The following is a 126,993-nucleotide window of genomic DNA, read 5'->3' as shown; positions in this document are numbered from 1 at the left end:
GGAATCCCAGCTGGCTGCGGTTAGATCCGCAGCTCCGTCAGCAGGACCCCAGAGAGGGATGCTGAAAGTTGGGGTGAAATGATGATGGGCTGAACGTGCCTGTTTACGCCGTCAGGGGTGCGCTGTAGGGCAGCCGCGTCGAAATGAGAGCAGCCGAGCTGGTGCTGAGCCGCACGCCAAAAATTTCCGTGGGGATTGCCGGGGTGTTCACTCAGACTCCGGCTCGTACAAGCATGCGGCTCGGAGGAAAAGTAACCCGGAGATCAGCTTGATTATCGTATAAGCATTCGTAATGGGGATCTCTCTTGCCTGTTGACCTCAGCATTTCATAAGAGATGCTTCATGTGCCTGAAGGAGGAATGAGCCCTGAGGAGATGCAGTGGCTAAAGCCCTGCGTTGTGTAAGAGCTGTGGAAAAGCCCCGGTTTTGCACGCATTCTAACCATAAAGAATGTCCGAGGCTCGAATAACAGCATTCTTATTGTCACTGTGTCTCTGCCACTGTCATTGAGATATCTAATGTCTCAGTGATGACATTACTTGACTGACGTTTCCTGTTTATTTCTTTTTAAATAACAATACCAAGCACTCACAAAACATTTTGCACTTTACAGCAATATCGAGTATTAGCTAATGAGCCTGCTCACACCCAAATGAGCTGTATGACACCATTATTACATGCAGATGGTCAGAATGACTTCCTCAGGGGTATCGTGAGTCAGTGCCAGAGCTAGCATTATGCTCCTGGTCCTATTTCACATTCATTCCAGCAGACTGTAGAGCTTTGCACACCTGGAAGGTTTGCAAAACCATTATGAATTATTAATTGATTCATTTTGATAGTTTAATTGATTAATGCATCATTTTATTTCAGGCTTCAGCTGTGAAATTCAGTCTCTTATTCCATCATGAGGTCCTAAAATTGTCAGTTTTTAAAATTTGTATTTGCAATCCTGTGATGTGCTGAGTGCCCACCCTTTTCAGTTGGTACAGGAAAGCGTTCTCATAATCTGTTTTGGTGGAAGGAAAAGGCTATTTGGTGTGGCTCTGTCAGCTTTCATTCTGCATCTTGGCCTTGTGTTGAACCATTTTTTTCTTTACACTGACAGGAATGAGAAGAAGGTGTCTCCAAACTATGGGCGAAAAATGGAGAGGTGAAAGAAGCAGTGGGAGGAACAATGAATTCCATAGGAATTCCACTAATTGACATAGACTCTTACTCAAGACTGTCCTTCATGTCTGGATTTAGAGGAAAAAGAACAGAGACACGAGGAAAAAGAAAAATGAGGAGGGTATACATTAGAAGGGGGTATTACACATTTTGGGAAGTTCGTACCTCTCAAGTGCCTCAGCCAACGAGGAAAGAGAGAGCAAAATGTCGCCAGGAAATTAGGATAAAAAGGAGGCTGCATCCCCTAACAATTTGGAGAGACCCCATGGGGAATGCCCCATAATCTCTCCCTTTATTGAAATAAAGTTACAGGACTCCTCTGTCTTCTTTTTGGATATAAACCTCTGATGTTTGTGGATTAATTTTCCTGACAACACCTTTGTTCATGGACCCTTTGTAAACTCAAATTTAAACAATAAACTTATTGAGGACTTACTCATTGCTTCTTTTCTAGATGAGATCATTTCCCACTGTTAAAGCTTTTCTGTTTTAGGGTTGGGGTATTATGCTAATAATACCTGTTGGTTTTGGATGACTGATCCAAGATACTGTGTATGCCTAGATCTCACAATAACCCTGGAAAAAAATTGTGCTGCTTACATCAGAAATTAAAGTTTTGCATACGGACGCAATTAAGAATTTATTTTAACATACAGCTTTACTTCCAGAATACATAAAAGGCATCATCTCCTCTCTTGCTTCCTTTTATCTTTCAATTCTGCTGCTATCACAGCAAAGAACTGTAGAAATGTTCCAGTTTTGTTTCTCTATTTCTAATAATTATAAGAACTGTTTTTTTCTTTAGCAAAGTGTAGGAATGCTCAACAAAACACCAGAACCAGCATACTGGACACTTAGTAGGTACCATGTTAGAAAAAAGCACATGGAAAGTGATGAAACAGGTCTTCATCTAATGACTTTTCTCTTAGTGAAAATGAAGGTGTGACTGAAATTTATTTTAGAAATTTATCTAAGCAAGTGCTCTTCCATTCACCAAACAGGCAGGGGCTATTGTAACAGTTTGAGAATGGCCACAGGTATTGGATAGTTTAGGCTTCATGTAACAATCAGATCAGTAAAAAACTGGATGAAAAGGTCACACTGACTGAAAAAAAGGAACCAAATCTCTGCATACAGTGGTTAAATATTATGGAGCTGCCTGGCATTCTCAAGGAAGTCAGTATGCCCCTATTTTAGAACTTTTCAATTTGTTCTCTTTCATTTCTCCTTAGCATCTGAATCATCAAACTGGATAGTTTTGGTGTTACTCAACAGATGGACATCTCAAGTGAAATTGTACTCATTTCTTAAAGAAGAATTGTATTGTTCCAAACAGAATTTAAGAAAAAATACAATAATTTATTCAGATCACAGAGGGGGGAAAGAGCCATGCTCATGTAACAACTTTCCACCAGTCTAATTGAATAGAATTATCTGTGAAAAGAATCACTACCCTGAAAACTGCAGCCAACATCAGTGTCAGTTTATATAAAAATACATAAATGTGTAACCTGTCACAGTGCATGAAATGCTATTATCCTTTGTTAACTAGAGCTATTCATGGACTTCTCATAAATTCTGAAAATACTTAATTCTTTTTCCACAAACTCCTAAAGTCATTGTAAAACTTTTTTCTCAGGTGGATTCTTATTTGACTCTGTGATCAGTTTGTAGAGAAAGGCAGGTGAGGTCCTTCAGCTGACAAAAAACATCCACATTTTGAACTTATACAAGTAAACACAAATCAAGCACAGCATTTTATTTTTTTATGAAGTCTCTAAAAGTATTCCTATATCTACTGAGGTTCTTCCATCCTTTGTTCATCTTTTTTTTCTCACGGGTTAACTTAGATTAACAAGGAATTGGGGACAGAAAAAAAAAAAAGGAAGCAAAACCAAGAGATGTGTGAACTGCTGCCTGTTTATCTAAGAGCAGCTTCCTGTCTCTGTATCTGATCAAGCAGAAGCAGACACTTTTCTTAGAAGCAGATGCAGGTTACACTGCCAATGGCATAACGGGAATCACTGCTCAGGGACACGAGGCGGCCAAGGTAAGTGCTCAGGAGCCTGGGACAGGTTTCAGCATTCTGGGACAGGTTTCAGCCAAGCTCTCCCTAATGGGATGCTGACATCATACATCTGAAAGAAGGGACACAAAAGGGGCTGGAAAAGGTTGCTTTGGGAGAAGGATTGTTTCAATCTCAGCGCAACCAAAACGTGAGACATTAAAGATTGTACTAGGAAAGACATGCCTAGGATTACGAAAGAAAACTTGATTCATTGCTATGATCAAAACACTGTTGATTACAAAAGGGGGGAAGAATGAAGAGGAACTGTATTTGGGAGTGAATTTTTAACATTTTGAGCTGTCCCATCACTGCAAAATGTGCCTCAGGCCTCACAGAGAGTTCCAGTAATTCTTCTATTAGTGTTCTCCAGTATTTTCAGGCCCTGTTAAGATACCCAGTGGTATTTTTATAAATGAATATGCAAAATGCTTAAAACTTAGCAGAAAAATAAGCTCTGGTAAAAGTAGCTTCTTTGAATACCATGTATCATGTATGTGAAAATATATTGTACATCTTTCTGTATGCATAGAGGAAAACACGATGCGCTTAATGATAGAGCAAAATAATACTTGTCTGCATGGCCTACATTCTAAAAAAAATGTGGGGTTTTTTCCTTTTTGCTCACATTAAGTGAATGTTTATGCTCAATGAAACAGTTTCTAAAGTATATCTTTAAAAGGCTGGGCCCTTTTAGACCTGTTTGAGCCTCTACAGAATCTGATGGAGACCTATGGGTGAAATTTAATGTTGCATGAGGAAAATTGCTGTTAATTTTAAGCAAAAAAGGCCATGTTTCTGAAAGGCGTATTTCAACTCTCCTAAACTGTGAAGTTTTTCAGAATTGAGATGTAAGATCTGCTCGTTAGGTAAAAAGAATTAGCTATGGAACATCCCCTGTACTTGAAGAACTCAATTTGGCAATAGAACTTATTTTGAGAACACAGAGCAATCTACTTTGTTGAAATAGCTTAAAGACAAAAAGGAAAACAATCTATCTTTCCATCTTATGATTGATATACAGCGTCACCAGTACAGCAGCTACTGCAGCAGCTCACACAGCATTGTTCCCTTCTTCCCTTACAAAGTTTTTTACAGATAGGAGTATGGAATATCCTTTTGTATTTAAACTTATGAAAGTTTAACTTTGTACTTTGCAACTTTCAAAATGTCATAAATGGAGAGACCACATAAAGTTCTCTGTGAACCTGAAGAAGATGCTGTAGAAATGTGTTGATACAAATACAGTGTATAATGACTACTTTTCATTACAAAATCTCACAGGGTTCCTTTACAGGCTTGTTTGCATACAGCACTTGAAGCATAATGTTTGCTAGTCCATTTCTCTAATTTTTTTGTCTTACTGACTCTTCAGAATTCCTGTACGCTAGGTTTTCTGTAGCAAAATGACAGAGGCAGGAATTATGGTAATAATTGAAAAACATGTCTAAAAAAAATTACTGTTAAGAATTTTTATGGTCTTTTATTTGAAACATCTGATACCAAAACAAGTCTAAAATAAGCCACAAGTATATAGAATTAGCCATAATAGGTTTGGACCGTGAAAGTCAAACCATTAGACCATATCATTAAACCAAAATTCTTTGATGGTTAAAAAAAAAATATCACTGGGGAAAATAATCAAATGTTGTTTTTAGGATAGCTGTAAGCCAATACCATCCTCCTAGGCAAAGCCAGCAGGTGTGCTCAGTAGCAGAGAGAAAACCGGGAATGCTTCACATCATGCATTCAGGTAAGAAAAAAATCATTACAAAGTCCTAATTATGAAAAAAACAACTCAGCAAGAAAGTGTGATGTGGCCTACTTCCTCTGAAATAAGGCCCCAAGCAATTTGAGTGAAATGTGTTGTAATCAGTGCAAAGTGGTGCATTCTGCTTTTATATCTCTGTGCAAGAAACTGCAGCATGCCTTGTCCTAGGCTTCATTTGCTGGTTTTTTGACACACTTAAGTATAGGTCATCAATACATGATGGCTTCTCTTGAAGTGTGTCACTCATGACACACTTCTCGTTATTGCCGTCATTGAAAGCATGTCCTCATGTAAGTACCATCAATGTGTCATCAAAGTTTGACATGGATTGCCTGGCAATGCCGCAGGCCTCCAGGGCTGTGTTCAAAGGAGCAGAGGAACATACTGGTTAAGAAGAAAAGAAAGCAATGGGGTACAGTGACTTGTGATTATGAAGGACAGAAAAAACTTTCTGAGGTGACAATTTTCATGTGGTCTCAACTCACTTCTTTGAATTTCATTTTTAGTGTCCCAGCCTGCCATTAGCCAATTATACTTTCAGATATTAATTCCTTAAGGCAGATGGCAGAAGAGCAAAGTAAAGTCTTGCCCCAAAGAACATGTGGTTTATTCAGATAAGAGCAACGTAAGGACAAGTGTTTTACCTTATCATAAGATCAACAGAGCAAAATTCTTCAAAAAATGAGCTAAAATGAAAAAGCTGAAAAAAATCCAAGTGGTACAAGGAAATTGGCGTGTTGGTCTAAGAGTAGATACAAAAGAATCTGTTGTAGGTAATAAGAGAGAAGTTGGGATCTTACAAGGATAGTGAGTCTGTAATACAACAAGTTAACAAAAGAGAAAGAGTTTATGGGGGAGGGAGAAGGAATTCCAATTTCTCAGTCACGAGACCAGGAAACACTGCCTCATACACTTGCTGCATTACACACATGCTTCTGAAAGGGCATGTTTCCGTCTTTGACATGAAGAGACCTGTCACAGGAAAAGAGATGCTAAAGTGTGATTAGGAGAAGAGGTAGGTATTTTATCTTTGATTCATCTGGTCTGGCTGCATACATTTGATTTCTCTTTGGTGAGAAGTGGGTCACAAAACCCTGGGATCCAATTTCTAGAGCTAGATTTTTATTTTGTGATACTTACCTGTACTGCTAAGCTTAGAATGCCTTATTTACTGTGTGGTTTTATGAAACCAAGTTGAAATGCAGACATCTTATGCTTGTCTTAAGTATAGACACTGCATTTTTTTTAAAGTAGTCATCATGTTGATAAGGTTCCTCAATGGACCAAATTAGCAAGTCCTTCTCAAGAATTTTCTTTGGCTTTCAAGCTTGTGAATGAGTTTAGGTCTAGCTGATAATTTAGGCAACTTGATCAAATAAAGCACTGGCAGGTGAAATTGAGTATGTGTTTTCTGGGTAGTTTTGTCATTGTTCCTTTTTTTTATGAGTAATAACGAAAGAGGCTTTTTTGCGGACAAGAGATCAGTATAATAACCTCTCAGCACAGATGACAAACCTGGTTTGGGTTTTTCTGATAAACCCACCAACACATAAACCTATAAAAAACTGATTTTTTCTTACCACATGGTAAAGTTTCTGCACACAAGATGTTTTCAACTTCAAACACACACTGGAGTTCTTTCCCACATGAGAACAGTTGTAGATGTGCTGTCTTGCAACCTACTCATTTTTCAGCCTCTTCTCCTCTGCTGCAGGCTCAAAGCACAGATCAGCTATCACAGCAGTCTCTCAAGCAGTTAGTGTATTTGGCAGTATAACTGGTCTGCAACCAATATTTTCCATTCTTGTATTTTCTTGAACATAACAATTAGTTCTCTAGAGAAGGGAACTGCCAAGTGTCAGAGCTGTGATACTATCAGTGAGTACCAACTGTCTCAGAACTACAATTGTACACCCTTTCTTACCCTCTCTTCACACTTTCTAAAGGTCAGTTCATCTCTGTGTTCTTAAGGCTCACATGTGCAACACCTCCAGTCCCACTGCTTTAATCAGGGCTGCCATTTTACTGATATTTTCATGTTGAAGCTTCCTGGAAATTACTAAGAAAAGTTTAATTGCTAATGGCTTTATAACTTCATGCATCACAGCTGCAAATTTTTAGAGGCAAGAAGTGTTAATGAAAAACTCTGCTCAGTCTCTACCTCACATGTTCAAAGGGACACCCAGCAGATTGTCATGTGCATGCAGGAATCCAATAGCCAGGCAGGTTTCACACAAGGGTTTCTGGTCCATGCAGTGAGTCTCACTGGAGCAGCACACTTGATGGCAAGTTCATGTGGGATCACATACAAAGGAGGAGAGAGGAAGCAGAGATGTGTGAGGATGCAAACAAGACAAGAGTGATTTGCAATACAGAAGGGTACCAGACACACATTTTCCCCTTCTGAGCAGATCCAAACATCCAGTGGTACCTGAATCCCTGTATTTCTATCCTTGTCTCTCCATTGCCTTAGGGGGGAGGAGGTCGTTTGAAATAAGAAATCTGCTGTATTCATGCCCAAAGCAGTGCTTACCACAATAATAGAAAGTGCACTTCTGTTTTTTTATTTGTGGTCCACTTTCTCACCTCCTTTAACTCTCCCACAAGAGAGACCCAGGATTTGCAGAACTGCACCCCACTCCTAGGAGAAGTGTCTTAACTACTCATCCTACTTCTGCTGTGGAAGCTTCCATCTAAGTGACTCTGACAACCTTAGATTTTGGGTTCTTTTTCCTATGCATTCCTAACTCCAGGAGCATTAACATCATCTGATCTCATAAAAACAGTTTCTTTCTTCTAGGAAAAAAAAAAAAAAAGAAAAAAAAAGAAAAAAACACACACATCAAGAATCCCATAAAACCAACAGAAATATAATGGCTGATATTTTTCCTTTTTGGTAGCAGATGGCTGGAATCTTGTCAATCAGGTCCTGAAGAACTAACAGATGACAACCCATCAGACTACAACAAGAGGTTTTATTGCACCCAGGCTGGAATTATCTCAAGGATGCTACCGGGGGGGACAATGAACAACAAGACTGAGTGCCATGATGATCACACCCTGGATAAGTATTTGTTTCCATTTGTGTACAGCGTTGTGATGATGATCAGTATTCCCATCAACTGCATATCCCTCTATGCATCTTGCATTCAGGTGAGGAAAAAGAATGAGTTAGCAGTCTACATCTTTAGCCTGTCCCTGGCTGACCTTTTGTACTCTTTGATTCTGCCTCTGTGGATTGATTATGCCTGGCATGGAGATGACTGGAGGCTCTCTGCCTTGCTTTGTCAGATTTTTGCCTTCCTTACGTATATGAATTTCTACACCAGCACTGCGTTCCTTGCTTGCATCTCTCTTGACAGGTACCTGGCATTAGTTCACCCCTTGAAGCTCCAGTACTTGCGCACAAGAAGATTTTCATTGATCGTCAGCATAATTATTTGGCTTCTGGAAAGCATCTTTAATTCAGTCATATTGGTGAACAAAGAAGTATTCAATGATCCTTGCAATTTCACCAATCATACATTATGCTATGATAACTACCCCCTGGAAAGGTGGCAGGCGAACATAAATTTATTCCGGATATGCTCAGGGTACTTGGTCCCTTTGATAATTATTCTGTTTTGCTACCATAAAATCTACCAAGTAGTGAGGTGTAACCAAGCTACAGTAGATGAAGAAAAGAAAAAAGTGAAGAAACTTATTGTGAACATCACAGTTAGTTTCATTGTTTGCTTCACTCCTTATCATGTTGTACTGCTTATCCGCAGCATCAAAGAACCCTCCACCTCTGACCCGCAGGTTTTGTTGCTGATGTATAAGGTTTACAGAATCACACAGGCCTTAACAAGTTTGAATTGCATTGCAGATCCCATTCTGTACTGCTTTGTGAGTGAAACTGCGCGGGCAGAGATAGTGAATTTGCTCAGGTGTTGCTTGTGCCTAGGAAAGCGTGGGGAAGACCAAGTGAAAGGTCATGCTCCGTGCAGTTCTGCTACAAAAAGCACTGCACTGATCACCTACAGAAGTTCCTGTGAAACCCAGACTGTCAAAATTTCCTGAATGAGCACATGCAAAGAAAAACCAGATAACCTAAAAGGAAAAGAAAGAAAAATTGTTCTCCTAGGAACTTGTGTACCTAGGAAATGCCCCAAAAGTCAGAGATACCAGCAAAGCCAGTAGCTGGAGCCAATAAAAACTTGCTATAGGGTCAATGAAATAAATGGAGTATCAACACATATCTTTAAATCATGTGTGGTATATAAATCAGTGACTACAAACAAATGCAGTCCAGAAGGATGGCTGTGACATGCTGACAGAATTACTGAGGATCCCCCACAGAACTGTCTCCTGTGGCAGCTTGCTAGCCAGCTTATCCCTTATGATAAGCTGGAGGAAGGCTGAAGTCCTCTTTGTCCTGAATAGCAAAGGACCAGACAAAGGGAGTGTGGTAAATTTCATGTTGTTATTTATGCTGCTATGAGTGTCCTTGTGTTTCATTAAAGACTCCAATTCTTCTTTAGCATACCCCTGGGATCAGATACTTCTTAAAATTGTTTACCTCCTGTGTACGGACACCTACCTGCGCTTAAGCTTTTGTTTTTCTTGAAAAATATATGTTCTGATGTATAGTTGTATGTCATGCAGTTTCATTACAATACCAGTACTGGGTTTCAGATAGTTGAAGATTCATTAATTCTAGTGCCTATAAAGAAGTGAATTCTAGCCAGTACTGTTTTAATTTGGATGAAACATTTCCTGATACATGCCGGGGAGGAAGAGAAGAATAGAAAGGTGAGGTTTCACATCTCAACAATGTAAAGGGCCAGCCTTCAGAGTTGCTTATTGTGACTGAAATCTGGAGTGTGGTTCCGTTTTCAGACTCAATAGAGTAAGGTTTGCATCCATTTACTTAACTGCACATGGAGGCCTCAGCTAGAGGTTTCAGGGCTCTCAGTCTGGCAGTTTTAAAAAAATGAAATGAGCCAGCCAATACTGGCAAACCAGCAAAGAGCATGAATGTACCAACAGTAAGAATGGAAACAAAAGAACCCACACTTTTAAAAAGTTGGTTTTAGCACAAATCAGAAGTGCAGCTGTTAATTCAGGGACCTGTTCATGTGCAGGCAGAAATAGCTGCCTGGCTCCCTGGTTCCTTGTCCCATCCAGACACCTGACCCTCTGACAAAAGTTAAAACATTACATTTTTTTCTCTTCACACAACCTTTTTCCTTTGCTCACTTCCCAGGAAAAATATTGGTTATGGTGGTTTTTTATTTCATAGGGAAAAAAAAATTTCTTTCCATAAAAAAAAAGAATTGCCCTCTAGCAAATTTGTGTGGTGGAAAGACATTATGTGTGGAAGATGTACATAAAGTGATCACAAGCAATAAGATATTTCTTATGAGAGTGTGCATCTGTGTTTAAATAAAAAAAATCTCCATTGCAAAGAACATTTCCATTGTTTTCATGAGTTGCTCTGTGTGTCTATACTTTCTGGTAATTTCATGTTCTGGACCTTGCCAGGTTGTGCAAGCTTGGCTTGTTCAGCCTGGAGAAAAGGAGACTATGGGGTATCTAATGACAGCTTTGCAATCCTGCAAAGAGGATAGTGGGAAGATGGAGCCAAGCTCTTCACAAGAGCTCATAGCAGGAGTGGTTGGAAATTAGCTCATAACCTGGCTGGAAATTAGGGACCACACAGCCACTTGCTCAACCCTCTTCTGTCCCCCCACAGACAGATGGAATGGAAAGGAGAATCAAAGTAAAACTTGTAGGTTTAGATAAGAATAGTTTTATAATAAAAAATAAATTTAACATATAGAATAATGGTCAATTATAATAATAATGATAATAATAAAGGAAAATGCAGGTGACACACAACACAATTGCTCACCAGCCACTGACCAACGCCAGACCCCACTTCCTGAACCCAGATCAGCCACCCTTGTGGGTAACTTCTTCCTCCAGGTTATCTACTGGGCAGGACATTCTATTGTGTGGAATATCCCTTTGGCCAGATGGGTCACCTGTCCCAGCTGTGCCCCCTCCCAGTTTCTTTTGCATACCTCCTGACTGGCAGAGCATGAGACAAGAAGAAAGTCCTTTACTTAGGATAAACACTTGACAAAACCAAAACACATCAGTGTGTCATCAGCACCATTTCATTCTGAATTCAAAACACAGCACTGTAACAGCCATTGAAAGGAACTTTACCTGGGCTGAAAACAGGACAAGGAGGGACAAGAAATCATGTGTAAAACTTGAAGCAAGAAGGGTCAGAGTTGATATAAGGAAGAGTTTCTGAGCTATGAAGAACTGATAAGCTGTGGAGCAGGTTGCACTAAGATGTTCTGTGTGCTCCATTCTCAGTGGTTTGAGCAACATCTGATCTTGTAGGTGACCTTTAGCAGAAGGCTGCACAAGATTCCCTGAGGTCCCTTCGAATCACAATTGTCCTGTGATCCTGTGGTAGTCACTATTCTGGCTGTTGCCTTCCTCTCTAGAAAATTACATTCCCTTCTTTTTTGTTTCAATTTACTGAATTTTGTTTTGATGGGTTTGTTTTTCTGATTTGGGTTTTTTTTTCCTGTAGTTTCTTCTTATATATTATGAAGGAAGAATTATGCAAGCAGCAGTGCAAGTTACTAAATAATGATTTTTTTCCATTGCTGACCTATGCCTTTTGCAACAGAATGTGAAATTTCACTGTAGCATTGAAATGAAAGCAGAACCAAACTTCACTGTAACTTCATGGAAAAAAGAACTCAGTGGTTCCTTTTTAAATCTTTCACATACAGGTTGGAAGGTTAATTCTATTTGGGTTTTAAGTTAAAGAATTTAAGAACTAATTTAAAGCTAGGCAACAAAACTGAGTCAAAATAAACCTCTGTGTCAGGGAGTAGTGAGAGCTGGCAGCTCCACCAGGGGCAGTGAGCCAGGAGCTGAGGGTGACAGCCAGGCAGACTGGGCAGCATCGTCACCAACAAGCCACAGTCCCATGGCACCCAGCGAGGCAGAAGAGCAGGTGTGGCCAGCTCTGATCACCAGACAGATCTCTGGTGATAAGGCAGCTCACAGGTCAAGCTGGGAAGCCAAGTCAGGAAGGCAAGGTTGGGATCAGCAAGGTACATGGCAGCACCATGTCAGCATTGGCCTGTGCACAGGCAGTTAATTCCTAATGTAGTAGGAGAAGAGACCACAGACTCTGTTGGTAAAGTAACACTGAGCCTCTGCAAAAAGCTTAATTTCCACAAAATTTCACCCTGAGTTTTTATATTCTTTAATATTTGACCAATGCTCATGAAAGCCATAGCATGGACTGGCTTTCATGGGTATCTGTGGATGTTTTTCGTAGCATCATTTCCTGTGGTACCTCCCTGCATTGCTGGAGATTCACTTCAAGATAAAGGAAAACCATGACTGTGGCTGGCCCATAGGCTGGGCTTCATGAAAAAGCTCAGAGAAGTTCAGGGTCGTATCCCTTTATGATAATAAAATGTAGATAGTTAATTTCTTAGATTGGTCAAAAATGCTTCTGCCTCAGACAGTAGTTCCTGGTGGTCCCAAGCCCTGTGAGATGGCAGCTTGCCCCTGCCCAAGGCCACTAACTCCTCTGCACCTGCAGGGTCCCCAGTGGGGCTGATCCAAAGCAGTATCTGATAAGTGATGCTCTGGCACTGATAAGGGGAAAACACATTGCTCTTTCCCCTTATCAGCACCAGAGCATCACTTATCAGATGCTGCCTTAGGTCAGCCCCACTGGGGACCCTGCAGGTGCAGAGTGCATGTGTTTTTCATGAAGTTTTGTCTTTCATTGCTGCAGCACAATGGCTGTGTCACTAACAAATTGCTAGCCTAAGCTGACACAGGGAAATTTTGGCAATTCAACTATGAATTAAAAGTAACCAAGCTATTTCACCTAAATCCTTTAATACCTTAGAAAGAGATAAAGGATGTTCTGGCCTGGGACTTCACAAAAGAGAAACACAAACCAAAGCAATTAAAACAAAACAAACAAACAAAAAAACAAACAATGACAAAAAACCCCACCAACAAAAACAAGAAGACTGCATCAGATGATATGTAAAAAGCCTGATCCATGTGAATTATGAAGATCTTGCACAAGAGTCAGATTCTCATCTCTGCCAATCTAGAGGTATTGTCATCAGTGTATCACTTACAGCCTGCATCCAGCCTCTGTACAGCAGAGTGTGTGTCCTATAACATCTCTCACTGAATATCAGAGCACACACATTGCACCACTAATGTGTCATGGAAGTGCTGATATAGTGGGAGGTGCAAAAAAAGTGGGAAAATAGGTCAATTCCTTTTTTGTTTTCTTCTCAAAATTAACTTTGAATATTTTGGTGGTGGTAGCACAGACTCACAGCTTCTTTAAATGGAGTGCAAGAGAAATTGAAAAAATAAAGATGATGTCTCAAGAGCAAAGGAAGCTGGTGCTTTGAATTTTGTATTTTGAGAAATGTTATTGTTATAGCAACTGCTAAAGGTTCAGTAGAGATAGAAGATTCTTTTCTTTTGTATAATTTTCCTGGTAGAGTCAAGATCTGTTGCTGGATGAAAAACAGAGCTGATGACAGAGTGGGTAAAAGCACTGTACTAGAGCCCAATCACATATAACCCTTGTGGTGTGCTGGTGGCTGAGAGGCTGGACATGACCCTGCAATGTGCACTCACAACCCAGAAAGCCAATCCTGTCCTGCATCCAAAGCAGCGTGGGCAGCAGGGCAAGGAGGGCATTCTGCCCCTCTGCTCTGCACTGCTCTGCTCAGAGCCCACCTGCAGTGCTGCATCAGCTCTGGAGTCCCCAGCACAGCAAGGACGGGGACCTGTTGGAGTGAGTCCAGAGGAGGGTCTTCAAAATTATTGGAAGAACAGAGCAGCTTTCCTGTGAAGAAAGGCTGAGAGATTTGGGTTTGTTCAGCCTGGTGCAGAGAAGGCTTCAGGATGACCTAATTGTGGCTTTCCAGTACCTGAAGGGGGGCCATGAGGAAAATGAAGAGGGACTTTCTACAAGGGCATGTAGAGATAGGACAAGGGGGGAAAGCTTCAAACAGAGAGAAAGTAGGTTTAGATTAGATACTGGGAAAAAACTCTACTGTGAGGGTGGTGAAGCACTGGAACACATTGCCCAAAGAAGTGGTGGATGCCCCATCCCTGGAGGTGTTCAAGGCCAGGTTGGATGGAGCTTGGAGCAGCCTGGTGTGGGGGAAACTTTCCCTGCCCGTGGCAGGGGGGTGGAATCAGATGATCTTTCAGGTGCTTTCCAGTCCTGGTCACTATAATTCTATGATGATTCTTCAGATCATTTAGATATGGCACCTTGGTTGCCTTTCAAATGACTTACTGAAGTTCACTTAACATAAACAATGTTATGTTAATTGCTTGCACAGGCAATTAACATAATGCTTGCACAAGCTTTTCACAAGAGATGGTCCTAATATCCCTAAATTTTGCTTTATTTCATACCTGCTACAGCTTTATTTTGTTTTCTTGTAGAATTTTGGCCTTACCTGCCATTCCTCCCTGTTTAAAAAAAAAATCTTCCTTCCTTTTAACAACAGGGGAACAAAGTAATGGCTGTTTTTCTGACCCCACATGAAGAACTACACTCTGGAACAATCTTATTTCAAATTTCTACCATTTTAGCACACCATTTTGCATCTCAATCCTAGCCACATCTCAGGCATATATTGAACAACTGGAGAAATTGTCACCACAGTTTCCTTCATCTGATATTTGATACCTTACCTGACGTCCCAACGAGTACTAAATCCAGAAAGCTACAGTCTAAAGGAGAGATCTGTACACTGTGTTCTGTTTCACATACTTGATTATATGTGTGAGGAAACACTGTGAGGAAAGTGCTGTTGATCCTGTAAATCAGGAATTCCTTACACTCACATCCTTAGGCTCACATCCTTAAATGAAATGAACTGGTGAGACTGAGGTGAGTACCCTAATTTGAGGTACCTGGTCTGAACAGGTGGTCTGGCTTATGGCAGTTATCTTCTTGGTTATCATTTCACCACAGGAGACCCAAGGACTCTTAAACAAAAAGGTAGTTCTTAGTGGGCAAAAGGAATTCTTAACTTTGCCAAATACCTACCAAACAATTCCTGAGGTTCATTGTGTACTCAGACAGAGAACATAAACACATGGCTTCACTGTCTTTGCTTATCCTCATGCAGTGCAACCCAACAAATAATCCTCAGTAAACCAAAGTTTCTGTTCCTTCTCAGAATGTACTGCAGCAGGGAAAAAAAAAAAAAAACTAAAACAAACAGAAAAGGTCAAACTATTGAGGACTGCTGTATTCATGGTAACCCCATGCAAACATGTGAGCTCTCCTTCCTGGCATGCAGAGAACAAGCACGTGTCACTGTCTGGCAGCTCAGGGTATGTGAACCTAATATAGGTTCTGTGGAGTACAACCAGCCTAGGAAAAAGCTTCATCCTGAGATATTATACAAGGAAACAATGCTGCAGTCACATTTGTTACAGAGTTTGTGCCAGAAATGTGTGAAATACAGGATATAATTTCTTGGACATCTGCTCTGATGCAATCAGTGCCAGTCTTCCTTTCCTGTCTGATGCCTGTTGGCTCCCAACACTGGGTCTAAACCCTGTTCATGTGTGACTCAGACCTCATAACATAACAGAAAGAGACAGTGTATTGTGAAGGGTGCTGTGTTTTGCCTGTGACTCCACATGTAACTTTGCATTGAATTTCGCAGCTGTGAAAATTCCCCATGATCTCAGAAGACCATTTCATGATGAAGTCTAGTGTTCAAACTTAGACGATGATTTACTTCTTTGGAAAGCAGGAAATAAATTTAGCAGTTTAAAATTAGACCTGTTTAGAGAGGAAAAAAAATCCTGAAGGGTTTTTTGATCCCTAGTACACTGCTAGTCAATTCCAATTTTGATTTTATATAAGCCTGACATATGCAGTTTCTAAAAGACCTAGAAATATTCATCAGCAGTAAGCACCATAAATGTACCCCTACCAAGGCAAGTAAAAGAAAATAACTTTATCAGACAGAAAAAACCCCTGATTCTTCCTGTCTCATTGTTTATACTCACAATTTCTTCAGAAATCTTTCATGTGGTTACCTGAAAGTCACAGCTCTTGTATTTGGAGGTTCATGTGTATTTTCCATTACTTTTTCTTGGTTTATGTTCATAAATGTACAGTCTTTACAGTATTAATTTTAAAAGACTAAATGTAGGCCAGGAAAAATTAATCTAAAATATATTATATTGAACTGTAATTGATTTTTAAATAAAATCTTAAGAGCAATTTGCTATGCATTTTTTTTAAACCTTAACAGTCATTCTATTTCTTCAGTGTAACAGAAAACAACCTATATATGGTGTGTCGTGGTGGAAATAATAGAAAAGTGTCTTGACCACTCAGATCAAGCAAAAGGAACCTGCAAAATGGATTTAGCTGGAAGCCTTTCAAAAACTTGCCAACATGGTACATAAGAGTTTACCTTTTCTTTGTTGCACATTCACTTCCATTCATTACAGACATACTAAAGTGAAACCACTTCTGGATACTCCTTTGGGTTTTGGCCAGTTATGCAGTCTGTTTATTTTTAGCAATTCATTCAGAGAAATGAGGAGGAAGAACTCGGAGACCTTTTGTAGAGCTACCTATGCAGGAGGCATAAGGCACCCAACACAGACATTAAACCTGGCTTAAGGCACCCAACACAGACATTAAACCTGGCTTAAGGCACCCAACACAGACATTAAACCTGGCTCTTCACTCAGGATTCCTGTAAATACATTCTGAAGACAGTAAAGTAAGCATCTAAATGATTGCAGGAACACCTATGCTTGGATAGATATTATTTTATGGAAAATGCCTGTGTTCCTGTCACTTCAGCAAATACAGTTTTCCTTTAATTCTTGGGGGTTTTTCTTTGCAAAATATTGTTTATCATAATCACTCAAATTTAAATGCAGTGGGATATTAGGATTGCCTCGGTTGTATTTACAAAAGCCTTGTGTGAAATGAGTGAGCTGAGAGCCTGTCCTCACTAGGTGGCGATTTTGGTCTGTTTAGGCAGGCTTTATGGAAAAGCACGAAAACGTCCCTAGTTTAAAGCTCTGTTTCTTAACCAGAAGAAAAGTTTGAGAGCGGAGCTGGCCACTGCTCCCCGAGTTCCCGAGAGGCTGCAGGGAGCCACCATGGTCCCTTCAACCTCTGCCCTGAGCTGCAGCGAGCTGTCAGGCTGTCAGTCATCAGACCCAGGAGCAAAACCACACTGCCCAACAGGGAGCCTTGAGAGCTGTCTGCAGTAGTACACCATGAGCTCTCATTGTTCTGGTTCGGTACCTAAACATTATATTTAACAAAGAAAAATGTTCAGGCTTATGCCGTGTTAGTCCGTCCAATATGAAGCCTTAGGTTTCTCTTCTTCCTTCTTCTACCTCCATTTCACTGGTCCTTATGTTCATTTGCTTCTTTTTTCTTTTTCCAGAGTTCATTCTTCTATATTGCTCCACCCTGGTCCATTATGCGTCCTGAAGAATATTTATTAAAAATCTCTGCTCAACTCCTCACATCTTTATTACCAATATAAGCAACGCTGAGCCAGGGCACAGCACATGGATCTGTCATGTTGTTGGGGAAGGAAAAACAAAGCTCACTAGGTATCAGCATTTTGGCTAGGTCAGGAAGGACATATTTATCACAATGGCAGCCACAAGCAGGATTCAGGAGAATTTTCTCAGAGCTTAAATTAACTCCAGGGCCAGCCACCATGAAGTTTCATATGAATGTGATGGCAAAACAGGCAGATGTCATGCAACCCATGTGCCTTGTTACTGCAGTCCTCTGTGCTTTTTCCCCCTTTTTTTTCCCCCTATATTTGGGCTATTTTTGTCCCTGCTAGTTACTTTTCTGAGAAGCTCTTTAATATGCAACTGAAGTAACTTAGAAATTGCAATTTTAAAATTTAAAGTTCTTTACTAGAATAAACATGTCTTTACCTTACCTGAGAATACTATGAGCATGATATAAATTCATACTGAATTTCAAAATAATTACTAGAGACAGATAAATCAGCTTGATCAGAAAAGAGAAGAAGAATCTTGCTGAAATCTTACATCATATAAACAATTATATGTGAATAAACACAGAATAAACTGTAGAGTGCTATATTGGGCAGGAATAACAACTACTTATTTAAATGAGATTATTTTTCCTCTTGCAATGAAAAGCAGGGGGAAAAGACGTTTTCTCCATATTCTCTGATATGAGTGGCAATGAGAAAAGTATTAAATGTCTTTATTTGCTTTGAAATGTTTTGTAGATATATAAGCATTGCAATGAGGTGCTCAAATAACTATATGAGCTACACACATTTAAATGGTGTCCTAGCTATTGACCATGCAGCTTCATACAAGACACACAAAAAGCCTTTCCATCCTTTCCTTTTGCAACCTTGGAATAGTTGTGGTGTGCAGGCCTAAATGCAGGGAGGATTCCTGCTCTCACCTCAATCACTGTTGACTCTGTTGTGGGCTGTAGTTGTCAATAATGCCAACAATGCTCATCAACAGCAGAAGCAGAACTAATCAATAATGTCAGGAGGACCAGTGGCATGTTCAGATGCTGGGAATATAAATCTTTGTCAAGAAAACATGATTTCAGCTTCAGGCTCTGTTGCTTCAAGAAGTGTTGAAGTGTTGGAAACAGACTTTGTTTTTTATTTCAGAATATGTTTTGGTAATGTTCTCAGTAGCTCCCACCAGCATTATTACTATTAATATTATTTTTTAAATAATTATAGTAGTAATAATGATAATTATTATAATTTCCCACTTACACAATCTTTTTTCAAGAATAAATGGTTGTGTAATTTACCATAACACATCCCAATAATTCTCACTCTATGCCAATCAAGACAGAACAAGAAAATATGTGCCCAAAATCTTTATCAATAAGGAAGGTATGTGAAACACTTGGTTCTGTGGGAACATGATCATATGAAACAGATACTAAAGGGACAGAGAGCCCTGGTACTGTGCTGAGGGCATGCTAGGCTAGAGTCACTGCCCACGCTCTTCCCCTCCCGCCACGCTGCCATCCTGGGATGTTGCTTTGCTCTCTTCTTGTGCTGGGCATCACTTCTCCTTGAGGATGCAGGGCATGGAGTCAGCAGGGGAACAGCATGTGTGCAGGTATGCACATGCACTCACAGACATCTGAGACTGCTGGAAAATGGCTTTGCAGAGAATCCCTGCAGCCAAGAAAATTCCCATAATAACTCCCACTGAGTTGTGGGAAGCCATGATCCTGTATTGCATGGCCACTACTACCAAACCAGTATTATGTCATCTTAAACATTCATCACTAGCACAGTCCCTATTTCCTAATGAATTTAAAAGCAGAGATATAAAAGCTGCTATTTTCCAAATAAACTTTTTTTTTTCTGTATTAACTACTAGCAAACTACTACTAACAATAGTATTTGCCTTACCAATGACTGTGCCAGCCAGTGAAAAAAGGCTATGGCTGAGCTGGTCAGCCACCACACCTGGATATAAATCTCCCACAGCAAAGATATAAATAAGAGCAGAGTCTGAATAGAGTGCAGCTCAGAGTCTGAATACAAGTGCAGCAAGGAGTCCAATTATATACATGTTATATATGTCATGCACAAATCAAGTGTTATAAAAAACCAATGCCAAGCAGACAATACAGAGCTCTAAAAATAACTTCTTTATCCTGAGATAACTGTATGTCTTTCTTGCTGTCAGCTATTTGTGGAAAAGTATAACATTTCATATGAGGTGCTAAACCACAAAGATTCCTATCAAGAGGATATTAAAGAAGTCATCATCTCAGCCCAGAAGGGAAGAACCCCCTTTTCTGCAACATGACTGTCATTTTTCTATCTATTGCACTTGAGAAGTCACATAAAACATGCAGCCATTAAAAATTGCAGGTACACGCTGACTTTCAACTATAGTGTGCACAAATTTGATAAATTAATTCAGCTAAGTGTAAAAATAAAATTGTTTCCTTGGGCATGGCAACAGAGAAGAGAAGCACTTGTGGCAAGGTATATTACTTATTTTTCTTTCTCATAATCTTGTCTCACTTCATTATTTTTTTTTCATGCAGTAACTTTCTTTGCAAAATCAATATGAGTGTACAAAAGGCATAAACTAGCTCCTGTCAGATTGTGAAAAGATTCCTGGGGAGTTTTGTGTGCTCTGGACTATTCTATATTTCATCAAATGAGTAGCACATGTGCTATTAGTAATGGCAAGTTCAAATTTTAAATAGAAAGCAGTATTTAAGCAGTGTGATTCATTTTTCCATAACAGTGTCATTGCTAAACATTTCATTTTGTTAGGCTGCTTTTATGGAGCATCATAAGTATTAATATATTGTTTGAAAACACTATATTGCAAGTGAAACTATGATCTCTAACATTACCAAGAACTGCCTTCTTCAATCAAATTGTGGCATTCCTGTACTTATCACCATTTCAGGAGATGATGTGGTACAGTACATTCTGCTGTCAATGTGCTTGTCACCTTGCTGTCACTAACTAGAAACTGTGGGCATCTGGGGAGCCCTGTCAGTCAATCCAGAGTGCACTCAGACACCCTCAGCAGTCACACCTGAACACATTATGTGGTTTCTCACCCTGGCATTCCATTCTGAAAGCGAAATACCGCCCTTGGCTGTTGCTGTGCAGCTGCTGAGCCGGTGCTGGCGCTGGGATGAGCAGCACCGTGAGCACGCCTGCCTCCTCAGCGGAGTTATTTTGGTATCTGCTGGTGAGTGCTACAAGTGCACACTGCAGGCTGTTCCTGCTGGCAAGAAATGAGCCCCTGTGCTCTGTCCCAGTGTAAACCAGCGCGTGAGACATGAACCGCACCCAGATCCATCTGCTCGGATCCTTCTCTTCCCATCTGCCACCGTGCTCTGTGCTTTCCATAGGACATCCCCTCAGAATTGTGGCTCATCCTCTCCAGGCTCTCAATATCCTACTGTAACAGATGGGCACGACATATATTCCATAATATCCATTCTGGATATAGCTCCCTTTGTTATATTAATGAGAAAGGAGCCGACTAGCTGGCATTTCTAAATTACTGACCTTTCAGGTAAAAAAGGCTGAAATCCAAGTCTGTGTTAGTAACCCCAGAGAAGGCACACCTGTGAAATAATGCATTTCTTCTTAGTTTGACTGGAAATCCATACATGAGGTAAAGTCCAAATCTTTGTTAGTACCACTAACTATGGCAGAGTAATTCCTAGAAAGAATTAGTGCTGTGGCATTAAGGCTAAATAATTGTAATGTTCAACACTTATGACATTTTGTCAATACATCAGTAAAGAGAAATAAATATTTATTAGGAGTGAAGCACAGATGAGTCCACAATAGGAGAGAAGCATCTCTTTACTGGTTGTTTTGTATGATAAAATGCTCTGTGCATGCCAATTTTTAAAAGATGTGAACTGCTCTCTGCTGCACAGTATAAATTTCACAAATAAAGATCCAGGCACTAGAAAAATATATTGCATGTCACAAGGATTCAAGGTATTTGATCACCCAAGAAGAAAGCTGAGGAGTAATTTGATCACTTTCTTACATGTTTAGGCATTGAAAATGTGTGTGTAAGAGAAGCTTATGTGCCTGGCAATCCAGTGAGGATCACAGGTCCAAGTGGCTTAGAAGGTGCAGTTTGACATATGGAAAAGGCCACTTCCAAACAACAGTGATATTTAAACATTGCTAAGCTCCAAGGCAGCAGCACTCTCACTTGGAGCCTCTAAAATGAGGCAATATGATTTCAAAAAACCTATAATCCATTTTTCCCCATAAATATTCTGCATTTAAAGATGCAGGCTAGACAAGTAGGATAGACTGTGATGACCCTTGAGTGACTGAATCCTTGCCACTTATCCTGAATGCAAGCAGAGATTTTCTAGAGTGGCTGAAGGAGCTGCAGCTGCCCCTCCTGCACAGCCAGCAGAGGAGTGTGCTTTAACTGCTCTGTGCAGCACGAAGGGGGGAACAGACTGTGCCTGGAAGTTCCATTCCTGCTGCTCCCTCAATATCACAGCTACAGCCTCTAGTGCTGAAATCAGTAACTCAGCACTGAGGACAGGGACATAGGAGATAGTTGGAGAAACATTATTTTAAGAGCTGTGGGGTCTTTTTAATTTTTTTTGTATTGGTAACACATTATAGGCTAGCATACAGAATTGCTGAGGCATTTCAGAATCAAAGAGCACAAAGGGATCTTCAGGCTCTAAGAATAAAAATCTCTGTTTCCGTTTCTCCAGCAGCAGTGGCAGGGACTGGTTTCCATTGGGCTATCGGGTTTTTTCTTAGACTTATTGTTTCCACTGGATGTGAGGGATGGGGGATGTGGGGTGTGGAGGTATTCAGGTAGGTCACCAGAATACAGCAAAGGTCTCCAGTGCTGTTGAGGATAAACATTTCTTCAGCTACTTTGCAGATCTCTTCATTGGTGAAGGGATTTTTTTCATCAGCACCACAAAACTTCCAAAGGAAACAGTTACTGTAAAAATGTAATTGGTGGTGCATGTGACACTTTAGTGGTGAAAGTGACAAAGCCAGGCTGCATTTTACATATGCACATGATATTTGAAGACAGTTTTCCATCTGACTTCAGAGGATGGAGGACATTGCTAAATGAGTGGCTTCCTTGACTTATGTATACTGATGGCATCTCCAAAAGAGTCTGCTGTGCCTTGCTTCCAGGCAACAAAGCCAACTTGCTCTTAATATTGAAAACCAGCAATAAAATGTGCTTTTGTGCTATGGCTGTGCTATGGCAAAACTTAATGTCAATTGATTTATTTTCCTTAATAAGTGACCAAATTCATTCTCATAATTTAACAGGTTTGAGCTAAACATTTTATTTTGTTTTCTGTAATCTTTAATTTGCACTCAGTTCCACAGTGGCTAATTAAGATTTATAAGCAAATCCCAAAATTAGACAAATTCAGCAGAATTAACTGATATAACAACCATAAATCATATTATTATAATGCAGCTTTCTACTTATGAATATCCCTTAGAATGTGTAATTCCAGGTTATAAAAAAAAAGTGCTTTCCCTGCATTTATTTAAGATTTGTACTAATGGCTCTAAGCATGGTATCATCATTAATAACAATAATAATTAGATTCACAAATCATTAAAGGAGTTATTTCTGCAGCACTTCATGCTGCAGAAAAAAATCTATTTTTCTCCTACATTTCTGAGGAAAGGGCTCAGAATCCCCCTGTGATTTGCTGTGGATGGCCCCTAGCACATAAAGCAAACCCAGTACACAACTGGAGGCTGAGGCATCAGGGGAAGTCTGCCCTGTGGTGGGAATAGCTGGCAAGGCACCTCCTCTGCTGTGGGATTGCTCTTGGTGCCACGCTGGCACACACCTTAAAGATATTTCAACACCATCTAGAAAAAGGGCATATGCTGGCAAGAAAACATCTCTCCTTACATTAGCAGCACTTTCTCCCCATAATCCATCTATTAGGACAAAGAAAGAAGCAGCTGATTACTCTTACTGATATACTAAAGGGAAAAATACCTGTCTTTGCCACTATTCCCATTGCTTGCCATTGCCATTCTGTAAGGCTGTTGCACTTTTACAGGAGATAATTATCTACAACTTGTTTCTAGGGAATAATTTTCAAAGTTTCTCTGGAAACAGCACTATCATGATGGATTCATTTATTGAATAACCATGAGACATCTAATATTTCAATTTTAAAAATTCCTCCCTCAGCCTGCATTTCTCCATTCTTCTTGAAAAATGCCATGAAATACCTTTTGATAGAAATTATGTATTTTTACACACATATGCACAGATCCATCCAACATTTGGTTCAAGATCACCACCAGTTAAACTGTGTCAGAGCCAGTTTTAGACTTGCTGTAATGAGATGCAAATCCAGATCCTGCTTATTCATGATCCGAATTTTTCTTGAATAGGGTAAGGTTTAGTGCTGGCTTTTTGCAGGATTAATTTGCAGATATCCCAAAGGAAAAGTGGGTAAAACTGGGAGGGAGTAAGTTTAAAGTTGTGATTTGGAGTCCAGAAGTGTATTAGCACAAAATTCTGTATTCTGAGAGCTGGTGGTAAAGGCACCCTGATAGCACATGTGAAATTCAGCTGTGGTTTGAAGACAAATCTCATAGCAATAAACATTACAAGACACTGGTATGAGTTTAAAAAAAACTTCAGTCTAAAAGAAATCATTACTACTTCTGTGCATCCACATTGACAAACATGAGCCAAGTTCAGCCTTTATTTGTCCTACAGACTTCAACATGAACAGATCAAAATCCTCTATGAAAAACAGTCAAGCTGTCCCCACACAAATGTTGTGAGCTATTGGCAGACCTGTGAGACTCCTGGGGATGGTGCTGAGCAGGGCCTGGAGCTGCACTTGATGGTCCTTGTGGGTCCCTTCCAGCTCAGCTTACCCCATGATTCTGTGATTCTGTGACCTACTGAGAGTTCAGAACTGCAAAGACTGAGTACCAGAGTCGTTTGGGGTCCCTGATTCATGATCCATATTCAGAAATTTGATCCACAGCTCAGACAGACAGACAGACAGACAGACAGAGGATGGAGCCCACCCCCCTCCTTCCCCAGGCTCAGTTCTGCTGTGACCTCTGCAGCTGCACAGCTCTCTCCCTAGAGCTTCATAAAGGCAATGAATTGGTGACATGGGTATGGGCCTGTTGCAAAGTTTGTGTAAAATCTGCAAACAAAATCAGAGCTGGCTATTCTGAAAAGGAAATAATTGCCAGATTGAATTGGGAAACAGATTGTTATAATTAATTCACTTGGATGACACTTCAATCTCTGTAAGCGTGTCACAAAGACTTTTCATTCAGGAACACAGATGTGATTGTGTCTTTCAATTCTTTATCTATTCCTCCATAATTGAGCATGAATAATGTGCTCTAAAAGCCAATGTCACACAAATTAATGCTATTAAGAAGGAACAAACATCTATTTGTTAGTTGAACTGTTGCTGAACCTGCAGGCTTATGTGATTCTTGTCACTAAACATACCATCAGCGTTGTATAATGACATGTAAATAATCTAGAATTGTTCTGAATGAAAATGAAATGGCTTGAGAAATAGGAGGCAAAAAAAATAAATTGTGCTACATATCAAAATATACACCTAGAAAGTTCTTCTGTTTCTGGTGGGGGTTGTCAGATCTTTTTCAATTTACTTCAGGTGAATCTGCTAATGGCCATCCATGTGCCTATCTCCTTACTCCCTTCCTTTTCTGTTTAGGCAAGTAATTCCCACTGTTTTTAATAAAATAGATAACTTATGTATTTTTACATAATAATGCCTTCTTAGATGAGCAAGACTAGCTTAAATACAATAGACTTGGCCAAAATAAATCTTAGATTTTTATGTAAAGAGAAGAAAATAACAGAAGCTAGAAAGACTCCCTGTTCTGCCTGTTCTCCTGGCCTGAAATATGCATTTAATGCTCCAAAATGCTCCACAGGATGAATTCTTCATTTCCACTTTGAAGAAGGAGAAACTTAGGATGCTTTGTTCACTTTGTGTAAAGTTCATATGGTCAATCATGCCTTTCAATCATTTTGTTCAAGCACCACGAGGTTTAATGTCCAACTCTGAGCCCTATTCACAGCCCCAGGGCTCACACTGCCTTTCAATCCACAGTGAATCTTGTACACATGCCCTTCTGTTCACACAAAAATCTATATTTATAATTCATTTTCTTTCTCTGCCTTGTGTACATACAGATAACACTTCGGATTGGCCAGAACACTGCAGTTTCAACATGAGAAACATTTTGGATTTTTGATTTCATATTGAAAAGTAAAGTCACAGTAGAGTGACTATATAACCTAGACAACAAAAATAGCTATGAAAAATACTTCCAAACCTCCTTATGCCTTTGCTACTTATCCTCCTCATCAATATGTGTTGATTATTAATTTTAAAGCAAACACAGTGCAGAGCCAAGACAGCCTCTTTACACTAATGGCTCAGAAGACACTGTTAGTATGCTTATAGCCCTTTTCTGAAAATCAAATTATTTCAGTTTCAAACAGCATGCAAGTAAATTACTGGCAGTGCCCTTTGCCACTTAGTGCACAGCCAATTACCAAATGCCATTAGTTTCAAATACAATGAAATGTTTTGGTACCACGAGGTTAAAGAGAAAACCTATTTAGAATGAATGAAAGGGCATAAAATGTCACACACAGAAACAGACAGACAGATTGAAGAGTTACAGCAGGAGCCAGAGGTCCAAAGCAGAGATGAGCTGCTTTCCCCAGCATGATTGCTGGCTGTGAATGAAATGGGATGCTCACCTGAGATTCAGGAGGCTCTGCACAGTGAGGGATATTGAAGGAGATGCTAAATGCTTTGTGCAGCCTCCTGTGAGGAAGATAAAAGGTTTTTGCTTTTATGTGACACTGTGTTAAAAATATGCAATAGAAAAACTTTTAGCTGAAAGAGCTGTGCTGTGTCAGGTTAATCTTTCTGTATTTCAATAATACCCTTTAAATACGTGAATATTGTTGGATTTGTTGCTTTGTCTTGGTTTTTTGTGATTTGTTTTGTTTTGTTTTTTGAGGGGTTTTTTTGGTGAAACTTCTATGACAGATTTACAAGTTTACAGATTTACATTCTGTAATGTCAGTACATCAATTTGTAGGTAAGAATTACCTTTAAGGAGAAGTTTGCCTTCTGCTGTTCCACGTTCCCCTTTCATGAAAGGCATTTTGCAATCTAAACTGAAGTAATTTCAGATCAAAAACAGTTAAAAAGTCCAGTTTCCATGAGAGAGAATGTCTGCTTGAAGAATAAATATATTTGGAGCATACAGTCACCTTCTTCAAAACAATGATATCATTATATGTATGAGAAATACTGGTGGTTATGTAGGCATACACATTGCCCACCAAATCAAAGAAACTGCTGACATCAGAAGAGGCTTTCCAAATATGTTCTCCATGATCTGTCCACAACTGTAAGTAATCACTATCAAAACAAAGGAGCAAGCATGTAGGCAGAAATTAACCGTCTAAATTAATAAAAATACATCATCCAGGATATTTAATTTCTCTCTACCCACAAAACTGGCTATGTAGAACAGCTGTAGATTTTGTCTTTTGTTATTGTTGTCCTTTTAGCTGTACTAGCCTATTCCCCAGCACTGTCTCCATTTGTCATTTCATTTTCCTCCCACCAGTGATTTATGCTTCCCCTTCTGGCTAATAGTGTCTCATTTCAATTACTTCACTTCCTGAGTTCAGTTCCTACAATTATTTGAGAAATGGCTGCTTTCTTTATTGCCCTGGGCAGTTTTTTTTACCACAGCATTCCCCATACCATGGCATCTCAGAAAGGTTTGTACCTGCTATCTAAAATTGTGTCTTAGCAGTACATTTCACCATTCACATTCTGTTTTCAGTTTGTATTCTGCCTTTCAAGTCCTTGAAACCTATTTAAAGACTCTGCTTTCAAAACAAGCTTTCTGTGATACATCAAGATGTGAAAACCTTTCCAGATCAATTAAAAAGGTACTGGAACAGTAGAAATGTAAGACTAAAAGTGAACATATGAGCTTCAAAACCGTGACTGCACAATGGTAGGCACAGCCAGATCCATGGAGCATCGATTCCCCTTTACTCCCACACTCCATAAAACATTTCCCCAAACCTCCCTAACAACCTTTAATAAAATACATACAGGCACAAATAAAAATTCTAAAATGGGGATAGCAGGAGAACTCAAAGACATTGTTAATGCTCCAGGTTCTTTCCCACAAGGGAATCTGTTTGACAAAAGAGGTCCAAGGCTGCAATCCCATCCTACACAAGCACAGAGAAAACCATGAGGACATGAAGCACAGACTGGCCAGTTACTGCCATGAGAGGGAGAAAACTTCCTGCCAAGCTCCACTCACGAGAAGAATTTTTTAAATCAGTTTCTTTTTCAGGTTCACATTATACTTCTAGTTGTGTATGTGAAATTTACTAATTAAAAAACTTCATCAGCTTATGTGACGCATCATATAACGTCTAACCCTGCAGGCAGTGTAAAATCTACTGTATCATATGAAGTCTAATTACCCTGCAGTATCCCTGTTACTGAAGGTTTATTTTATTAATATACAGTTTAAATTAGTCTCCTTTGGAAAAAACTTTAATCCCTTGGTATATATGTGGGAAACATGGGACCCAGGCTAATGTACTTGGCTGGAGGAGTTTGTGGAAGCTGTGCTGCAGTGCTGTTTTCCTGCAGGGCAAAGAGGGCTGCCTGCATTTAGGGCTAGTCCAGCTGGCTGAGGTGATGAAGGTAAGCTGTCTTTGAAATCCTTTCACTGTGCATCCCCCTTTTCTCCCTGAATGGCAGCTTCTCCACCTACTAATGCAACTGGCCATGGGAGAATATTTCAGCACAGAGAAGAGAGAAATACAGACATGGCAAGGAGGGATCTGCACAGGAGGTGTTCAAAGAATGATGTGAGGCCAGTGCAAGCTTCCTCTCCAGTTAAACATGTGCTGATCTTACCAAGGAAATCCAGCTTACCAATACTCCCTTTAACACAGCACCTAAGAGCTTGTTTTCCAAATCTTGCACCCATGACAGCGGCCCTCATAGTGGAAGAAGAAAGGCAAGGAAGGTATTCAATGGCATGAGTGGCTAAAGGAGTGGAAAAAGATTAATATAGGGAAGACCTGGGATGGGTCCCTGTCTCAAGCCCACTAACATGTCTGCCATGTGTGTCTCCTGAGAGCTGACTGACAGCTCTCTCAGTGGCCAGCCTGCCAAGCTATGAAGAAATTGAAATAAAAGTACTGCCTTGTTTAAAACGGTCAGATCTATAGGTAAAAAGGGTTAAAACAGGAGTCAAAAGCTTCAAAAGTCCAATAATTTCTGTTCCTGCTTCCTTTCTCTGCCTTTGATAAATTTCCCCACAAGGCATTTCTAGAAGTAGATATGTGTTTCTCTCTAGGTTTGATCAAGCTTTTAGAGGCATAGGGCAGCTAATAATCTGAAAGTGTAACTAAAAAGAAATAAAATTAAAATTATTGACATCAACCCTGTCTTACAAGAAGAAAGAAGAGAGAAAGCCAGTGCTCTCACCCAAACTGTGCATAAACTCTCCTGGTGTACTGTAGCCAAAGCTGCTTGTGCAGAAGGCTGAGCTTCGTCCCCCTGGAAACTCAGTCAGGGCTGCTTGTTGTAATTACCTGCACACAGGCAATTAACCCTAGACAGGCTCCAAGTGCTTAGGACTAATCCAGAATCAAGCATTCAGTGACAGCTGTCAGTGAGATGCAGAGCTGCTGCTAAGGGTTCCTGAGCTGCCAGTCATGCCATCTAACCCACAGGCTCTGATTCCAGCCACTCCTCCTTCCGGAGGGATGTGCGTCGGGAACGCTCTCCTGGAATCAGGGAAACAGCAGGAAAGTCAGTGCAGGAATAATGGCATGGACAATCACACCTGTCTTTCAAAGGGCTGCTCTGAAAAGAGACAGCAACCCTGAACTGCGGCATGAGAGGTGAAAAAGAACAAAACCTTCAGCAGCAGCAGTGGGAACAAAGTAAACCACAGACAAAGCACAGTTCTCTCTCTGTAAAATTACCAATTTTCTAAACTTGCTCTAATGTGAAAAAGATATTTTGAAACTTCAATTACAAAAAAAAAAAAAAAAAAAAAAAAAAAGATAGCAGCAAGCAGCAGGCTTTGCTTTTACCAAAGCCAGTTATTTGTTCCAATTGGATTTTAGTTTGTTTCAAAGTGCCTTCTACAAAACAATCCAAAAGGACAGGGACAGCACCTGTAAGTGAACAAAAGCTTTGAACCAAAAATCAAAAAATCAAAACCAGAAGATATAACAGTTTCCTTATACATGCAGTGATCATTAAAAGGAAAAGGGATTTTGATTACAGGAAGACAACTGATTTTGGTTTTACACAGAATCAATTTTTTCAAAGAATGAGAACCTTTCCTATTTGGTAAATCATAAAGATTTGTATATCCTCTAATGCATTTTCTCTGTAACTACTCTATACCTAAAATACATAGGAGACAGTGCAAATTCAGAAAAAAAAGAGTTCAGTATAAATCTCTGAATCTTTTTCTTCAATAATCCCTGTTGATTTTGCTAGTTTTTGCAGACAATAATTTTCTCTAACCTTTGTGTAATTTTTTTAACAATTTCAGAGTGGTATTGTTGCCTCTATTTTTAATGGGATAAGAGAGATCATTGTATATGGGGAAATGTCACTTTAAGTGACCAGGAAAACAAATAAACCTAGCTAGCCTTCAGTTAATCAATAGGAGTGCACAGAAATTCTAATAATGTCCCTTGTTTGTTTCTATCCTTTATGAAGAGGGCAGCCAAACAGTCTGACAATCCCTGAGCTTATTAATATTATTACATTAACTGATGCCCTTGGAAACTAAATTATCAATTATCTAATGGCTGTGGTGTGGACAGCTGGAACCATGAGGCCTAATTTTTATAATATACCCCATAAACCTACAGTGGGCTCAGTGCCACATCCCCTCAAGTCCCTGTGCATTTATTCATACATTAATGAGCAAAATGGGAATAAAATATCTCATAAGGGTGTATTGAAACTTAATTCATCAGCATCCATAGAACAATTTGGGACCTGCAGACAACAGCTTACACATGAAATATGTAAATAGTGACTATTTTTGTAACCACTGGCAAAGAGTGATTTCCTCCTTTCTCTTCTATGTATTTCTGTGGTTTGCTGATGGTCCTCAGCAGCTGCAGTCTCAGCCAGGTTCTCATGTGCTCCTGAGAGACCCAAACACTGCACATTTTCCATTTGTCCATGGTCCTTTTCTGGGTGCATCATACTGCTGCCATGGAGTTAGATGTTTAGTGTTACTGTAGTGTGGCCTCAGCCTGTCCTGAGATTCTTCCACACTTCCTCCTGAGGTGCCACAACTGCCAAAATAATATGACCAAGCTTATTCCCTAAGGTATCCCAAAAATGATCTGGGCCTGGTTTCTGGTCTGTTATGGCTCAAAATGCAGTGAAGTAGAAGACAAAGACTTGTTTTCCAGTCATTACTAGTCTTTTGATTAATTTGCCTCCTAGTTTATAATGGAAAATAATTATTCATTGTCACTATAATTTTTCTGATCCATGTTCAAGGAAAAACAATCCTGGCAGATGGTCTGGGACTGTCTAGGTACAGATAAACACGCCACACAAGATTGTGAAATTCCCTCTGCTGTAACCTTTGGTATTTTGAAAGGATCATTCAAAATTGTGTAATACTTCAATAAAGACACTGGGACTTGCCTACATGTTGCCTGCTGCCAAAAGAATATGTTAAATATTCTGAGGATCTCAAGCATTCTGAAATTATTGAGAAATACTATGCCTTTCTAGTATTCTTCAGAATAAAAAGGCTGAAGAATCATTTATTAACACACCAAAAGCTCATCACACACACAAAAAAAAAAAAAAAAAAAAGTGTTTGAACAAAGACTACCTGGCCTTTTTAATGTTTATAATTTTGTTTTGTACATGTGCTACCACATTTTAGGCATTTTATTTGCCTTTCTAAAGAGTAAACAGAAGACATCCAATGAAGTTCAAATACAGACCTCCTTACTTTAGGTCTGAGGCTGAAAGCCACTAAGAAAAATTGCTGAAGACCAGGACTCCATCAAAACAAACAAACAAAAAAAAAACCAAAAAAAAAACCCAAAAAAAACCCAAAAACAACCCATTCATGAGTTGTTGAAATTCCAGCCTATTTTTTTCATTTCTTTACAAAGTGGCATTTTTGCTTAATATTCCTGGGTTTGGTTTGTGATTGATCCTTCACCATAAAAACCCTGATTTCCAGGAGTGCCCAGGCCTCCAAAGAGGTGCTGTATTCATCCTTAGAAAACAAGGGAATATGTCAATGGGTTGTGTGTCACAGCTGCTGACATTTCTGCATACCCTGACCTTTGTGGGTAAGCTCTGACACTCTGAAGCTGCACCCATGCTTTATTGGAAAGGTAATTTACCCTGGATCAGGAAGAAAAGGTCTCCTGTCTCTCTGTGCCCCTTCCATCCCATGCCAGGGCTGGGGGAGTGGGGCTGAGCAGGCTGGCTGCTGCCCCAGAGCCAGCCCATGCTGACAGCAATCAGGAGCATTCCTGAGTTCACATCAGCAAAGGAGCCTTGGCACATTAGGAATTTTAGCTTTCTCCTTGCCATTTTGCTGAAAATCTGCATCCTTATCTATTTCTGTGGGAAAATGATAAAGCAGGCGGGGGAAACAGGAGGGAAATCAGATACCCTTTTAGCCCACAGCAGTGGGAACTCACAGGCAAGTGTCTCATCTCTGAATTGAGTAATGAAATTAAATGGTTATAGCAAAAGAGCAGCCTCAAACACAGCACAGCACAAAGAAAATCATGTTTATTCCACCATTCTTTTCTCCACTGGCGCCTGACTGGGATGTGGATAATGTGATCAGATATTTCAGTGATGAACACGGGGGAGATCTCTAAGAGATGGGGAAAAACAACGGACTGCAGGGCTCAAAAAAAATTTAGTGCAAGAGAAGGTTTTATGGATGATGGGAGAAGGGTAAGGAGATCCCTACCCACCCTCTAGCAGATGTTCTCATGACAAAGCTCACGGCATCATTCAGTACCGTTAAGACCAAGATGAAAGGACAAACTTTTTATTACTGTAAACATTTATTCTGCTTCACAGGTAAGGCCAGTGGCACAGAGCAGATGTCTGTGCTGTTTACCAAGTTTACCTGTACGTGTTCTGCCTGGGCTGTGAGCAGCCAGGAGAACTGGTATTAATAAAAATATAATTATTCTCAGGTCTGACTTGTGGGCCACCTCCTGAGAAAGCCAGCTTAAAATTTTCCGGATGAAAATGGTCACACAGGTCTCCTGTCTCACTACCCAAGGGCTGCACACTTGCAGCTCTCACCAAAACCAAGCTTTCACCAGTCAAGTATTTCTATTTGGATGAATTTTAGCTTTAATCTAATTATGTATTACTCTCTAGTTTTGTATTTCAAAGACATGTGCAAAATGGAGACCTTGAGGGACTTTCAGCTCTTTTAAAAGGCTCACACTTTGGCTTGTAAGAAATATAGAACTATTGAAATCATTTGAGCTACACTGATTTAATATATCTTCTTAGGCCAAATAATAAATTTTGCCTTCACTTTCATCCATGCCCAAGGACAGTTTTTCAATAAATGTGAAATTGATACTGCCTTGATGCCCCATTAAGAGATGGAAATTTCATCCAAAAGCTATTTTTATGATGATAATAATAATGCTGTGGTTACTAATGATGCCATGAAAACAATTCCTATGATCTACAGGAATATATCTGCAAACCTAACTACCTAAAAAATGAAATTATTTAGCAAAGTCATCTGATAGATTTTTCAACTTAAAACCACATATTTTCTTTTTTGATAGGACGAGAACTTTTAACATTTTTTCCTCTTTTACTCTGAAGTGACATCTTCAAAAGGTACCTAGCTTGTATCATGGAAAGTTTTGATCTCAGGCCTGTAAAAATTAATATGCCTTACTACTGAATTCAATGGGATTTATATCTGACCATTAATCTGTAACAATTGTTACTAGCTCATTTTTCACCAGTTTATTTAAAATTATAAAGCATAAAGTGTTGCAAAAAATGTCATTAAATGAAAAGAAGTTGTATTTCCCTGCTGTTACCACCAAAGTCTCCCCTGGGAGCCAATTCATTCAGATACTTATCACATTCATTTTTATCTAGTTATATTATATGTAAATAGATGAATATATACATTATATAAATATATATAATATATTTACATTATATATATATAACTTTATCTATGTATATTCATTTTTATTCATTTTTAATGTTTATTGCCTTTAATCAGAGAGAAGTGGAGAGAAGGAGAGACAAGGTGATATCTGTGATGTTCTTGAGGCTCTCTGCAAAATCCCTGCTTCCTGCACTGCAATAACTGAGCTCTGCATGGAAATCTCCTATCACAGCCCATTGGATGTCCTGACATGGACATGAAATTCCATCTGGAATTGCACAGCTGCAGGTGAGCATGCTGGCTTTCTGTTGTCTTCAGCTGAGCCCAGAGGTGCTGAAGCCCCTGGGAAATTTGCCATCAAATTTAGGTAGGCAGCTTTGCCCCTATGTTTTCATAAAATTCCCTGCAGTACTAGGGCCTATTGCAGCTTAACAAGAGTAATTGCATGCAACTAATTTGTAATCATGTGGCAGGCTATCTTCTAGCCTGTCAGACACTTCCTCCCCTAACAGGATTTTCCCCTCATTTTAAATAGAAGGAAATTGAATATTTCATTACCTTTTTTTTCTTTTTTTTAAATGAATGCTATTTTTAGGCAAAGAAAACTGAATTTTAGTCTCTGGTGCTCAGACAATTGAATCATCTGACAATTTCAGGAGAAAGAAATGCTGAACTAATGCAATGCTGCAGATTATTCAGCTGAGTGCTTACGTATTTGCAGGTAGCAGGACCACAGAATGTACAGTGCAGCGTTCAGATTGAAGAATTGTTCTTCTCTGAAACATTGCTATAAGAGGCCCTTTTGTCTGTTTACTACCAGGAATGTGCCTGTGAGTAGTGCCCATTTCCATTTTCATTGAAACCTGTCTTCCTGGTCATTGTTGGAAGACAAACATATTCAGAACTTGAATGAAGACAAGAAAGGGGCAGCAAAAACACCCCAGAGTGACATGACTTTTCATAGGAAAAATAATTAATTGCATGTATCTACCAAGATATATTTCTGCTCTTGCTTACATTACTCAGTTTCCTGTCATCTGAGCTTTAAATTAAAAACATTTTAGCTTTGCCTGATATATTTTACCATAAACATGTACTTGGTCACCATGACAACCATGTTACTTACTGCAATGATTTTCACTTTTAATGATGGGCAGGAAAAGCTTCATTTGCATTCTACAATTTATTCATTTGCATTCTACAATTTATTTAATCCTTTTGCTTTTCAATTCTGTAGAGTGAATCAAACGTTTGGGGCCATTTCCATTTTAGTCCATCTCCACTGCAACACCTCTGGTTCTACCAGGAATTATATTTCATCTTTGTTTTCAAAGTGCAAAACAAAGCAAAGATATTGCAAAGCAGGAGACATACAGGAGATGCATTTAGCTACTATAAAGTGCTTTTTTAGTCTCTGCAAGTGGCCAGGATGCTCCAGCTTTAAGCAGCACTGCGATGCTGTGGCTGTGATTCAGAGCCAGCTCTCATGGTGAGCAACGTCGGGATGGGCCCTGTTTGATGGAGCTCCAAGAAACACCTACATGCTGCAGGAAATGGTGAGTCAGATGTCAGCAGCTTCCCTCTAAAACACCACAAAACACATGCCTTAGTATGGCGCAAGAGGGATGGACTCTAAATTAGATTAAAGCTTGAGCCAGGTCATTTCAGATGTCACAGCAGCGACAGCCATGGCAGCCAGAGGTGATAACTGAGGTGCTGTAGGCTCTCATGCTCACCTGGGTCAGTAAGAAGTCATTTCTAGGTAAAGATGTGTCCAAAGGGCTGTTGTGGGGGCATGGTGTGCTTGGGTGCCTGGGCTTGACAGGATTAGGTACCAGCCTAATGTGGTGTGTGTGTCACCACCACACTGCTCAGGATTTCAGACCTGAGGTTTCTGATGCTCTGGAGGCAATGGGTATAAGGTGGTACTGAGGTCAGAGGGCCTTGGTTTTGACCAAAGGGGTTTTTACCTAATTTCTCTTTCTTTTTCACAGAAATGGGGGTGTACCTGTGGACGTGCCTGTACCCTGCATAAGCTGGAATAACAAGCTCAATGCCTGGAGCAAGCTCCCTCTCTAATGACCTCATTATTGCTCAGATTCACCCTTGCAGTCAAAAAACTGTTGTGTCCTTGCTCACAGCCTGCCTGGTGTTAGGCCATGGGGCTCTTCATCATAACTCCGAAAGATCTCTGAGCATGGGTCCAGAAGGAAAATCAGTTGCAGGGTTTTGAGAGAGCACCTTTCACAGCATCACCTGCTGTTACACACATGAAAGAACCACCAAGCTTGATTTCTGTCATGACCTGCATAGACCCCAAAAGTGGGGGTGGCAAGAAATAATATTCATCCATCTGAGAGATAAGGAGGCGCTGATTTCAGGGGTCTTTGAGAGTCTAGGAGGACCTGGCCCCCATCCTTCACACATTTCTACTCATATAGCCTGCACAATGCAGCTGTGTTCACTGTAATGATTTTAGTGCATTCACTGAGGCAGAACATTTCCCCACTCTACTGTAGTTAGGATGAGAGAAAGGGAGACAAAAGATCATGCTTAAGGGTTTGCATCAAATAATCCAACTGCTGTAATTTGCTGGTTTAAATATACCTACCATTCCCAAAGACTTTTTGAAGGCAAACCCTCTTTTGGAGAGGCTGTGGTCTTGACCTCTAGTAGTATTTGTTACATGTTTAAAGATCAGTGTTAGCCCAAGTATTCTCCAAGGAAATATTTCATATAGTGCTGCTTTTGCTGGTGGTCAGTGGCAAGATGTACTACAAACCTTGTGTTATGAATGAAGGACAGAACATGACCTCCCATGACTAAACTCACTCAGTCAGCTGCTTATTTATTGCATTACACAGAAGTTGCCTCCTGAGAATTATTCAGTAAGGAAAACCACAAATCTAACAATTAACAGATCCAAAGCTTTGCAATCTGCCAGTCAACAATTCAGGAAGAGTGGAAATCTTCAAATTATTATTTAATGAAACTCCTGTTTCCTCCATTGCACGCAGGAATTTTTTAGTGGCACACAGCTTTTATGGAGCAGTAGCTATTTTTATTCCTTGCACAGATTCTTCTCCTGTACCCATTCACTAGGCACCTCTGCCAGCCATTCTCCAAATGTCTGCAGGGAAAGCTTTTCTTCCCTACCAATATTTTGCTCTAAGACTGTGCAAAAATTGTCTGGATGTGACAGTGGGAGAGGTAGATGAGAGTCAAAACTGAGAAAAACAGCACATAATAAATATCTAAGTGCCTAGTCTTTGTAAAGAGGAATTCTTTTAAGTCATTCTTTTTCCATTGGTCTCTTCCATTGAGAAAAGATATTTAATGAAAATGTCTATAACCAAAAGAAAAACTTTTACAGCATCACCTAACCACTGGTTATGGTTTTTTGCTTTCTCTGGAGAGAACATGCATGAACAATTTTCTGTGTCTGTCACAGGATATTTGTGACTAATGTAGTGTTGAAATATATTGCATGCTTTGTTCATAAAGTCAACACATTCATGTGGACTGGCTTTTGGGTTTTCATCACCTGAATCTGGTACATCTTGTCTAAACACAAATGCTGTGTGACACTTCCTTTCAGAACAGCAGGTGAACTCCTGCTTGCTGCACCAAACTCAACTTGAAATAAGCATGGCTTTAAAATGAATGTAAATAAACATAGCTTTAAAATAAGCATAGCTTTCATTTCACTGCCTTCTGACTTCAGGTGTGTTTGCCTCATGATTTCAAGATATTGGAGTCTTGGTTTTGGTCTTGGTCTCTACAAGATGCCTGTCTAAATCCACTTGTGCAGCAGAAACCAGAAAAGGGATTTCCTGCATGCTTACTGTTCTTTAACTAGATTTCATTTTCTTTAAATTAATTTTCATCAGAACTCTGCTCTACCTCGTGCACCATGCCATTAGAACTTTTCATCTGAACCATTCTGTTCACAGCTCAGTCTCTGGGCACCAAGAGAGCACTAAATCTGCTAAGTACTATACAGAAAGGGAGAAAAACAAAAGCACCTTAAACTCTCACTGAGGAAAAAATGAAATTATGAAAGTCAGAACGTAGGCTTGGTGAAATGAGAAAAAGTGCTTTTTCAAGATGCCCATTTGTAGATCAAAAACAATCTAAGTTTCCCTTGGATCAATTCTCCAGTTCTCTTTTTGCCCAGCACCCAGGAGGTTCTCCAGTGACTACCTTCAGTCTGGTAAAATCAGGCACATATGGGCAGTTTCCACAACCATCTTCTATAGAATAAATCCTCACAATAATTTTCCTATTGATCAGGATTTTGTTATCTCAGAAGTCATGCAGAACCATCCTCGTTCTAGACAGCAGGAGGGTTACTGACTGCAGAGGATGTGAGTGGGCAGCATGGGCACCAAACAGCTAGAATAAAACAGAATGAACTTTGCAAGCCAGCCATATTTGGGAACTGCACATTTGTGGGTTTAGTATTTGCTGGGAACACAGTTCAGCCTTGTACTAATTGTTGGCAGTTTGGAATGTGGAGTCTCACAACAGCCTTAGTCATGACCCAACTGCTTTAGTCATGCAGCCAGTTTAGATTCATGACTTCTGTTGCTCATTTCACTTCCCTTTGACAGCAATGTAAAGAAGATATACAGCTGCAGGGATATCCTTCCCTTCTCCCTGCCTGGCTGGCCTTCTACCATTTTCAGACTGCACCCAGCTGTGGAAAGTGTGCTTTAAATAGTCAAGTGTATTTTTTGGAATTTGGTTGTCCCTGCTAGCGATGGTTTTGGATTAATTTTTTTTTGGGAACCCACAATTGAGGCAATTGTTCCAGACATGCAAAATGCTGTATCTGCAGGACAGGTACCTGGCATTGAGTGTGACCCACCTCACCCAGACTTTTTTTATTCTATTTAAATTTATTCTACAATACCATTACAGTTTTTCAAAGCAGCAATTTTATGATTCATCCAGCTCAACTGTTATAATAGCAAATCTTTTAAATTAGAGTGCAGCATCTTTGCACTAAAGAAGTGGGAACAGTCATGTGAAGTAACTTACCAGCACGTTATGGGATTTTTCCTACATTCATGCCAGTTCAAACAGATGTATCAGTCCTGTGCTACCCATTAACATTTTAAGTGACAGAAGACATCACTTGTTGACATACAGAAAATATATAATTAAACAGCTGGCTAGTAAAGAAAGCAGCTCACTGAAGAACATGTTGAAAGTAAACTGCTAATAAATACATTTGGAAGTGTGAATTAGTATATTAACTCATTTACATGATCCAGAGGGACTTATGATTTGCCTTAATGAGATACCTTTGAGGCTTTTTCATTTGTTTTAATTTACCTGGAACACTACTGCAATCAAATAGCATTAAGGAGGACCTCAGAATGCAAATTCCTTACCAACTGAATGATGTTTAAATAACAAAATTAACCATACATTTATTAGAGTTCTGTACCAGCACTCCAAGCTGGCAAGACAAAACCATATTCACTTCCAGATAATTTCTGCTGGGAGACTTGGAATATGATTTTTACAGATTGCAGGGAGGCATGGGAATTGATCCCATAATGAAATCCACCAGTCCATCCACCAGCAGAGAAGTGAAGAGCATCAAATTTTTACTCTGTGGAATAACTTAATGAAATAACTAATCTATTTGCAGTGTTTTCCATCAGGAAGTCAGGATTTCCCCTTAAATATTTCCCTACACTTATAAGAGATGCTGTAAGATACTGTAAGTGCAGAGTAGCATCTGATACAGGTAAGCATAATTTTACATTCTGGATAGCTGGAAAAGGTTGTTGTAGTATTTACTCTGCAAAATATTAAGAATGCACACTTACATTTAAAGTTGGTAAAGATGTGAAAACCCCTCTGTTCAGCAATGTACTCATTCTTCAGTACTATTGAAAGTTGTTTTCCACGACACAAGTTCTCCAGCTGTAAGCCACACCCTCCTTACTGAGAAAGCAAACACACTCATCAATAGTTTTGGTACTGAAGAGGAAATTCCTCAACAGAAAACCAAAAAATGGACATTATTTTCTGCTACAAATGCAGAATTCTCATTAAAATAATGCCTAAGTATTGCTGTAATGCAGAGCCAGGCAGAGCAGAACACACTGTGTGCCTGAGGTAGCCACTGGCCCCTGAAACACTGATCATTTCTCAATGATCTTTCATCCCAAAACTGTAAGAGTGACTTTGAGGCTCTTCCCATTTCCCTGCTTTGTGTATCATGGAAGCACCTGCAATACTGAATTTCAATTCAAACTTTACTAGTATATTTTTCCTGTGCTCAGTCTATGTTTAAGAATCTGTCCATATCAGCTGGTATTTCTAAATCCTAGTGGCACTTTCTAACAAGAAATGTATTGGATTTCATAAGCTATTTAAATATGAAACTTCACTGAAATCTCCTTGATCTTTTATCTTTTCTGCTAGCTATAGATATTTAAGAATATTTTCCTGTCTTTCCTTCTTCTCTTCCTGCTTGCCACAGAATTAAATCCTTCAAACAAGAACAGCATGACCTGTGCAACAATGATTATTACTCACAAGAAATTGGCCCGTCACGCAGTGTGTTTTCATTTTTGATGTGTAAATGGGGAGCTTTTGAGGTCTGAACATCACTGCAGAAATCCAGAAACCTAAGCATCTCTAAACTTGCAGTCACTGTACCCAAATCCTCTGCAGCTTAGCCTTGTAGGAGTATTTGCATGTGTTCAACCAAGAGCAAACCTTTCAAGTCTGGCCTGCCTGGTGCTGCCCAGGCAGAGCTCGAAGGGTGAGCTGGTGGATAACCACACTCAGCACATCTGTACTGGGGCCAGCTGACACAGCCATCCTTGGACAGGGTCAGAACCAGTGGGAAAAGCTGACATGCAGGAGAAAATGTCAGAATCCTCCGCTGAAGAGCTGAGCACAGAGAAGGTTGCATGCAAAAATGGCACTTATAAAAATGGGATTCAAATGTGCTTGGCCTCAGAGGACATTTGCCATCACTGCTGTATTATAAAATACACAGCTCAGGCTCATCTCACTTTGAGACACGGCTTCTCCTGAGTTTCTGCTTCCAGTCCAGGTGAAAAAGGCTGCTCAAGAAGGCTCCTTAAAATTTGACCAATTGCATTCTATGGCAGAAAACCTGAACTTCAGCACAATTTACCCTGAATTTGCTTTTTATTTTAATGGGATTTAAAAATATTTACCATAAGACAGTAGCATTTCTTATTGGTCTTTAGGGGGATTTTTTAGGCTCTTTCAATGTGGACTTAGAATACATGTGAATAGTTTCTAGAGGATAAAACTTAGCAGGGCTGGTTAAAGAGCCTCCCTCAAATCTGTTAGGACAACCTTGCCTCCTACATGTTTGGAACCTTGATGAGAGAAAGCCAGCAACTGATGGTGGGTGGAGAAAGAGCATGAGCAACCTGCTCCTTTACCTGGTGGGGTGGCTGTGCTGGACAGCCTATTCTTCCCTGCAGCTAAATGCAAAATTTCTTAGGGAACAAAGCAACAGACTCTGTTCTCAGAAGCAGAGCCATTTGTGACCCAAGCAAGTCGATACCAGCAGGGTTTTCACCACCCTCTGGAGTTTTTCAGAGGCTCCTTTTCTCTTGCTATAGACAGAAATATCCATAGCTCTTGCAGTGCCCTTCTGAATCACCCTTGTGTCAGCACACTGGTGGTCCAGAACTGAAATGGGATTAACCTTTACTGCATTCTGCAACAATACCTCTCTGTTCTGCAGGAGTGGAGGCACAAGCTATTTTTTATCTGGGTTTTGAACAACTCAACATCGTATCATGAGGAGAGGAGAAAAGAAGAGATTATATAAAGAAAATGGGGTAAGAACTATGCTTCTATTTGAGGGGGAAAAGAAGAAACTGTACAAGCAACAAAGAACAAACTTTTTGAAGAAAGAATAAAGAATAACCATCCAACTTCTAGAAACTTTTCTCTTAAAGATGAGAAAAAGGCTTCTCAGGTAAAAAAAAAAAAGGCATATCCATAGAAACTACAGACATTTCAGAGGCAGTTTTCAAGAACTTCCATACACCATCTACCACTTAGCACAAAGACCCCTTTACCAGATCTTCTCAAAATACAAATCTGATGGGGTGCTTTTGACGCAAAAAGCCATGCATGACACAGAGGAGCACTGGCAAGGTCAGCACAGCAGTGTCTGCACAAGGCAGTTCCTGTTGCTTCACTCAGACAAGCAAAACCTGTATTTGAGCTCTTACATCACCCCAGAACTGGCTGGGCCTGTTAGCCCCAAGTTTGCAAATTTGTGAAAATGTCAGCCACAACAACAAATCTGTGGCTTTGCAGGTATGCCAGGAGCACGTGGCCATAACAGGACTTTGCAAAGGAATCCTTGGAATGCTGTTCAGCTGGACTTGAGCTAAGGGTAGCATATTCCCACAGTCACTCATGTTGAAGTAGGCTCCCCAAAGTAATTTTAATTTAAACATATATGACCACTGCTTAAATACTAAGGATACACTTCCTGTGAATTAATTACCAGCTTAGATGAATAGACAAATTATTATCTCCACAAAATAATGAATTCCCCCCAAAATCTCCTTTTCCTGGTCATTACTGAAAGCAGAATACATCTGCAGAATTCATCAGAGTAAATATTGCCATTAATCACCATTCAGGAAAGCCTTGGGGAGTGAGAGGGTTTTTAGGATTTTGACTGTGGCCTTTTGAACACATTTGATAAGAATTTGGTCAAAACTTCAGTTTTGCAATAATTGTCTTTTTATTCAAGCAGTTGATGAAATTAAGAGGGAAATAATACCAAGGCCTGATTTTAACTCCTATTTACACATTAATAAAAAAATAATAATTTTTTAATGTATTTTATTACATATATATGGAACATTAGTTCTGAATTTATAGCTAATGCTTTAGTATTATATTACATGAGTCAATCCTTCCTCTCCCTACACTTTGGCTAAAAGATGTTAGTCACCTGTTTTATTTCAAATTTAGTGCTTTTTCTTGTGTTATGGTTTCATTAGGCTGGCAGTTTGCCTGCACTGATATTTTGTAGCTCTCAGTTAAGTTTTTTAGTTTATTACCAAATCTCAATTTGATAAATTTAGGTGATAGACAAAAAGTAGACATCCTTACACTAGGAAGACTCATTATCAAAACATGAATAAAAAACCCCAAATTGTCCTGTCTTCCTGGAGTAACTGCAGAAGACTGAAAATCTATTATTTTAAAAATTTTTATTGAAGGCTTCTAATGGTCTGTTTTATTTTCCTGCATCATTAATAAGATTTCAATTCCCACAACTTCTGAAATTTATGTTGCCCCAGCTTGTTATAGATCAGACCCCTTCTTGTCTGAACAGACTATGCCTGTGCTATGAGGAGATGCCCTGCACAGAAATGGAGCTCTGGGCTCTGCCCTTATTGTCCATCTGCTCTGTGCCTTTGGCAGGAATGAGGGCCCCAGGTCCCAGGCTGATGCTTCATGCAGCTCTTACCCAGCAGAATTCTGCTGCTCATAGAAATATCAAATAGGAAATGCTGCAGAGTAGCTAGCACTGGCACACTTCCTAAAGTCTCTTTTTTGGGGCTGATTTATAAACTCAAGGCTTAATAAAACTCTTGAGCTAAAGCTCGATCCTTTTGCTCCTTTTGACCTGAGGCAAAGGGAATTGTTCTCAAGCCAGAGGAAGCACTAGAGGTAAGGTTTTTTTTTCACCTATGCATTAAGAGGATCCCAGAATGAGATCTGACTTGCTTAGGTAAGCACAGACACAAAAGTAAACCTGAAGGTGAGGATCAGTTTGCTTATCAACACTTTGGCAGCTGAGCTGCGCCCAGTAATATCTGTAATGACCAAAGTCCCCATCAGGGTCAGGTGGGAATGATGGGCTGTGCCCAGGCACTGCACCCTGTGTCCCTGGGCTCCTGCCCTGGCTGCCTCCCAACTCTGCCAGCCCAGCAGCCTGGCTGGGCTTTGGCACCAGAGGCCAAGACACACACTAGTGCTTCTCAGTGTTGCCAAGTTTATAAGGGTTCCACAGGAAGATGCTTGTCTCCATGTGTTGAGTGTGCACAATTCCACCTCCAGCATTTTTTTGGTGCAATATTGGTGCTAGAATATTTCATTTCACTGTTTTCAGATATTAACCTTTTCCCATAAATTTGGCATAAAATCAGTTCTGTGGGATTCTTGGGAGGAAAAGGCACATTGATTCCTTTCCTTTTGTGCACCCAGCTCATGTCTGGGGTCAGCACAGTATTTCAACTTTGACAAGCAGAAGAAGCTTGTAACTGAATTAATAACTGCCTTGGGATTAAGGAAAAAAAATGAAGTCAAAGCCTTTAAATAAGCTGTTTAGCAGCCATGAGACAAAGAAACCCCTGAACATCAAAGCTACAAACAAGAATCTGAAACTATAGGCCCATAAATTCCTTTGGACAGGTTACCTGAGCAAAATCAGTGATATGTATGTAACTTTGAGCATGAAAGCTTTTTTCTCAAGTGGTTAAAACTAAAATCAAATAAAAATATAATTTACTTCCTTTTAATGGTCTCAAGCAAAAATCGCTTACCCATGACAGGATTTTTGTGAATTATGAATTTTTTAGATTTATGAATTTTTAATTGGAGTCTGCAGAACAGGCAGGTCCTTCAGAGTCTGGGGCAAGACCTCACATAAAGAATAAACCCAGAATTTTTAGATATTTATGACATTTCAGAGTGATGGAGGCTGTGATTTCAAGTGCATTTTGTGTTTTTGGCATTATCTGGGTTCAGATAGGATCATTGCAATCAGAGACAGCTTCCCACAGGGAAGGAAATTCCCACAGAGCAGCACATTTATCTCCTCACCGTTTGTTTCACTTCCCAAGGAACCAGATGCATCCATCCCTGATAAAATTCGGGCTGAGGAAAAAGGAAACATAAAAACTGACCCCATATGTGATTTAAATGAAGGATAAGGGAAGGTATCTTCACAACAAGCTTGTGTGAGATGCAGATTTGGACCTGCCTGAGCATGTCCAAGCACACAGGGCAGGTTCATGGCAGTTCATACAGGTCCTGCTGCTCTCTCCTGGCACCCCAGGCAGGAGCAGCTCCAGGGACAGAGCAGACACAGGCACTCCCACAGCTCTGCCAGCCAGGCACACCTCAGGTTTCCAGGGCTGGAGCGTTTCCTTGGCACTAGCTGGGTACACACTGGAGCCTTCTGTACCTGTAACAGAGCCCTCACCCTCATTTTTGGGGTCTGCTCCTATTTACCTGTCCTAGGGATTATAAAGCTGCTGCTGGGTTGCCTTGCTCTCCTGGAATTGCTTCTTCCAAAGTTCCAGCTCCTGCTATTTGCAGGATCAGAGTAAAAAAATAAATTCTCTTCCATTGCTTTTTTACTCTACTGCCTTGAGCCATCTGGATGATAAGCATTAATAAAAATGATTGTTTCAATTATTAACACTGGTGACCTTTGCTAAAAGGCAGCAAGGAGGAGAAAAGTACAGTCAGGGTGCTTTGCTAATAGTAATAATCAGCAGGAGGTCTCAGTGGGAAAGGAAAAACATGCAGTTATATTATCTGGCAGCTCAAACAAGGAGGCAGAGGAGCAGCAGAGAGCAGGAGGAGGATTTGATGCATGTCCCACTTCTACCTCTGTATCCCATGGTACTGTCATGTAAAACATCACAGAGAATTTAGTGAGACATGAAGCCAAGAGAGACACTAGGTCTGGCCCAGCCCAGCAATATTCCTACTTGGTTTGGAGAGCTGAAGCACATTTCTAAAATGCTCTAAATGCTGTGATTCCCAAACAGACAACTAGCTTCTCAGGTAGTGTTCTTGGGTTTATTTGTCCTGGATTGAACCTCTGAGGACCACACACCACTACAAACCATTTGGGTATTGCCAAGCTTCTCTCAAGTGTTTGGCTTTATGAACTGCTCAGGCAAGGCACTGAACAGGGAAGCAATCTGCCCTGGGGATGATGCCCTTGCTCTGTGCAATGTGCAGAGTTCCCTGGTTTCTTCTGATTGCAATCCCTGTGCTGAGTGGCAGGTGGGGAGATAACACAGAGGAGAGAACAGCAGCTCTCCCTCCCATATCCAGCTCCATTCACTCCACTTTGGGGTGAATGCTGCAGCATTCTGTCTTCATCTCAGTCAGGGAACAGTCCAAAAAACACCAGAGAGTGAAGATTAGCAAAACAGGAGTCCAATATGGCAAGATGCTCAGGCAGAGAAGCTGCTTCCCTCCCCAGAGAACTTTGTAATTTTACCATCTGGTTTTCTCCAGTTCTCAGTCAGTTTCAGCCACATGGTTTCCCCAGGGAATATGACAGCAATTAATGGTGATTTTCTCAAGTGGAGACATTTCTGCAGTGTTGTGGATGAGCCCTGTGTGCTGGTTGGAGCAGCAGTGGCTTGGGTGATTTCCATGCACTCATCCTGAACAGGAGGGTAAAGGCACAGCTTTGCTCCCCGGTGCATGGAGCCCTGGTAGCTCAAACACAGAACAATGGGAGACCACCAGGATTTTCAGCCTGTGTTCCAAGAGTCCTGGTACAGAATCTTACAGTAAAGAGGTTAATTAGGGTTTATTCACTGACTTGTGGAAAAGTCTCTGTTCTCTTGTTGAGATGCATTGGTTTGGTTGCTACCAGTAACATCACTGTTATAAATAGCTGTGCTGAAAACAGGGCCCAGGGCACTGTTTTACCACCCACAGTCAGAGCCATCTCTCATCCTCAGTTCCTTCCCCTGACTTCTTCAATTCCCTAGCACACAGCTCTCCTAACCCAGAACAGGAGAAGATTCTCCTCGTGGCCATTCCCCTCTTCCTCTCTAAACTGCAGGAGGAGCACCTCGACTGGCCTGGGGTGGATCACAGGGACCATCCAAGCTGATGCAGGCACAGCAGCTCTGGGGAGAGCAACTCCAGCAGCACACCCACAGCTGGCATGGATGCTCTGTGCTGCTGCAGGGGGTCTGAGACACCTGGTAGTAGTTAAATCTCCTCAGCTGAAAATTGAGGGTTGGATTTTCCAGACAAGAGTTGTTATTAATTCAGTCTTCACAGACTTGATTTGATGTGTTAATCCTGCTGCCCCAGTATCCTCTTTGATGGGACAGCTTAAACTGCACTAAGCCCTTTGAGGCTGGGGCAAATAATGGATAGAGGCTCATCAATTACAATAGAGGCTCTGTCTGCTCTCTGAAGGACTCCCCCAAAGTCTCTCCCTCTTTCCTCTCCTGGAATAGAAGTATTGGCAGCATTGCCTTGTGATACTGAGGCTCTCCTGAATTAAACAGGTGCTGACTGTCAGCAGCACAGTGGGCTTTACCCAGGAGGATGCCCACAAGCACATCCTGGCAATGCTCCCTCCCCCTCTCAGCCCAGCAGGATCTCTGTCCAGACACCAGCTGGGTGCTCAGGGACCTTCCCAGGATCAGGGGGCAGCTCTGCCCAGCTGCACTTTATGCAGCACCAGGCACTGCAATTAGCTGTGATGTAATTAGAAGCAAGGAACACAACATATTATGTATGCAGAGATGGTTTGGGAGCCTGAGGCAAAAGGCTTTTGTCCATCAGCTGGTGGGCTGAGTAACTTAGAAATTCTTAAATAACTGGTGCTGGGCTCTAGAAAGTATTCAGAGTATAAGATGAGGATTTTTTTTCTCTGTTTTTTATCTGAGGGAAAAAACAATAAAGGGAGATAATAGGAAGTTCCCAGGACCTTCTTTTAAAAGGAGTTGATCATAAACAACATGAAATAGCATCAAAGACTTGTGTATAAAAACCAACACAACCTGACCTGTGTTGACTAGAGGTTTTGATAACAGAATAGTTGAAAAGCTATGTTAAAAGGAGGTAATAAAAAATATATGGTTCAAGGAACAATTACTTCACTGTTGTGCTCCTGTTGAGTTCAGACAATGGCTGGGGGTTTCCCCACACTGAAAGAAGAGGCATTTCTCAAGTGACTGTGAGAGCATCTGTTATCTTCTCTGTCCTTACTGTGGGAGCTGTGAGGAGCAGCATGGAAGGGCAGGTGGGACAGGCTGAGGTGGGGAGGAGCTGCCACCCCAAGGTGGGTCAGAGCAGGAACACCCAGTGGCCACCCAGGACTGCTCTCCTCAAGGGTTAGCAATAAAGCCCAGAACCACCCCAGCACATGGAAAATATACACATTCATGCCAAAATTATCATCTCACCTCAGGAGCTGATTCTGTTTTCCTACCATCTGCTTGTTCTATATTTAGTGTACAGTGAAGACTGAAATGCATTAGAACAAGCCAGTAGAAGACCAAGCCATATGGGTTCCAGAGTCCTTTGAATCACCTGCAGGCTCATCAGGAATCACTCAGCTATCTGGGTGGACACTAAGACCTCACAGAGCCAGCAACACCTGCATGGAGATAATTCCTTGTCTCTTTCTTCTGTGGATCCCCTGAGCTTAGAAGGAAGCCCAGCATTTGTTTCATCAGTATTGGGCAATCCCACACTTCAGAGCCACAGCTCCTCAGCACTGAGGACTGTAAAAGGTGCCAGAAGCCACATACCACACTAAGTAATGGAGGGCAGAACATCTCCTGTCATCTCCTAGTTTGCATAAAACCACTTTACCACAATGCACAATAGCACTGCCACAAGGGACAGCAGGTCCCAGCTCCTGTGCCAGGCCCACATTCAGCTGCAGAGGTCATCCCCTCTCCTGGCTTGTCACTGACTTCAGACCTCACTTTGTGGATGCCTTGGTCCCCATGACAGAAAATCAGCGCCTGCCAGGCACAGTGACAGGACAACCCTCTGGATGAAACAGCACAAGGCCTTTTTGAAGTTAATCTTCAGTAAAAATGTGTGAAGTCCTAAGAGGGAGAGAGACAGGAAGCCTCTGGGGTCTGTTTGAGAGAGGCAGATGTGAACAGCTCTAAATGACACATGTGAATGTGACTCATTAAGCAAAGGTCTTTGTTGCCTTTGTACCTGCCTGGGAGGCAGCAGAAAGGAGGCATTGCTGTCAAGCCACTCTGCACAGCCAGGAATCCACATTAATCTCTCCACACTGTCTGCTGACCATCCCAGACAAAAAGGGCACACCCCACTTTGAACTAGCATGATGGTTGGAAGCCACTTTTAAATTAGTGCAATAACCTCAGAAGACTATGGCTAACACAAATGCTGTGACTCAAAAAATGAAAAAATGAAAGGAAAACATTATCAATAATTCAGAAGCTTTCCTGGATGAGATGCAATTCAGTGTGCTCCAAACCCTTCAGCTCTCATCTATTCTCTTTCTGCTTACAGCTCACTGAAGCAAGTTAAACATTTTTTGCTCCCTTTGATGCATATATAAACAGATAAACTCCTTGCAGTGGTGTGGCATGATAACATGTATTTATGATACTGGACATGCACAGCCCTATTTATCTATCACCATTAGCAAGGGTCCTCTGAGATACATTGCCATATTGTAATGAAGTCCCCATTGTACCCAAGACAAGTTCCCATCCCTGACAAGTGTCACACCGGCTCTGCCATGCTCAGTCATCAGCTAAACGTGAAAATGCAGTGCATAAAGAGGTCTTTGAAAATGCTGCTGCAATGTCTTTGCAATTTATGGCTGTAAATATTTCCCCATGGGATTGAAGGGTAACTGTCTCCATTCCTCTTTGCTCACAGAGGTTCACAAATGTTTATATCAAATTTAAATTACTTATATAAGAAGTAAAATTTCAAATTTACTCCCCTGGTCCCTCCACATTTTTCATAAAGGATTGAAATTTCCTTTGATAATATTATGTCAAAGCCACTTCCTCAATTTGGAGTTGAGCTAAACATTTACTGTATAGAAATCGATGGAAAAACAACTGGGAGTCTTTGAAAAGCTTTATGTTCCATGATTAGCAGGCTACTGAATTCAGAAATAGAGGCTTTCAAAATGTAGTCTTTTGGAGCTGGGCAAAAAGGCAATTATTTTTTCATTTCAAATCCTTTCAGTTACAATACTTATAATAGACCTTGAAAAGTTCCAGGATGAGCCCTCTTTATTTTAGGAAATGTTATTTTTGCCCTAGAAAGGACTAAGATGATACGAAAGTGACTCAGTTTCTAAAACAGCTGGTAAACATTAGGCTGATAGTGTGGTTCTACTCTGACAATTTGCTATAGAAAGCTGGTAATTGACCCTATCCCTGTTGTGGTGTGTATTCTAAGCCATGGCAAAGCAGTACCCAGACTAAATACTTTCTACTTCTTACCTGTCAGCCCAGCACAATTAATGCAACCAAGGGTTTTCTGCATTTTACTTGGCCTCGCTGAGATAATGGAGTGGCTCAGCCATGACAGGAAGTTCAGCTGGAAACAGCCTTAAGGCTGACAGACCTCTAATAAGCAGACCTTCAATAAGATATTGAAATAAAGAAATGATGATGTGAGGTTCCAGATCAAAGACTTAAAGACCTCAGTCTGCCAGAGCCAGTAAAAAAAAGTGGCATTTTTTATTAAGTTTCCAGAGGATGGGGCTTTATTATGGCCACTTAAAACAAACAAGCAAAAAAATCAAATAATCATATAACAAAAGAATAACTAATCACAGGCTATAGAAGAAAAGATGCACTAAAGAACAAGCACAGATTGTCACTCTATTTAGAGATAATTATGTACAACTTGAAGGAAATATAGTGAACCATAAACGAGTGAGGTCAAGCAAGTTTCAAAGCAAAATGTGCTGCACTATTTTAAGTTTTTAATTCAGATTACAAAAGTGCAAACCAAATTCTGTTCCCACTAAAATCTGTGATGAGGATTGATTTGGGGGGAAAAGAAGACACTTTCCCTGGAACTTCAACACAAATTTTTTCTTCCTTTGTAGAATGAAAAAGAAGAAAGGGCATAGGGTTAAGTCTGGCTGAGCTTATAGCTAATTACAACAAAAGGAGAAAAAGAAAAGGAGATTCCTGCTCAGAGTAAAGCTGTTCCCATAAGGGTATCTGCTCATAAGGGACTTGTCTGGGTTGGGTGAAGATGGATATGGATAGGTCTAATGCATACAAGTGGCATTAAGTGTCCAGCTTAGAGGAAAATGTTCTCCACAGAGCACTCCAGAGTGTGGACAGGAGGACAGCAGGGGAGACAAACACGAGAGCCCCCACTTCCTGCACGACTGTTCCATGAGCAGCAGGAGAGGCACTGGGGTGCACTGAAGAGCCCACTCCCTAGCTCCTGACAGCCAGACTGACTCAGGAGCACATTCCTCATCCCTCCTGTTATTCTCTCCTCTGCCTGAAGCTCCTGTTCTTTTCCCCTTGTCAGGACAACTGGCCATACCTAAACCAAGAGACCTCTCATCTTCTAAGTGTCAGCTTCACCAGGTGGCTCAGTGGAAAGGACTGCTAACATCTGCATTGGTAACATCTGATGCTCACAAGCATTGAGGAAGAGAAAAAATGGGTACTGAAAAAAATATAGAACTTAGCAAGGAAAAAAAGAAAAAGTGTTGTAAAAAAGGAGACTGGAGCTGGTGTAGTGGGACTCTGGAGAAGGGTCCTATTTCAGGATCTCCCTCACTAACTACTCTCTTGTTCCTCATTAACTGAGGGAAGTGGGGACAGAATGTTAAGAAATTTGAGGTCTCAGTGCATTGCCCATGGGGAAGGCAGTTCAACAGGCAGTTTCAAAACTGAGCCATTGCTTCCATCCTTGATCAAAGAGTTACCCCAAATCCATGAACGAGTTATGAAATATTTAAGATGAACAAAAACCCCAAAGTATGGTGCCTTGTAGTTGCAAAGCCGAAATAAAAATTCTGCCTGAAGTAAGAGGTGTGCAAACTGTGCTGTTTCTGAATCTAATTGTCATGGCTACATGTGGATGTTCCCTTTAATGCCCTTTTAGAAACCTGGAACCCCATGACTTTCTGGAATACTTCAAGTAGAAAATTGCCCTGTTCTTTTGATTAACTACAAAATACTATAGGTTTGTGGAGATTTTTGTATTTCATGTACTAACTTCTGCAAATTTAAGATCTCATAAAAGGATTTAAATTGAACTACGCAAATGAAATATTTTCTGAAACATCTGTGGTCTTATCTATGTACTTTTCACTTTTGTCCACAGCTTGAAAACAAAGCAGCAGTAAGCAATACACCCAAGGGTGGCTGGCTATTCAAAATACATCACCAAAAGTTCACTCCCCTACCAGGGAAATATTTGCATTATGATACAGTTTTTCTTTAACTCTTTATGCTGTATTTCCTTTTTACAGATGGATTCATATCTTCATGCACTGTTATTCCTCTTTTGCCATTGCTCCACCATGGGTTAAGATATGCTTTTTACCTGATGATCTTTTCAGAACTCAGAAAGAACTTCAGGACAAATCCAGTAACCTCTCTGGCATCTAAAAGGTTGTGGCTGTAATAGCAAACATTCTTGAAGCCTTACCTAATACTAGCTTCTGTGTTGAATGAAGAAAAGAGTAAGTCTCAAGTGTCATTCCTCAACCATTTTGCTTAGACTTTAATGAAAGCACTTGTATCCTTCTAGGATGTGGTATGTCTTCAAAAACTGATACAGAAACTAGACGGGGTCTCTTGGCTTGGGAAGTTAAATGCCACTGTAGAAAACTGCATTCTTTCTCCTTTCTCTCCTTAGAAATGCTGAACAGGCCATATAACCAAGATTTTTTAAGGTGACCAGGATCTGTTTCATCCTCGTTTTCTGGACATTTACCCCTGGAGCTGTTATATCCCAAGGTGCTACGTAGCACTATACTAAAATCTCAGGTTCCAAACTCCTCAGGCTGAACCATGGTGTTAATGGAAAGGCACTTTTTGTCCTTCACTCTGCCCTCTGAGTGCAGGAATAGCACTGCCTTTCCTCCCTGCAGCACCCCTCAAGGGTAGTCAGTGCTTGTGAATCATTCCTGATGCACTCACGATTAACACTCCTGCAAAGCACATGAGAAAGGATCGATTCACAGAGTGGGGGTGGAAGAGCTCCCAGTAAATAAGGCCAGGGTTGATGTGGTGAACATGAAGGAACAGATAAAGTACTCCATAACTGATCAGGACACGTGGCATGAGACAGAAACCCCATGACAAGTATGAGGTGATACAAATCAAAGATTGTCCCATTAAACAGACATAAGAGGAGGAATTAAGGTGCACAGACAATCTCAATTCTGGCACCCAGCAGTTTTGTGAAAGCCTGACTACAATTTAGCAGTTAATAATAAAAAAAAAAAGTACATGGAATACTGTCAAAGCTTAATCCAGCAGTTTATTTATAGGAAAAGCTGTACCTGAGCCATGGTATAGTCAAGGAAACATGGCTGGTCAGCTACTGAAGCACATTGTAACAAGTTAAAATCCTTGAAACCCTTGCTTGGACACAGGTCTCTGTGCAACCTGAATTATCTAATTGATTTCCTATGCTATGAAGTAGGAATAAGGATATTTACTAAGTATTTTGACAACAATTAATTGTTATTTCCTAGCACATGAGATCTGGCAAGGAAGTGTTCCTCTAGGGAAAAAAAAGGTAAGTAAATATTAATCATCACATCACTAACAACACTACAATTTTTTCTGCTCTTCACATTCTCCTATCTTCCTAATGCTTCATGTAAATTTTGTAACTAAAAATACAACCCAGTACCTTAAATATGAAGCTGAAACAAGAGCCTCAAAGAAGAAAACATCCTCTGTCTAGAATTTAAATTAATACACAGATAGCACTTACTATGCTACCAAAATAATCTAAATTATCAAGGGTTTGTACATGCCCTAACCTTAGCACTGGCTGCTCAATTGAAAATTGGTTTATTACATTAAACCCCTAATGGGAAAAGTCTGTGTTTGCAAAATATGAGCTGGTATTTTCTAGTGATTTTGTGATTGTGTTCAATGCACACTGGTGAGAGCAGGCTTCAGAGCTGCCCAGAGATTTAGTGTGCAACAGGAAAGAACCAGCCTGCTCCTACTTGAGCCATATATGCCTCCTGCTGGCTAAACCATCTGACTTCTCATTTGGGTTGACAAACAAAATTCAGCTGAATTATATATTGGTAATTCATCCAAAAGAAAAAAAAAAAAAGAAAAAAAAGGCTTTTTTTGCCTTCACAAGCCTTTTTTTTTTCCTTTGAAATAATATATGGCTCCTCTAACTTTCAGGGAAAAGTTCATTTTAAATGGAAACGTGACATTTGCTTTCAGATTGAAAAGATAATTAATTTCAATTGAATTTGAATGGAGATTTTTTACTGGTTTTTGTATTTTACTGAGAAGATATTACTTCCATTTGGTTTGACCCACAAATGGTGCTTTTTTTTTTGTCTTGCAGAGGTTATCTTTGAACTGAAAGATCAGCAATTCTGAGCTCCATTTTTACCAAGATTTCATCACTTTTCCAGTCTGTCTTTAGCCCATGTTTGTCATAGTATTTTTCTAGCCTTGTGCAATTTTGCCTCTAATGTTTAATCAAATCCCTATTTCAAGTCTGATCCAAACATAGCATCCCTTAATCCAATCCATTCCTATTTTACTTTCCTAAAATAAATTTAAAAAACAAATCTTATTATTTAGGAGAGTTTGCTTCTCTGGAAAACTACTCCTAGTACCCACCATGATACAACAGAATTTTTGTTATAATGGAGAGAACAGGTAAGACTTTGCTGTTGTGGTTGTTAAAATACTCAGAAACAAAGTGAGTAGTTCTGTCTCTAAATGGACCAGAGATGCCAAAGAAGGGCCCTGCCCACAGTAGAAGAAAGCCCACCTCTGCCTGCTCTGCAGTACTGCTCATTTAAAGCTGGCCCTGCAGTGTCCCCACAGCTGCTGACACATTCACATCTTTGCCTGGCCCAGGGACCCTGACTCATCTGGATTTGTGGCTTGGCAGGCTGGCATTTCAGCCAATGTTTTCTGATTTCTGCACTCCAGATACACATTGAGTGCAATGCAAGTTATTGATGGACATGAAAACCTCCTCCAAAGAGGTTTCCCAAGGAAGACCCAAAGGAGACCAAAGAGGTCTTCTTTCCAAACCACACAACACTGTAAAACAAAATCCCTTTTCTGGGACTCCCATAAGCACCTGTAGGTCTCCATTTAATTCTTTGTACAGACTGACCAACAAACTGATTGAATAATTAAGCAATACTTCCAGACACAGAGAGGAAAAGACTTAAATATTTCCTCTTACTGAGCTGCAAGCTGTGACATATTGTGGGGGGGTGGAATGTAAGAGAATAAAGATAGTGCAGAAGGCAATCTCACCCCTGAGGAATTACAGCTGTACTAATTACCAAAGATTAAGAACAAGCCTGCCCTTAATAGGCCACAACTGTGTCCAATAAATAAATAAAAGGCCACAAGTGTGTCCAATAAATACTATAAAAGAGTGAGTTAGCTATTTCAGAAGAGAGTTGGAGTTTTTTTAGATGTGGTGTGGGGAGCTACCCAAGAGAAATCACCAAGAAGGTATGGAACATTTACAATAAGATGATAGTGATGTATAATGCTTTATTTCTTTGGAACCTCTTTCAGCACCTAAGAGCAACCTCAGTGTACCCATTTCCCTATCACCTGTATGCTTAATGGAACTGTACCATACATGTTAATAGCAGGTAAGTGTGCCTAGACCAATGCCCAGAGGTCCACGCACCAGAGGTGGTCATTGCTTAAGACAAAGAGCCTGAGGACCACTGATGTGATGGTCACTATCACATTTACAGAAAGAACCTTCATTTTCTTGGCCTTCACATCTTGACCTTGCACATGAAAAACCACACATCAGCTCCCCCCCCCTTACAGAGAACTTGGGTTAAAATTACTGCAGGCAAGTCCCCTGCCACAGGTGTTAGTGAGGAGCAGACAAGAAGGAATCAGAGAGCCAGGGAGGGATGTGTGACTAATGATGGGCAAGAGAAATTGCCAAGCACAGCCTGAACTGCTTTGCTGTTGCATTGAATTGTCTTCTTTGGGAATTGCCAAATAAGAGCTAACGAGCTGGGATTGCTTCATACAGGATTGCAAGTGGGCAGGGTTCATTTATTAGTACTCAGCCTGAGGGAGGCAGGTCCATTCTGCAGAGAGGAAGCCACCTGTTTTCATAGATTAGTGAGGGTTTAGCAAGGCAGGAAACTTAAGCAATCAAAAGCAGGAATGAAATTATTCATTTAAAGCTCTTGTTAAGCTGTGAAATATAAAATAACTTCCTGTTAAAAAGGAAATTGTGGTTGCAGGATGTGGTAGTAAAAATTTTATTTTACAGTTTAAGAAAAGCCCAGATTTCAGAGATTCTTCCTCTTTTCCTTCTTGTAAGAAATGCAGTCATACACCCTTCTTCAGGCAGCAAGACTTGCTGTTTCTAAACAACATTATAAATGCTGTTATAAATCATTCTCAGCAGGCAGCTGAAGGAATCCAAGGGGGAAAACTGAAAATTGCAGCCTTTAAGGGGGTATTTGTTGCTATTTTGTATTTAGGTGGGTTTTTTCCTTTCTTAGCTTGACAAAATGTTTAGTTTACCAAACTGAGCTGCATCAGACTGAGAAATGGAAATGAAAGAATATAGCTGGCTTCACAGCACAGCATGAATTCCCCACAAGACAGACCTGCTCTAGGATAGTCTGGGCACTTGAGTAGGCGGTTGTTTTACAGACACCCATCTTTGGAGGATTAAACACTTTGGTGTAAATCTGACAGCACAACTTGTATGTTTTGGCACCTAAGGCACACCTGAAAACTTGTTGTTACTCAGCTCGTGCCTATTATTTCCCTTGTTACAAAACACACAGTCATCACTCATTTGTGCTTAATCCCTCCAACACCTGCTGCTCTATTCACTGTGGAGGAGTTATTGATTAGCCCTGCTCCAGCCTCTCCACACTTTAACAGATGTGACAATGATTGCCAGGGCTCTTGTTTTTCCTGCTGTGACGTCCTAAAAGTCACTCTCAGGTCTGTAATTTGACATCATAAAAATGATCTCACGAGGTTCCTGTCTGTATTTAATGACTCTTTGCAAAACAGCCTCAGTTCTTGTGCTGTTTTGTTTCTTTTCCAATCATAGCGGTCTCAGCTTGTGCCCTGGAATACACTGGGGGTTTTTTCCCCACAAACCCTTGTAGGAAGATGTGCAGGCCCAGCCTCTGTTCTTTGTGGAATTTTCAGTCTCTTTTTCTACCCAGATATCCATGTAAGTTCTTCATATGCACAACCAAGATTCACAGTCACCACATGCTTTGGAATGTAATACAATCTTAATTTACAGCTTTATTCTTCCCAGTCAGATAATTGTACTTAGAGAGAAATAGTGGCACAGGTCCATTTAGCTAATTGCTTCAAGTCAAACCAGTGGTGTCCATCCATCCTGCTTAAATTGGGTTTGGTAATGACATTTACATTACTCTGCTTCAGAAATGGCACTGTAAAAAGAGTTCTCCATAAAGAAAAACATCAGCCAGAAAGGATGGGATGACCCAGAGGCAGTCTCCTACTGGGGGGGAGGGAAAGTCTCCAGGGTGCCCTGTGGAAATGATCTAAAGCTTTGCTAGAAAGCAGTGACAACTGCCAGGCCAAAAAATGTGCTGTGAAATATCTGTGAGATACTCCTTCCTGAAGTACTCACTTTTACTATGTAACTTTATTATTATATACTAATTTATCTTTTTTAAAACAACTTTAATTGGTTTTCTACCACGTAATAATTTGTTTCAAAAATGGTTTGTATTATGCAAAACAGCAGGCTACACTGAGAAAATCATTTTTCAGCAAGAATCTTAATGCAACCCTCAGCAATTTTCATACATATTTTGGAGAAAATAAAAGGTATTTCACAATTTGTCATATGTCCACCCTTTGGTTTTTGCTGGCTTGTTGGGGTTTCTTCTTCTTTTCTTTGTCTTTCTCAATCACCTCTTGGAAAAGTGACTCGGGTTAGTTTGCTCAATAGGTCAGTTTGCTGGAGGACTCCAGAAACTTAAGTACCATCTCTATATCCCAGGCAATAGGTCACAAAGAGAAAGCAGCTGTAGCTTGATAAAGTCTGGACCTGGAAATCAAGCAAACAGGCAGAATGTGAAAATAAGAGTGATACAGGGTAGCTAAAGTAGGTCCAATTAAGAGACTCATAAGGCAAGAGAGAAGGTGGAGGTGGGCTTTGGAGAAATATGTATTGACTTGCATAGTTAACACACAACAAGTAGCAGGAATCACTATGGACTGAGTAGGACAAGCAGCACAAATACAAGGGAGATGGTTTTGCTCAATCCAGAGAAGGTTTGTTGGGTTATTTTTTTTTTTCTCAAAGTCAAGCAAAGGCTCAGCCATGAGGGATCTCTATGCACACTATGCAGAACTATGAGCCCCAATTTGCTGAGAAAAGGAACCATAGCTCAATAGTTTGTACCCTCTGAGTGGACTGGCCTGTGTTGCAATTTTGCTAGCTAAAGGAAAAACAAGACAGTGAGGGAATCTGAGGCCAAACATAGAAAATAGTCAACACAGACATAAAAAAAGCTGCAAGAAGACAAAATAATTCACAGTAAAAGACAACCCCAACCTGGTCTGTGCTTCCTAAGGTCAAAAAGCTTCACCTCATCTCTCCATCCATAGCTTCTTCCAGTCATTCTGGCAAATAATTTCTATGTAAGGAAACTAGGAAAGAGAGACAGAGCCTCCTCAAAGTTCTGATTCGTGCTTCCCTATTGACTGGTCACTAAATGCAGAAATGGCTAAGTATGAATAGAAGTATGGCTGGAAATTTGTGTCTCTCTTTTGAAACCAGTCCAGCACTATGGCTTCCCATATTAGACACCCAGGAAATCTGGGAATCTGGAGCATCAACCAAGGAGAAAAGGTAGAAGAGGCAAAAACAAGCTGCAAGTTCCAGCAGAAGTGATATTACCAGCATGCACTGTTTTCTAGAGATACCCAAAAGAGGAGAATAATTGCAGTTCCTCTCCTGTTGCTGGATGATGAAACACCAGAAAGAGAAGAAAAAAACAACAAGGAAAATGTTTTCATCTGGATGGTCTTTGTTGCAATTTTTTTTAATCTTTCAAAACATTACATCATAAAATAAAGACAATAGCAGCAAAACTTATCAAGTTGGTACAAGCACATTCTGCTCTGCACTCTGGTAATGACATTTCTGAAATTTTCATTTTTCTGAGATTGCCTTCCTAAAGCACCATTGAATCTTACAGAAAGAGTGAAAGAAGGACAGAGACAAGAAAGTAGATAGAGTACCCTTGTAAGTGGTTTTACTGATTGTTTATAGTATAATTTCAAGTTGATCAGGAAAAAATTTTAGAACAGCATCCCAAAAAAATGTTTCCCCAAATTTTAAGAAACTTCTTTTTTAAACACAAAGCTGAAAATGACTAATACTGGGTTTTCAGTACTGTCCAAGATCTAGATCAAGTTCTATTAGAGCTTGGGAAAGAATCACTCTAAAACTACATTGATACACTGCCCTGAATAAATTTAAATTGTTGGGAAGATATGATCTAGACACAAAATCTGCTTTTTTTCTAATTAAAATTACTATATGAATCCAGGATCTGAGAATGTGCTAAATGGTAGGCTGAAAGCTGGTATGTTCAGCTTACGTTTCACAACAGGCACCATAAGCTTTCCTCTTGAGAGCATCCAGCTCTCACAATAAAAAGGACTTTGGGGATAAAATGTATTTGGGAGACAAAAGTATTCTCACATGCCAAGTATTACCTGCCTTTGCTTTGCTCTGAATATCAGCAAGGGAAAGCAGCTCCTCTTTGCCTCAGAAGGCTAAATGGTATAGAAATGTCCACTTTCCCCCAAAAGCAGCAGCCCTGTCATTTCCTGCTGATAAGACTTAGCTCAGCTATGACCTGTAACCAGAGAGGAGGGAGCACAAGAAGTTTGCATCTGCCTGCATGGAGCGAGGAGGCATCACCAGAAAATCTGTGTGCAAGACCCAGTTATGTGAGCCACGTGAGGAGTGTTAGCATGGGGCCATGCTTCAGCTGGTTCCTAAGAACTCACCAGTGGGGGGGATAAGGCTTGCCTTTTGGGTGACCTTCCCATCCCAGCATGGAGCAGCTCACAGATTATGCACTGGCTACATCAGGATAACTCCAAATTAGCTTTTGCAACTGCTTCCTCCATGATTTCAACAGCACAAGTCAACAGAGACTAACAAGGTTATGAACTGCAGTGGCAGGAAGAAAAATACAGTCCAGTTCAGTAATGGTAATAAGGAGAGTAACTGTTACTGATAGTCAAGGAGATGGGAACCTTGGGAAAATTTCAGCAACCCAAAGGAATTTTCAGATCTACATTTTTTTTGGTAATACATTTTAGCCAACCAGTTTCATACATTAATCTACAAGCCTTTTTTTGAGTTCCACAGATTTGTGTTGATTTGCCCTGTGTGTTCATTGATATTTAAATGCCTAGGGAACTGTTTCTGAAGCTCAGCTTATTTGTGTTTAGTATTGATATAATGCCATTCCAGGAAGTATAAATTGCACAGTAGAGATGAATTATAACAGCAGGCCTTTGCTATAAAAACCTTTAAAATAACAGGGCAGTTTCACTTTACTGCACAGACTTACAGGGGCAGATTTTGGCCTAGATTAGACAAAACATAGAACAAGTAAATGTACAGGGGTGACTGAAACAGTCACCTTTCAAATTCATATCTGTTTAGTAGGAGACTTTCTGCTCTAGGTTAGTACACAACATAACATGATGCTTGGTCTTTACCTGTAATTTATTTCTAGTGGACGATGGGATAAGTGAGAGTAGCAGACATCATGCAACCTGACAACACAAATAAACCCCTGAGAAAACCAAAGCTGGCAAACAAACAGCCCATATACAGCATAAATACAAATACTTCAGTGAAGGGCTTTTAAGGACAAGGTTTTAATAACCTGAACCCAGACATAATTTCATTTATTATGGGTTAGAGATTTTTGCAGAAAGTCTCTGGCATAGTCCATTAATGGCTTTGGAGGAAGCAGACTGGTACTAGCGACATCCTAAAGCCAGGCAGCAGAAGCTCAGGTGATTTATAATTTCATGGCCACAATCCAAATCAGGTTCCATGAATATAAATCATGGGGGAGTGGATTATTGTATTTTATTTACTATTATTTCTAGTATTTATTAGAAATAATGATCCCTATTAAGTGCTAATGAAATTACAAATCTTTTGAAAACCAGTAGCTGCACAAGTTCAGTGAAGCTTATGATGGTTAATGGTTCAGAAGGATCCCCAAAGTGGCATAGCAGAATTCTACTGCACAAAGTAGTGGAAAGTGGGACTGCAGAGCTGAAGGCTATAGGGATACAGCAGCTGAGTCATCCTCTATGTGTGAGAGCTGCAGCTACAGAAAATCCATGTTTCCTTGTTCTTTCAGGTCCCAATTCCCATGTCAAGTCATGTTCTGCTCAGGGCAGGATCAGAGAATTAAAGTCAGTAACTTACCCTTCAGTAAACCAGCCTTATTTTCAGGCTGCTGGGAAAGGGCCTAATTCAGAGAAAGAAGTTTTGGATATGGTTCAGACTACTTTTGCTAAAAAATTTCTATAATGATGGAATAGACTCACTAGAAATAACATGACAAGTTTTTTATAGGTGTTACTAAATGCCAGAAGATGAAAATTTTAGCCATAAAAACACTTGATGTTTGAACTGAGATTCCCTCTCAAGCTGTTGCAGACAATTAAAACCAAGGGATGCCCTTTAAAAGGGAAAAGCAATTTAGCTCATTAAAATGTCATTTTAGGTGTCAAGATGTTTCTGTCTGGCCCCCTATGAAATACATTATTTGCACTTCCCACATTGTAATAAAAATTATGCATATTGAGGTATTTAATAGACAATCATCTAGCAGAAAATATTTACTCCTGTTATAGCCTGGCAACTTTCTCAGCAAGTTTCACAGACATAGAAATGGAGAGGAATGAAAGAGAGCATTTTGTTTTCATATAAAAGGTCGTTAAATGCTCAGTATCTCATTGAGAGTTTATTGACCATCACCTTTTGTCCCTGAACTATTATATCCCAAACCAGGGGATGCTGGAGAAACAGCTAATGAAATGTCAGCCAGGGGCTCCTGCATGGCATGGCCAAACAGAAACTAGAATGATACACACACACCATCACCTAGAATATGGACTGGGGACAGATTGAGGACTCAGAAAGTTAAGATTAAAACTATGCCAAGATGTTATTGTCCTTCTCTTGCATCAGAGCAAACAGTTCTAAGTTTGCCCAATAAATTTTGCCTCCTCACTTTTCCATGTTGACTTTTTTCCTGTGATTTGCCTGTTGTCCAACTCCCTGTTCACACAGACAATTCCTACCAGACAGACTTTACTTTCCCTGACCTTAATCAGAAGAAATGCCCTGGCAATGGCTAAACTTTATATTTCATATATGGAAAGTGCATCTCCTATATCCTTACAAATGTCTGTGTGACTATGCAGAACTTTTCTGTTGCAGGCAAGCATTTCCTGTGAGAAGAATTCATCTGAAGAACAGATAACATTGCATGCATGATATTGATCATGGCATTTGGTAACCAAGGAGAATTATTTGCAAAACTGAATGGATTGCATGCTTTCAGAGTCAGATGAGATGTTTTTGGGTGCCAGATCTTTCACAGATGCAAAGCACAGGATGATGTAACAAGGAATTACTGCAATTCTCAGATCCAAATTGTACATCTCAGCACTTCTGAACCTTTTCTGGAATTCAAACACAAATCTAAAATGTAGCTTTCACTCCTAACCCCATACCAATAAAACACCAGCTCTGAACAGCCTTGCTACATCCAGATACGCTTCATCCATGCTGAGACTACAGAATTAGTGATGCTCGTGGATGAGACTTCAGAACATTTTGCTCATACGTGGAACTCAAGGCCTGCCCAAAACCAGCAGTAACAGGTGGATTAAAGAGCTCCAGAGCTTAAGGATACCTGCACCTAGCTGGTGTCTGCCTGGGGCTTGAGGAGCATGGGATCCTGAGATGGTGACCAGCCACCCTGTTTGTGAAGCCAAGCACAGGGCTGGCTGGCACAAAAGTCTCCAGAAGCCACGGCAGATCTTGAGTTAAGTGGAACCTTCTCCAGGGACTGGGCTTACTGCCCTGTCTCTGGTAAGGTGAATCCAGAGTGTAGTCCTGCACCTTAAGCGATTCGCTGGTGAAGTAAGCAGAATTCAATTTCTCTTGGATCTTATTGAGTTAGAGCAATCCCAAATGACCTGAAATTTTTCAAACATTGCTTTTTCTTCCTTGATTTTCAGACAGATAATGAAATTAGAAATATGATAAGACCTTTCAAGAGAAGTAACCAGCAGACAGAACAAACTAGAAACTTCTTTCCTCCTCTGCACTAGTGGAATTTGGCTCCCTCCTGCAATTTCAGCAATTTCAGCAGAGTTCTTAGATATACAAATATGTATACTCAAAATTTGCATACACAGTGCCATGCTTCCATACATAGCCATGGCAATCTTGAATTTTGGTGGCCAGTTTGATTTCGAGTTGTCTTATTGTGCATAAAATCTCAGAAAGTATCAGAGAATCATACATGCACATTTGTGTGTGTAGACATCAGCATGCAATTCCAAAAGTCTGTGTCTGCATGACCTGTGGATGTCTGCATGTTTGACTAGCTTGCAAGAGTCTCTGCAATCAGCATTCATGCTTACCTTACCTATAAACCTACAGTTTGAATTGCAAGAATATTTAGGATTTTGTGAAAGCTCAGGGAAAGCATTGCTGGTACAATCATGTGTATCTCATTTCCAGCATGCATCATCTTCTATCTGCAATGGCCCACCCAGTAGCCCACAGGCTGACACTATAAAAATTTAGTATGTTTTGCAATTCCCATTAATTATTTTGCAACATTTTCTTTGAAAACACAATTCTATTTTCATATCCGTATGCCCAGAGAGCACAAAGGATTTTTAAAAATGCCCACACTTTAGTTACATTTCACTTTAGTCTAAAAATGCAGAGAGCTCATGTTTAGTTTTTATCAATAAAAGGGATAGCAAGTTACCAACAAAGATAGTACTTGAAAGAAAATGAACCAAATAATTCAAAATACTTGTTTAAAAAGTTACAAAATATGACAGCATTAATGGCACTTAAAGCTATAAGCACTTAAAAGATTACCACAACATTTTTTTCCTAAATTTCTTTTTTGTTTTTTTCTTTTTTCCTTTTTTTTTTTTTTCTTTGACTATGACAGCAGCTTATGTCTAAACCAAACCCAGCAAAAGGGAGCAGAGAGCCCTGAGATTCTATGGTAGCCCTGGCCCTCATTTGAATCACATATATGCTTTTATGTCTATTTTTAAAAATTCAGATTCAGCGAGAGAACAGCAGTTTGCTGACATGCAAAAACTACAGCTTCCCTTCTGTCCTTATAGTCTTACAGAATTAAAATAAAAGGGGCTTTTTAGTGGCAGAAAGTGTGAATGAGAAATTCTTAAAAAAAAAATAGTTGGCCCACTGTTTTATACTTTAAGCCAAATACAATTAAATTCATGTTTCTCTTCTTTTAAACAACATAACATGAAATGTATTTTCTTCATATGCACTTTCTTGCTGTGACTTTACATTGAATTTTCCTACATGAAAAAAAAATCCATTTGTTTATTTTCTTTTTTTTTCTTTTTTTTTCATTGCTTAAGATAAATACCCACAGAGTTTTTTGTTTTGTTTTTTTCTTTTACCTTTTTTTTTGGTTTTTTTTGGTTTTTTTAATGAAAAGAGCAATCCAACCCTTACTAATGTCTATGTTGATTTTCCAACCAGCACTCAGCTGCTAGCTGTGTCCATGGACATTCTTTTGGCATTTAGAAAGGTAATGCATCTGACTCCAGTATAGGAAAAAAAAAAATCTAGCTTGGATCACGTGCCAAAACGTAAACTAAGCCTTACTGAAAGTGTCTAGTTCACTCCAATCATTTCTCCTCTTTTAAATCACCAGGGGAAGGCTTTATGGATGCATACTCCATTACAAAGATACACTGCTTTTCATCCCTTTCATAGGCCCTTCTTGCATAGCTGCCCTTTGTCTAATATCACACCATGGTAGGAGCCCTCTGGTGACACTGCCATGGTCCAATCCCTTCCTTTGTGTCTTGCCCTGGTAATCTTATACAGGCTGAAATTTCCATGTGCGTAGCTTTCTGTTGCCATTCTGCAGTGCTGTGTTCCTGATTTGTTTTGGCAGAGCAAGCTTGAGTCTTTATGGCACAGTGAAATATTCTTGGATGCTATATAATTCAGACTGGATAAGGAGTCTGTATAAGGCACGTGTCTTAATATACATGTATATAAAAACACCAACATCGTTAATTCAAGTCAATCATCTTTTACATTTGCCTTCTGTCTCAAAATAACGCTTTGTTTTTCTGCTTCCTTTCTTTGGCTTCATTGGGAATCACTCCATTTTCCAGGTCCGAGTGCTGCTGGATACAGTTGGTCAGAACTGCAGTGCTAGAAGTATTCTTGGAATTACACATTTTCTCCGTCTCCTCTTCCTTTTTTTCTTCATCCAGTATTCTATCAGAATAGTTTCTGAAGGTCTCATAAATTTTATGCATATCCTCAGGCATGGTCTTTTTGAGGTCTTTGTTTTTCCTTTTGGTCATTCTAGCAGACGATCCAAATTTGTTGATGATGTTGTCCTCAGATGCCCCCTGCCCGTGCTTGTTGAGCCTATCTGACCCTTTCAGGCGCAGGTTGTTAGGCCTGTTGTTGATGCTTTCCTGAGAGGAGGCCTTGACGCGTCCTGTCTCCAAGGTAGCAAAGACGGAGCGCTTCTCTGGAGAGAGCATGTCCAAGGAGTGGGCCCGCTGCTCCAGGCCCAGGCGCCTGCGCTCCATGCTCCGGAGGGTGGCTGCCCGCTGAAGCTTGTCATGGATCTCCACGCTGAGCCGCCGCCGTGTCTCTCTGAACTCGGCCGTCACGTTTGCTTTCCACTCTGCTGCGTGGGCTTTTATTTCTCCAACCTGCACAACGTGAGGAAAGAGAAATTAATTTTTTTTTTAAAAAAAGAAAAATCTTTCCTGTAGAGCAGTAGCACAAGCGCTTTCTTCTCTGGCATGAAACTGGGAAGAGGTCTCATCTCCACTGCATCCATCTGGTCCCAAACTTCAGTAGTAAAGGGCTTACACCGGGCAAACTCTAAACATACCAACATACTGATGGCTTTTGTGACATAGAACTCCTCTACCTGTGTCACTTTGCCACCCCACACATTTTATAGCTGTGTTACATGGTGGGACATGTTCATGCTAATCCATCCTTGATTAAGAACAAAATTCCTGACTAATAATGTCAGCACAGTAGATGGTCAAGAGTGGGCAAAGTTAATCACATACAGTTAAACCAATACACTTCAGAACAACACAACAACCAGTGCAGCAGTACAGGAATGTGTTTTCCTGTATTACTCATGGATGTAAATGTTTAGTCCCACTGAAGATTCAGTTCAGCGCCACAGAGTCACAGAGCAGTTAATGTTTAATACCCATTAGCTTATTTCAAGTTGCCCTCTGACTCCCCCAGCCTAGGGTTCATTTTCAGGGACAAATGTAGCTGCCTTCAATGGAGATTTCCAATTCACAACTGTCCAAATACCACACTGTCAAACCGTCTGGAGGAGTTTTCAACACACATTCTGTATGGGCACCATGAGAATATCCTTGAATGTCCTACAGTCTTTTCTGTTTTACTCCTTTGCAGTGGAGGCTAGAATAATGGCTAAGAATAAAGCCCCAAGCAATGGCTGTACTCAATGAACATGCCTTCCAAAATGGGAAAAATCCAGATAAATGACCAAGCAATATTTCAGTTAAAACAGGCCTTTCTCAAAGTTCAGCTAAAGAACCAATTTAGGAGTACAGTGTTTGCAGGGGCACACCACGGTCAATGAGCTGTTTGTGCTGCTGCAGCCTGAGCTCAAGTTTTTGCAGCCAATAACCCACAAGGAGTTATCTTTTTTTCTGCAGGCCAGGTGTGCAGGTGTCCATTTAGCATTGTGGCAGAAGGTATCTGTGTGGGAGACCAGATTCCTCCCTGTAGGTGCCTGATGATCAACGGAACTGCCACGCTCTCTGCAGTCCCCTTTATTAATGGAGATGCATGGGGGATACACCAGGCCTCGGGTGGTGCAGATGCCTACAAAAATTAGAAACAGCACTACCCCTCTGCTAAATTTCGCTATTTGGTTAACTCTGCCAGGTAAACTTTCCTAGTAAAGCAGGGTTGACTTAAAATTTGAAATTGTACTACTAACATCCTCCACCACAGGCTTCAGCTCTAGAGGCATGGCAATTGCCTTTTTATTTTCCACACTTATTTGAGTGTGGAAAATATCCACACTCAAATAACTGTGGAAAATAGAAAGAGAAAAATAAAAAAATAGGAAATAGAGCAGCATCCTCTTTGAATCAGGGAGGGCATGTTCTGAGTGAATTTAGTCATGCTCTCCTTGATGCTGACTACTCAGTTTCTCAACTTTTTAAAACAGAGTACACAGTAAGGGACCTGAATCTAAACTTCTATTCAGAAACACATTCCCTGGCATAGGAAAAGACAGGAAAATCTCCTAATTTTTAAGTTGAGGACACTGAAATTTTTAGTACAATTTCATAGCAAGTTTCAGAGTAAAGGCTGGCATCTCATTCCATAATTGCAATTCTACTGATATGTTCTGTGTATTTTTGAGTACTGATAGAGGTGTAACAGCCTTGGTTGCTTCCATGGCTTTTTTCTCTTCTTTCATGAAGGAGCTAAAGATCAGAGCTAACTGTACACCAAAGGCAGACAGTAAACCACAGGGCATATTGAGCACTGATCATGCAGAGTAGCATCCTTATTTAGACAAGCAGGAATAAGGCCCTTAAATCTCTCTTGTAAAATGACAAACTGCTGAGAAATTACTGATCATACCTCTTCTTGTGTCTTCTTGGACAGGACTCTTAACCAGTCTCCAATCATACTCAGAACGGCAGCAAAGTAGGCAAGGCCAACAAGGATCCAGAACCACACTAAGGGTTTATACCACTCCATGTAGTTCGCGTCAGCATCTCCTCCTGAAATAAGCATATGATTATGGTTACAAATCATGAGGTGCCAAAATCATTACAAAATATCTGCAATTCTGAAAAATGCCTAAAAGTATTTCCTAACTCTTGTCAACAGCACTGTAGTTCTGATAATAAGACAAAAAGCTGTCAGATGGGAGGAACCCAGTCTGTTTTAATTTAAGTCTTCAAAATTACCTATTGTTCTGCTGCTATGTGACCTGCCAGAGCACCCAGTAAATACTTTCCTTTATACTGCTCATATGCTGAAGCAGCCCTGAAATTCTACTTTGATAGTACTTGCAACAGCACAAACATCTGTCCAAGAAAAAAATTTAATATACCTGGTCTTCTTATTCTGATCTGCCTGCAGCCTCATAATTAAGAAAATTTACAGATCAACCCCTTTAAGTTATAGAGTTTCGAGGCTTTTTTGGGTTTAGCTACAGGATTGAGAGATCTGTGTGCAGAATAAAGAAATGTAGCCTTTTCTTCCAAATCAGTGTATCTGACAGGAAGCCAGCCATGCATTAGCCCTGAAAATAAGGCTGTACAGTGTTGGGTATCATTCAGAGGGATGCATTCTCTGGACAGTGACTTCATAGGAGATATGGCTCAAACCAAGCAACAAACATACTATATTGTTCTTCATGCAAGTCTCTGGGTGAGCTGGCAAAACAAGTGAGACATTTGGCAAACCTAATGGACTACGAAGACTCCCAAATAAGTGCAGTAGGGGCCAGGTTGCTGCCTGCTATAGAGTAAAATGCAGAAATTTTTACAAAAGAAAGCAACCACACTTTTGAGACTCTCAGTCCCATCACAGTGCTATGGGGACTGCAAGAAAGAGCCAGTGAGAGGCAAGCACAGCCCTAAATGGAAGAGAGTCAGCAGGAAAGAGTCTGCAGAGCCCCATGGGCACTGCCATGTCTCTCAATGCAAGTGAACATCCCCTTGGTGGTACCTGTGTAAATCCCTGCCGAAGAGCAAGCCTACCAGGAGACTCAAGCAGAGGTCTGCATATTTCCTCTGTATGACTGCAGACAGATTTTAGGGTTTTTCCCTGTTAAAATAACTAGACAACACAGTTCAGCATTCCCCCTTTTGCTTTTTGCGATCTGAGGCATTTCTGTGACTCTTTAATTTTATCAAGACTCAATATGAGTGTAGTTACAGTGTTCAAACACCCCCATGGAAGGTCAGACATTTGAGACTTGGCAGGGACCCAAACATTGGTTTTGATGTTAATTTCTCCCCATAGACTACATGAATCACACTCTTTTTTTCCCAGTCTTTAAGAGTCTGAAACAATGGGAGGTAGGGACTGCTGTTGCTATGGTACAAGAAGCCTCTTCTGATCATACATGTCCCTGAGGAAGCTCACTAGGAAACAGATTGTCTGGATCTATCTTGCAGAGTAATCAGGTGACTGAGAAAGCATGAGACCACTTTTTTCAGCCTATCAGACACTGTGTTTTTTCAGGCTCCATGCACAATTTTATTTCCAACTGTAGTACAAAAACCCCCCAGTTTCCCAAGAGCTGGGATTTGTTCTAGGGGAATAAGCCAGCATAGCTCCATTGACAGTGTTTTAACCATTAAAATATAGTATTTTTGATTTGCTGTTGAAGGAACAGAGATATTGAGAGATTAAAGTGGCAGCAAATAAAAGGGGCAGAAAATCTCTCTCACAACCAGCAATAAACTCCAAATCTCCTGGTGATCACCTGCCTTAAACTCTTATCATGACAATGCCTCTGAAGTTGTCTTGTTCCGGGTCCTCCATATGATTTTTGGAAAATCTACCTTGTTAGTAGCCACCCAGCTGTGGATTATATTCTCCTAATCATGTGCATATAGAACAATTTAATATTCAGAGCTTTTTTTACTATCACATTATTAAACAATACTGAAATGTTGTATTATAAAGAAAAAATATTGTAAAATATTTTTATTTCACACTGTGATATCTCAAAGAATATCAGTTAATTCCTTTATACATCTAAGTGGTTAAAATGGACAGAGCTCACACAAAGCACTTCTGTAACTGAATGGTCCTAAAACTTTCTTTTTTATATCTGGGTCTTTGTTCGCTGACCTTTTTTCCTCAATAATTCATGTCTTCTATGGCAGTATGTTATAAAAAAAGGAAGATTAGAGTATTGTCTACAAAAAAGACTTGTCTACTGTCCTTCAACAAAGAAAATTTTGTAGTTTTATTTGATGTTTTTAACTCATTCTGTTTATAGTGACTAAGAAGCACAATATGACTGTTTGTAACACAGGCAACCTAATACCTTTAATTAGGACCATTGACAGGAATAAGAAGTAGAGGTCATGCACTGATGGGAAAAAATTCCCTTATTTTAACCATCTTTTTGTTAGCAAAGCAGCTGTGTGGAAAAAAAATGTCTCTCTTATCTCTCCAGCCAGCTATTTCAATTGCCTCTTTGGAAATTGTATACGGGTAGACATTTATAGTTCCTGCTTGTACTGTATTAATCTTGGAGAGTCTCCCCCAAGTACTGAGATACATACCCCATTAGTCATTCTCTCCTACAAGACTCTTCCTTAACAGGTCAACTGCAATGTCAAAATTTCTGCCAAGGTTAGGAAACAGAATGCAGGTTTTGAAACGCTGCAGCTCGTGTAGTAGCAGCCCACTACTGCATCTGACCAGAGAATTCTACAGACCTATGGCTCAGTCATCCTTTGTAAAAGCTTCCTCCATTCATCATTTGGGCTGCTTGCTCCTGCAGTCAGCCTCAGACTGAGCACTAATGGACTAATACAAATCTTTAATTCAATGGGAAAGTAATTTTACTTTGGCATAATTCATTGCATGATAAAGGATAATCAGGACTTTCCAGGCTCCCGTTATCTACACTGCTGAAGGCTCACAATCTACATATGGCAAGGCACCTGGACCTTAAATCAGCCTGGTGTTGTACTGCACAGTAATCCCAACAGAAACACCTGGCATGGTTTCACTGGAACATAATACATTGTGAAGAGCCTCCTCTCTATACCAGAAAGCAAATTCTAAGAACCAAGGCCTTTGTGCAGAACATCTTGGCTCAAAGCTGCTCACCTGCTACAAAGTCACCGAAGCCAATAGTGGTCAGAGTGACAACTACAAAGTAAATGGACTCCAAGGCTGTCCATCCCTCGATGTGTTTGAAGATAAATGCAGGAATGGTCACAAAGACAATGCAGCCTGCCAGGATGAACGCGATGGTGGAGATCACCCGGATCTTTGTTTGACTCACTTGTTTACTCTAGAAAAAGGAAATAAAAGGAAAAAAAAAAGTTTGAGTGGATTTCTGGAACTGTATTCTTTGTGAATGACACACTAATTATGCTGGTGTCACCTGGTATGTCTCTTTCTGCCTTCTGTGAGCTTGTTGGGTGGAATACAACCCTCTTTCCCTGTTAGTGAGAGTCCTGTCCAGGTGACAGTAAACCCCCATGTCTGGCCCCAATTTATCATGATTCTCATTTTCTATGCACTAGGAAGTGGCTAATCTACCACAAACACCACCTGGAAAAACATTCCTGAGCTTCAGAAAGGCATCAATATGCTCCATATCAGGTTCAATGCCTAAGAAAAAGTGCACATTCACACCTCCATACAAGTATGTGTACACCCGCATTGTCTCACCAGCACCAAGCATGCAACAAACAGGACCAAAGTTAAAACTAAAATAAACCCCTTTTCCCCCACTGAAAAGGTGCAATTTTATGTAGAAATAATTCATGCTTTGGGTTTTCTAGACTCAGGTTTTCCAGCTTTCATTCACAGATATGAAGGTTAAATCTCCTTTTCAAAAATAGAAAACTGTATTATTGGTTTACTCCAGAAAAAAAAGGATTTATGTCAAATACCAAACAGCCTGAGATAAAATTACCTATGTAAATCCACACTGGAAAGCTCTTGAACAAAGAGTATGTCTTACTGGTTTCTATAAACTGAATTCAAATATAGCCAGTGTAATTGTAATATTTTACCCTCCTAAATCATATAAATTCTCAATTTATTTAATATATACTTATATTTTGTTTCTATTAATATTGATGCAAGCCTAGATTAACACAATTGACTCTGGCAGGTTTATTTCAGATTTTCTCTGCTGTGAATAAACTCGGCACCCAATAAAGTTTCATGAGAAACCTTTAAATTACTAGAAACCCTACTGTGGATTCACTTCAGTGACAGTGTAAATTCTCTATTTATTCTGGAAAAGCAATGTGGAGGTCACTGTAAGTCATATTTCCAAATTAGTTTTTCAAATCAAGCATCTCCCTTAACCCAGGAATGAGATTTCATTTCAGATTAAGGCATTGCCTAGACAGGAAATAAGATCTCAGAAGTTATCTTTGTAATATACAGAAGGGATATTGCCTGAACTGGTTAATATCTAACCAGCTTGTGAGCAATACTGTGCTACCCTAAAATGGGAGCATTTCTTTTAGAGATGCAATGTCAGACCCTTGTTAAGTGTTCCTCTGATCTGGGATGCATTCAGAACTAGGTAGTATAAATACGGGATGTTTCATACTTTTAGTTCTGAAACTGTTTAAGATTATCCCTACACTTAATATTTCATTTGGGTGTGTGTTTATTTTCTGTTCTAGATGAATAGAAATAGTTCAATAAGATTAGTAATATAATGCCAAATATAAGACATGGAAGAAAGTGCCAAGTACCAAGGGGAAAAGCAACATAAAAATATAAAATATTAATTCATTCCTTATTGCCTCTTTTTCCAAAGAGCCATTTTGAGTATTTTGCTAAAATACCAGAGGACGATCTATCTTCTTTAAGAGGTATGGACACACCTTCACAATGGCAGGATTTCAGACTTATTCAATGAGTAGTGAAAGGAAAAGAACAGATCACATGAATGTTACATAGCGTCCAGCATTAGCACCCCTGCCCTTTTTCATTGAGAATAAGGGTTTAACCAAATTGATGTTTAATTTCTGGTTTGACCAAGGTGACTTGTTTTCTTCTACTAAATGCTTCAGTTTCCTGATATGTAAAAATGAAATGTCAGAAACCTTGTCTTGTGGAAGTAAAGAGACAAGTGCCTCTTGGACATCCTTGAACAAAAAATAATTTGGAGCTGTCTGGCATCAAAGTTGTGCGTAATAATTCTTCCTCCAGTCCCCAGAAAGCAAAAATGAAAATGCATTTCAGTATGTGTCAGAATTGTCTCATGAGAGAGACAGGAAAAAAAAGAATGGCCTTCAAATGAGTAACAAATGTTCAGGACATCCCCTCGTCCATGAGCGATAAACTCAGCCAAAGGCTTTTGGTTTTTTTAAGTAGAAATGGTAACAATGTTAATGAAAGGCCTGACTCATGGTTATTGTGCACCTTTGTCACTGACACAAAAGCAGAGCAGCTGAGGGTACAAATGAAGGTAGAAAGCAACGGCAAATCAGGCACAGCATTTTTAGAGCTGCTGAAAAGAGCACAAAAGCAGGACTCAGTAAAAGAATTACTTAATGAACAATAACACATGAAATGCAGGACTGACATGAAAAGGAGGGTCTTTTTACACTTAGGCATGCATTCAGAGGAAATTCACAGCTGAGTCTAACTGCTACAGATGAATAAAAATGCTAAGGCATAATTGTACTGACTAATGAAATATGTACATTGTAATAATGACATACTACAAAAATTTAATCCACTGCAGTGTTACACCAAGTCATTATTACAATAAATAAACAAACAAACAAATAAATAAATAAATAAATAATATATATTTTATATATATATATATATAATGTACATTATATAATACTAAGGGTTGGGAAGTCTGAATAAGTTTACACAAATTTCTCTTTTAAACAGTATTTTCAGCTTGGAGCAAAACATTGTCAAATAGCTGAGCAACTTCTGCCAGGCTAAGAAATCATATGAACCCATCTTGCCGCATGAATACAGAAAAGAAAAAACAACAAACCTCTTCCTCCAGGAAAGGTAGCTAATCTTATAGTTAAGTAAAATTAAAACACCTTTAAAAGAGGTGTTTTCCACTCTTTTTATTTTTAAGTTTGTTTACACAAGTTCTTTCCACAGTGATGAAGCAGATAATTTGTAAGACATTCCTCAAATATAAATAAATTAGTGCCAGCTAATGAGACCAATTTAAATCCACCTAGAACTAATCTGGAAAACATCAAAGAAGTAATCTAAGTATCTAAGAACTGAGAATTTTCTGTGCACCCATCAGGGTCATTCCCATTTTCCACTGACAGCATTGATTTTATTCTTGAGGTGGCTAAGTGCTAAACTGGCCAAAGATTACTGATCTCATCTTGTTTAGATGAATTCAAACAACCTCCTGTCAATCTGCTCTAGTGCCAAGAGGGATAAGACAGACAGCAATGAACAGACCCTTATCAGCGGAATTTAGTTCTTATCCATCTTTTCCATCAATAACTGCAGCTTCACTTTTTCCTCATTTTGTATTATATATACAGGGGTTTTAGTAGATTTGGTCTTACCTAATAATTCAGGAATTAAAATAAACCTGGAGTTTTTTTACTTTCTTTTTCTCTCCCTGGCCCCATAGATCAAAGCCAGTGTAGTGGATTATTTTATGTTTTCTGCTTTCTTCAGGAGAATTAACTGAGGTACAATTTTTCTGACCTGAGGGTTGACAATAAAAGCACCAAACAGTGTTTTTAAGTTTGTAAACTGAGACCACACAGTTGATATATATTCTTATGAAAAAGGAGGAGGAGGCATTAAGTTGGGGAATCAAAAGAAGCTACAGTCATTTATCAAACTAGACTAAATGCTAAATATGTGGAACATATATATTTCCATGAACAGCATCTTTCATATAAACTTATTCCAAGATTCTGTAGTGTCACCTGTCATTTCATAGAAAGCTCCCCCAGTATTCAGTACTACTAAACCAAAAATAGCACTGGAACACTTGCTGCCTCACAGTGAGCTCAGATGGTTTTTCTGTCTTCCAAACTTTCCCTTTTCTGAATTCCTGACAAATCTCCCCAAGGCTCCAGGCAAGCTGGCTACCTTTTTTGCTAGATGACCAATGGCATATTTTTAGAGATAATGTAATATACCTGCATGGAAAATGCTATCCTCATCTCTCCAAAAGGCTCTGTATTTTCAAGCAGAAATAACACATTTCAAACAAAACACATTTCTTTAGTATTTCTTTTGTTCCCTTCACTTACTCTTAACTTTTTGCCCTTCCCCATGCTGTCAACTATTCTCAGAACAGATTGTCTCTGCCCATGCACTAATTAAACAGCTTGTCTTCTAAATCACTTTTTCTAGACCAAAATATTTTAACACTAGGAATGACAGTCTTTGTACCAAAGCCATAAACCAGAATATCACATATATCAGCTCACAAACATTTGATATGTCCTTAGTCAAAATATGTTTGCAAAGCTAGTGTGGATGGTGCAGGCAGTCATAGTTCACACTGCTTGTCTCAGCTCAGCCAAATGCAAGCCAGTCCTGGTCCAGAGCCTGGCACACACAGTAAGGTGTGATGCCCTTCTCAACAGGCTATATGGAAAGACTGGCACAGCACTGGCTTGGTCATCAGTGATTTGGTCACATCAACCTCTTTGCTGCCTATAACAGTCACTGTGGATTCCATTGTAATTTGTCCGAGCTCTTTCATTTTCAAAATGAGACTGAAACTAAACATGTTTTAAATATCACTGACTTGGACCTAACACCTAAGAAAAATATGACAATATTTTGGTCTTCTCTGTTCTCTGACACTGCTGGTTCCTGTCAGCTCCAACAGACCCACCTCAAGGAGCTGCTGAGCCCCTGAGATGACATGGTGGCACCTCTGGGGAAGTGTGTTTTAGAAAGGGCAGAAATGCTGGACAGGCAGAAGACAAGGGAAAGAGGAGAGAACAAGGGAATAACAAGGTCAGGTGAGTGGGAGCTTCTCCATGGCAACATCAGTACTGCAAGGTCTGCAGCCCATGGAGGATCTGCAAAGGAACAGTGGAGAAGAGTTCAGAACAGCAGACAAACCACTGTGTTCTGACCCCAACCCCTGTGCCATTGGCTGCTGCACCAGAGGGACTGAAGATGACCCACAGTAACAACATGGGTGGAGGAGAGGTGTCTGGAGTGAAGCTGAGCTTGAAAAATGGGGAAGAAAGGCATTTTGAATGATTGTGGAGATTTTCTTTCCAAACAATCAACTCAGTAATTGTTTTATGCTAATTGGAAATAAATTAATTTAAAGTCCACCAGTCAAGTTTGTTTTGCCTGTGAGAGTATGTGGTAAGTGACTTTGTTGTCTTTATTTTGACCCATGAGGTTATTTAGAGAACATTCCATTGTTCTTCCCATGTTCTCTCCATCAAGGTAGGCAAGTGAGCAAACAGCTGCCTGGGTGCTTGCTGCCAGCCAGGACCTACTCACCACATCAGTGAAGAAGACAACACTCCTTGAAAACAAGCAGCAGAAGTATAATATACATTAAAATATAGATTACATTTCAGACACCTCCATGGGTTATGAAAAGAGGGTTGAACCATTCTACCAGATATGGGTTTCCCCTCCATTCTAACCTCTTGGTGCCTCAGTGTTATTTTAGTTCTCATGTTTTATACAGAATGTTGCTACGGCTGCACAAGAAGGTGCAGAATCCATCCTCTGCTTTTTAACTGTAGTCAGCACCAGAGGAGAGACAGATATTAAAAGCTGTAAGCAGTCACATTTATTACTAAGCTTGGGAGACACAATCCTGAACTCATACAAGACACAGGTCAGAGTAAAGAAGGATTTATGTTATTTTTAACATATTTTTTCCCCATAGTACCATGTGTCTGTAGGGTGTTTGTCTAGACCCAGATGGAATATGCGACAAGCTTTTCACAGAGCAGTAGCTTTCTCTAATGTCATTTTTGTAAATCTCTGCATGGATCTTGCTGCAGTTACAATGTGAGTACTGTGTGATGAAAATACAGAAACACTGGCTCAGACATTTTCTAGGCTTGATATATCCTTTTCCAATCTTCTTCCTCTCACTAGAAAGCATGCAGAGAGATTTCTGATATGGACCCACTAATTTATGCATGTTGCTTATAACAAAAACAAAAATTATGATCCTAAACCTCTGTTATGGCTGAGGTATATTCAGCCCAAGGGAAAAAAAAAGAAGCAAAAAACCAAATTGAATAAGAGGAATCCATGTATACATAGGCTTTTCTCAAACACTGGAGCAGACTAAGGACAGCAGTTGATGGCATAGACTTCAGCAATTTTACAGAGGCCAAATTTGTAATGTGTTACTCCTCCCTTCCCTCCTTCAACTCTGTCTGAGTTGCACCTCCATTTCCCCACCCAGAGAGTGAAAAACTGGGTTAATAAAGATTGTTCCACATAACTTCCCTGTACCTTAATGGATCTGTTCTTGCCATTCCTGGGATAACATACCATCAAAGAAGATAAAATTAGCAAAATGTCTGCTACACTTAAGTTGAATACCTTGAAATGGAATAGCTGTAAGCATCACTAAGTAACTTAAATACCAAGTTAGAGGGCCTAAAATATAAAAATCTGGGATCCATAGGTGTTCTAATTGATTTTTTAGTGCTAGCTTACTATCTTAGGTCTGTGCAGAAAGAGATACTTTTCTGCAGCTCAGATATAACTGAGGGTGTAAGTGATCCGAAGAGTAAACCCAACATATTCAAGACAGTGGTTTAACCTAAATCAGAATTCAGAGACAAATTTGGCTCTAGTTGATGAGGAGTCACCACCTGAAATCACAACCCTCACCATCAAGCCTAAAAGCACCCCTATTTTAACCCTGCTTAGGGAAATGTGACTCTTAGAAGGACCTTTAAGGTGTGACAGGCAAAAGAACAGATCATGAGCTGATTTTCTACATGCATTTGTTCTGGGTTTGTAAATCACCCTTATAATCACTGATTTTTTATATTTCTTTGCCTTTTTTTGGTGTAAATGACTCAGCAAATTGTTAGGCTGAGGTCTGAACCCTGAACTTTCAGCTCATAAACCTTGTATAATTTTGGAATAATAATGTGAATGTGCAACAGTAGGTTGAATTTCACACCCTGTCCTGACAGCTCTGTTCAGAAACAGGATGCCAGCAGATGGCAGATAGATCACTGCATCAGACAGTTTACCCTATGGAACTTCTGTGAACATATTTTTTTTAATTTTGCCTTCTTTCTTACATAAAATTGCAGTGAATAACACTATATTTAAAAAAAAAAAAGAAAAAATAAAGTATTAATATGCTCAGTGGGTTTTTAGTAGCTGATGTAATACCACACTGATGCTGGCTAGTAACGTGATGTAATTAAACAAAATAAAAGAGATTGCCTTGAACAGAGCAAATCCATGAACAGAGGGGACACTATGAAAAAAGACTGCATTTTAAGTGCTCCTCCTCTACACAGTTGCCATCTTATACTAATTTTTTTTCCCAGATTGTGTTTTCCATTCACTTTCAGGGAAGGAATTCCTGTCACTTTTGTAGTAAGAGATCAGAGAAGCCAAAAATCTCTAAAAAGAACTTGAATCTTTAAGTGAAAGAGTAGCTAGAGTTGATCAGCTGTATTCAGAAAGACAAACAATAAAGTTTAGGAAAGGTAGAGCTGTGACAGGTGCTAAAAGAAATCTTTCACCAGTTCAATGTGACTACAACAGCCCCATCCCTATCTGCCAATTAAGAAGTACTTCTCCTAGGACAATTCCAAGGTTAGGTGATGTGTACTGTTATCTTTCAGAAAAATATTAAGTGTAGATCACTTTCATAACATGTCTCTGAAAACTAGAGCAAAACTTGTTCTCTGACCTGAAAACCTGAAAGTCAAGTAGCAGACGTGTCTGTTCTGACAAGTCCGTGGTACAGTGAAGCACAGTTGCTTACAGAGGCACTGCCTTTCTGCACAAAGCAGTGTGTTTTCAGCCTTGCCATCCCTCATGTCTCTGGCTGCTTGCTCACATCCTGGTACTGCAATTCACAGCCTACAGACCTGTCCTCAGCGTCCTGCTGGAAACCAGAGGAGTGAGTAGCAACCAAGCCCAGGAACTGCTCACAGTGGCCTCACCTCAGAAGAAAGAAAATCCTGGAGTGCTCTCAGAAACTCGTTGTGCCCAGGCTGAATTCCTGTATCTGTACTAAACTTCAAAGTAAGTGAAGATCAGTTGGGTTATGCTAAAACCATCTACTTCTGGTGAGAATCTAAACACTCGTTCAAGGAATGAAAAAAAGACAATCTGAATTAGCCTATATTTAACTCATGATAATGCCAGCTGCTGTGTTCTGTGACAGTGTACTCTGCCTATGGAGTACTTTCTATCTTTAGATGCTTGCAGACACTGTGTGTACAGAGCATGCCAAGAGAATGGGGCTTTGTTCTACTGTTTATTATAGAAACATACATACATGAGGGATCTTATGAACAACCTGTGAAAGATAAAAATACTACTTTTATGGCATTATGTCACCTTGAAATGTGTGTTTCATTTCTGTTGTGTCTGGCCTTGTACATATTCATTTTCTAGGGAATCACACTTGCGTGCATGTAAAAACAGACTAGGACCCAGGTTTTGCCCTAGATTATTGAATATGGAACATACAGAAATAACCAGGAGCTGAGAAGACAGGGCTTTTGTGGGGGAAGCTTTGGTTTACATCTCTGACCTGGTTGATGCTTATTTACTTGCACCAAATATAACCATTCCAGTAGGACAGATGGCAAAACTGTTCAATGCATGGTGTTTGGGATAGCATCATCCTTCCAGTGCCTCTGTTTCCTAAAATGGTACATGAAAAATTCTAGTTTTTACAAAGCATTATTTTGCAATGAAGTACCTCCAGCCCTACCTACTCATAAATGAGTAGTTGTTTTCCTGGCTAGTTACACACTGAAATAATGGTAACATTTTGGATTAGAACAGTGGTGGCATAGGGCCAGCTCCTCTGCTGAAATATTCTGTCAGTACTGTTGGAGTAGTGTGTACTTGATAAGAGCAGATCTCTTTCTCACTCTATGTAGTTCAAATTGTTCTTAAAATTCCCACAGAATGCTGATTACTGCAGTAGCTAAATGTGGGATTCCTAAGGTCTAATTTGTGGTGTTAATTAAGGTAAGGTTGGTGGAGCTCTGCACAGGTCATGTGAGAGGCAGCAGAAATGCACTAGCACAAGTCCTCTGGGAGGAATCCTCCTTTCATCTTTCCAGATATGCTGAGGAGTGCCAGAGGCAGGCTGTCCCTAGTGTGGCATGGGCTCCATGCTCCCAGACACACAGTTGGAGGGAACAAGATAGTTGTTAGGGAAATGCTTTGGGTGAAAGGACTGCAGTGACAACAGAAAATTCTTCCTCTCCTTCCCACATGCCGGCGTGTGCATACTGCATCCCACCTAGCTTCAAAAATGATCCTAATCACAATGCAAGATCAAGTTGCCCTCAAGTCCCTTCCACCTGTAAAGGCAGTGACAAAGTTGCAAGGATTTCCAGAACTCTCAATGCCCTGACACCAGCCCTGCAACATTCCTAAGAATGAAGGGCATAAACAGAGGCAACTGGATACATAGAGAAGCAGAGTGCTGAGGCAGATGAACATGGAAATTTGATGCATTATACACTTGCTAAGTTTCTTCCCATTCTTTCCACAAGAGCACAAACTGCGCTGTCCCAAATTGCCTGTGAGCACAAATAATACTGGTAGATAGTTTGTACTCTCTCTAGAGCACTGATGCACTCAGTGACTTCTCAGCGACTCCCCGAAGATTTGTCAGGCACACCACCCAACATGTTATTGTGTTTTTCAGTGTTTGCTCCTTTTAGTTTCTTGTTAACTACTCTCCTAATTTTTATATCCTCTCTTTACAGGTGGTAACAGGTTGTTTTCCACCCACAAACATGCTGAATTTCAGTTCATTAAGGAGACAGTTACAAAGTAAGAAACAAGAGTCACACATTGAATTAAAATTTGCACACTGCTCAGCATCAAATCAAGAACTGCTACTCTACTTGAGGTTTCATCTCATTCCGTACAAAAATTTATGAAGCTTAACAATGTAAATACAATGTGATAATAAAGTACACAATTACAAAAATTATAATGATTATTATATTCTGCATATGCCAAATGTTAAATAATCTCCTAAAGTGAAAACACTGGTATTAAGACTATTTACTAAGATGAATGTAAATTCAAAACTCTGTCAGAAATATTTTAAATAGCTGAAACTCACTAGTGAGAGTAATGAAGGAAATTATGTATAACCCTGTTCACCAAATCACAAAATAATAAATGCAATGGAATGTAATGGATTTATGACAATGAAAATAGAAGGACACATCTTGGCTAAACAAGAAGACTACAATCTCTAAATTCCTTTGGAAGCTGACAAAATACCAAGGAGGAAAACAAATACTTTGGATGGCTATAAGCAACAAGCAACTGCATTGACTCAAGAAAATGAAGGAATACTTTGAATACCAAAAGAACTCATATTATGTGCCAAATGGCTATATTTTGGATAAAACATTGCTATCAGCACTCATCTGTGAATCTTAAAATACTTTGAGTATGTATTATGCTTTAGCAGGGAGGCTGGACTAGATGATCTCAAGACATCCCTTCCAGCCCCAGTTATTCTGTGATTCTGTGGTTATTTTAATCATAAACTATCATACCAACAGTTTCATGGTCTTGTCCATGTCACTCAGAAATACAACACTCAGCTGACAATTAACCAAAGATTTTCTGACTCTCAATCCATATCATGACTTCAAGACTGTCATTTGTCTTGGGCAGAAGCAGGCTGAAATGTTCAGAGATTCCACTGAAGTGAAGCAGGTGTAATAAAAAGGTAGACAAGAAATAAATTAGGGATCTTAGTTGTGTTTTTGCCAAACTGAACTGAGACACTTTTCAATGAGATTCTTTTCATTAAATGAAAATATAAGTCTTTTGAAGTGCTCTCCAGACAGGCATGTACATGCTTACTCACCATAATCACTAGTCACTTTTCTACATTTATTCTGATACACTATTAATGTCTGGTCTGGGACACCTAAAAGTCATTTAATCAAAATGGACAGTGCTCATTCTTCAGTCTAATACTTAATTACTTCCTTCCAAAAACAGTTACAATCAATTTGCTCTCATCTGTGGGAATGTTTAAGAAATAGATGTCTATTAAACTAACCAGCTTGGGCAGCTTCTCATCCACTCCATCCCTGGAAACACTTACCTTCAGTTATGCCACTTCCAAGGGAAGTATCACACAGGTCACCTCTAGAAGTTCTGCCTCAAAGAGAGAATCCCTGAAGTGAACCATTAGCAAGTTAGCAAAACAGTATTTGCCAGGTCTGTGGCACTGCTTGCAAAAGAACTGCTTACGGCAATTCAGACTCAAAAACAGAGGGTACTGGCAACATAAAGGGAAATTATATATGAAGAAGTCTACACAAAAATTTAGGGTAGGATGTCTTCCTGGTAGGCAGGGCAGAGAATGATCATGATGTCAGCCAGTGGCCTTACAGCAGTTTTTGTGGTAAAGCTGCAGATCTACACCAACACATCTGTCGCCCTGCAGTGAAGGCATATCACTCAACCATCTCTCTTCCCAGGTTTACAGTCACAACAGCAACCCTGCTTTTCTGCTTTCCTGCTTTTCTTTTTGGCTGTATCAGTAACACAGTCAGGACCACATCCCTGTTCCTTGAGGGAACAATTACCTTCTTTCCTTTATCAGTGAATAGATGTACATCTCTAAAGTACTTGCAGTGTTTTGAAGACTGTTTTACAACAATTCCTTGTAAGGAGACTAACTTAGGAGATACATTCCCCAGCAATACCCTCAATAAGGAGATTCAGACTCTGACCTATAAGCCCTGCATCATCATCTAGAGAAGTGTGTTTCTCTCCAATGACTACAGAGATCCTTGTAGATGTTAACTATCATCTCAACATGTTTCATGGTGTCCAACACGTAAAAAACGCTGCAGGTAATAGCAACAAAATTAAGAGCAGGCTATACAACACAAGCAAAAAAACATCAGTGAACTTACTCTGAAAACCTTTTCCACCTTTGCAATACTCTTCCCAAAGATGGTTCCAAGTTGGTCTCCAATCCCAGCCAGCAAGAAGCCAAACAGTGGAATCCCAAATAGGGCATACAAGATGCAGAAAACCTTGCCACCAACAGTTCTTGGGGCAATCTTCCCATACCCTGAGGAGAAAAACAATTGTCAGACTCTCAGAACTTATACATGGCTTTTTAGAAAACAAACTAATCAGTTTTAAAAAACTACTCTTCCTGCAGGCATACTTGTTCTATCTATAATTCCTATTTATAGACTTTCAATGGCATGATGTCATTTCCTGGGTAAACCACTCTCTGTTATTCCATTTTTCTTGAAGCCTCAGTTACCCATATTTTCTGTAGATTCTGTCTTTCTAAAATTGCTGTTTGCTTAATTGACCTAGCTGATGCCACAGCACAAAAATCCCTCCATGCTGGCCTGGCCCCTGTATGCTGCTGCTCCTCTTGGCCTGTGCCAATGGTTTCCTGACAGGAGTGTGATTCACCTGACAAGGCTCATTTTCGGTGGACGAGGCTCATTTTCAGTGGTTAGCTCATACTTTCCTCAGCCCATCATCATACTGACTAGTTACACTGCAGCCTCCAAACTGTACCCACACCATGCGAATCTGCCCTTGAACTCTTCAATAAAGCATTATGACTCCACTAGACATGGTATTTCTGTTAAAATGTTAAAGAGAAAAAACCCAAGAAAGAATTGTGACAGTAATATTTGCACCTTTTTTTTAAGATCAGCTATTTTAATTGAAATGACATAGAGATTTTGATTTTCTCTATACATAATTACTTAAGTATTAAAAATTACCATATAATCACAAATCATTGATGCAATAATGATGCCTTGAGAGGCTACCTAGAATACAGGCTAGACAGTGTTAAAGGAATAAAGTAAGTATTTATTAAAAGGCCTTCAGAGGATTCACCTTGGTCAGTACAAGAGCCTGGCCATGGCTCCACCCAAGATGGACCCTGTGTCATGAGTTTTCACACTTTTAAAAGTTTTGGTCCATTTAATATTGGGGTTAATTGTCCAATTATAGCTTCAGGTTATGAAGTCCCATCCTCCCAAAATTGCTCTCCTCAATTCACTGTTGTTTATATTTTTTGGACCTGAAGCTGCAAGGGTGTCCTTGCTTCTCAGGCTGAAAAAGGATTGTTTTGTCTAACTGACCTGTGAAGGGAACTTGCTAACACTTTATATGAAGTTCAGAGTTACATACTAATGCAGTACAGAATCTGGAACATATGAAAGCTAAATCTTAAGGCATCAATAAAGCGTCCAGAGAGGAAGAAATCTATGAAAGTGTCAGGTCCTATTCCTGCTGGGTTGGAATCACTGGCAGCAGATACACCTCTCTGTCGTGGGATGCTGAAAGAACTATGCTGACACACAAAAATGCATGTCCCATAACCTACTGTCTTTTTCAGGCTGCATCTATCATCCCAGATGTTTCCTAAAATTCCAAGAAAGTCTAGGTTCCATGGGCCACTGGACTGAGGTTGACCAGGTAATCTGAGTTTTTGCCTAAGAGGAGGCCTAACAGGCCTCTGGTGCATAAATTAAAACCATTTTCATGCCCTGACACAATACACAGATTTTATGCAGAATGAGATTTATAAAAATCATTCATGGAGAATTTACAACAAATATGGGCAAAAATACAAGGTCTTTTCAAAATTATTTAAATAGCAGATGTCAATGTATATGCCTGCATAAACTATGCCTACAGAGTGGCATTTATTTAATGAGTAATTTAAAACCTTGTCACTTGGGTCTATTGAGTAAACAAATATTAAGGAGGGGTTTTCTTACATATGAATCAGAAATCTTTTCTTTCTTGCCACCCTCTGGTTTTATGCTACCACCAAAAATACGTGGTAATGTAGCTTAATTTAGAGGAACACTCTATACAATCACTTTCCCCCTCACTCTGACAGCAAAGAAAAAGCAGAACCAAGGGCTTCTCTAACTACTGTTAGAGTTGATCACCACAGCAAGGCTTTAACTGACACAGGATTCTTTTTGTTGTTATTGTATTACCTGTTTTAAAAGCCTACAGAATTTAGTCAGATCCTCATACTTTATTGAAGGATTATGTGATTAACAAGTTATTTGTCTGTACAACCACCAGTGCATGCACCACAGCTGTAATGTGGAGAAGCAATTTATACAATATTGAAAGCAGAGTAATACTCATAGAAATGCAAATAAAAATCAACAATTTGCCAGTGATTTCCAAATAATTAGATCTCTTGATCTGATTATTATGACAGCACTGAAATCAAGCTTAAAATTATAAAACTACTGTATAATTGTCTGCAGATTAACTATATCAACAATGCTGTTGGTTTATTTTCTTTTTCCTTCAGACTTTCTTCTGAAATCCAAGCTTGTTGAACATGCTTCAAGAGAGAAACTGGCTTAGAGAGGAGAGATTAAAATCCTTAGCATATCTAAGACCAACATTCAAAGATCTAATAGTAAATATATTGGACACAATGCATGGGGAGAGAGATGATAAGGGCCTGAATAATTATCTTTTTAAAATAAGTGGTTCAAGAAAAGTGAATGGAGCAGCTCAGTATACTCTTCATTTAATACAGAGAAATTTGTCAATAATCAAGGCCATGAATTATAGAAAAAAAAAAGGGGGGGGGGTTTTATACAGTGTATCATTTGTGCAATTCCTTCCATTTGTTAGTATGAAAGCAAGTAAGAATTTTTAAAAGGATATAGTCATTATGAGAATATATTTCCAGTTATTGGAAGGAGGAGGGTATGAAAATAATTGCTTGTTCTCAAGCAATTGCTTGTAGGTTGCTTCAATCTATATCAAGAATAGTTATAAAGCCTGCATGAGTGTTACCTGTTTTCAGCTCAGCATTGCTATTCTACCCTAAGTATGTAGACAGCTTCTGACACTTACCCGAAGATTCAGTGCCCTTGACACATGCTGCAGTCATGTCTTCTGCTAACAGAGAAATACACTTAATCTACTTTATTTCCTTGTTGCCTACCTTCTTCAAATTTATTTCATTATCTATGTCTCAGTGTGACTGCTTATTTTTAAAAAAGAAACAGTAAACATACCTATAGTAGTGATGACTGTTCCAGCAAAGAAAAAGGCACCTCCAAGGTCCCAATGACTACTGCTGTTAGTGAAATTTCCAACGGGACTGACTCCTGAGTTATCAGCATCAACAGCATGCTGCAAAGGAAATACAAAGAATTAGCATCATGCATGCCTTGCTGTGTCCTATGCTAGCTGGTATAGACTCCAAAGGGAAAATTCTAGGACCATGAAAACAGCCTCAATTTAAGTTTTTAATATGTGCTCATAGTATAGTCTCTTCTGTACACATAAGTTGAACATACGACTGAACTGAATATCCATTAAGGTGGAAGAAAGTTAAAATGCATAAACAAATGACAAAAGATACAAAGCAATTGAGAAGTAAAGGACCAACACCATAAATTCTTCCATAAATATCATTTTTGTAGTGACTACTGCCAAAGGAAAAACTCCTCATTGGGAACAGCTCATGTTAGAAGCAGATAGAAAGGTGGTAAATACAAATAATGTTTTTGAAATCAACTGAAGCTAGTCAGCCAAGGATTTAAATTCCAAGACAATCAGTAATTGATTAAGTAATTTATATTTTATGCAAACAAAAGAAAAAAATATGGCAAAAAATATATATACCCTTTTGAAATTAAAAAATAAGGTATCTATGGAAACATCATAAATAAACTTTGTGATCAGCTCAAACTTCCCAGTTGCCACACTACACATGATCTCATGTCCACAAATACAACATGATACAGAGACTCCCAGACAGTGCTTGAATGAAGTATATTCTGGATAGAAGCTGAGGTAGATATACTGCTTCCTGGTCGCTGTCCTGTGTCCCACATAATACTGAATCAAACCAGGCAGACATATCAGCCTCCTGAATGTTTGTTGGGAATTTCTAAAAATGCACCCTATTGTCTCATGGGGGCATACACATTCACTTTTCATTTCAGCCTCACAGTCCAAAGGAAGACAGAGCTGAACACATCAGCCTACAAAGTACAGAAATAAATCTCTCATCAACATCCAGTATACTCACCTGAATTGCTCTAAATTGACTTTTGAGATGCCCTTCAGCAGGTATTTTCAGGTTGCTTTTAGATCTCATACAAGCTATTCTTCATCACAGAGAAATTCAGACCTCACTCTTGAACAGCAGCAGAAATGTCTGCCTTGCTCCCTTCCAAATGTTCCCAACTGAGTCTAATTTCCATAAAATCACTGCAGAGGAACCAAGCTTCTCTTTTTCTGCCTCCCAATATTTCCAGCTCTTCGCTTTTCTCCCATTCTGCTCCAGCCTCACTTCATGTTGCTGTTATCAGCTGCTCACACTACTGCCAGACCTTCTCCTTCTCTTTCTGTTATTTGCTCCTCCTCCTAAATACTGCCACCAATCTTTAGCCTTGGTAGTTTCAGGGAACTTATTGCTGGGCTCAACAAGTGAAGCAAAGTGCTACCTCTTGCATCCTCTTTTTCTTAGGCTTTGTTCTACATGGAATTCCCACCTATCAACACAGATTTCACTTTTCTTACTGCATTTCTTTGACTAGTTCTCTTTTCCCTGTGATTAATGAATTATCATGGTGGTTTTCTATTTCACCTTTTCCTATACAGTCCATGTGCAATGCAAGGTTAACCATTCTATTTTACCATTGGCCCACTTCTTACCTGGTCACGTCTGTAAGTTCTCTCTTAATCTTTCTCTAAAACTTCACATTCTCTTATGGGTTTAGCACTGACTTTTAAACACATCCATTTAACACCACTTCTCTCCCTACCTTCAGGATGCACTTTCCTCCTCATTAATCTCTTTCCACCGATGGTTTATTTACTGCATTCTTTCTTCCACTTCCATTTTTTTCACTCATTTTTTTGCCTCTATTTTCAATTCACTTCATGGTCATAAATGTTCCTCTACTGCTTTTTTAGCCTGGGCAAGTTTCAGCTAATCTGCTTCCCAGCTTTTATTCACCACATTGCCTCACAAAAGGGAAAGGAGTAGGAGAAGAGGCGTATGGGCAAGAACAGAGAGACCTACATCTAAAGAGATCTGTATGGAACAGTCTTTTTTAAAAGCAGAGCTACTACATGCCAGGCTAAGCTGATAGTGAAACTATAGCACGAGCAAGCACCAGGCTGGACCGGTTTCATTTCATGTGGGCAGAAAGCCAGGGTTCTTCAGCACATGTCCTTACCTCAAGAATTAGGGATATAGAGAATGGATGTGTTTCAGACCAAACCCTTTTGAAAGGGCTTCTCTACCAGTTGCTGGCATATTGCAGGTGGTGTGAAAGCAGAGATCATTTGTTGTTTTATGCAGAACAGCATAAATCAGCATAACAGACAAGTTGCCCGTTTAAATAGGCCATGACACACTGTCAGCTACCCTGGTTACTTCTGCCAAGGAATGCTGTCTGCCCTCCCTTTGAGTGTGTGAATGTCAGCAAGCTAATTACACTTAAATCACACTTGAGTTTACACAGTTTAGCAAGTCTTTCAGGGCCAAGCAGGAACCCCTGAAGTGAAGGAGTATCCTGTTGCCTTAGATAGCTTTGAGATTCTCAGACTCCCTTCTCATCCAGAAAAAATCCAATTTTTCTTTAAATCTTCACTGACATCATTCAATTATAAATATCCAACTATTCCAATGCTGTCTTTTAATACATTGTATTTTGCATACAGCGATAGAGGACAAAAAGAGAGCAGCAAAACAAAAGCAGCCAGCAGCCTGCAGCTAACAGCACTTAACTAATTTCAGCTCATGCACGAGAAAAGGATGCCTTACTACTACCACCACAAGTCCACCCACACCAAACTATCCTGCTAGATGGAAACTGAAATAACATTTAAACAATGATACTATTACTGGCAAGACTCTCCCAGTTCACACAGACCACGAAATTTCAGATAGGCTTTGCAGCAATGACCTGAAGAGAGGCATCCTCAGGTTATCTCAGAATAGGAAAAAAGCTAATTTCCAGAGTGCTAACAAGCTAATAAGTGTTAACAAGCCTCATATATTTAAGATATTTTAAACTAGTAGTTTCATCTACTTTTATAGCTGAAATATTGTTGGCAAGAGGTCACGAAAGTACCCAAAGCTGTTTCACACTTGCTCCTTTCCCAATCTCTTTTTCCTTCTCCAGAGGAGCTACAAGCACAGTACACAAGTACACAGTGTTTTTTAAGTATGGTTTATAAATTGAACGTGCAATGTTCTTTACTGAATGACTACCAACCTATGGTGAATTTTTTCTTTTGAAATCCACCCATTTCAGGGAAGGCAATGATTTGAAATACCTCAAAAGGCAGAAATTGTCTTTCTGGATGTTCAAGTAATGGATGCATGCTAAAGCCAACAGACAGGTAGGAGTGATGAGAATGACAAAACTACTGAAGTAAATAAAAGTACTTGATATTATTTGTTTTTAAAAACATGCAATTTTGATCACAATTTTCTGGTTTTTCTCCCCATCATTGCATACATGTGTGTTTTACTCTCGGCCCCCTTGGTATCAACACAGTACAGTCCTCCTGTAAGAAAAAAAGTCATGGTCTGGTGACATGGTCTGCATGGGACCAAAGGCAAATCCCAGAGCAGAAGCCCAGCATTTGTGGTGATACTGGGACAACTGAGTCCTGTATTCCCAAAGAGAGTGAAATCAAACTGCCTCTCAGTCTGAAGTACACTTCATCAATTCCACTTACATAAGCAACAAGACAGCTGGAAGCCAGTGCAGCTGATGAGGAGAGAGAAGAGCAAAACAGACTGTTTCTGGCTTCTCCATGAAGAAAGGTTTTTACCTGGTTCATTTGTTCATGTTTCTGTAATTTTTCCAGTAAAGATCCCAAGTAGGAAGAAGAAAAATATTTTTCAAGGATAAGGGTAATATCCCTCTCAAGTGATGAGACAAAGATGTACCTACCCTATTTGTTATCAAGGATAGGAATTTGATAGGAAAAGAAAATTCTTGTCCTTTATTTTGCCTAGCTCCAATAATTCCTCTTCACAGATCATTCTAATCCAATAATTATTATCTCCCTCTACAATTCTTTTTCCAAGCAGATTCCCATCAAGCATACAAAGAGTTGCTTCAATTGCCTTTCATGCTCTGATATTTCTCAATTAGGATTATTAGGATGCTTCTCATTAGCAAGCAGCTTTTAATAACTGATTATTTAATAACTTTTTAAAATAGTCCTAACTCTCTACTTATTCTCACCATCTCTACATCTCACCATCACCTACAGTGATTAGGGACCTCCATAATAAATTCACATTTATTCACTTTTCCTCAACAGCATTTTCTAAGGACCAAGGCCAGCAACTTTTTTCTGGTTTAATCAAAAGTAACAACTTTCAGAGCCCATTCCTTAATATTTCTACCTATCCCACAAAGGACTTTAAGAACCAATTAGCCTAGGAGTGATCTACCTACACTTAGAGTGATTTGATAGTCACTGTGTCTGAGGGTAGACCTACAGCATTTAACAAGGGATATGCACAGAGAACTAAGTCCAAAAGGTTTAGGTCCCTGCTAAAGATGCTGGCTAAGTTCTGGAAGCAGCATATAGCTACAGGACAGCTGCAGACTTGTGAAGTATCTTAGGCTCAGTGTGTCTCCTACACAGCTGGAGCAGCTCTGGATTGATGTTACAGACCAGGGTGCCTGCACCAACTAGGACAGGACCCAAGACATCTGAATCCTTTTTTTTCTACCCTTTTAGGAGGAATAGGGAAAAATAAAGATAGGGCAGAAGGGAAGTTGGGACAAGATAACCTCCAGAGGCACAGGTAGAAGGTTCAATAATCAGATACTTAGCACTGTTTTTCTTCACAGTTCAAACAGTCTTTTCTTGTCTTCAGCAACATGTAAGTCTTCTCCATAGTCAATTCAAAGTACTGGGTTTTGCCTGCTCTATCTAGAGTTTTCTTCTAGCACATGAAAATTCTTTTCCTTTTACATTGAAAGAGCCTGGAAAAAAAAGCTGGCTCATGACACTAATGAACCAAGCAAGCAGCAGCAAAATGAATCATCTCTGCAGGATGTTCCCTTTCTTACTTACCTTCAGGGTAAAACTGGTTCAGAACACTAATCCAAAGTGCCTATCCAAAATATGAATTCTTATTAATATAATCAGGCAGTAAAGCCTGACTAGCTTATTTCCAGCTCTGCTTCCTTTCCAGCTTGCAGTCTAGCTCTAATGGGTTGCTGTAGTCATTAGTGAACATTAATAATACAACTTAATTACCAGGTGGGTGATTTATTTTTTAATATACATATATACTGTAATCACTCACACTCCTAAATAAAACTCTATTGGACAATTAAGAAGAAAGCAGCCTGACAATAGTATAAGTTCTTAAGTAGCAAGCCATTCTATCTTGTGTAATTTTGCAGGGTTTACTATGAAAGCAGGGCTCATTATGGAAATTTTTACTCATACACAGTACACAGGGCATATAGAAACAGAGTATGAGCGCCCTTATTCGGCCCATAGGAATTACTTTGCCAAAACACAAAGATTGTCTTCCTATCCCTCCTAATGGTAGACAAAATCTGATCTTTCTGAGAAGCTTAACCTCCCCATTTCACACCCTCTGTGTGAGCTATTACAAAGGCAGGATAACATGGTTCTGAACCCAGATACTAATAAGAATATTTTTTAACACATAAAAACAAAAACAAAAGGTCTGTAGTATGTTAGCAGATATATCTACCAATGTTATTTTTCTTTTCAACTCTATGCCCAGTCACCTAAGTCCTGCTATCTTCTGCTATTTGATCTAATAGGTACAATGCAGCTAAATGTACTTGAAGAATCTGAAGTTTCATTGTCTTTTAGAATGTTCTAGGTTTCATTTTTCTCTAACGCTAAAAACTCAAAAGTGTTGAGATAAAACATGCAATATTGTCATTTTCTTAATCTGGTATTCACTATTTTGCCAAGCTATAAATCACCTACAGCCTTAAACAGTGTACTGGCTTCACTGCAACAAATGTCTTCAGATGCAGAAATGGGCTTTAAAAATCTGCAGTTAAGAACTTGCACTTCAGGTGGCTTTAGAAAATTTGGACTGCACTGTGAAACACTTAACATTGTTATGAAAAAATTACCTGTCATTGTGTTCACATTCGACAGATCGGAACCAAAATCCAACAGTCAAATACAAATTTAAAATACTTTGAATCTGCCTAAGAATTTGCACTGCTTTCATCACTGTATTTCTTCTGAAGTCTATGAATGAACTTCCAAGTCTGGACTAAGCAATTCACATTTGTGCTATTAGTGCTAATATTTGCAATGGGTTTTTGGAGATAAATGTGAAAAGGATATCTCATCCCCACTAAATTTTACCAGCTTCCTCATACAGTGCTATACAACTTCCTTGCATGTTTTGCAAAGCAGGATCCTTTGAAAGACTGAAATTTAGGAAAAGGTATACATTTGTCCATCATTAGTCTTGTAAGAACAATGATACTCCTTTTGGTCTTCTGAAAAGATTTTTCCAGAGCCATCCCCACAGTAAAATAATACTGTGGGGATATAAAATAATAGTTCTAAGGTTTCCCTTTTTGTATTTTCCATATTCTCCAAAGCACAGAGGTGAACCAACACAGCAGAGTATGATCTTTGTTCATCTAAGAGCTTTCAGGTAGCCAAATAACATTAACTATGAATAGTTGCCTTAGTGTTAGATGGCACACAGCACAGCAGCTAGCACCCATGGAGGTTGCCACATCAGTCTGAACTCACAGTTGTAAAGGCAGTTGCAGCACTGGGTAGAAAGCAGAAATGTGTTGGGCCAGCCAGGGGGACGTCACTTCTGAGATCATTGACATGAAGTTGTGGAAGCCCAGCATTAACTTCCTGACATTATCTTCAAGTAAGTTCATTCACTGCTCTTCTGTGCAAGTCAGTTACAATCAGTTTTCTGTCTAAGCACACCCAACTACTTTCATGGAGCTGGTTTCACCCCCAGACATACAGAAGAATCAAAAAAACTTGTTCTTTATTGACAAATTTGTTTCAATATTTCAAATCACTTGGCCTTAAGACATTCACATCCTAAGCTGCTAAACACATTTTAATTTACTTTTGCACAACAACTTCCAGTTGCCCACTGTAATGCCTGAGGACATACTGAAATGTCAAAAAATTATAAGATTTGTCCAAAATATGTCTTTTAATTACAGAGTATGCGTATTTACAATATTTTGGACATATAGTTTCTGCTTCTCAGACCTTAAAATGACTGGGAAAGAGCTTGCTCTTCACACTGCCCATTCCAAGGCCTCTGTGAACAATTTTGCCTCCCACCAACTCAGCTGGTCAAGAAACCACTGAGCTGTTTCTCCTAACTTCCAAGAAGTACCCTCTTCTTCACATGGCCTACCTGAATGAGCGTCTCCAGCTCTAGCTCGGTGACACAAAGGTGCTCCCGAAGAAAGACAGCTTTCTCTGACGCGATGGTGTTCTTCTGCCTGTTTTCAAAGGGCTGCTCCAGGGCACGGAAGATGAGTCCTCCAGCCACCAGGTAAACTACCACCACGACAAAGATGGCCACCACTGCTCTCCAATCCATGACTTTGTGCCGGCCTTGAGAAGTGCCTTCCATGGCAACAGCAACAGTGGCTCGGGTGGAAACGGCGAATGGTGGAGATGGGTAACGCCCGATAGGTTTGGGCTCAGACTCACGAACTGACTGTGGTGAGGGAGTAGCCGCTGAAACACAAAGCAAAAAGCCTTATTCAAAATCAAATCTCTTAGGGTATGACCTTGATTTACATTGAAATAATCTTAAATAACATTTTCAAGACTTTTACATAAATCATATTCTTTATAGAATGGTTCTTCTCATCTGGAAAGTTCCATGTCTTTGTCCATCCATACTATATGGACACCTCAAGGGTTTGCTTTGCCCATTGCCTCTAAAACTTCACCCATTACCTCTAGAACTGGATAGGCCAGTTACATGTGCAAAAAGTTCAGAAATATGCAGAAAACTATTTATGCAAAATGAACATGGAAATTCTGACCAGTTAGCATATAAATTACACATGGTGGTGTTTGGTGAAGAACCCTGGCAGTGATTTATAAACTTAGATCATAATTCTTACAGTATTCATAGTGCTAAGGAATTGAACTGCAAAAGAACACTGATCACCACCTGACCTGCTATTGACAGAAACAGAAAATGCTTTGCAAATCACAGCGCTATTTGGCTCACTAACATAAAGTGACCCATACCATTTACCTGCATTCACAAAATCATCACTCATGAAAATGTCCTTAAATCCTGGAAGCTTCACAAAATTTAGTATAAGTCATGTGTCAGCCAGAGTATATGAGATGTCTGAGGTCAAAGTTACATGCCAAGTGCAACTGTGGACCTCTCACCTTGGGACTGAGACAATGCACAGCCCAGGTGACCTTTACAGTACATCAGAGCTAAACAGTCCTGACCTCCAGTTGGACTTAATAGCCCCACCGCTGTGTCAAGCTACCAAGGCATGTAAGTCAAAGCTGGGTCGCCTACAAATACTTCAGATGTTCCATCATCACACTTCCCCACTCTGTGTTGCAAGTGTTACCAATGGCAAGATGGGGCCAGGTTCCTCAGCATCCACTGACATAAGGGTACCACATGTAGGATTTGAAGACGCTGGATTCATTTTAAACCAAATTCCTGTGCAATCTTACCATGGTGCAGCTGCCACTGGCCAATTATTTCTTTGAAATCAGATTAATTTTTTGCATATCAAACCTAAATCAGATTACAGTTAAAACACAGCTGCTTTAGGTGCGTTCTCTGAACTTATTCACAATGTGTCTGTGCTGTTTCACTTAGAAATTAAAGCAGAAAGATTTACAATATCCCATCAAAATGACATTGTAACACCATTCTCTAAAATTTAAACATATAACATGATTATACCTTGATTCTCAAATGGGCTACAACTCTTTCCCTACAGAAACCATTTTATGATACTGAATAATTTCAGGACTTGGGAATTTACCAGAATCATGTTTTCCTGCAAGCAATACAACTCTGAAGCTTTGCATGGAGGATAGAGCTCCCAGCTTACTTGATAACCAATAAATTACAGAAATCTATGGTTGCTTTATGCTTACAGTTAATATTTCATTTCATATATGATTTAGAGGTTCCCGATACCAAATAGATTATAAAGGATCCAGGATCAGAGCAAAAGCCTTCGTGGTTGATTCCTTTTTTGTTTGTTTTGCAACACCCTGTGGCACGGCTGTTCAGTTTGACCATCATAAAGGTCTTTATGGTTCCCAACACTTACTAACCAGGATGGGGTGATATCAAACTTAAAAGGATATTTTCTCTTACCCCCAGATGTATTTCATGTGACTATTAAAAACTTTGTGCGACAATCAGAAGAAGAGCAACAGTATTAGAAAAAAGTCTCACTTTTCTAAGATGTATTTATTTTGTCCATATATTTATTCTCTAAGTCTCCTGAAAGTGTTATGGTGATAAATACAGTGAACTTCAACAGGTAACACCAGAAAATTATGTAGAAGGAACATAAAATATTGGGGTTGCATGAAGCAGTTAGGACTTCTCTTTCTCTATAGACATGTATCTTAAACCTGAGTCACAGCATCTCCTTACTGAAGTAAATTTGAGTACTCACAGAAGTGTCTCAGCTGATGTAACTCAGTGTAACAGAGCTCCCATAGACTCCATTAAATTCATACCATTTTAATTAGTAAGAGCCCATAACTACCGTGCATGTTGTAAACCAACACAACATCTGCAAGCCTGAGGACTGATTTTTCACACTTCAGATTACTCAGCATCAGGATCTAAGGCTCACATGGTAAGAAGAGAGCTGAGTCATGTGACAATGCTACGATTTTTTGAAACAGGTATCCACCTTACCACAACTGGCACAGTCCAGTGTAGACTGGGTGAGCCTCTCAGTGGAAAGCCAAGGCCTGCCTTTGATATGACACAAATAAGTCAAGAAGATAGAAGTAAAGAGCTTGTACCATTAAAACAGTGTTTGTGAGTTTTCTTTTCCTGTCTGTTAGTAAAAATGGTTTTTTTCTTATTCAAATAATGTTTCTAGCAAAGTGTTAGTAACAGCCTTACAGTAAAATCATGGCCTGTTTGAATCTGTCTTCTAAAGAAAATGTATTGTACTAATTTAAGAACAAGATGGGAAGTTCACAGTAGAGAACATAAAACGTTCTTATAAATATTTTGTCACTTAAACAGCTTAGTAGATTACTGTGCTCAGCTTGCTTATCTCTAAAAAGAAGAGAACTGTTTTAGTTTTTCCTTTTCTTCTATTAGTAATAGCTATCCTAAGTGAATGTAGAACTGTTGATCCTAAAGTATTTTATATTATATAAATAAATTCACAGACTGTACTAAAGCAGCTAGTTAAGCAACTGATGTGTAACAGAAATGGTCTTCTTACAAAGCCAATGCACAAGGCACAACTGCAGTCAATACTGCAGAGACTTTAAGCAGGAGTTAGGCATTGGAAGAAGACTGTAGATACTCCATCTAGGAGCTATCCCACTCTTTACAAGACAGTGGGGTTAGTGACTTCAGCACATGGTAAGAAGTCATAAATCCTGATTTCTAATTGGAACACTGTTTCTGTGAACCTGAACTCTCACAAAAGTACTGCCATTTACCTTTAAATCATGGTGTCATCAACTGCAAAAAGATAAAGTAGTGAAGATAAAGTAGTACTTATTTTTCTACAAGCCCCCTTGGAGAGTCCGTTTCTGAAAATAAGAGCTGCATAAAATTCCAGAAGTTTAACAGGTAGTTTTACTTAAATCAAAGGATGAACTACACTGGCAATTCAACAATGTGCAGAGGTTTATACCTTAGAGCTTAAAAAAATAAAGGACTACATAAATTCTTGCATTTGTAGAGATGGTTTACACCACAGTTTAGGACAAACACAGAGCAAAAGAGAAGAGGACACGTTTTCAATTAATGCAGAACAATCCCTACTTCATTTGTTCATGTTTTTTCAAATCAAGCTGCTATCAGAACAGGCTTTTCCCCAAACAGAGCCTCATCCATATGTTTGTTAAATCATATCAAAGAAAACTTAATCAGCCTCAGTGAAAGCAATGATAGATATCCATTCACATGCATGCACTATATTAGCTGACAGCTAATCTCACAGGTACAAGAACCCTCAAAGGAACACTCCAGTGTTTCAAAATAGGCCTTACCCCAGTAAAAGGATGCCAGAGAGCAAAAAATTCCTGATTTTTTGGATAACCTTCAAAATTAAACAACTGAAGATATTATTGTTACAAGTGAAATCGCAATGTTAGGATCCATATGGTTGTTCACGTCTGAGATCACATTACCTGTTCTTCCATGGTTGTACATCATTGCCAGGTCTCACGTGTGAGGAGCTTAAATACCCCAAATTTCTGCTAAAATTGATGAAATTGAGTAAGCAAAACTCTGCCTCGTCATCAAGATGAGTACATCTTAACTGGTTAGAAAGCTGCAGGCAATTCCCTCCCTCCCGGGGAGAGCAGAGGGCGCGGGGCGCTGGCCGGGCCTAGCCCACGGCAGGGCGTGCGGCCCTGGGGCCTGGGCACGGCCATCACCGCCGCGCCTCCCGGCCTGGCACGGCCCTCACACCGCCGCCCTCCCGCTCCGCCACAGAGGGGCCGAGGAAATGGACCCCTGCAAAGCCCAAGGGTGATCCAACAGGACTTCAGGGCCTTCAGATGTCTGGTGAGGAAATCTGGGGTGGGGGTTATAGTCCCCTCTCTAGTTATAGTTGAAGGCAGCAACGCGGGAAGAAATGGACAGACGGAGTCCGTGGCTTCACGGCTGTTGTCATCATCAAAATGTTGGGGTTTTGACAATGGAATGGTTCTACACAGCCCCAGGCATGCTGACATCGATGGGATTCACCCTTCTCAGGGATGGAAGAGAGTCTTTGCTCAGGAGCTCGCGGGGCTCACTGGCAAGGCTTTAAACTAGATGTGAGCGGATAGAGGGGCAATATGAACCTTGTCCCTGGCAAATGTGAGAAGATATGAGAATGGACAGATGGAGGGACAGGGTGCTGGGGAGGGCTCTTTGCAGTGACTCTGAACTGTGCTAGCCATCCTGGACCACACCTGCAGTCTTAGGGAGATGAGCCAGGGAGTCCTAACAGAAGCCACAGGGAAACAACAGGGAAATAGCTGAAAGGAATTCCTCTACAAAGTAGCCTGGAATCCCCAGGAGCAAGAAATTGGACAAGGAAGGCAAGAGACTGGTGTAACTGAGACAGAGTAGGGAACTGATGGTCAAACTAAAGACAAAGAGACAAATGCACAGACAGTGGAGGTAAGGACATGTAACCTGGTAAGAGTATAGAGATGAAGGGATGGGGTAAGGAAGGTTAAGGCAAAGCTGAAACTGAACCCCAGAAGGGACACCAATAATAACAAGAAGGGTGTCTACTGGTATGTTAACCAGAAAAGGAAAGTCAAACAAGCCCCCTGAAAAACAACATTGGCAAACTGTTAACAACAGATGAAGAGAAAGCTGATGTACTCAACAACTTTTTTTACCTCAGTCTTCAGTGACAGCCTGTGTTCAACTGACTTCTGACTATGAAAATATCAAAATGTGTCTTTGCCAGTGACCTCTTCCTGGTAACTATCTTACTCAATGTGCTAAGAACACAGGAGATACAAATAAACCTGGTTTTGGAGAAGAGTTTCTTAAATAGTTTAAACCAATTTTTTTTTTTACATAAGCATGCCCTTCTCTGTGTTATTGGTGTCACAATCTCTATTGTGAAAAAATCTAAGTCAGGTTTAATAGTGTCTTATTTAGTACCTCATTTTCTTCCCCATTCCTGTGTTACACAGGCACACAGCAATGTATGTGCATTTTAATGAGAGAATAATAGACACAGCTAATAAAAATGCTGCTTTCACAGGATTCAACACAGAATTACATAAAGGCCATAGGCACTTGCACATTCATAAACTCAGGCCCAGGCTTTAAGCTTGAAACATGAGTTGATCACAAATGAAACTGGATATTTCACCTCCTATTTCAGTGGTGCCATCAAAGGAAGGAAACAAAATAGCTCCAGTAAAAAGGTTTGTTGATGCGTGTCTAAAGGTACATATCAACATTTTTTCCCCAAAATACTCATAATATAACTGGAGGATTCTTTAAAGAATGAAAATTATGCATTCTTCAGACATATTCATAGTCAAACATCCAAAATTTCCCGTGAAGCCTTTCTTATGTTTATATTAAACTAGAAATTTAGCTAGAATTATAAAATAATCTCATCATGAAGTCCAGTTTCACTGAGAAAATTCAGGATCAAATAGTCTTCCCTACAGCTTTTACAAGATCCTACATTGGGTTATTGGCACTTCTACATCCTTCCTGTGGCACTACTTAATAAGCCAGCATTCCTTCCTGAACTAATATAGAAATACAATTTTTTGTCAAATATGAAGTTGCAGGACAGATCTCTCATGCACCAAAGCTCAGAAATGTCTGTGAGGTGTTAAAAAAGTCCACTACAGCTTCCCTGAACCTGACCACTGAGTAGGTAGATCCACCTTCTTTAGAATGGAACATAAAGGATGAAGGGACTTCACTGACCATAATTCTTTTAAAGTCATTTATTTCAATTAAACTGGACAGGGTTTTTTCCTCACCCAGTTCCTCTTCTGAAATAGCCACACACTGAATTTAAGATTAAAAGGCTTCCTGGCTGAACAATATAGAAGGCAGGGAAATGAGCAGCCCAGCACTGGATAAAATATTAATCTTTCACTCCAAGGCTCTTGCTCATCTCCAAACAGAAATTCCTGGGGGAGGTGAGCATCTAGCATTTGCTTCCAATCTCAAATCTTTCCCACAGACTCCCCAGGTTCTTTCAGATAAGGGCTGCTGGTGTTAGGATAGCAGGGCTGTGCCCGGAAGTCATAGCACTATAAGAGGAATGTTAGAGAAATAGAGGAGGCAATCAGTGTATTAAGTTATCACCAATAGGAACTTCTCAAGAATATGTCACAAACAGAAAATGCATACAGATCCATGAATGAAGGGAATTGGATGGTCCAACAGGAAGCAGGTGAAAGTATTGAAACACTGAATTTTCTGTCCATGATTTACCAAAAAATCATTAAACCATCCAAATTTTGTGTTTTGAGGATATGGCAAATAATTTCCACTATCTGATTTTCTTGTTATTCCACTCCCCCTCATCCCCCATTCATCGCTTTCTGTTGTGGTTTTTAACAGGTTTTGTAGAGAACATCCATTTAACCAGCACAATGAATTTTGAATTTTTATAACTGGGCATTCAAAAATCTGAAGCTGGTTTAGAAAGTCTGGCTCTCAGAACAAAAATCCCAGCAGACAATAGTCATGTTTGCCTTTGTGTTTGTGCAGCATCTTTGCATGATGTGAGCTAATTAACAGGTGACATTACAGCTGTGATCAAGAAATGGGAGAAAAATCCTGCCTGCAGGCTACGATTACATACAGGACAAAACTGCCATAGTATCCCTGTGGCAGTTTTTCTGGATTGAGGAATAATAATAAGAATTGTTGTCTAGGGACCACAGGATTCATACAGTCATGGATCAAGAAAACTGTTATGAGTGTTGACATGTTTTACACCAGTTTGGCCCTGGTCCTTCTGCCTATCCCCTAGGCACGCAAATTGAGCAGTGGAAGTCATCACTAGCTTGCCACACAAGGGGAATTTCACCCTACTGCTTCCACAGCGTTTTGCTGAGAACTGCCACTCAAGGGAGAAGCATTGCTATTGCATTTACTGTTCATGAAAGCAAAGCTTGACATATTGTTTGTTAGGAAAACACAGAGTGGCTCTGAGCATAGAGCTTTTCACTGCAGCAACACCCCCCCTGGGTTAAATCTAACACTCTTTTCCCTGAAGAGGATTCTCTAATGCAGCATTAGTGCTGCTGACTTCAGCAACATCTCAGCTGTCTGCTGCAAATGCAGTCATCAGCAGCAAGGCATTACATGGACCATGAGAGACAGGTAAAGGCACAAAGGGCAATACACATTAAACAAAATAGATTGAATGTGCTGTTAGAAGAAAAGTAGCATTGATTCCTCTCAAATGCCCCTTTCCCTGAGTGGGGTGGTGAGAAGGGGGGAGTAAGTTAGTATCTGCATAAGGAGTAAAGGCACTGTTTTCTTCCTACTATAGGGTAATGTTAGTGAAATAGAGAAAAAGTTCATAATAGTAAAAAAAATACTGATTTGTCTCTGTTGGTGGGGAGAGAAATGTCAGCACTGTGTATCAGAGGGAATTGTATCTGATCATTGTTTTGCCACCCCTGGCAGCAGCTTTGGGAAGTATGTCATACCAAAAGAGTTCTGTAATTTCTGTACCATTTGTCATATAATCCTATCTAGTGCTCAAAAGAATGATTCTCAATAAGCTTACAAAAAAATCTATGTAATTCTGCTGCATCAGTTATAAAAGAAACATACAAATTAATAGCTCTTGGAATACCCCAGCTACTTAATTAATCTGGAACACAGTTGTTATGAGAAAAGAAAAAGGCACTATTTTATCATGCTTTTCATTCCTTTTCATTAGAAAACTATAGTTTAGGCAAAAATAAAAAATTAAGCAGCCTAAATTGGTATATGGTAGAAATTAAGAAATCAGTATGATCTGAGTTAAGGTATCTCTTTAGAAAAAGCTTTCCAATGATGAGAATCTTCACATAGTTGTGGTGCTGGTGGCACTGTAAATCATCAGAACTAAGGAGAACCTAAGCCTCTTGTCTCTTCCCAAAGAGCTTCTTTAGGGTCAGACAAGAACTTAGCTATGCAGTAAGTAATGAGAATGAATTTTACCTTCCACTGAAGGATAATATCACTCCTATCTGAAACCAGTTTTTTTCCAAAGAACAAATCTTGAAGGAATTTTCCCCAGTTTCCATTGTCCTACTACCAAAACATACTGCTCCCATTTACCTGTGCAGCAAGTGCCTGACAGAAATAAATACCTGGCTTAGGTGGCAAGGCAATGGGAGTAGGGTGGCTACAGTGGTGATCTCTGTGGAAGGCCTGGGGCTGCCCCTTTCTGGACACAGGCATTTCCTACTGATTCCAACAGACCCACCATAGAACATAGCTGAGCCCATCAGGGAACCTGGTAGCACTTCTGTGAAAGCATACTTTAGAAAAGAAAAATATTGTGCAGAGTTTGAAGAATGAGGAAAAAAGTGTGAGAAAGAATCCTAAAAACACCAAGGTCAGCAGAAAGAGAAAGAGGCACTCCAGGAGCTGTAGGAGATATTTTCCTGCAGCCTGTGAGTTTTGGAAGAGATCATGATGGATTTGGTATTTCCCTGGAGCTCACGGAGAGGACCACACCAGAGCAGATATTCACACTGCAGTATGTGGAGGATCACAATCCAGGGCAGGTTGATATTTCCTGAAGTGCTGCTTCCTGTGGAGAGACCATGCTGGAGGAGGTCTATCCTAAAGGACTGCAGCCCCACAGTATGGACTCATGCAGGAGCAAGGAAAAAGTATAAGAAGAAAGGTGCAGTCTAGAGGAGCTAGACCCACCAAAAACCCCCACTCCCCACCCTCCCTGTACCATGTGAGGTGGGAAGGATGAAGAAGAGTCAGGAATGAAGCAATAAAGTTGCTAGGAAAAAGTAAAGCAGGGGAAGGTATTTTAATCTTTGTCTTTATTTCTTACCACCCAAATCTATTTTAACTTGCTATAAATCAAATAAACTTTGCCCAAGTCAAGTCTCATTTGCCTGTGATGGCAATCTCTAACTGGTCTCCCTGGCTTTATTTCAACCCACAAACTTTTCCAGTCTTATTTTCTCCCCCTCTCCTGTTGAGGAGGAGGAGTGAGAGTGGGTGGGCATCTGGTAGCCAGCCAAGGAAGGTCAACCCACCACAGAGAGTTTGCACAAGTGCAATAAAGATGAGGACACAACTGAGATTGTATTGTTCAGCAACGCTTTTCCTCTAAATCCCACCAGTTACTTGCATATGGATTTCATGAAAATGTCATCAGTCCAAGCACTAAGAATATCAATGTATAGATCAGGATTTAAGGCACAATTATGGACAGGAGTTAGCTACAGACGGAGCAAACATCCTTCCAACAATAATGCATTTTTGTCCCTCTCTACTGGAGCTAGGTCAATTTCGAACAAAAACATTCATTTGTCTTGTTGAGTGGATTTGATTTTTTCACTCTTTATCACCTTTCATTCTAGTTTTCCCTTCTCAAACATAAGCATTTTATTTCACTCACTTTCTACACACATTTAAGAAAAATGGATGCCAGCAGCATACATTTTCACATAAAGCTAAATGTCAAATTGATTAAATTTTTCATGCTGCCAGGAAGTCCATGCATATGTAACCAATGAGGTACCAATACTACATGATACCTCTGAAAATCCTAAAAAAGTATAAGAAAACCTCAGTCTTCTTGTAGATGTTAAATGGCTTGAAATTGGGTGCTGGGTAAACCTAAAAGGTTGGATTACTTATTAATCTAGTTGTAATCAGTTTAAGAAGTATGCAAAAGATTAAAAAGTCCATGCAATTATCATTCCCCTGAGCTATGCCATGTCCCTCTGCTTTGTGAGGCTGTTGTAAAACTCTGCTATTCTATAATTTAGCAATTCTGAACCTACTGTCCCTAAAGAGACAGAAAAATGTATGCATCAGCAAATTTAATTTTAGTCAAGAAAGTGTAGTGAGAGAGGAGGGTCTGAATACCATTTTCATGCTTATTCTATTTCTGAAAGACAGTACCATTTCTAATTGTGAATGTTTTAAAGCACAGAAGAATGGCAGTTCAAGCATCTCACAGGAGCTTTGAAAAGAGGGAAAGGGAAAACTCACAGTGGTGGCCTAGGAAAATAAGAAGTCTGAAGAGCTAAAATCTAAGTGCCCTTAACCATATAAACCCCAGAAAACCTCACTACGCCAGTAAGTTCCTAAATTAGTTTTTGCTTATGTCCTTATTAATAGTCAATGCGGTCATCTTTTCAACATCCCACATCAATTTCCATTGCAGCTTCCAAAGTATTTGCTTAACATAAATGAAAATGCTGTTTAGATTATATGTAAAAAGGTGAAGTGTAATCTCAAAAATAAAAATAAGATACGGAGTAACTAAAGAGAGTGATGAATTCTTTCCTAGATCTCTTAAGAACAGCGCAGGAAATAACAGATTTATCTGTACCAAGGAAGTAGGGGAATATGTATTAGGAAAAAGTCTAGCTACAAGGAGAGCTAAGCATGGGAACAGTCATCAATATATTGAAATGTCTTTTATTGGAAGTATCTAAGAACAGGGCATAAAATCACCTGCCAGAAACTGTCAGTGTTATTCATGTCCTGCATATCCCTGTGAATTGAAGAAGAAAAGCTACCAGTGAAAGGTAACAGAGAAAAACAGACTAATGTTTTTGTGTTCAACATCCAGAATCTGTTAAAAAACCCCAATTAGTGAAATGTTAAAGGTATATTAAAAAAATTAAAATAAAAATGATTCATCTTGACAATCTAGTCTCAACTCCTAGCAGGAAAATGCTCTTGAAATCCTTTTCTTCCCCTTCAATGTAAGATAGTCAATTACACCTCAACATTCCTTCTTGTATCAGTTATGCCAAATCTCATAGCATTTCACAAATAATAGATAAACCCCTGTGACACTGAAAAGAAACAACACTGTATGTGTGCACAGTTTGCCTCACGTAAACACTGCCACAGAGAACTTAGCAAATTAATTAAGTTCAAGAGTAATTTCAAAAGCTGATTGAACAAGCTCTTTTTCATATGTGCATCAAGAAGGTACAGCAACATTTCATCAATGTATTAGCAAGTTTTCAAGTTCTTTTAGAGGACGTCCTCTTTCCCACTATACAATACAGAACGCCGTTCTATCTGTTATAAAATTAATGGACAGCCATAAACCAGATTCTTTCATTTGTTGGTTATAAAGGAAAAATATGATGACCATGTGTAAGCCGCTCTAGATGATTATTTACAAGAACTTCCAGATTCTGAACCAGCCTCTCCTCTGTCAGAACTGCAGTCTGAGCGTGCTCATGAACTTAAAACGGACTGCCCAAGAGTTAGTCTCTGCAAACACAGCCTTAGAGCTCCTGCTACTGAGGCTATGCAAATGTCAGGGAAGCAACAGGAAGCCTAAGGCCAGCTTGAGCAGGTATCTGCCAGGACTTATCCACTGACATTAAAAAAAAATCTGCAAAAGTCATGGTCATGGGATGATGGGATACTTTCCCCTCCCTCCTCCCTCTCCCAGGCACTGCGCTATTCTAATGCATACGTGACAGCTCACTGGTCAAAAGAATGGATGTGCTAAGGCAGGACATGAACTCCAGGAATAGCTGAAAGCATCAGGGTTTTTTCTAGTTTGGCTTCAGGACAGCAGTCCTCAGAGGGGTTCCTAGCTAGCACTGGCATTTGCAGGAAGCTGCACTGCTGCTGACACCATTTGTAGCACTACTTACAGAGCTGCTAAGTCCAGACGAATACTTGATAGAGGTTTGTCTTGTGCTGGAGTGAGATTGTACACTCACTGCTGGAGGGCAGTCTGGATTTTGTTTCCCTTGCTTTTGCCTTCTCTCTCTCCTGACCTCTCTTCTACCCTGCCCTCCTCCAAATCCATCCATCTGCTCTTGTCCCTCACTTCTTTCCAACTGCGCTGGCAGCATGGGAGGTAGCACACCCCTACCTCCCTGTTCAGTTCCTCTTCTCGGCACTACCCTTCCCACAGCCCCCGACACCTGAGCCCATGTCCATGTGTGACAGGGCTCATCAATGAACTTCAGGAGAATGAAAAATTGAGCACAAGAGCATTACAGTGAGGAGCAGGAAGTACTGAGGGGAGATTAGAAGTGATTGACAAGGGCAAGGACCAAATATGGAACCCTCCTGCTTCAAGATTGGTGACTGTGTTTGTTCCAACACACTCATTGGCAGCAGAGCTATTATCAGCTTTATGAGGCTATTTATAGAGAAACTGAATACGGAGAAACCCATGAAAAATTCTCACCTTTCTCTTCCTGAATAAGACTAAAACCAATAAATCATGCTAAGGCCTGTTTCCCTAGCAATAATTCTTGCTCCTGCTAAAATTGAGAGTTCATACAGGTCTCTGCACTGCCAAATAGGAAGCAAGTGTTTTTGGCTCAAGATCTTGAGGTGTAGAGATGACTTTATGAAAAAGAGTTCCTGTCAAAAGAAATGACCATACCGTTGTTTTTCCCCATTAGGTAACATACAGAAAAACTGATTTTTTGTCAGTATGGTACAAGCACCAAGGAATAAACAGCTGCTCTCTGGCTTTCTGCAGATTTCATCCTTCAGTGAACAACAGACAGATTGAATAGTGATGCTGCTATTTATCCATAATCTTCTTTTTACAGACTAAACCAAAATTTTTCATTACATCATTATGTGCTTTGTATGAAACAAGTTGTTTAGTTTTCCTCAATAGGAAGTGTCCCAGGATTCCAGCAACATTTAGGAAGAGTCTGAATCTCCCACCACAGGTTTTCAGTGTGTTCCTCTTCATAGTACTCACAGGATGATCTAGGGCCAGGGATTTTGCTGGGATCATCCAAATATTCTATTTCACACATTCAGAAAAGAAATTCAGCCAATGGTGTCATGGCTAGACCAAATAGTCAAGGAAACCTAAGTCTTGGAATTTAGCATAAGAAGGCCTGTGTACAAAGGGAAGGACTTTTTTTATCAAAAGTGGTAAAACAATCAAGTGGCAGAGATAACAAAGCAAAGATTGGCCTTTCCAGAAGGAAGTTATCTAAGCTACATTGAAATATGATTGATGCTGGCTGTCTGCCAGAGGTACAGCCTTACAGTGGAGTGAAGGAATTTATTGTTCATCTCAGTCAGGAGAAGGGGACTTTAGTAGCACCACTGACTGGACATCAGGCTAGTGGTGTGTCCCCCAGTCTGACTACTGATTAGGAGCTATAGAAAAATACTGCAGATTTTATTAGCATTTCAATTAAGTGATAATTTCTCAAATTTTCTGTGCAACAGCAATAAAAGTGGATCTTTCCATGTGGCAATGGTCAGAAATCTTGTAAGAAGCACATTGTTTGGGCTGTTTTTTAGTTCACTGAAGCTATACTATTTGCATAACCTGAGGATCCAATCTATTTTGTGGTCTTAAGTTCTTATACATATTAATACTCTTAGTTAAAGTGAATGAAAGCTTCCCAATACTTTAAAAATCTATTCTGGAACAGGATGAAGAATACATATAAGACAGGTAGGACAAAATTATTCTGTGCAGAAAATATTTTTCACAAGGACTAAAAAGTTGCTGTTTGTAACACATTTCTTCAGCACAGGCATTTTTATATCCTGTTATTTTAAATTCTTTACAATACACACATTTTTCTTCTACGCTTTCAGTGCGTAAGTCAGCAGAAACAACCCTTGTCTCATTTCTTTGCTTGGCTGTAACTTGGATTACATCCCATTAATCTGTCAATACAGATGTGGTCAAATCAATCAGTGCAGCCTAGAGAGAATCTACTGACCCTAAACCAGACATTAACTGGAAATTCTCCTGGTTTGGAGAATTTTCAGTTAATGTCTGTAGCTCCCTAAACTATAGAAGGTCCTTAGAATACCCTAGAATTTCAGATACCTACTTATATTTAGCTGTTTTATTCTGCAACTAAGTCACCCTCAAGTGGTGTAATTCAGTTGCCCACAACACTACCAAGTGAGAGGTTATGGGATAATCCAACTGGCCTAAAGCTGTGCTCCAGCAGGGCAGAAGTCTCCCTTAGGACTATTATCACTATACCAGGCCTATACAAATATCTCAGCTACCTTAAACCCCCTTAAATGTCAGCAGATTTTTAGAAAACTGAATCAACAAAAAAGTCTGGTAGCAATGAGAAATTCAGGTCACCAAGTTACATGTCAGTATATCATTGTAATCCAATAAACAGACTCTATTTCCTATGAAGACAAATTAGGCTGTAGGATCATGAAGAGGTGACTCTGAGGTTGTTTCTGCAGTTGTCGTGTTTGCTGCTACTCGAGGCCTCTCTGCCCAATGCTTTCTCGTGCAATCCAAACTTAGCAATGTTAACATTAAAGTAATCAGTGATAGATCTGGGTTAACCTAGAACATCTTTGAGATCTTCCTGCTGCTTCCTGCATTTCAGCCAGGAGCTTCTGCAGTACCATTTCTTTCATAATTCTTTCATCAATGAGGTCTTTCACACACAGGAGTTAGTGACTGTCTTTTGTTTCTCTAAGACAAAAAGCTGAAATCTGAGAGGTTAAAAGCCCTGGACAAGCTTTCAGTATGTTTTTTCTGTTTTCAAATCACACTAATATTATTATATTGCAGTATCAAGTAAGAAATAATTCAAACACCCTTCAACAACATATCATGGAAACTTCAAAAACACAATGGCACAACTTTAAGGGGCCAAAATCCAAAATCCTCATCCAGTAAAGTCAGTGGCATGTTGTTTTTTCTTCCTAGGGAAGAAAAGACGAGTCAGTCCTGCTGAGATATGAACATATGGCTCTAACAAACCTAGGTACTCAAAAGCTGGTGCTTAAGGCACTGCGATGATCCTGTAGGACAGTGATACCATAATAACTTGTACTGCTTTCCAAGAAGATTTTTTACAGTGTTGTCTTTTGTCATCCTCTGCTAGCAAAACAGTCTATTGTCTTCAGCAAAAAAAAGTATCACACAGTCCTGCATAATACACAGCTTACCAGAAAAAGAACTGAGGCAATTTAAAGATATATTAAATGCATCCAGTTGGGAACAAAATAGAGGAACAAAAGGAAGAAACATTAAGCATGTATCTCCAATGAAAGACTAGTCAAATAAACAGACCATCATCTAAGATAGATTCTTAATTCATGAGCTAAAAATATTTATAATATGTCCATGAGATTATTTATAATGTGATTTAGTTTGGGTCACAGAGGAACAGCTTGATACATGCCTGTGGCACCAATAGAGAACACAAAGATATTTCAGGGATTTTTAAAATATGAACTATGATATATGCTTACTTCTAAAAGTCAAAAATAGCAATATCTGTTTTAAAACAGTGAATTCTAGTAGAGGGCAGACAAACTCATCTTTATGTCCACACATTTATTTCCTTTCCACAGCATTTTCAGCCTTACCATAGGTACACTCTGCTCATTCAGCATTTTCTGCACTGTTCAAACCGGTTCAGACCGGTTCCGACTTGTTCGAACCGGTTCATACCAATTCTGACCGGTTCCGACTGGTCCAGACCGGTTCAAACCGGTCGGACCGTTTCCGACCGGTCCCAACAGGTTCCAACCAGCTCTGACCAGTTTTGACCGGTTCAAACCGGTCCCGACCGGTCCCAACCAGTTCCAACTGGTTCAAACTGGTTCCGACCGGTTCCGAACGGTTCCGAACAGTTCCGACCAGTTCCAAACGGTCCCAACCGGTTCAGACCAGTTCTGACCAGTATAGACTGCCTCAAACCGGTTCCGACCAGTCCCGAGCGGTTCCGACTGGTTCCGAACGGTTCAAACCAGTTCAAACTGGTTCAAACTGGTTCAGTCCAGTTGGAACCGGTTCCGACCAGTTCAGTCCGGTTTAGACCAGTTTAGACCAGTTCAACCTGGTTCAGACCAATCAGAACCAATTCATCCAGTTGAGGTGTTCTTACAATTTAGCAGGGGGAAAACTGTCGATGCTTGCAAAAAGAAGTCCCCTGAGCATTATGATCTGAACAAAATTAAAGTAAGAGTTGATTGATTCATGGAAGGAATTCACCAATTGCAAAGTTTCTATGGAAAACAAAGCTCATTCCATGAAGACATTGCTGGAAAGCCGTAGCAACCCCCTAGTCATGTATGTCCAGAAAGGGGTCCCAACCTTTAAAAATGTGTACAGTTTCTAAAAAATATTGTCTGGACTAATCAGGTCTAAACAGTCTTTGAGATGCCATAGCCCTCACTCATGTCCTTGGGCTGCTAGCTTGCTGTCCAGGAGCATCAGTTGATCTATTCCAAATACTGTTAGCACAAGTCATCACAATTCCTACTAGACAAAAGTATGCCAACTGCATGTTTTCTGGCTGACAACCAGAACAGGGCACAGTCATAAAATACACTCTGAAATGAGCCTGGTATTAGAGTGAGAAAGCTACCTGGACATGAGCTGTGCTCTAATATTTAGGACTCTTCGCAGCCCTTCACTGCCAACTTTCTACACATTGATCGTTGTATCTGAGAAAAGCTACTTCAGCTCTTAATTCCAGGGACATCACACAGGATGCAAAACACATCATTCTTGTATGTGCAGAGAACAGACTATATGTGTGATTGTAAATCAAATTCACTTTAGAGTTTTTAGTTATTTCACATAGATCATTGCTAATATTTATATTTACATAAATATATTTTTGTTTCAAAAATAACAGAACTCTGATCTACTTTGTCTTCTACACTCATAATTCTTCAGTGGGACTATGTGAGTACAATGCCTCTGCACTGTTCCTCTGTTGGTTAAAGGATTGGGACTTTGAGAGCTTTTCCTTGCCAAATTGCTTTTTTTCCATTACACCAAATTTAATCTATTTTCTGAGTCTCTTGGAGAATTAGAAAATAACTAAAACAACTTTTTTTGCTTCCTTCTTGGCAATACATCAGCATCCTTTCTGTCTACCTAACAAAGTCAATACACTGAGGAGAAATGACTGGTAGGATTCTGAAGCTTTTAGCAGGCAGAGACGAAACCTGCTGGGTTTAGGGTCTTTTAACTGCTACAGTACTATGATTTTATCATGTCAGTAAATTGTGGCCAACCACCTGTTGGATCCATATGCTTTAAAGCTGATTGCCAAGCAAAGGAGCTGCACACAGAATGGCATCATACATGTGCTTTGTCAGAGAAAAGGAGGAGAGAGATTTTTGCATTAAAAGACATTTTGCAATTCATAAAATGGATTTAAATTAAGCTGCAGCAAACACACATTTAGAAAAGCACCTGGGTTCACCACAAAGAATTTAGACCCTAGGATAAGGAATATATTGTTATTTAAATAATCAAATCTCTGTTAGCAGTACTACCCATGTGTTCATTAGAAAGACGAGGGCGGAGGAGGCTGATGTGTCAATTTCAGCCTTCACCTAATTAAAGATGTACTAAGGCTTAAACTAACCCTGAATTGTGTGTATAGCAGATTGTTCTGCCATATTCCGTCTACAACATGGGAAACTGTTTCTAATGTTTCATTTTGTAAATGTGAGGACATGGAGGATGACAGGCAAATTGACCACTAAAACCAAACCTGTGGAATAAAGAGGAATATTCAAAGCCCATGTTATCACTTCATAATTCCTGCAAGCACTGCTGTACAGCAGCTGGCTGCCAGCAGTTCTGCTGCAAACCTCAGCAATGGCTTCAAGTTGTTCTGCTCCTGTACCAATGCACAGAAATACGACACACCAGTGTACAAATTACCAATAGAGTTTTTTCAGTCACTTCTGTAGGATGCAGATGAACCTCCTCCCCATGTCAGGCAAGGAGACTATTTGACTATGGTTTATTTTTAAATACTACTTGGATCATCTTATTGAAAACCACTGCACTGGCGTAAAACTCATTCCACCATCCACAAACACATTTCCTAAGATTGAGTCCAAATGTACCTATGTAGCTAATCAAACTATCCACTTGATCAGTTGATAATAAGACACAGTAAAGAGTGTAAAGGTCCCTTTGGGCTCTTTTATTTAATGTGTCATTTTGTACCATCCAGACTAAAGCTCTGTCCACACTAAAGGTGATATTGCTGCGGCATTCTGCTCCTGCCAACAAACACGTGCCATTGAGGAGCCCTGAACAAGCACTCACATCAGTGTCCACTCCTGTACCACCCATTTAGCAGAGACAATGATCACTAGAAACAACAAAGGAGCCACTGATAAAACAAACAATGCTGTGAGCCAGAGATCACTGCCATGCCAGCCAAGTTTGCCTTGAAAATACTCAAGAAAAAGGGAGAGGGGGAGGCAAGAGAGATATCAAATATAAAACTGTAAAACTTATACCTAGAAGAGGTTTTAGCCATGCAGCCACCCAACCCCACATCTCAGTAGTATTTTCTAATGCACTGCTATAGGATTGAGCAAGAAAGACCGAGCAGTGCTCATGGGTAGCAGACAAAAATCCAACGCCTCCTCCCATTTGGAGCCACATAGTCTGCTACAAGTCAATAGACACAAGGAATAATAAAAATTGTTATTACGGTAATAATGATAGTAATAGAGAATCACCAACCTTGAGGATCCCAGTTCACCTGTTTTCGTGGAGTCTCAATTGGAAATTTCATCGCTTCCTTTTTGCAAAGGGAGTAAAAAGAATTAAATAAATTCCCAACCTTCCTGTCTGATGCTGCAGTCAAACAAATTAATTTCAAATTATAGGGAGCCTGCGCTGTTTGACAGAGGGAAACTGGTGGTTGCCAAGGAAAGAAATACACAAATAAATCGAAGAAGGTGGGGAGGGGCGGGCAGGGGAGTGGAGTGGAGGGGTTTTCAGGCACCCCAGCACAGAATGAGGTATAAGGGACGGACTGAGGACAGGAGAGAATCTGGAGGAGCAGGAACGGAGCAGACTGAGGTAGGCAGCGGGTCCAGGGTGCTGCTGGCTCCTGGGGAGGCTCCCGCAGCTGTTTCGCCCCGTCCACCTGCAGATGTCAGGGTGGCGGGGTCCCCGCTGCAGCGCGGCCCCTCTGCTGCGCCCACCCGAGGGGGACCCGGGCTGGAGAGAACGCAGGCTTGCGAGGATCGGGGAGTGCTCCAGCCCCCCACGCCCCCAGAGACGCCTCCCACACGTGCACGAGCTCCCTGGCCTCAGCCATCCCCCAAAAATGAGCGCACCTCAGTTCAGCCCGGGCACTAGAGGGACAGCAAAAGTCAGCCATGGGGCGTGAGCCGCAGCAGCGTGGCTGGGGCGAGGCAGGGGCGAGGCTGGGACCACCCCGGCTCAATGCAGCAGCAGCCTGGCTCGCCCAGGAGAGCCGGAGCAGGAAGAAGAGAAGGAGGAGGAGGGAGCCACCCTATAGCTTTGGAGGGAATTCACGGAGCCCCTCTCTGCACTGGCATAAAAAGGGGGTGGGGAGAGCCTGCGAGTCCCTTTGTAAGAGGCAGCGGCGGGTGCCTAGGGAGGAGGCAGACTCCGGCTGGTACTCACGAGGAATCCTTCCCGGGAGGGGAATGCAGCCTTGTTTGGCGGAGTTTGCAGCCGGAGACACGCTCGAATAAGCTACGAGCAGCAGTAGCGGCGGCGGCAGCACATGGCAGGAGTACGGCAGCATCCAGAGGCTCTGCAGCGCAGGGGGAGGGGAAGGGCAGGGGATCGTCCGAGCCCCCGCAGGCTCTGGGGACCAGGACCGGGTACCCCGAAAGCCAAGGCACCCCTGCACCCCTCTCTGTCCCCGATCCGCACTGTGGACAGGGACAGACACTTCGCGTCAAGGCAACGCCTGGCACAGCGGGGCTGTGAGATGTGGGCAAGCTGCAGGGAGGGGGCAGGAGGCTGGAGGCTCCTCGAAGCTGCCCTAAGCTGTCGGGGGCCTTCGGGGAAACGGAGGACACTTGTGCAATTACCAGGCACTTGCTTCTTTTCAGATCGGCATTCTCTCTCCTCTTCCTCATTCTCCAGGCTTTCCCTCAAACCCAAAACAGGCGAGCAACACCAGAAAGGTCTCCAGTTCCAGTTACAATACATGCCCCAGCTCCCCTCCCTTAACCAGGAAAACAAAAAACCCCAGCCCCTCTGGGGGCCTGAAGGAAAACTGCGTGAGGTTAACCCTGTCCTGCCTATTCTCTTCCACAGTGGAAATCAACTCTTTGTGTGAAGAGGATCCCCTGTGGGTACAGGGGATGGTTTAGTGGACAGATCCACAAATTCTCATATGTCATGGTCAGAGACCCATACCAGAATCAGTCCAGAGGTCCATAGACCTTCCAAATTTTCAGGAAAAGTGGTTGGGATCTAAACCTGGTGCATGTGATAATTTCCGCTCTGCTTTTTTCCCATACTTTTTTTCTCAACTGCCTTTTTTCTGGTTTTCTTTTCTATCTGTTGCTTGAGGTTCGCTCTGAGCTAACCTCGTAAGACCAAAAAGGAGAAATCTGCCCTGGCAAAGAAAAAAAAACCAAACCTAAAGCAGTCCAAAATGTGTGACTCTCCTCAGGAAACTCTTACTGTGAAGACTGGCACACTCTTTTCACATCCACATTGTGAAACTAAATCCATGCTTTCTCTTAGTCTTTGTTCAACCCTAAACAGGAAGAGGAAATCAGTACTGGGAAATTCACACTTTCACTTAGTGGTGGTGTGCAAGGTCCTGTAAAGCAGCTGTAGTTTGAAGAAACTAGATGGAAGTAATGCAGCAAGTTTTCTTGGGGGAGGTGCTAGGAGTCTCTCCTTCCCCAATCTGAGCACCCCTGTGGCTCTTGTTTTGTGCTGTACAGGAGGAGGAGGGAGAGGCTGCTCTAAGGGAGGACATGGTGAGAATGATAATGAGCCTGCTCAGTCAGATTGAATTTGAGATGATTGCAATCAGTAGCAGAAGGTATTTCCTTTCAAGGAAACCATGATGCATTCTGAACACACTTCGGGATTTCTGTTGACATTACTTCTGCAAACTGAGTGGGAACAAAAGTGAGGGTAGACTTTGCTAATTGTCCTGTGTAATTGCTTGAATTATGGTTACAGTAACCTACAAGGCTTCAGAAGCTTTCTGAACCCCCAACAAGTCCAGTTATCAAATATGTATCAATAAAGAACAATTCATGTATTTATACACACATATGTAAAATATAAATGTGTGTGTGAATAACTTTTCATTAGCATGCAAAAGTTTTCAGCTTACTGGCATCTTCCTTGTATACTACCAGAGAAAACCTAACATAAAGACAAATATTACTCAACTGTGTCACCCTAACCCAAGCACTACCCTGTCCCTCCACCATAACAATCAGCAGTTAACTGATGAAGTGTATTTTGCCACAGACACCTGTCCACTGAGAACTCACCTAAGATAACCAAACTGAAAGAGTCCACTGATAAGTTGATAGCATTAAATTCCTGCTAAGATATGCAAGAAGTCTATAGTCTGGAGCTGAATTCTCCAGGTTTATTACCAGAAATGCATTCTGATTGCTACTGGCTAAAGAGGAATTGTCATGAAAATGACATGATGGAGACATCTCACAATTGTTTGACTTACTGTAAAACTAAATAGATAATAACACAATACCATATTCATGTTTCTTGTATCCCCTTCATGTTCCCATATTCCCAAAAAATGTCTGTAAGCTCTACATACTTGCTCTAGCTACATGACTGAGAAACCTTGTGGCAAATCAGTTGTGGTCTATCAGGTGCATAAATGCATCATGTAATTGTTTTGCAATTGTTTTTAACCATATTATGATTGTGGGAAACTTGCTCAATTATTTCAATGCCTCAAACCTACAATTTTATTGAGTGGGCCAATTTATTCCTGAAGTAACTCATTTAAAATCAATGGGGTTACTCCAGAGATAAATTTGGCATCTTTCACTGACAGCACAGCTGCTGCATAGAAACGTAACTATTATCTTATGCAAATAAAAGGCCTTTCACCCCTCAGTGATGTCATATTCTTATGACAGGGAGAACTGGTGCCTTGAAGCTATAGTGTTTCAAGCTGTTACTCTGTCAGCTTTTATAAACTAAGTGGATTCAGTAGTATTTAATGTTTAAATGAAAGATCACCAAGAAAAAGAAACCTGTTTTAGTATCTGGACAAGAATTTTCAGGATTTGACTGGTCTTCATAAATTCTTACTTCTCATTCAGGGTTTACTGTTCAGACTTACAGACCTCAGAGCTGAAGTTAGTTGAAAATCAGTGCCTTACAGGACAGGGCCTCTGACAGTCACAACACAAAAGATAAAAGGCCTTCTATTACAAGCCATCTCATTGAAAAAAGAATAAAATGCTAAGTGCCCTTTTATTGTTCATTAGTAATAAGGTATGAGTGATTTAGAAGTGAAATTGATGTAATTCAAAGAAAGCATAGAAAAACAGATGAGTAAATACCTCTTATATCTACTTAAATTTAGTGAGCAGGAACGGGAAAATAACTTGATTCCTCAAAGTAGACAGAAATCATCTGTAACTTGTATGTTCCATTTCTTAGATGCTCTGAAGAAATGAGACAAGGCTAGATGGAAGTCTAGACAGTCTTTGTCTAGACTTAACAATGTACTCATTTGTGTATATAACTATTCAGTTTATGGTTACCTATATAGCTGTTTGAAATCTGGTGTTTCTAATTGTGAAGATTATTCTTTATTCAGTTTATTGCCACAGGAGTGCTGTTATTTACACTGAGACCAAGAGAGCAACTCAAGTGAATTGCATCCTGTTCTTTATATTCTATTGACCCATTCTGCAGTACCATTAATTTGGACATGATCCAGGGCAGAATCCTTTTATAATTTCTTTATTCTCCAGGAAGCTTTCTGTCAAAGAGAACATTTAAAGCCTCCTCTTTAGGATAACCTGAAAACTTCAGAAGGTTTAGTGTCGTTAGGAATCAGAGAGTTAACTAAGAGTCAGGACTAATTAAGGAAAGGAAATGTGTTATTTTTATTGTCTTTTATGGCATGGAGTTTCTTATCACTTTTTAAGTTACACCATGAAGTGCCATGTTTTCCTTATTTCATGGATTAATCCTCAGAACAGAAAATTTACTGATTGGCAGAAATGGTTTCAATGAAAATGGCAAATCTGCCTGAGGAAACTACACATCAGCAACAAACTATGCTGGGATGGTATCACAGCCTGTCTGCAGTTCCTTTGGCCAGTGACACTAAACAGAATACACTATGATCCTGCTTCTCACATCCAAACACATCAACCACCTAAGTGCCAGAAGAGGACGGGGGTACCTGGTTCACAGTTTGTAATCATCTTCACCATTCTTGGCTCTTTTCTGGTAGCCGTTCCTCATTAGCCAGACTCCTGCTTGCAGACACCTTTTATATCAGCCCCTTTGTATGGCCAGCAGGGACTATAGTGTAGTAGTTCTCTCACTTTTTTGTTCTATTTGAAAAATTACATGCACGTTATTAGTGTATTATATAGTGTAGATTTTTTTTGCCTTGTAAGAAAATATTAACTAAAGCTACAGAGTACTGAGTCTGTCTGAACCCACTTACATCTGTTTCACATTAGTTTAATTTGACTTCAGTTCAATTACTCCTGCATCATACTCATGAGAGAGTTACAATCTGGCTCTCAGTTTTTCCATGATGTCCCTGAAGAATTCTCATAAGATCAAAGGCTGATATCTGACAAAAATAGCAAGCCTGATTCATAAAAACAAGCCACCAAGTTCACTTTAACCAGTACTATTCTCTTCCCTCATGTCATTTTTCAAAGATTTCTTACTTGATAGATACATGAAACTTTATCTCAGCCAGTTGATATCTTTCCTCCATATTAAACAGGAAATTTGGGAGTTAGCTTTCGAAGATACCTCCGTTTCTTTGCCATTAACACCCTGAGCAGAGCCACGAATGGAGGGGCGGAGGCAGGTGGCAGGAGCCAGCCTAGCCAACTTTCAGGACCCTGGACAAGGACAGCCTCTGCCACCCAGGCCGTCTGCTACCCACGGGTTCCACGGCGGCGGGGCTGGGAGCGCCCGGGGCTGGCTGGGGTGGGGAAACAGGGCTGTGAGCCCCGCTGGGCGTGAGCGCCCATGCCCCGTGCGAGAGTCCCGCCTGCCAAGGCAATGCAGTGCCAGTGCGGTGGCACTGTCACTTTGTGAAGGAACGCAGCAGCAGGTACAGAGGAAAAGTAGCACAAAAAATATCCAGAAAGGGGAAATGAGAGGCAGCAGATGATGGACGATCAATATCAGGAGCAGTGACAGAAGCATAGGCAACCATGTCAGTGGGGAGGTCAGAAGGGAACAGGAAAACCCCAACACTTGCAATACAAATGAAAGATCAAAGAATAGATGGCTTTGACATGAGAAGGGTAACAATAAATAGGCGGGAGAGACTCCTTAGCTTGAATACAGAATGAAGGATAAATGAGTGGAAGAATTATATTAAACCACACCTTCACATGCAAGGTGCAAAATTGCACTGCTTGAGTAGAAAGGAAAGAAAATTAGAGCCAAACCCCCACAGTTTTATGCATATGCTTGTTGCACTAATGTCCCTTTGTTTAAAGCCTTCAGATATAAGAAATAAACCTACAAATCTTTGCACTTAGAAGACACATAGATCTTGGGCAAGAGCTCAGATTATTTTCTGTGTTGCTGCCTAGCCTGCATATTTGCTTGTTACTCAGCAGGACCAGTAGAACAAATGCAGCTATGGAAGAACGATTATCCTGCACTCTGACCTTACCTCCCACAGAGCTGACAGTGGCCTCATCAGCCAGTGGGGCAGGATCAGGGGCCATCCACACCAAAGACATTAATGCTGGTCTCAGAAGAAATGTCTTACCACTCATTTTGACTGAAAACTTCCACATTTCTTAGAATCAAGTATTCCACTAACAGCAGCTGTTCCTTTCAGTGTTTTGCAATGCAATATATCGTACCAGAAGCCTATTAAATGTGGGGATTAATGCAGCTATAGAACAGTTGAAGTAGGGAGGGACAGTCTGCACAAACACCATTCACTGTGACCAGTCCTCCTATAGCTTTCATTCGTGCCTATTTCTTTTCTACTCTCAACAGCAAGGGAAGAAAGAAGCTATACTCAGCATTTGAAGGGCTGACTACAACTCTTGCATTAATCATCATCACTTTTACAGTACTCAGAAGAGCTTTACTACTTTCTAAATTCAGTAACATATTTCTCACATGGCTTAAGTAGTAAGAAGCAGCTCCCAAAATGTGAAAGCAATGGAAGTGAGATTGGAGCTGTGGAATAAGGAATGAGATGAGGCTTTCTATTGAGTTTCACTCCAACACTGTCCAACGTTTTTCCTCAACCTTGTAGTCCAGGACTTGCATTTTTTCAGCCAGATGTAGAACTTTTGCAATCACTAGTTTGGCCGTTGTTCAGAAGGTTAACACTGGATTTGCCTGTGTCCCCTTCTCTGCACACCATTGCCACCTTCAGTGCAGGAGCTCTCAGGGAAAAATTACTTTGAAAGAGGATATTTCATGCAAAGTCAAATCAATAAATTATTATTCTGTTGTAGGAAGAGTGAGGGCTGTGTTCTGAGTGTAAGTTAGAAATCATCAATATTAATAGTAGGAACAGTGTGTCAGGCAGTATAACAATCATGAAAACAGCTCATGACTGTCTTAACATAATCACAAGGAAAAAGCTATTTCTGCATTTCTGAAGATGCATAGCCTAATAATAGGTGCATTCCAATTTGAGTTTCTACATAAATTGTGCATACATATGCATTTAGAGTCACAAAAAAATCCCAAAACCAACCAACCAACAAGAAAACCCCCAATACAAATCCATGAGGAGAATCTAGTGGATTTGGCAAAAAGAGAGCACTGAAAAAATTAGATTCATCCTAATACAAAATGTCACCTTGTGGAACAACTACCATTCTCCATTTCATTAACTGTTTCATAGTATTTTGTGGGAGAAGATCTAGTGGAATTACAACAATTTAGATGCAACATGGCAAGAGAATGCAGTGTTATTCACACATGGCATATTCTCAGCAAAGTGAGAACCTCACTGTGAATCAACCCATAGGCAGTGACTTCTCACAGTCAGCAGATCTGCTACAGCCTACAGACCAAGAGGTGACATGCATTTCATTCAGCTACCCATCTAAAGAAATGTGTCACTGTATATAATTAAAATAATGTTCTGGACCATTTGTATTCTGGTAATATAAAGGCAAAGAAGAGTTTATGTGATTTGGGAACTGTAATATATCTTTGAAGATAACGTATCTTTGTTTCTGTCCCTCTGGGAGCCTCTCAGGAACCCCTGGCCAGCCCCGAGTCAGCAGACACAGGGGTAGCAACCCTGACACGGCTGATTGCGGGCAGACACTCTCTGTGCCCCGAGGGTGCTGAGGGCAGCCAGGCCGGGCGCCTTTGCAGCAGGAGAGACACCAGAGACATCGGTGGAAGAAAGGGGCCGACTCCTAGCAGGGGTTAATCCAAGGTTTTATTCAGGAACTCTGGGGAGCTCCTATACCTCAGGTAGGAGCTGCCGAGAGCCCCGGGAGACGTGCCAAGGTAACATTTATAGGGAGGTGGAAACCAAAAGTAGATAACATTTTACCAACCAATAGATGACCCTAAGGGATGGGTACTAGGGGATGGACATTTAGGACAGTGTATAAAAAGGTCTTGGGGGGCTGACCCCTGGCCTCTGGCTAATCACTCGACGTCTTGGACCAAAGCTTCTAGATGGAGGGGATGGGATGCTGAGTGATTGACAGAGAGCCAGGGTGGGGATTTGGGGATGACCTCATCAAGGGAGAAGAATTACATAGGTAAAGGGAAAGGGGGTACAGTCTAGGGTAAACTATTTGGGAAAACTACAGGGATACAAAAACCGAACAACTTCAAAGTATTACAAAGTATAAAAACACACTACAACATATCTTCATGTTGAAGAATAGAAAAATGTAATGCATATTAATTTCCTAAGCTAACATTTGCAGGTTGTCTGCAGGCAGCCTCCTTTACAAATTTACATTTTGAATGAACCCTTCCTTCAAGCCTTTTATGGAGTAATTCAGGAATGCACCCTTACAGATCTAAACCAGCTGCAGTTGCTTCTGTATGTAATGCATAGAATAGCCTTGAGATCTTCTGTTTAAAAGGAACAATATAAACCACTATGTATTTTTACATCTTTACATTGTATTTGTCTATAAAGATCCCACTTAGTAATTCTAATCTGCTTTTTTACTATATAAACTAATGTGATATAGGCAATATCCAGCTCCCAGAGACTTAACGTTATTGAACAGTCAGATCAAAATTGCTTGTATTAAAAAAGGCCTTTACAACTCTGATAAGCAGTCTGAAAGCACTCTGGGTATTTTTTTCCCTTCTTTTTTCATTATCTCAAAGAAATAGTTTCACAAGTTGCCTAAGGTATCTAGGCAAGCAACTCTGAGTCAATGACAGTTAGGTAGGCATCTAAATATCTTGCAGATCTCTTAAGCACACATAACCTAATGAACCAGTACTGTAACCATGCTAGTGGAATTAAAGGAAAGAATTTAGCACAGCACTCTATTGGCCAGCATTTTGAGTAAAGAAAGGTGATGTAATGAAGGCTCTGTCACCATAATAATTCTCTATGTGCACAAAGTTGTAATGGTGGACTCCGAGTTCAGAAGTAGCGCACAGGTGATAATTTATGGCACAAGTTTTCTGAATGCTGAGCTGGAAGTCAGAGCAGCTGTGGTTGTAAAACTGTTTGCATAAATTGGACTCAACTAACACTAGATGCTGCTAAATATATAAAGAGGCATGGAATTTTGCTATTACAGGTCCTTGCTAGATAGATCAATAATTTTCCATTTCCAGTCCCCATTCTTGCTATTTCAAGTAGAAAAATAATGCAACTAACATTATTTTCTTTAGCATCTTCCAGTTCAGTATCTGAAAACAGTCCACTGGCTAAAGTGAATAATGAAAACCCTTTAGAATAAATATTATTATAGCCATTTACAGATTATTTAATTACTATATGGGATGGTCTTGCACCTCATCTAATTTCATGAGAATTCTCAATACAGTGAAAAGCGAAAATGAGGTTTTACAAAACACAACCACTTAATCAGAAAAAAGGGGTAATTTTATCACCTAAAAACCCAGACTGGTATACTAAAAACCACTGATTTTGAAGAAATAGTATAAGAACCAAGACATACACATAACTGTAATTTTCATTTTGCTTGATAATATTACACCTATAATTCCAGCAATTTATTCAATACTAAATCTTTGCATAAAACCACTCTTTCCCTCAATTAGCACAAACCTCTATAAATTATACATGCTAGCATTTTCATATCACTTTATGGCAGTATAGCATCATCTTTTAATTATAATAAATATCTCATTCTTGATTTTTAACAGTCCAAAAAGAATAAATTACAAAGGCTCTTTAATTTTTCATTTTGTGTAAGCGCAGAAACTTATACCAGTCAATTTAACCTCATGCCTCAACATCCTTTTTCCGACTCTCATAATGCTCTTTGTCTTTTTTATCTTCATTCCACTGTCTTGAGAAGCAGTGGTCAAAACTGAATTAAACACAGATATGTTAATTAAATACCTATTTCAACTTTATCTAATTAGAAAGCAAACTTTTTTGCACTATGCTCAGTGCTTTTAAACATAACATTGCTTCTCTCATTCATTCAAGACATTCACTCAAGGTTAACTGCAGAAATGCTGGAAACCTATTGTTTGCCCATTTCTTGTAGGAAATTGCCAAAAACACTGAAGGCAGTAATCACTTAAGTTGTGACAAGCTCTAAAACAAATGAGGTGATATTTAGTATTTGTCTTTTAAACACATTTTTTTATCTTCAGAGCTGTAGCATATTCATGGAACATAGAACCTTGTTCTGCTTCACTGACTTGGGATGGATATTTAAACAAGTGGGTTTTTTCTTTGGTTATGCAATGAACACAAACCAACAGATTTTGAGATACAGGGACTAGGACTTTGTGCATTAATATTCTCTAAGATTGCAGTTCTTTGTCATGAAGTTTTCCAAAATGAGTAATATTTCAGTTTTGGCATAAGGGATCATGTAATTAAAACAAACACATAGTGGTAGGAGGAAATCCAGCTGCTGCAACCATTGGATACAGAACAGTCTGCCAGCTGACACCATCTTTAGAGCTGGAGAGGCTGCCATGGGAACTGACAACAAAAAACCAATACAGCTATACATTTTATTATATGACAAATGAGTTTTCAAATCAGTAACACTGCAGCAGTCATAACACAGAAAACATGAGTTAGTTACCAGTAATGTATTCCTCAAAATCTTCTGGAATTCAACAGAAATGGCTGGTCAAATATTCAAATGAAAATTACCAGTACTGCCCACTTGCCCCCCAAAAAAACCCAATCTTATAAATTTTAATTTATTTACTTAATAACTTAACTTTATTATTTATTATTAACTATATTATTATTAAATTTATTATTCATTTTCTTTATTTAATTTTATTTTAACTTTAAATTTTAAGTTTAATTTTAAATCAAACATTTTTATAGGCTTTAAAATCTTACAAGGAGCCTTGCATTCAATTCCATTTTATTTTGATCATGAGTGCTTTGTTTTATATGTTATCTTCCTTCTCAGACATTTTATTCCACCTCAAAAATTGCTAATGTCACTAAGACCAAGAATAACTACTTAAAACTTGCATTAAGCTCCAATCAGTCAAGAAACTTGTGTCTTAAATTGCTATCTCTTAAACTCCTTTTCTTATGAGCTGAGATTAGAACACATTGTTTAGAATGAAATTACTACATCTGCAGTAAAGTGAACAGAAATTCTTTTCCCATAACTTTCACTGAGGTAGAAAGAACCTCCTAATATTTTTCTAATCCATGGTATTAATGTATAATGCACTGGGTACTTACTGAAGAGTTTGTTGCCTTACAGTTGTCAGCTGTCTTAGCCCTTCACAGATGAAGAGCTATGTCCTTATCTATCAGACATAGCAAGATTATGAAGTTTCATAACACAATGAAGATTCTCCAGAAATCCTTCCATAGTACTAAACAAACTGAAAAGAGAAGACTTGGGAGAGAAACATGGCTTGCCCAAACAAAGCAACCAAGCTCAAGGGGATACTAAATAGCTGGAAAACTCGGAACACAGTATAGTTTAGAAAGGAGGAAAATTATCCAGGTAGGTAGAGGTCTGTTGGTTTGACCTCAGTACTCTTCAAGGATATGTTTTAAAGAAAGCAAAAACAAAGGACTTGCAGAACTAATCATTAAATGCAATAAAACCCAACAGGTTTATTAATCAAATAGAACCTGAGGGGTTTTTAGATGCACTTAGCTAAAAGGGAAACAAAACATGTTTTCTTGATAGGTAAACTGCAAGGATTGACGTTATTAGTGAGGATCCTGGAAAACCAATCCTGAAACATTTTTGACACTACCAGAGTACATTCTGTAAATACCTAGTTGTGCAAATTATGGGATGTGGGAATAACAGAAACTGAAAGGTAATGCCAATATATATTACAATTTGAAGAGTATTTACTAATACTGCAGATTTGTGTGGTACAAATTAGAAAGCAATTGGTATTAGCAGCACTAAGTGCAGAGGCATGCCTTGGATGAGAAGGAAGACCTGCTGTTATGAAAAGCAGATGACACAGGAAGAATGAGACATTGGAATATTAAATGAGCATGAAAAGTCTTAGAAAATAGAATTTATATCAACCAGGTTGAAATTTCTAGCGAGATCTTACTATAACATATGAAGGAAAACATGAACCGGGGGAATGGGAATGCAAACTTCTGAAAAGTGACCAGAAGAGCAAGAGACTAATTCCACCTGAGACTAATACACAACATTAACTGCATATAAACTGATCAGGAATATAAAGGTTTTGTATTCCTCTACCTAACTGAATTTTTGAGCAAACTTTTAAAGAGGGCTGCAAGAAGAAATACATGCAACTTTTGAGACAGAGATTAAACAGCTTATGGAAGAGATTTACATGATGATGATGTCTTTTTTAAATAAACCATTATAACACAAAAGACTTTTCATCTTAATTGTGTTTTTCTTTCTTTCTATATTGCATAACTGATTTGCTTACTTGGACTGAATTCATCTTCTCCTAGTCTTATGTGGAATTGCTAGACTCCACTACAGATATTCAGGTTTAACATTAAAAATCACAGGCCCTACTGGCGTCTGTGACATTATCTTAGGGATAAATATTATTCTGTGTATAGCTCTCATCCATATAATGTAATCTGCATTATTGAAAGGAGAGATGTAATTTCTGTTCCTATTGATCATAAGCAAAGTGCAAAAGGGCATGTATCAAAAATGCACACAAATGCACTAACTCTAAATGCCTCCAATTTTACTACCAACTATGAATTAAGGTGATTCGGGCTGCAGCCTACCGAGACACCCAAATTGCTGTACACAAGGTCACACATGTCACTGACAAAGCTATAAATAGACCCTGAGCATCCTGGCCCTTGGGCCTGTGAAACATCCATCAAACTGCAGCTCCTTTCTTTTCTGATACATTTAACATGTTAATGGACAGAGGAGGCAAAAAAGGGTGTATATCAAATTTTAAACCAGTACATTTCAGGTTCTGTCTAAATGGGAACATTGTATATTCCTGAAATTTTATGGTGTCAGTAAAAACATGTAAGTTTAGTGTGTAGTAGACATTTTCCTTGGAACATAACTTTTAGATGAAAGGGAGTCCTAAAGAATATAACAGAAAGTACTTACAATAATTCTTCCAAAGTTTTTTCCTAAGTATTAATAAAATTATTCCACAGAAAAATTACTCAATTTCATTGCAGTAGTTAAACTCCACACACTCCATTTTGATTCCGGCCATTTTCTTGGCTATTGCTTTCTCTCACACATAATTAGAAGTGGTTAATATGACCAAAATTGCGACTACTTCTGAAACTTTGTATGCCAGCTATTTTCTCAACCTGTTTCCTTCATCTTCCAGTTTGCATAAACATACAGGCTTTAATGAAGTTCATGTGTAAACATTACAGTACCTTTTTAAGGACAAATAATACCCCCAAACTCTTCTGAGCAGGAATTTAAGTCCATGTCTAGTAAAACTGCTTTCCACGCTCATGCAGATATTGAAAATGTATCAAAGGGATTTGGAAAACCACAGTATATCTGTGTCTCCTTTTGTAGAAAATTCTAAAGATACCCTTGAGAATTTCTCTTATTGACCTTGACAAAGCTGAAAGAACTCTCTTTAGCACAGAGGATCCCATTTATTCAAGCATGTGCATGGATTAATACGTTGCCAGGTAAGCCTGAGCATGGTGTAGTAAAAAGTGGAGGGGCCACAGAAAATGCCACAATGACATTCTTCTGTCTGCCTGACATGGGCTAGGTAGACACAGATGATACATCCAGCCTAAGCAGGAATAGCTTCACTGAATTTACTGGAGTTGTATCATTTATATATGTCTAATCTAGGTCATAAGTTTCTGATCTTCACTGAAATATTTTTTAAAAAATCATTCTGTCTCTCATTAATTAGTATGAGTAAGCATTTCTGTGTATCACAGTAAGTAAATCAATTAGAAAAAAAATAATTTCTTATGGTCTAGACCACAGAATTATGACATTTACATGGGCTTTTTCCCTTTAAAATTCCAATATATTTCATTAGCTATTCCAGTCTACATTCTTTAATACTTAAATTAACTAAAATAATAAGAAAGGAACAGGCCTCAGCAGTCAGCCCTACTAAAGGACAGTTTTTCACCTAGAAGCCTTCCATCTGCAAACTTGCATGGGAACAATAGATAAACAGAAAATTACACAATATAAGGAGCAATATAAGCAGATCCTGAGTTACCCCAGCTACTAGATATTACATTACAGCTGAGAATAACATCTCATTTATACAGGTTTCTTTCTT

At 39.9% G+C, this 126,993-nt stretch overlaps 2 protein-coding genes across 2 annotated transcripts; one reads left to right on the top strand and one right to left on the bottom strand.

Moving 5' to 3' along the window:
- Positions 1–7,687: 7,687 nt before the first annotated feature.
- GPR65 (G protein-coupled receptor 65) lies at positions 7,688–9,068 on the top strand (the record flags this gene model as incomplete). The annotated part of the gene is made up of 1 exon (XM_084207807.1): positions 7,688–9,068. Exon 1 carries the CDS (start codon positions 8,013–8,015, stop codon positions 9,066–9,068), a length of 1,056 nt encoding a protein of 351 aa, XP_084063933.1. The 5' UTR covers positions 7,688–8,012.
- A 56,257-nt stretch (positions 9,069–65,325) lies between these two features.
- Positions 65,326–112,666, bottom strand: KCNK10 (potassium two pore domain channel subfamily K member 10; the record flags this gene model as incomplete). Its single annotated transcript, XM_084208692.1, has 7 exons — positions 65,326–65,946; positions 67,892–68,034; positions 71,117–71,303; positions 83,113–83,273; positions 86,239–86,356; positions 93,621–93,949; positions 112,615–112,666. The coding sequence occupies 7 exons, from the start codon at positions 112,664–112,666 to the stop codon at positions 65,326–65,328; spliced, it is 1,611 nt and encodes a 536-aa protein (XP_084064818.1).
- Positions 112,667–126,993: the final 14,327 nt, after the last annotated feature.

The sequence above is a fragment of the Fringilla coelebs genome (genome assembly GCF_963513975.1).
Source record: "Fringilla coelebs genome assembly, chromosome: 6".
NCBI classification, from domain to species: Eukaryota; Metazoa; Chordata; class Aves; order Passeriformes; family Fringillidae; genus Fringilla; species Fringilla coelebs.
The sequence above is the reverse complement of the archived record's forward strand: the minus strand, read 5'-3'. Positions and strand labels throughout refer to the sequence as shown.